The 144,179-nt window shown below is 34.9% G+C and overlaps 1 protein-coding gene across 6 annotated transcripts; it reads right to left on the bottom strand.

The window, feature by feature from the left end:
• Nucleotides 1-3,607: 3,607 nt before the first annotated feature.
• LOC117315470 (talin-1-like) lies at nucleotides 3,608-106,665 on the bottom strand. 6 transcript variants are annotated; one of them, XM_033869674.1, is made up of 56 exons: nucleotides 106,014-106,665; nucleotides 84,806-85,081; nucleotides 76,510-76,607; nucleotides 72,842-72,971; nucleotides 72,210-72,359; nucleotides 70,720-70,862; nucleotides 70,282-70,409; nucleotides 69,760-69,823; nucleotides 69,169-69,273; nucleotides 68,735-68,824; nucleotides 68,030-68,095; nucleotides 67,550-67,651; nucleotides 66,960-67,036; nucleotides 66,246-66,423; nucleotides 63,487-63,639; nucleotides 62,890-63,047; nucleotides 62,436-62,595; nucleotides 61,869-61,973; nucleotides 61,071-61,238; nucleotides 60,588-60,803; nucleotides 60,085-60,198; nucleotides 58,910-59,041; nucleotides 58,610-58,738; nucleotides 58,188-58,301; nucleotides 57,831-57,944; nucleotides 56,471-56,818; nucleotides 55,599-55,826; nucleotides 55,045-55,164; nucleotides 54,546-54,717; nucleotides 53,382-53,547; nucleotides 52,871-52,964; nucleotides 52,598-52,687; nucleotides 47,329-47,451; nucleotides 46,925-47,068; nucleotides 38,699-38,860; nucleotides 37,868-38,008; nucleotides 36,461-36,642; nucleotides 35,970-36,102; nucleotides 35,413-35,514; nucleotides 34,881-35,051; nucleotides 34,520-34,666; nucleotides 33,708-33,929; nucleotides 33,100-33,246; nucleotides 32,613-32,779; nucleotides 32,062-32,245; nucleotides 31,351-31,476; nucleotides 25,341-25,457; nucleotides 24,951-25,136; nucleotides 24,587-24,691; nucleotides 23,944-24,049; nucleotides 20,632-20,756; nucleotides 17,887-18,012; nucleotides 9,985-10,053; nucleotides 8,331-8,513; nucleotides 7,970-8,092; nucleotides 3,608-7,540 (listed from the first exon to the last, which is right to left on the bottom strand). In XM_033869674.1, exons 2-56 carry the CDS (start codon nucleotides 84,939-84,941, stop codon nucleotides 7,409-7,411), a joined length of 7,671 nt encoding a protein of 2,556 aa, XP_033725565.1. In that variant the 5' UTR covers nucleotides 84,942-85,081; nucleotides 106,014-106,665; the 3' UTR covers nucleotides 3,608-7,408. The 6 variants fall into 6 exon arrangements, with proteins under 6 accessions (XP_033725565.1, XP_033725563.1, XP_033725560.1 ...); XM_033869672.1 differs by lacking the exons at nucleotides 68,030-68,095; nucleotides 68,735-68,824; nucleotides 69,169-69,273; ... (6 more) ...; nucleotides 84,806-85,081; nucleotides 106,014-106,665 and adding exons at nucleotides 16,104-16,121; nucleotides 23,120-23,155; nucleotides 50,828-50,833 and having other exon boundaries at nucleotides 63,498-63,639; nucleotides 67,550-67,629; XM_033869669.1 differs by lacking the exons at nucleotides 68,030-68,095; nucleotides 68,735-68,824; nucleotides 69,169-69,273; ... (6 more) ...; nucleotides 84,806-85,081; nucleotides 106,014-106,665 and adding exons at nucleotides 16,104-16,121; nucleotides 23,090-23,155; nucleotides 50,828-50,833 and having other exon boundaries at nucleotides 63,498-63,639; nucleotides 67,550-67,629.
• Nucleotides 106,666-144,179: the final 37,514 nt, after the last annotated feature.

Below are 144,179 nucleotides of genomic sequence, written 5' to 3' on the forward strand. Positions count from 1 at the left end.
GCAATAGTTGTCCTGACAACTCCTTCTAAAGTACTACTCCGATTTTAATGAAACTTGGTATACATGATCAGTATAACATGTACATGTAGTTGTGCATCCCAATTTTTCCTCTCGAAAAAAAACATTTTTCAAAATTGCCGCTGGGTGGGGTTCATTTAAGTTTAATTACATACTTGCCAACTTTTTAGAAATCTCACGGGGAAAAAAATTGTGACATTTTCAACTGGGTAACATACTTTGCGCACGATGCAAGTACGGTAATTAAAATCTAAGGGGAGGTAATTTACTATAGAACAACTACTTCCCATCTTAATCATCTCCCTTTCTAAGTTAGAAATAAAGGTTCATTTCAAACTTGTTCGATGATGTGTTTAACTCAAACTCAACATTTTGGAAGGTTCCACGTTATTTGCAGTCAAGAACCAAAATAAAAAAAGATACAAAATAATTTTAAGTTAGTTTTTAAAATTACCTGTAATTCATCAATGATGTATTTTTTAGCCCTTAGATAACATTCCTTACAGCGAAAACTTTGAAAAGCAAAACGTAGGAAAAAGTATGACCGTGTGTACATGTATTCGTTATATTAACTAATTCAATTATCAAAGTCTATAACTCTGGAAAAAATAATGAAATGGCATTCATTAGCCTTCTAAACGACACTGGAAAAAATATGAGTGAGCTTAATGTTGGATAAACATACATGTAGCAGACATTCTAAATACGACATAGAAAATAGGGACCATATGGCTTTTGAAGAGATAGGTCGGATTATACATTGTATATGAAATTTAAGTAAGTTATATTTTAACTAAAATTGAATTCTTTGCCTCTGTTGTACCTGAAAGTTACTGACAGTTAGTCATATGCTTGAAGATTTTGGTGGTGATGTTTGCTTATTTGGTAAAACATATGACAGAGCAGTTTAATTCTGTCCAATTGAGAAATGTTCAGTTTATTATTTCGTCAGAATTGGGGAGAAAATATTACTTTTTGTTTGTAATGAGAACTTTGATCCATGCATGGTTGAATGACTTTAAAATGACTTGTCTGATGTTTTTATTAGTTTTCTTTACATTTCTAACCAACAGGTTTGGTTATTTAATTACTATACAGTTGTTAAATGTAAAATCTGTTGTTGTTCGAATTAAGAGTTTATATTTCAATTGATAATGTCACCTTACAAATGATAATTAACCTAAGAAAATAGTGACTTATTTCTGGGCCCAGTTGTTCAAAATGTGATTAGCTTATCACTTGATTATTGAAAATCTCATTTCTACTTTAATTCAAAATCTGAGTGTGTGTATTCCTTAAAATAGGCAGGTAGGAAAAAACTGGCAAGTGTTATCATTTCATAAAATTTAGTTAAGTTTGTTTTACCAGAAATGATTTTATCAGGATTTTGAAATTGTTGTTTTAGCACCATTAGCCATATCGCCTTTTGAACAGCTGGGCCCCGGTAGCTACCACAAACAAAATAATTTAAGTTATACGGTCAATTGAATGACATTTACTTAGCATCCAAGTCTTTTTACAAATTTATTTATTCTAAAAATCTGTATTAATGCAAGTTGGGAAATATACTGAAACTTCATTCCTTGGAAGTTTATTCCGGAACTCGCAGAGTTTGTAAAGATTTGATGACGGCTCATGATTCACAAAGACCTTTGGAGAAATATTTAATTGCAGAGCAGTCTTTGAAAAGTTCTGGAATTTAAAATTTTCCCAAGAAGTCATGGAAAACTTTTGCAATCTTCTTAAAAAAGTTGGCAAGTGTCAACTGATGAGTTTATACATTGTTGTTTACTAGAAATATTAATTTGTTTCTTATAAAAAAATTTTTTTTCTATTGTTTTGCTTTTTCTGTGAAAGAATTTCAGATTAAGCAATGAAAGATTGATCAAAGTTTAGTTGACAAAAGTGAACAAAAGTGATTTGTACCAATTAAAAACAAAAATTCTTTGATAGATGTTATTTGTTTTCTATATGAAATTTACATGAAGGTGTTAAGGATGTTTGGAATCTGACAGTAGAGCTAATTAATGTTGTGTTATAAGTCCAAAGCATAATGCTGTTAACCATATTTTATTTTCATTAGCTTTTGTCAGTCATAGTTTAAATGTATTAAGTTTAAAATGAACATTTGTATGCCGATTGAAAGTGAAATATCAAATGATTTATGTCAGATTCCCTGTTTCAAAATAGAAGTCACAGTAAGGATGATACATCATAACATCTCTACAATGCATTAGAATAGCATACATCCTTAACTCTCCATGTCACAGTAAAGTAGCATATACCCTTAAGTCTCTGTGTCACTGCGAGTAAGGTAGCATTCATCCTTAAGTCTACATGTCACAGTAAGGTAGCATACATCCTTAAGTGTCCATGCATGTCACAGTAAAGTAGCATACATCACTGTAAGGTAGCAAACATCCTTAAGTCTCCATGTCACAGTAATTAAGGTAGCATACATACTTAAGTCTCCATGTCACAGTAAGGTAGCATACATCCTTAAGTCTCCATGTCACAGTAAAGTAGCATACATCCTTAAGTCTCCATATCACAGTAGGGTAGCATACATCCTTAAGTCTCCATGTCACAGTAAAGTAGCATACATCCTTAAGTGTCCATGTCACAGTAAAGTAGCATACATCCTTAAGTCTCCATGTCACAGTAAAGTAGCATACATCCTTAAGTCTCCATATCACAGTAGGGTAGCATACATCCTTAAGTCTCCATGTCACCGTAAGGTAGCATAGTCTCCATATCACAGTAAGGTAGCATACATCCTTTAGTATCTATCATATATATATAGTTACCTCCCCTGCTGTAATTGTCTATGACGTCACAAATAGATGACGCCATAATGTAACTAAGCAAGAATAAACAAATCGCCTGAAGATGGCCAGCAAGGCCTGAAAACGTTAGCGAAAATGCCGTGTTGATTTCATTATTTCTACTATTTACACAATGGACAACTTCCTTTAAAGTTTTCACATATATATATATAGTCTTAATATCTTAAGGAATACAATGTCCTACTCATTAAAATTCTGCATCTGTAACAGCATCCATTAAGAAGAAGTAGTGGATTTTTTAAACAAAACTCAACAGACTGAGCTAAAGAGAAGATATCTCGAGCCCAGCAGTATATTACGTCTAGTATTTACCAGGATTATATATGGATCGGTCCTTGTTCGCTAATGGTGGTCCTACCAAATCCAATCTGGAGTAGCAACAGTGAGAATTTTGAGACGGCTAGATGATGGATATGGTTCACCACGACTTATACAAACAAGAGGGCCATGGCCCATACAGTTATAATGGTCATCTGACAAAGCATTATCCAAAATGTGTTAGAAAGCGAAATTACAGCAAAGTTCCCCTTTAGGGGCCACGCCACTTGGGCCCGGTGGGTCACATCAGCCTCATTTATGTAAAATATGATTGCCCTCCTCCAATGTTGTTTCATACCAAATTTGGTAGTAATAATGCTTTGGGGTTAAGGAGTAGTGTTTTGAAAGTAAAAGTTTAACGGCACACGGTGATGGACGGAGCATGATGGCTATAGGTCCTAAAGATTGAAAGAAAACAAAACAACTTTCTTTATATAGATTAATTTACTTATTAATCTTTTTTTTCAACATAATATCTTTTACATAATATTTGAAGCAAATTTAATATTCATGATATGCAAATTATTCGTACAGACACTGCTGTCACGATTGTACATTGGACAAAGTATTCTAGTTCAATATAGTCCAGTCTCCTACCAAGAATCTATAACAAATTATCTGGTTGGTAAAGTTAACAGCCAATCAAATCTTTTGTTTCTAATATCATGAAATTCAACTCCATGGGCTTGATACAAAAGTTTTGATTGATTGATAATTGATCACCAGCTGAATATGGAACCAAATCTCGCAAAAGACAAGCAGGAAATTGGGTTGAAATGCTATATATAGAACAGATCTGTATGGTTTATCAGGGAAGATATACTGTGTATATAATTCCTATCTGTATATAAATAAAACGATAAATATATAGCTATATATGTCTAAATCAAAATACAAAAAATACACTTAAAAATCACTTAAAAATATTTCAACAAGAAAAACCACAAAAAGCACTTCCATTACAAAGGTTTCAATTCCATACATAAGTGATGTTTGTAGAATGACGAACAACAACTAGTGCAAATGATTCCAATTTTTTAAAGTTTTCTCATGATCTAAGGGAATAAACGATGGTTACCTCCCTTGGAATTTGCAATATTGTTGAATATACTTTTAAACATTATATCGAAAACATTTGTCCTTTTGTCCAAGAAAATGCAGAAGGCTAAATATTTGTTAATGTATCTATTGAATGAGAACCACATTCTTTTTAAGATATTTTACATGTAATTTTTTGACAAGAGGATATATACCCCTGGTATTTGGAATTCTCAAATTAATAGATTTCCTAACTAAACTACTCAATTAGTGAAAAATGTTATTTTCTAATATTTGTAGAATATAAATCAGCAACATTTGACAAAATAGATGTTTCTATAGCATAAAGCAGTAGATGTGAAAAATTTGTCAGAAAACATTTATTTTCCTTTAGTGAAATCATAGAGGAATCACCTGCATGTGTCAGATTGAATGTAAAATCGCTAACTCATGAAGAACTATTGTAAACATAACAACACTGACATAATTTATAGATAACACTTGTCAGGGACAAGAAAACCGTCACTCTAATGCTTTAAAAATATTTTATATCAATGAAGAAATTTTACCAAACTAAATAATAACATTGGCATGACACAAGAGTTCTGTGTTCTTGTGTAAAATAAATCAACCCAAGTAACAGAACCCACAGAAAACCCAGGGGAAAAATAATACTGGGCAATAATAATTTGTGTTTTTTTTCTGTAATTCAAGTCTCTCCCAGAGAAACCTACTGTTTTACACTTGTTCAAAGTTCACAGGGCGTACAATTTCCTCTTTGAAAACTCGTTCAAAGACTCAGGAACAGAGAAGCGAGGTGCTCTGCAGTACATGTAGTATTTTTTAAAGCTCATTTATAAGTACAAAAATAGCGCACACAGGATTAATACCGTCTGTTCTATCACATCGTGTACATTTATACATATAGCGAGTAAACAGTCCTCTTATATACAAATACAAATTATACATATCTACCTGTATTTACACCTGTTCAGAGGAAAATCGTTAGCAAAGGTGTTTATTTCAAAACAACAATATCTTCACCACCATCATCATTGCAACTCATAAGCTTGGTTGTGAGTTTTCTAGGATTTAGAGAATAGCCTTATAACATTACTATAATTATAGGTCAGTCGACATTAAGTCATTAAGGGCTGTAGGTAATGTCCTATTGTGGTTTGTGATGTATTGCAGTGAAAAATTGCAAAGCCAACAAGCTTGTTTACAAAGTGTGATGGATGATGACAGAAAAACAAACTATAAATTTCAATTCTTTGACATTAAATACGGTTTGATATCTTGACATATTCATATGTATTACCATATTATTTCTGATGCAATTGAATTTATTTTTACGATGGCAATGTTCGTACCCTTCCTGGAACTACATATTAACATACTTCCAGATCTACAGAATTAAAAAAAAAAAAAAAGAAGCGATACCAATATTTCATCAACACAACATACAAATTGTTCTCAATTTATACCAACATTGTGCTTTTGGTTATTTCCCAAATGAAATAAAACATATTTGTAAACTTTTGTGATATTGAATCATTAGAATATAAAAATATTCCATATTAATCCTGTAACGGGCTCTGGGGTCAACCCAAATACTTGGACTCGAAGCCATGATGGGTGGGCTTATTATCAAGCATTGGCTCACTGCTGTATAAATACTGTTATTGATTTTTGTTTAAGGATTTAGACCCGTATAAGGTCATTGTCGCAATGTTTATAATTTTGAAGTCAATGGAAATACATGTGATTGTATTACAGGAAAATCACTGGTAACAATTACAACAATCAAAAGAGTATAATTATTCTTAAAAAACTTAAGTTGTATGTATATCGATTATTGGTCTCAATCTAAATACAATTAAAAATAAAAAATGAAGGTAGTAAGCTTAATCCTGAATAAAACTTGAAAAGAATGTATATATATATATATATATGAACTTTGATTACAATTTTATATCTGTACTTTTTTTAATAAAATAACCTAATTTTTTATTTATATTTTGACCTACTGAATTATGATGAAACAAAACAAATTACTAAAGTTGTTTCTGATTGGTTGATAAAATATCTAAGTAGGTCTTCTAACCAATTAAAATGGGTGTAACAATTAAATGCAAACATTTTCTTCATTTAATACTTCTGTCCTGTATACATAACAATAAATTGGGCCAGCCTCTTCAACATCGAACAAAACCACTTTGGTCGCACAGATATGAAGACAAATCATCACAAGACTTTTTAGGCACATTCTGAATATTGGCATTTCTCCAACAGCTTTATTTCTAGCATAGCGTGCAGTATTGGATTCATGTAATAAACCTTGGCACTAAATGCGCCCTGAAAACATCTAACCAGATTTTATTTTACTGTGAAATAATAATTTTTTGGGAAAAATTTTCCACAATTTGAATTGAAAATATTTCTTCAGTCATATTTCTTAAATAAGATAAATATTTTTTTAATGGTTTACTGTAATTATTTGAATAAAAAAAAATTGTGAAAAATTTTCTCTAAAAAATTACCATTTTACAGAATGTATTAGTGTGATTTAATGCAGGGTACAATAGATTGATAAACATGATACATACAATTGTTGGTAACGGTAAACAGTCTGTTACCTAGGTAACGGTAAACAGCCTGTTACCTAGGTAACGGTAAACAGCCTGTATTTTAGAACCGGTGTTGTTTCTCAAACTTAGTACAATAACACTCATTTGCAGCACATTTTTCGCAGGTAATAAATGTTTGTGAGAAAACCAAAATCTAGTGAAAAAACACTACCATAACACTAAAAATCAAACCACATTTCTTTATAATTCCACGAAAAATACAAATTAAGTATGAACTGTTGGTACAGTTTCTCATGAAAATCATTAACGTGCAAAAATATTCTGTACAGATTTTTATGAATTTCTTTTCAAAAGAATTTTCTTAATCTGTTCTTAATCCTGGTACAAATTCATTGACTTTGGTACTAAAATGTCTCTTTTCTGGTTTGCGTATCAAATTGTTCATCACAGTATCACACACACACTTGGCAACTTGTATGTCAAGTATTTCAAATATGTCCCCGCAACTTTCGGTCAATTGCTTCCTGTTGCGTAACTCATTTCAAATCCTTTCCTCGTTAATTCAAATATTAATTGTCCTATCTAATATGGTATTAATTAAAATGATGAGGATGAGTCGTATTCATCCGGTCTGTCTTTGTATTTCGCTTTCCTTATACCGGCTAATTTCTGTCGTGCCATTTGCAATTCTTTTTCCTTTCTAAGTATCTCTTCTTGAGCTTGAAGTTCCTAAAATTGAAAACAAAAGAAACAAATTTATTCATTTTTCATTACTAAGAATAATTTATGTATAATATTTTGATAAAAATGATTTCATTGCCAAAAATGATAGAAATTTTCCATTATGCAGTGCTTTACAGTATTTTAAGATTTTCGAACATTTCTTAACTGTGCAAGACCCCCCCCCCAACCAGAGTATTTTAGGATTTTCGAGCATTATTTACCTGTGTGATAACCCCAATCTCAGTATTTTAAGAAGATTTCCGAGCATTACTTACCTGTGAGATACCCCAAACCACAGGATTTTTAAGATTTCAGAACATTACTTACCTATGCGATACCCCAAACCACAGTATTTTAAGAAGATTTCCGAGCATTACTTACCTGTGGGATACCCCCAATCCCAGTATTTTAAGAAGATTTCCGAGCATTACTTACCTGTGCGATACCCCCAACCATTCTCTTGTTAATGGTCAGTTGTGTCCCCTCCTCAGTGTCCTTAGACTGTTGTGCCTGCTTGACCAACGCATCTGTTGCACGCTTGACTGCATTTCCAGCGGCCTAAAATACCAATATTGAGAGAAGTATTAAAGAATTGATGGAATACTTCAGTATTTCAGAAATATTTAACCAAGGACAAAGACAGTGAAAACCATACTCTTTTTTTTCCTTTCTAAATTTTATAATAACTTCTCACAAAATTTAAGTGTAAAAGTGATTTTCACAACATAAATCCTACTCCCCAAAAATTACTTTTCCCCTAAAACACCATATGTCTCGGTACATGGATCAACCTTACCTGTAACCGCTGCATGGCGATAGAGCCAGGATCAGCCTTGACCTTGCAGGCGACCAATAAGGCTGCCGTTGACCCCGCAACCTCCTTCGACGATGCAATGAGTCTCTCTTCTGTGGCATTCCCCTGGACCATGGCGTTAGCCGATTCACACAAGCTGTGGGTCGCCGTAGCTACCAATCTGGCCTAAAGAAGATTATTCAGAGATTTAGGAAACAACTCGAAAAACGTTTATATTTATTGATGTATTTATTGTTGTAATATTTCACTCAGTAATAATCAAGCTAGGAGGATAACACATGACCCCTGATTAAAACCTGGAAGTCGGCTTATACTCTAAGTAACAGCGCAATTTTGTGGTGATTTTTTCATGGCTATTTTAGAAATGCACCTATCACTCACAAACGCTTCCATCGCTCAAACAGACTTTTCCAAGACATTGGTCGGGGCAGTGATCAACTTTGGGTAAAGATAGTTATGTAACATCATTAGTACACTATATAGTCTTATATAGTTTTTATTTTCCATTACATTGACAATATCATTGTAGTATAACTGTAAACTTGTCACATGTAACAATTGAAAAAAAAGGATTAAAGCTCATGATTGCAACATTCTGCACATTTTGGTTTTGTAAATATTTCAGGATCAAAACTAGAACTGTCGCCAGGATGGCTGACTAATACCCCCGCAATCTGCGGGTCAATGGTGAATTGGAACTCTTTATTAGAGGCTAACTAAGATAACCCAGTAATATAGTGACCAGTTGCCATAGCAACCATAATTTTGAGAAAAAGAAAATGGCATGCACATCTATACATGGTCCTCTATATTTGTGTGAAGTTTCATTGAAATCGGCCTTTCGGTTTAGGAGGAGTTGTCTGGACAAACTTCAAGTTATGGTTCTTATCGGAAAACCTGTTTATAGTGTCCAGTTGCCATAGCAACTATAATTTTGAGAAAAAGAAAGTGGCATGCACATCTACACATGATCATAAATATGTGTGTGAAGTTTCATTGGAATCAGCCCATCAGTTTAGGAGGAGTTGTCCGGACAAAACGTGTCTACAGACAGACGGACGGACAACCTGATTCCAGTATACCCCCCTAACTTCGTTGCGGGGGTATAATAAGTGTTATATTTTTCTTTTAACACTAGAGGCATAAATTCAAGGTCTTTTGACGGCATTCATGACGAATTCCAAGACTTCAAAGCATCACACTGAATTCAGTATTTTTCCAGACAAGGGTTGAAATTTAAGGTTTTATCTGTATGAGAGATGTCCTTTGGTTTCAAAAAGAAGTAAGATCCTTGAAACATCTAAGGACAAATGAAGACAGGTGCCAAGATAAATAATATCAAAGGAAAGAAGAACGGTAAGACAAAAAAAAGGGTTGCCATGTAAACAGCAGATCTATTTTCGTCTCTACAATTCTATTTAGACAGAAGAAAATGCCTAGTTCACAAATTAGTCACTGCCAATGATAAAATCAGCAGACAAATATGGCTCAGTAGAAATAACACTATCAATTTCTCCCTCTTAATGGCTTATTTTAATGTTGAGACAAAAAACAACAGACATTATACTGCCATATTGGCGATAATCGAAAAGTTGAAATTATTTTTCTACATATCATTAAAATATTCTGCACTCACCGCCGATATAAGACCCTGTGACCATTGTCCATCCTCGTCTGTGTCCATCCGACTGTAAGTAGCTCCTACCTGTAAAACACAACATATCGTTAGTGCAGGTAGATAAAATTTTATCTATACTGTAGGAACAAATCATCTCAAGGGGAGATAACTACTTAATAAAATCATTGCAAGATTTAAAAAAATATATATAAACAAATATAAATAAAAATAAATAAATAAATACAAAAAAAACATACATGAAAAAACACTTAATTAGTTCTGAAGATAATAAATCATAAAACGAGGCAAAAGATATGCATAAATGCCATTAAAACATGAAATGTTTTTATTGTTTTAGATTGGTGAAACTCATCTTTATTACTATGTCTGACCTGAACAAGTTTGATACAGAAAAAGCTAAAACACAAGGGTATTTTCCAGATGTTAAAACTTTATCATCTTTGAAATATTATCAAGAACGGCAATGTGTTTAAAAACTATGTATTTAGATGTTAATATTCTCCCACGAGGAGTTGTCTCCCTTTAAAGCAATGACTGATATATCGGTTGACTATGAGAACAAGAAAAGCTACAATGTCTTTATGAACACTGGTATAAATGATCTCAACCTGTTCAAACATGCTGGAAAATTATCAAGATTATTTCTGTTTTTATTCTAGAAATGGGTAGAAGAATATTCAGTTTCCTTATAATCATTTGCAGGAATGATTTACGATAACAAACACTGAAGGTCAAGATCTCTTTGTTAAAACCCATAAGGAAGAGACGATTCTACATGATTAGATTACCATGGCTCTGGGCCAGTGCTGTGGTGTAGAAGACTAAAGATGCCTATGTGCTTATAATGATATCACCATATAACATTAGTCATAATCAAGTGTGACCCAGAGGGGTCTTTTTTGAATATTGAGAATTTCTGTGCTTATCCTACGCAGAAAGTCAGACAGATAACCGTGAAAAGAATGAACTCAAGTTTAGTTAGAAATAAGTATTAAGTACAGAAAACATTTTACTACCTATTCATCTCTCTCTCTCTCTCTTTCTCTTACAACATACTATCTAAAGCGAATATTTCATAATTAAATTTAGCTTTGAAATAAACTTGAGTTTTCCAGTCCTGCCCTTTTGTGGAGATTTAATATTTCCCTGAGGAAGTCTTTAAGGCATATAAATGTACCTAATACACATATAAGATTGAAGTTCCTTTCTCAAACACTATATCAATTTATGATATCTTTGACTTCCTCACTCCTGTACACATACTTTCCATTTCAGTATAAAAAGTAAAAATATTCTTCCATGTCATTAAATAACTGTCACTGCAGTACAAACAATAATGTTGCTTACAGTCTACTTCTCAGAATCATCCAGAAATACAAGTTTTCATACGATGATCATTCAGCAATTTTAGATGCAAAATCTAGGGATATAAAATGTTTGTAAACTATGTAGGATACTATTACTGAGATTGAGCAGCACTACAACCTAGGAAAACACCATCAACACATAAACCTGTCTGTCATGAGAAAGACAGCAAATACAAAGGTCTTATGCCAAAATTAAGGAGTCAGATTAAATGGATATTAGAATACCAGCCGTAAGACTAGACAGTGTCAAAATTTTCAGAAGTCAGAATTGATAATATGTCAGAATACTCTGAAGTCATGTTAGACAGGATGGTAGAATTCTCAGAGGTGAGATTAGACCAAGTTTTAGAATTCTAATGGGTACTCGGGGGTCATATTAGACAATATGTCAGAATATTAAGGGGTCAGATAAGACAATATGTCAGAATACTCAGGGGTCAGATTAGACAATGTCAGAATATTCAGGGGTCAGATAAGACAGGATGTCAGAATACTCAGGGGTCTGATTAGACATTATATCAGAATATTCAGAGGTCATATTTGACAATAGGTCAGATGTCATATTTGACAATATGTCAGAATACTCAGGGGTCAGATTGGAAAATATGTCGGAATATTCAGATGTCATATTAGACAAATGGTCAGAATAGACAGGATGGCAGAATACTTAGAGGTCATATTAGATAGGATGTCAGAATACTCAGGTGTCAGATAAGACAATTGAATCCACTGTGTTGTTTCAATACATACTCAAACACTGTATAACATGTAAATCAATTCGTACCTATTATCAATACAGCTGAACTCATGGCAAATAAAAATCAGATCTGTCTGAATATTATCAATGAAGGTCATTAATAGTCCTGACCATTATAAGACACACATCGTTACAGATTTGACCAAAGATCAGAATTTTTCGTCAGTTGTAGAGCTTCTTTCTTTCTTTTTTTGAAAGGGAGAATGAGTTGAGCTGTATTGAACCTTATAATGTTGTCCCCACATATATTTCGCTAATATTTAATATTCCTCATCACACAGACATACATGCATACTTGCCAACTTTCCCGATTTAGTCGGGAATTTCCCGATTCCAGACTCCCTGCCCCGTCTCCCGATCGTATAGATAAAACATAGTGTATTCTCCCGATTTTGGAGAATATGTCTTGATAACCCCGTATGGAGCCCCTATTCATCTGGTTAGATTCACTTAGGCCTATGACAGGTAACGCTTGCTGGCTGGTGAAAGACATATGTGTGGGCCATTGGTCAGTTAACTGACCTGCTCACAGACCGTAACGAAATTCTGACACTTCACTGACTGCAAGGGTGACAATACCCCGATAAATAAACAATTAATTAAAACCAATTAAGCTGAGGACGCGTGGTGATGTTTTTGTAGCAGGTCAGTCATGGTTGATTAAACGCTTGTAAATGACTTTGTATACTGCCTTTGATGTTAAGCGCATCAACGACCTCTACTTGACAGTATATCTCGGACAGAAAAAGTGAAAACAACAATGGCAATGTTATCAACGGAGTATCGAATGTGACAGATTACTTATTGAAATGTTAACTACATTTAAACATTGGCTGATCTTTAGATAATTAGCACAAGGAAATAAATTCACAATAACGACCATATAGACCGAAGGCCTGGTTGCCGGTAGGTAACGTCGTTTCAATCACCGTATCATCAGCATACTTAGTGTCAATTAGCAGAGACTTATTTTGGCAGAAACTTTCCCAATTCACATTTTGAACGACAAAAACATGTCCACAAATACTCACTTTCTTAAACTAAATACTGTCATGTTAAAACTTTGAATTTAAGTATCAGTCCCCACCTACAAAGCACTGAGTTGTAAGCCTATAGTGATTACAACTGCTGGTACAGCCCTTTTTATTTTTTTTGTATTATTGTCTTTGTTGTAATCCAAAGAAACATTTGAAATTTCATTCAGACATTATATTGTACTCTAGATATTTATCGTGACATTTTAGGTATTTTCTTTTGAAGTTTACTGCCAGAGAGAAAGCTTGATAGAAAGTGATATCATTGTGATAATTTGCATTTAATTGACTGACATCTATCTTACAACATACTTTTCATAACATATCTAAGTAAATACTTTTATTTAGAGTGAACAGTGAGTTAAATAATATCCAGAAATAATTAAAAATGATGTAATTTTGCAGCTATTTTTTGTAATTTGTTGCTTATATAATTATCTTTCCAAACTTAAATAAAAAAGATCATTGGCCAAGTTTGAAATAAGGTTTTTTTTCACCCCTTTTTTCAGTGAGGGAAGGAAGCTTAAGTGATCATGCAAATGATCTCCCCTTAGTTTTTGTTTGCTAACTGTGTCGCGCGTGAAATGTGTTTTCCGGTCAAAAATGTCGCTAACACACTTTCTCCCCCATGAGAATTTTAAAAAGTTGGCAAGTATGTACATGATTATAGTAATCCAGTTACATCAACATATATGATATACAGAGTACATTGCCTTCTATCCATCTCTACATTGTCCATCATGTATAGTTGAAACACTTGGCAGCAAAATGTTCTAATTATTCTTCCACACTAAAATGATTCTCTTGTTTATAATAATATCCTCTTTACACAGCATGCCTTGATTATATGAGTTTGTCTCAAACTTTCATACATTCACCCAGATTAAATATCCTGATAAATAATCAGTAAATATGTTGTTGTACTTCAATGATGATATATACTACAATGACCAATCATTCAAATTATAGATTACAAAATGCACCAACAAACCTCAAACGTAATGGGGACAAGCAATGACAAAACACTTAGTTTCTTGTTTAAAAATATGAAAAAACAAACCATTCATGTCCCTTAACCCTCCAACTGCTAAAACAAAATAGTAGCAATTCATGTCCTTTAACACCCCGACCCCCCTTTGTTAAAAAAACAGTAACAGTGACCTTGACCCAAAGACTCGTTTTACCAATAGGTGACTTGTAAACAAATACAATGTAGTCGTTACTGCATGAAAAATACACCATAATGGTTTTATTTGTTCAATAGGGCATGCCAATGTTTCAGATTCACACAATTTTACAACATTGGATATGTGGCAGTGTTTTATTGACCTTTGAACTCAAACAGGGGTCATCTGTGTCTGACCTCAATGGTGGACAAGGTCAGATATTGAGTAAATCTGAAGTCAGCATGGTAAAGTAATTGTTTTGAAGAATTGCTGTTTTAAACTCTTGTGCATGGAAGTGCTTCAGAGCTGGGTTGGTGAAGCGAGGAATTGCAAATATCACAGAAATAATCAAAATATTATTTCATTAACAGATGTGTGAAAATGTAAATAGTGTACAACACACAAAGAAGATATTTATCAAGCATTTCTCAAAATTTATTTTAAGACTTCCACTTGTATTGAATTCTTATCAATCTAATCTTTCATTTTTTCTTGTTTTTTCTTTTAATTCTTAAAAATTAAATAATAAATCTTTTCAGCTTTTTTAAAAAATGCACTTTAAAAATGCAAAATAAGAAGCAAAGCATATGAAGACTTGTGTCTTTTCATATTACTTATTAAAACTAGTGTGGATTGAACAGTAAAAAGTACAGCTGTAAAAAAAATAAATAAAAAAATAACATTTTTATTCTATTTCCAACATTTTTTTTTACTAAATTTAGAAACAATTATCTTTAAATTTCACAATTGTTGTTTTACCAAATCTAGAAACAATTCTCTTTGTACACAATTGTTGTTTTCCCCTACTGATAAATTGCTGATCCAAGATAACTCACAACTAGAGACAGATGTGAAATATCAAAGCAAAACATGAACAGGATTGTTTTGGACCTAAATATCACTCAAAAATGGTCACACGAAGAAAACCAAATCTGGTCATCACACCAGCTAGGGGTCAAATGATGCACCAAACAAAATAAATATTTTACCATGTAAACCAGGGATAAACAGGACTGTATAGATAAATAGATAAATCTTTAAATGATTATTTATTTAATTCACTATAAAATATTTTCTAATTCTAGGAAACATGTTATGTACTGACATAATGTTAAAAATAAGAACAGTGAAAATTTAAATATAATATGACCAATTTTACATCTTTGCAATTTCAAGTATTTCCTAAATCTAAAATAACATCTATGTATGATTTGTGTTAAAAATCTAAATAAATGATAAAAAAAAAAAAAAAAAAGCTGCAAGGAAAAATGCACAATGAGACATGAAATGTTATAAAGACAAGTCACCAGAGTTATGAAGTATTCCCTGAATAAATGTGCAAACATCACTGTTTAAATTTTGTTTGTAAATATTTGTCACCAAAACCAAATGCAGTTGCCATGACAAGAGCTTCCTTTTTGTACAATCTACATGTAGGATTTTTTCCTATATACCATTTATACATACAGAAAAAAGTATGTTCATTTATCACACAATGTGAGCGATTTCTATAATTTCAGTTCAACTTAATCACACAAAATATCATTTTTTTATCGGAATAAATAAAGTTATGATTAAAGTTATTAAATGGTCTGGAGTTATTTTTTTCTGATTTTTTTTTTTCATCTTTCTCACAATTGTTTTTTATATACAATGTATCACATTGATTTTTTTGTATAAAATCATATTGTCATGGCAACTGTTTTCCAAGCGTTCAAGAATTCAATATTTGCATAGAAACCAACAAGCATCCTAAGAAATAGGGTGAACAAGCAACTAGCTCTGGTGTTACCTCGATTCGTGGTCGAACCTGGAAATTTAGGCACATAACATCAAATCTGTATCTCATTACCTCCCCTTGTATACTCAACAGTGAAGCCGTCGCTCATTCAATCTAAATTACTTCAAATTTTGTTTTCATTTGAAAAATTCTATATAGAATCTAAATTCCATTGTATGTTAGTCAAATTTCTTTCAACATGTATTTCTTTGATCAAATTTTAAACAAACAATGGCCATCTGCCTTTAAAATATCTCTTGACTTCTATTTGTAATTTACTTTGATTTTAATACATCAATGTTATAAATTTTTTTTGGTTTTGTTTTTTTACACAATGCAGAATCTGAAATGCTAATCTTAAATCATCAGAAAAAATTACAAATCCAAAAATTGTTATGATCATTTGTGCAGAAGTGTAAGTAAGAATCCTGAAAATCTGAGATTGAAAAAATATTTTCAGGAACCTATGTTCAGATAAACATGATTACAATTGTTTTTAAAAAGTAATTTAATATAATTTCTTAAAAATAAAATTAAAATTTCATTCTAGTACAATTTTGCAGAAATGTACCAAGTATTTCAGTAATGACTGAACATTACAATTAAATAAAATTTATCTTGAAACTACCAAGTCATAATCAGGCGAAATATACCTTTTACAGAGGCAAAATCATGCAGTTATCACAAAAATAGAACTCTAATGTTAATGAAATTATTTGCTTTAAATAAATCAAATAAAATTAGTTTGCATATACAAACAAGCCTGGCTTTAGAAGCACACAAATAGTAATCAGAATACCATTTCAATTATCAAATAATTTTATATTTCTTAGAAATTAAATGGAAACACCTAGTTAAATTATGCTGCTTATTCCTATTTATTAGAAAATGTATTAGAGTTGAAACAATTGGATCAATTTCCTAAATCTTGAGATCATTAAAATTAATATATTAGATAATGAAGTAATTTATGCTTACTCTTTCAAGAAGAATCTAGCCAATATAAAATCTACGTCAGACAAAATATTCCAATTTACTTTTGTAATATTTTTTTTCATTTTTCACCACAACAGACAGTAGACAGAAACATAAATTCGTACATATTGTATGGAAGCCAATTTTAAATTTTATTCAAAATATGACCTTGACCTTTGACCTTCAGATCTGAAAAGCAATCCCAAACCAGCGCTTTCAACAACAAGGCACTATTTAAAGCTTCAGTTTTAGTTGCCAGTGGCTACTGAAGTTATCACACAGAACCGTCGGTGCAGACAACACAAAACAGTGCCAACAAGGTTAGGCTCTATTTGTCCCCTTCTACAGAAAATCTCAACTCAACAGACTATTTTATCTCTATTCATTACTAGTAGTTGGCTTCTGATGCACGTCTTCAAATGCAGATTATAACCTTAACGAAGCCTTCCAATTTACACAAAAATTTAAAACAAAAAGCAAGATATATATGTAAACCGTCAGAAAGCCACTAAATAAAAATAACTTGTAGCAATAATGCAAACCAAATATTTACATAATCATATTTTAAAGGATAATTTTGATGAAAGAAACAACTTTCATAATTAATTTGGGACTATTTTTTCTACCATGCAGCTGAACAGCTCTTCTATGAAGAACCTTTTTCTAAAACATTCACACTACGGTTAGATTTGATTGAAGACTCAAAGGAGACAACAATAGTTTAAACAGAAAATATTTTGGATGAAATCTCGAATCTATGTCATATTATACTGGTAAAATATCTGAGATTTAATTTTTCAAATAGAGTTATCTTTCTTACTTTTCCTTGAGCCACCAGTTCTCGCTGAGCTGCTGATGCTGATTTCACCAAAGCTGCTGTCGCCGCAGCAATAGATTTGGCAGCATCCAAGATCTGTTCTTCAAATTCTAAACTCATGTCAGCTTCCTAGGAAAGAAATATTCAACACATCATATATAGCAACATTTTATAGCAACCATATCATCTTGTAAGTGCTATATTACATGATCTTAAAACAGCTGCCTTCACAGCTATTTGATTTCACAAATAAACTATTTGTAATACTACATTTCATAATTTGACTTGTAAGTTTGGAGCTGATCAAACTCTACATAAGCTTTGTGCCGATAACCCCAAATGCACCATTTCTCATGATTTTTAACTAGAGAAAATACAGAAATACTGAAAAATCAAAATTATGTAAGAGTTATACAGTGCAACTTCCGAAAACCGAACCTTCTAAAAACCGAACACCTCTGAATACCGAACGAATTGTCATTGTACGGAATTGGTCCTTCTTTATTATAGTATTAAAAAACTTCCAAATACCGATCCCTCTGAATTCCGAACATCGGACTGATTTTGTGTCCGGTTCCTGTTAAAATATACCAAAAATTACTTCTGAAAACCGGCCTTACCTGAGCGATTATGACACGAGGTCAGGCCAGTCAACCGTGAAACAACAACTGTGACGGGTATTGTGTGAAGCCTTATTGTCTCGGGACCTACGTAGGTGATTTGTACAGGTATCCAATATATATCCCAAGGGGGGCATTATGACGGAAGGCCTAGTGTATAATCAACACGACAATTATGAAACAATGCCACACTTCATTGAAGCGCGTCGGTTCGTTTATCTTCTCAATGCAAGTAGAGCTAGAAGCCTGAGTTTCGCATTTAATTTAAATGAGGCCCAAAAGGGGTTGTTTTCGTAAAGAAGCCGTGATGTTTTTTTAGACAACAGCGATGTCGGAAATACGACCAGTATCATCTGATCAATTGTAATTGATATTGAAACAAAACATCTTCACACCCTTTAATATTATTTGATGTGTAAAATGTTCCGTATCGGACTATTGGCCCCATCCACATGACGAAGCTTCACCGGATGTAACAAAATGTAGGCCGATCATAAAGTGTAGTTGTACATGTGAAAATACTGTTTAAAACTATTGTTATAGTCATTTGCCTTTCTTATATATTCTGCAATATAAACATTGATTAACTTTCATAATATGCATATTATTCAGACAATCCAAATTGTCTAAGTATGAACGTGCCGTTTTGTAATCGGGTGCATTCTAATAAAACATCGTCCAACCAATTATATCCGGAATTTGACCGGTCATTTTTCGATCAACTTCTCCAAACCGAACCCTCTATAAACCGAACAAATAGTCATGTCCCATGCATGTTCGGTTTATAGAGGTTCCACTGTACATGTATATTCTTTTAATAGAATATTTATTCAAAATAACATAGTTTCTAAGTAAGAGTAAAATCAGACACTTACCAAATCTGAGGGACAAAATCTAAATTACATATTTAACTTAAAAGTTGGAGATGAAACCTAAAAACTTAACTATTCCAAATTTGATGAACAAAACTTCAATCACAATGTTATCTGTTTTAAGTCGGAGAGATCAAACCTAAATTGCAGACGGAACTTTTTCAAATCTGAGGGACAAAAACTTCCATATATACACAGGAAAGGGAAAGCCCACATCCCAAATTACATAACAAGAAATCAAATATATATGTAAGAAGGAAATATCTAAACCGGTAAGTATACGAGTATCCTAACCTGAATCTCATACAAAACATATTAAATTAATCATCCCGGATAGTCTCGACAAATCACTTCAGATACAATGGACATTAAACAATATTTTATATCAATGAATTGTAAAACAGTAAAATACTTCAGGAAATAGAACCAATTCTTTTATCATGCCACAGAAATTATCAAAATTCAAATCATCCAATCAGACAACTGTATACAACATCAACTTTGCCAATCAGAGCTCATATTAAAATGTCACTCCTTGAACTGATTCTGTAACACTTGTTCATAAAATCTACCAGCTGTCTTCAATTCCAATGTATTTCTGATACCATAGCTACCCCCTATCTAACAACTGTAACCATTTTATTGCCATAGGTACCAGTTTCCATGGTAACCAATCTGTTGTTATGGTTAGCTGCTTTGTTGATATGTGGCCATGTTAACAGCAGTGTTGTTAGTTCCAGCCGCTGTGCTGACATGTTTGATAATCGGTGGAAAGGTCAAAGGTCACCACCAAATATATCAAACATATCTCACAGAAACTCGAAGTGTTATCCTCCACCAATGAAAAGTCTTGTTAGGGAAGCATGGCCAATGTTGTTAGTTGTAAGTGTCACTTGACCAATCACAGAATGTGTTACAAAGCAAATCTTTCACCAGCCAATCAAATTTAACTTTGCTGTAAGAATCAACTACAGACCTATTTTAAAAGCCTGAAATATTGCAACAGTACAGTATCCAATTTTTTTTTTAATTCAATTAAACAAAACTGATAAAAACTTCGAGTGTTCCAAAAATGATCCTAGTAACTCTTGTAAAACCAATCCTTCTAATATTATTGTGAAAATTGATCATGTCTATAGAGATACATAGATCCTGAAGACAAGACAAAGCATATTAAGAAAAGGAAACTTTAGGTTGACCAGAAATGTTAATGATAGCTAGTGAGAAATGTGATTTATACGAATATCTAGCTTTACCTGGACCTTAGGCCGTGGTTTCAGCATTGCCAGCTTCTTCGCAGCTGCTTCAATAGAGTTGGCAGCTCCAAGGAGCTCATTTTCAGCGATAACTGTTGGATCCTGTGGATCCACCCAATCAGAGCCTGGAAGTACACAAACAGCATATAAAATTGACACCAAAATCAGCATAGATTCAGCATACTCTCTATACCAGGAAAATTATATGCAGATGCTTTTTCTCTGCTCTTCGCCACACATCATTAAAACAATTTTATAGTTAATTTTGTCTTTCAATGAAAGGATATTTATAATCGAAGATAATTTTTTTGACAAAGACGAAGGCCAAAATGAGATCTGCAAAACATTCCCAGTACATTGTATGGTTACATAATAATGGCAAGATTACAAATCTCAGCTTTATGGTAAGCTGTCTGCTAGACATTCATTGCCAAATAAGCTTTGTGATGATATAGATGGTATAATATAGCTTTGTAGTGATCCAGATGGTTTAATCAAGCTTTGTGGTGATACAGACACAAACAGACACACACTACATGCCAATCATTAATCAACTGGAAATTATAATTTTTTGAATCCTCATTTTTTTTCAATGTGATGTACACCTCAAAAAAAAAAAAAATTCTGAAAATAATTACAGGTGAAATGCATACTTTGCCTGTAAATTTAGCAAAAATTTATAAAGCTCAATATTATTTCAGAAGTCATTATGATTCTAATAAACGAGAAAGCATACTGTTGTAATCCAGGCTGTACTAAGCAAGGAGAAATTACTAGGGGAATCAACTCTGTACAATGATATGCTCAATCATAAAACAATTGATTTCCCTTTGTGTTTAGACAGTATTATTGGAAATTTCAATAAGATCTTTTTCACAACCTAGTTGCCTCCCCTTGCCCCCTGAGTTTGTTTACCAATTCCTAAAACCAGTGTTAAAAATAATTAGGATTTGGATTTAGAATTTAACTTTTTCCACCTTTCTTAGGTTTTTTCAGTACTTTCCATGCTGTTAGTGTTTCTAAGGAGTCGCATACATAGACCAATCTCAGGGGACTGAACTCTTCATTCATTGTCTACCTACACAGGTGAGGTGATCGCAAACCCAACAACAAGAACAGGTGCCAGGGGACTATTGTAGATCTCTGCTATCATTCAAATCATCCAAGAGGGAAAATAGTATCAATCTTTATTTACCCACCCTACAGGTTTTAGGACCAATTGTGATTTTATTGTGAAGTCCAAATACGTTGGTTTTTTTTGTTTTTTTTGAAAATAGTCAAATAAATTATTTGAGATTTCATTGTTTTCTTTTGGCACATTTCAAAATTGTCAGCTTTAAAATTCTAGTCACAAATGGAAATGTGACAAATATTCAAAGATTATCAAATGAAGTATTACGTTAACTGTAAAACTGAAAATTCCTCTTGAAAGATTTAAACAAAGCAGACACAATGGGTTAAAGACAAACAGGAATTCACGTATTCAGACAGTGGGGTCTGACAGTATAGATTCTGTCATCTTCATCATCTTAAATCCATGCACTGTATACATCACTGACATCATTTACATTGTAACTTAAAAACTCCACAGAAATGATAGCATTGTATAGTTAGTCCTCACTTATATAACAAGACGAACACTGTAAAGAGTGTTACAATGAAGAATGTGTGCTAGAAATATAAAAATTATTACAATATTTCTGTTTCATTCTACAAATGATTATCTAATGAATCATTTTTATTCCTACAAACTTTTTGATAAATACTATTAATTTATACTATTATTGGGTAATTTTGAATTATCATGTTGTTTATTGTTAAAAGTATCCACTCTATACCGCCCACAAAAAACCCCCCCAAAAAAACAACATTTTTTTCAGATAAAGTTACCCCAGCAATTCCTTTCACTTATGAAATTTAGTTAAAAGATTTCTGATATTTTAAAGTGCAAGTAAGATTTCAAATTGAGACAGGGTAAAACTTTTCATGAATATTTAAAAAAAATAATTAAAGTTACAAGTTAAAATAAAACATGAACCTTCAGAGGGTGAAAATAAATCTATTGTATTTCTGCTTTTGTCTTTCAAAAAACTAGGGTAGGTAGGTTAGGCCAGATAATATTTTATGGAATAATTTGGTAGGTTAGGCCAGATAATATTTCATGGAATAATTTTTACAAAAACTACAGTGTGAGCATTTCAGCCTACAGCAGATTGCTTAATATAAATACAGTGCTTTTAATTTTAACAGTGCTAATTCAAAATTTACCAAAAAAACATTAGGAAGGAAACTAAAGGCTAGAGTTTTTACCTAAACTAGGAACAGTTTTACATACAGGTTAGTTTCATATCACTTGACTTTGGTTAGATAAAATAAATATCAACGAATCTGAAAATCAAAATAAAAGAAACATAAATTAAAAAAAAACTCCTTGCAAAAACTGGTTGCTATGACCTACAATGGTTATACATCAACATTCCTGGGTTACCTGGTACGGTATATGACCATCTGATCTCATGTGATGCTGAGGAGGAGAAACAACCCAAATATGGTCATACAAGCACAAGAATGTCACGTTATCATATGTCTCACCTGTCCTGCTTTGTCAGTTTTGTAATTTTTAAACAAACTCCCAACATCTGCTAAAATTTCTGTATCCCCCCTCCTCCCGTAAAACATCCAAACAACCCTCCAGGTTTATAAAGTGATAAAGTCACACCTATATATTATAGACACATTAGTCCAGATTCCCAGCTTCTCTAATTTCCACTGGACCCTAAATTCTGGAGGGTAATCTCTATTGATGAAGGGTGTGTTGTCATAACCACGATTAATTAACTTATATTCCGAGTTTGGTAAAAATTTGACTTGCACATAGCAATGGATCTAAACCCAAAACATTGAATGGAAATGTTGACAATGCCATTGCCACCATAAGAGTAACACCATAATTCAGCTCTCACGACTTTTCGTTGCAAATGAGACCAAAAATAGCCATATTTTATTAAATTTCTTAATGACAGCTTCTTCTTAGTAAAGTATTGTGTAGAGAGATCAAAGTTTAGATAAGATCTGGAAACAAGGCAAAGAGATGTGAAGTGCAGGTTCATGGTGTGAAGATTGAGGATCAAGTTTCTCAGTGTTACCATGCCAACAGGAATACTCAAAATTATAATTCCTAAAATATTCAAATTTTTTGAATTTTATTAATAAATAAATATTCATCTTATTAAGATTTACAAAAGTTGAAATACATCTGAAAACTTAAAATTTGTCAGAAAAGTGACGTTAAATAAATTTTGACATCCATACCTTTGATAGCTTCAGCTGTTTGGACGATTTCGGACACAGAGTTTGCTACTTGTCTGGAGAGTTCGACTAAGCACTGCCTGCCCTCTGGTGTCGGTCTTTGTATAATCTGAGAGGATCAGTTAAAGTTTCCATTAATTTGTGAGGCAGCACAAAGTTTATGAGAAACATGCGAACAGCATGGTAAATGTTGACACACAAAACTACACAGAAACCACCTACATTTTACACATATAACTGTGATCATGTAAATATTTTAAAAACGAAAACTCTCACAGACATGAAATATTTCACCTCTGGAATTTACATAATTTACATCAACAGATATCATCACTACTAGTTTTCATTCAGTGTGTTTGCCTACTGGGTTTATCGCCCCATAAATAACCAGGGTCATTTTGAGGCTGGGTCTCCTTGTAGTAGCTGGTGACTAACTCACTGAACAGCATCAGATTACCAAAGAAAACAACCAACACAGCAAAGGAGAGTGCATGCTGTCTCTTCGGAACTTTTAGCCTGAGGTTACATTGTTAACTGTCTGATGCTCTGTGTCACAGCCTCTCACTATGGTTACCATAGCAATCGGTAAGTTAGGTTGATGACATCATCAAACAGATCACCTATAATTTCTGATATAAAAACTTACCACATTGACTTGTTCCAAGAGTTGGTTGTAGGCGGATGCTGCATTTCGTCCTGTCACAATGGTTCGGTGACGGATATCTGCGGTCTCAGCTGTTGTGGCAGCACCCTAGTCCGGGAAATATTTAAATTTATATACAGAAAGGTCAAGGTCAATCGATCTCTACAGTCAAGGTTATAAGGTCAAGCTATAAAGAAAGATTCAGAATTGATTGGTTGTGAAAAAACTTGATAAAATGGGCAGATTGAGAGTATAGCATTCTGATTTGATGTACAATATGTATAAATCTTAATTATTTCAAATTTTTCTCTTTTTAAAAAAAATCATACTTGATGAAGTGTAGACGTCGATTGCATGGAGATTTTACCTTAGAAGTAGCCAGGAGATCAAATATGGCTCGCCGACCGATATTGGCCGCCTGAATAACATCCTCTTGTCGACAGGAGTTACCAGCAGCCACGGCTTTGGCTGTTGCCATGGTGATTGGTTTGGTTATCCTTATAAGGTCCTCTGCTGTTGCTTTTCTCATTGGTTCATTTGTAGTGTCGTATGTCTGCAAGCAGAGAAGGTCAATCAGAAATACAATGCATTTGTTGAACTTCTTGCACATGCCAATACAGTCAAGATAAAATTTTCAATAATGAAATTTTAAGTGATATCTTGGGGACCATTTTCAGATGTCACAATTCTGATTTTGAATGAACACAGATCCTTAAGGGGTTCTTCCTTCCTGATCCTGGACATGTATTCAACAAACCTTAATTTCTTGTCCAATGGCCTCGATTGTGGATTCTAGTGCCCGGGTACCTCTCGCTGCTTCATCCTCAACTGTCTTCACTGTCTTCAGGAGTGATGTCACATTGGTAACCATCACCTAGGGCAACGAAATAGTAGACCAATCAGATACAAGCAAGTAAACAAGAAGCCTAAATCAATCATTTTTGACAAAATTTCTATATGATGATAGGTATTATGAGAAGGCGAGAAAAACAAAACAGAAAGAAAATAAGATTACTAAACCAAACAACACTTCTTCTACAAAACTCTGAGTGACCGTACCATCCTCTGTGAATCTCCGGCTCCTGACACGGTGTTGACACGAGGGATGTGAGCTCTCGCACTTTGACCTTGACTTTGATGTTAACAAAGAGTCAATATGCTAATATTTTTTTAATAAAAAATTTTGAAGTAAATGAGTGTTACTAAATATGTAGAACTCTTTCCAGCAAAATATTCATAATTATCACTACAGCTACATATCTGTAAGACACGGAACTCTGTACAATATTTATCCTGAAATAAACCTAGCATGGCCAATACACAACCCAGTAAGTTAGGCATATTACAGACAGCACGGATAATATTAAGATGTTTTTGATGTGGGCTTACTTCAGGATAGATCCAGGATATTCATGATTCCGTGGTCCTTGTGTAATTATTTTATTAAGTAGAGATCTAATTTAATCAAGACGGGTCATAAAAATAGGTATGTCTGATATTCTGGAAGAATTTACAGAACAATGTCAGACATATTCTACAGTGATATGTTACTGTGAACAAACATACTGGATATTGCTTAAGTAAAACATTTACTCTACTGGCCCTGCTAAAAATATCAAGTGACCTTGACCTTGACCCAAAAACATGAACTTGTCTGAGATATCATGGTTCTACCATCATTGTGTGAAGTTTGATCAAAGTCTCTCGAGGAATGAAGCCGCTAGAGTGCTGACAAACTTTAGTGCTACTTACTTATGTACAGTATGCACAAGACGAATGGCGAGGAAACCTATATATAGTCCCCCAGGTTGTATATAGGGACTAATAACAGAATCGTGTAGAGGTATTCATATCTTAATTAAGGTTAATAGGTCATGAAACCTGTAGGTAAAACTATGAAAAAATGTATCACACTTTACACCTTAACAGATTTTTAAAAGATATGAAGAAACAGAACCCCATACTCAACTGAATTTGATTTTGTTCCCTGTAGATTGTGAGACTTCCATTTCAGTGATAAAGAAGACACACATACATATATTTAAAGACAACATAACTATTTATTTGACAACATCATATACACTGATTATATATATATATACATATATACCTACCTCATATTCTTAACACCTAGTTGTACAGGTAACAGATATACACCGATAGACACATAAAACACTTATAGTTCTTCTGAATTCAAAACATTTAACCTACTGAAAATATTTCAAATTAAATTAGATGTATTTGAAATACTTTGAACTAAAAATATTTCTTAAAATTTATTCCAAAATCTTATGAATTACGCCTACTAGAATGAATAGTCATCCTGAATTTTGTAAAAAAAAAAAAAAAAAAAAAACTTATTTAAATTAACTTGAAAAAAACAGTTTGAGCATTCTTTTTTTCTCGGAGCCATTCAATAAATTTTATAAATAAAAATGTAGTCTAAAATTAGTAATGATTATTTTGTTATATTTGTTTTAATAGTAAGTTATTAACCTTTTTAGAGTTTAAAAGTTTAATTAAAGTTTAAAAATCAAGGTGAACAGTTATTATAATTGTATTTCAAAATGTTTTTCCATAATTGGGAGATTTTAAAACAATAAGACATTAAACACAGGACACAAAGAGAAAGAAGGGAAATCTCAAGCAAAGGAAACACAAAATGTCAATCAGAAAATATCTATACCAAATTCTGACAGAAAATATTTAATCACTAATATTTATGCCAAGTATATGGTAAAGGATACTTATAATCTAAAACCATACATTAATATTGATTATCTTTGATTTTTAAAGGCAACAGAAACTGTATGAAAGATTATAGGTAAAATTCTCCAATTTGGAAAACAATTGAGGTCTACTGAATATTTGTAAATATAAACAAAAATATTTCAACAGCGACTTTTTTCTTTGCCATCTGAATGATAAATAACTAGATTAATTGATCTTACTTGGAGACAACAAGTCAGGTGTCTCAGCGATATTATAAGAGCCACACTAAAATGTTATAATAAAGACTTTTCCAAGGATATAACCCTAACAGCATCAGATGGTCTGTGATCTCAGTGTACTGAGAATTAAACACCCTCCCAGATAGAGATCAGACCACACACCTTGGACCTTCACCCAAGTTTGCACTGTCTAATTATATACTCTACCATCTTAGCCATCATAGACCTCTCATACTTTTTTTTTTACAATATATCAAGGTTATAAGTCCAATACAGGAAAGCGATTAATTTCCAGCCGAAATGCTGCCAACAGAAACGAAATAAGAAGATGACTGAACATCAAAACTCCATGCAGAGGCAAAACAGAGGAAACGTAAGCAAGGAAGTCAAGACACTGAACAACAACACCAAAGAGTTCTAGAAGGGGAAGTAACTCTGTTAAGTACAAACTAGTTCATATATTTTAGCAGATAAATGTCAAAGCTTATTATAAAAGAATAAACATTGAAGATATTTTAGTTAAGGAGTTTTAGTCTGAATGTGCCAAGACAAGAAGAATGCTCAAACATAGAATTACTCTACATAAAGTAAAATATACATAAAGAATTTTAACTTATAACTTACATCTTTGTTTTCTAAAAATTCTAAAATTTCTAATAAACATTTTTTTATTGTTGTTATAAATCTTTTTTTTACATCTTGCCTACATAAATTTTAAGGACAGTATATGTAAAGTTTTTTTTTATGATAATGTGAATATTGACGAAGATCACCATGAATATCTCTTTAAATAACATCCCATACCTCAAATCTTAGAATTGCAAAACTTTATTTGCATTTTTCAAAATACCCAGTATGCATGAACATTGCTATCTATTAAAAAATTTAAATTAAGAAAATATTCGCAATGTTGAATCAAAATCTGCAGTAATTTGAAGTACAAAATTAAGATTTCCAATATGTAGAAAATAGAAATTTTCTTACAAAGTGTTTTTTCCCCTAATAATCTGATGAATATTTGTATAATGATATTTCTTTGCGCCAAATATGGCTAAAAGTACACACAACAAAATGATAACAATTTTTTTACTACATCAATACATCGTAAAACATTGCGAATTGCAACTGAAAGGATGGCTGTATATGTTTTACTTTATGAAATGATATATGAAAATCAATTTTCAATTCAAATATAATTCCAAATATAGTATTTTCATATTTTTTTTATATATAAGTGACAATAACAGTGTTTCAGTATTTGTGTATATTATTTATTTCACCTATTTTCACAACTGAAAAATGACTGAAAATTTGGAGAAAAAAAATTATAAACGAATTTCTTTAGAGTTATGGTTTCCAAATTTTAATCAAAAAGAATTTGCTGATTTTTGCAGGAATATTGCTATCTATTTGGTAGTTCAATATATTGTAATACTATGGTATATCTGATAAAGACGATATATATAAATACAATGATGTTAATTAATATACGAGCTAATTTTATACTCATCCTGTCACATGCAATTCACATCACAAAACATGTAGCAGAAAACAAAGGCCCTTGTCCATTAAAATTACATCAACTTATATCCACGAATTTTAGCCTCTCAAACATTTCTTTTCCTTCTGACATAAGTAAAGATGACGGCTTTCTTTTCATGTGAAATAATCTCAACAAAGTGTTTTCCAATTAACTTAATTTGATGATAATAACGCAAAAAGAGGAAAAAAAAGAGAAGATATTCAAGGGGAGATAACTTTTGGACAGGGACCTTTGATTTCATTATGATATGTCAATTCCATGAAAAACATTGGCACAAAATATCGAAAAAACACTGGGTATATATATATATGAGAAATATGCCACAATTCGTCTCCACTAAAGGAAAACTGGGTAAAGTCTCAAGTCATGTGACTTGGTTGCTATGGAAACATGTCATTCAACCATGTCCATAGACCTCATTTTCATTGTTACGATTTTTATCCTAAAACATTACAAGGATGATAAGGTACACAATGTAGAAAAAAACAAAAATATTAATTAGAGTCCAACACTGATGATGTTGCAATGTTACTATGACAACGATGATGCATGAAATTTTCGTCCAATCGAAAGGTTTCCAGCCATTGGGTGCTCTACAGGCTCACTCAGAGCATGCTAGAAACGTAAACATGATACCCGCCGGCAATAGACGAAATTAAATCATCTGCACTCTGAAATTCAAGAAAACCGGCAACAGGACATATCAAAATTGTTCTTGTCTCTCAATAAAACAATCAGTACCAAAAACTGAATAGGACTTCATGGCTTATAATCCAAAAATAAAAAATGTTTTTGGGTTCTGATAAGGCTAAATAAACTGAATTATTAGGTTCTCAGACCAATTTTACTATAAAAGAGATGAGAGAGGGAGCCAATATCTTTATCATTTCATTAGAGAAAAAGGTGACAAGGGAATAATTTCTGTTTATTTTTCAAAGTAACATTATCCGTTTTCATATAGCTTCAAAATGAAGGAAACAACAATTTATCATGGTTCTTAGTTTCACATTCTTGAAGATGTGCTCTAATTCTATGGCTAAATATAACGGATATTACAGGAGAAAGATTTGTTTGTGAAGCGTTTTTCTATACATTCTCTGTAATAACCAGGAAAATATATGAGATGAGAAACTCCTTTGACTTCAAAGTAGATGAGGGACAGCCTAAGAACCCAGTATTTTTTTAGGCCTATTCATGTAATTATTTTTCTTTTCTTATAAAACTGTTTTTTTTTTCTTTTTTCTTTTGATATAAAGATAAAGTAAGAACTATTAGAAAATATACTAATGTTTGACAAACTCTACAATTGTCATAAGGACACTGAAAAAATATATCACTTCTGCAACTACCAGGTAGTGGTAAAACTGTGTGATCGCTCCTAAATCTATGTAAAACATTCTAGATTTTACAAGGCTGAGGGTTCCATTGAACTTCTTTAGATTTCAATGTCCGACAAGATCAATGTTTCCAGGGTCTTTTTATTTTATAACTTTTTAATATATGACAGGGTTTAAGATTCCACTTAAGTTTGTAACTTTCAATGTTTTAGAAGAGGGAAAATTCCACAATTTTTTTTTTAACTCGATATATTTCACTATACACACACTATAAGATTATATAGTATAGTAGATACATATATACATGACAAACTTCTATTATAAATATCATTATATATCATAAACCACTATGTTCTGTTTTTGACCAAATATGGACACCAGTCTAATCCCCAGATCTGTGTATCTTGTTTAGGGAATATTGGTTTTGTGTGTCACCAAACTTATCATATAGCAGTGATTGGTGTCATAACAAGGTCAAACACAGAATATATGAAAAATATATATAAACAATATCATATATATAGTTGATAATCATATCATAAACAGCAAACAATATGTAACTTGTAGTTATAAAGAATCTTTATCCTGAAAAAGAGAATTCCATGGAAATGGATTTCATGACAGCGTTTCCATGGCAACTACTGTAATCATAACTTATAGTTATCTTTGAGGACAGAATCTGATTTTCATATGTAATCCTCAAATTTCTTAGTGTTAACTCTATCATTATAATGGAGCGAATCTCTGCATCCTTTGTTTTATTTTTGGTTGTATTTCTATAATTATTTTAACTAATATTCAAAAGAAAGATTATGTTGCAGTTGGTGAAAAAAAAACTAAAAGGGGGAAACCATAGAAGAGAAAATGAAAGAGAGTTTGAGACACGTAAAGCTAGTCATGCGTACAGGTGATATACAGCTATATATAGATACACACCTTGGCAGATTCCTTCAGGTGTAACATAGCGGGATCCTGGACAGATTTACCCGATGCATTCTTGGTTGCGCTGATCAGTTCCGACAGGGCCGAGGCCACATCCTTCACAGCATTAATGATCATCACCTGGAAACATCAACGGTTTTTTGTCCGGTTTATCTGAATTATACTACTACAGGTGTGGAACCTATATCAAGATCTGTTCACCGATTTTAAAATGAAAAATCTCAGGTATAATTGATGATAAAGATCAAATCTTGTTTAAGTCCTAGATATCTACTGTCAAGATATTATTTTTCTCATAAAACCTAAACCTTTCCCTATTTCAAAACATGAACCTTGATTTTTAACACAAAATCAGTTTTCTTCCACATTATTTTTTCTGTTATAAGCCAATGTCTCAGTATGGTATTGAAATGTTGAAATAGTATTTGTCTACATTTCACTGAATTGTAATACATATCTGAGTGGTCTTATTACAAGGCATGGGCTTACTGTTGGATCTAATACAATTTTGTTTAAAAATGAGGTTACCCCGTTAATTTTCTTTTTTTCTTGAGTAAGTAATTTTTGTTTATCAATCATTTCCAAATAAAAGCTTCAAAATATTCTGGATTTCAAAATTGTTACTAAAACAGACTACATAATTATCAAGTATTTATTACTTCAGCATCTAAACTAGACAACAACCTAAAGAGATGTCATAGTTACCTGAGCATCAGGTTGCTCAGACCCTAAGGAGGCGGCGCCGAACTTGACAACGTCAGCCAACCGTGTGATGGTCTTCACGGCCATTTGTGCTGCACCTGCTAATTGCTCTTGATTTGACGCTGCCCCGGCTACAAGTGTCTTTGTATCCTCGACTAACGCCTTTGCTGTTTTCAGAATGTTTTCTCTACAAAGAGACAATTTTTTATTGTTCTCAAATAATTTCATTATGAAAACTGCCATGAATTTGCTGTAGAAAATTATACACCTACATGTATCAGAAATTTGATAAAAAACATAAACTATATTTTTGGAAAGACGTTCTTACATTATAAATTCTTTTACCTACCTGACGGTGTTATAGATCAGTAGTTCAAAGCTGATTAATGTTTTCCAAAATTTTAACCTTTATTTCACAATTTCAAGTCCAATTCACACAAATACTTTGAATGCAAGGAAAGAGTAAGAACTTCTGTTTATTAAAATGCACTACCTGTATTTGTGAGTTTGAATAGTTTGATGTTAAATTATTTTGTAATTCCTGATGAATTTACCTGTGGTCAGCAAACGAATCAGCACTGTCAGAGTTAAGAGTTCCAGCTGTGGCAAACATTATCGTGGTGTCAAGGTCGGCAATGATGCCACTCACTGTGCTGGCCGCGTTGATACAAGCCTGTGTGCCGCGAGATCCTGCCTGGAGAGAAGCCAACAGGAAGGACACCTGGCAGGAGAAAAATCATTAAGAGTACAATTAAGAATGAGGTAAAAATGAGAAAGTACAGGAAGTACAACTAAGAAAGAGGTAACTTAAAGGTTGAGCAAGGATGTCAAAATTATATTCATAGTAACGGTGACCTCATTTCCAGCCAAACATGTTTAACACATAAATTCATACAAGAGATGATGTTTGTTAACAAGAGAATGGATTTTCATCCGACTAAAGAACTTGGTAGAGCTAGGACACTGTTTGGATACCGTATGTACAACAAATCGCTGTATCTCATCGTCAGAACAAGAAATTATTTCATTGATAATTTTTACCTTTTCATTGACACTCCTTGCGTGGTCAGCCAGGTCGCGTCGTGCGAATGTGTCGGAGGGATTACTCTGTAAGTTACCAGCATCTTGTACCAACTCTATACAGCATTTACCCAGATCTTGTACTGTTGTCCGAATTCTGTTGGCAACCTGTAAAGTCATGATTTAAAGATAAAGGTATTGACAAGGATTAAAATATTTACCAAACTATTTCAACCAAGTTAGCTTCAGAGATAATATTATGTATAAATTTTACTATATTTTCACTGTTTTTTGTATAAATATATGTGATATGTAACAACTTTATAACAGAATGACACCAGCAATATCTACATTGTATAAATTATTATATCTTGGGTTTTCTAGACATGTGACATGTCTATGAATAATTCAACAAGAGAATTACTTGATCCATACAATTTCTATATGGTTATTTTAAGACAATTATCAAATACGAGTTACTTTGGATACTCAAACACATAACCTACATGACTTTAAACCACTGTCAAATGAGTAACACCTAACAAACAACTTTTAGAAATGATGGAAATAAAAGAAGGGTGAAAATTTTGTAATTAAGATATTTAATTCTGACAAATCATATATCTTACATCACTACTGGCTGTGGATGCTGCTGCTCCTCGCGAGTCATTGGCTAATAGGTCAAAATCTCTTGTGAGCTGATTGGCTAATCCTCCAAGCTCTGACACACTGGTGGTTGACTTGGCAACCATGTCTTGAGTTGTCATGGCAATATTTTTGGCCAGTCGTACCATGTTGGTTTGATAATCCACATAATTTCTATCTTCTTGAACAGTTACTCTTTCGTCCGTCTATAACATCACAAGATAATCAATGTTAATAAAGGGGAATAACTCTATATAAAAAGGGAGATAATCTTAAAAGAAGGGAGACAACTCCAAACAAACAGAAGTTACTGTTTCATTTGTCTATAACATCAAAAGAAAGTAAAGTGTTATAATGATTACTCTATCAATGAATTGCACACTTTTTCATCTAGGATAAATACCACCCAGGTTAGTTCTTAAATGAATTTATTTTGATCATAGGAAATTAAAGAGTAACATCCATACAAGGACAAAATTTCTAATTAAATTGAAAATGTCTGAAGTTTACTGAAGAAATTATGTTCATTTCATAGATAAATGTTGTCTAAAATACTAATGAGTCAATTTCATATAAGGATTTCTATTTTTACTTTTTCATAAGTAAATTATCGATTAATGGATGGGATGACAATAACATCTATATATACTTACACAGTTAAAATTTCACCTGTAAGGCAGACTTATCTACAAACTTACATAAGGTAATAATGTTTCAAGTGGGATTAACCCTTAAATAAAGGGAGATAATCCTACAAGAAGGGAGATGACTCTACACCAAGGGAGGTAAATCTTACCCGAGTGATGGACTTGCTTATTTTCTCTATCATACTGTTGACCATGCCGGCCTGTGAGGCGGCTTCCTCCAGTGATTGGAGAAGATCCTGAAGGACATCCTTTGTATTCTCAGCAGCTGTATCAATATTCTGGTGTGTGTGGATAGCCTGGCAGAAAATAAAAGTTAAAATTTTTTAAACTTTTCGAATACACTTGAGAATATAAAGATGTTATGGAACTTAAATATAAAATTGATTATTTGTTTACAAATTACGAAAATATTGTAAAATGTTATTTCACTGTTAAATGATTTTTGTCAAGTTATTATTTTTGCGATCCATTAAATAAATTTAGATATACTAGACATAATATGTATCATACCTTGGGGTTGCCTCCTCCTTCTTTACAGGAATAAACAAACTGAAGAGTAGACTCGGCCACCGTCTTAGTCAAGTCAATAATCTGGGTTTGCCGTTTTGAGTTGGTGACCAGAGATGCAACGCCCACTGCTCCGTCAGCCAGGGGATCAAAGTAGCTGGCCATCACGGTGACCTACATACAGACATTTAAATTTAAATAGCACCTGGTGGGGAAGGTTCCTAACCTGAGACATTAAAGGAGAAAAAAATTAATCATTTTTCCAAAAAGATAAAATGTGACCTTTGACTTTTTAACCTTCATTGTTCAGAACTTGATGTAATTAAGTCAACGGTTTGATTATGAACTAATTCTTCTGAGTAGTTTGTGAGATATCTTGTGTAACACTGAAATAAAGATGGCCTCATGCATGCAGACAAAAGTGAGCATTTTACTTTACTGAGCATATAGGTATGACGGTTGTAATTTTACTTTACTAAGTGCATAGGTATGACTGTTGTGAATTTTTCAGCCTTTCCCTGTAATGTCGACTCACTCTGTGTCCGAGGTTTTCTGGCTCCTCCTTGGCAGAGACACGGACCTGGTCGATATGTTCCTGAATCTGGCGGGCGCTGCTGATCATCTGCTCCTGGAACGCCTGTAAATTCAGTGAAAATTTGTAAAATGTAGTCAGTAGCAATCCCTACATGTGGCAACAGCACCATTTATAACTGAGATTTAATTTGGTCTTTAAATCTGATAGACAGAGAGAAGACCTCGGAGGGGATTACAGAATATGACCTGGTCTTATAGCGTGACCATGAAATCTCTCTTGCAGATTGCTTGTTGTAGACTCCTACTCAATAAGACAAAGAAGTCACCCTTAGTAGAGATATCACAGACTTTTGGGTACTGACTTTGAAGAGATTTGATGTGGTGTTGTTTCAGATTCTAACTTGATAAGACCAAGAGATCACTGTTAGTAGAGATATCACAGTATGGCCTTGATGCACCAACTTTGAGAGATTTGTTGTGGTGGTGTTTTAAATTCCTGAAAAAGACCAAGCAATAGGACTTAGCAGGGGCAACACGGTATGACCTTGGTGTACTGACCTTGAGAGATTTGTCGTGGCGTTGTTTGAGGCTCTGACTAATTGCAGATAATGCTGCCTGGTCCAATGTACGGATGGAGTGGCTTAGCTTCTCCATGGAATCGTCACACTCTCGCTGTCCTGGGGCACTGTCCCTAAACACAAACAATGACAATATCCGGTCCGGTCAACTGGTGGACATCAGAATACATATCCGGTCAACTGGTGGACATCAGAATACAACCTAACTAGAATTGTGCTCTACTAACCCCTCTCTGTAATTTAATGCCATTGTTTGAAAAAATCTATAAATAGCAATGGAGACCTTGATCTAGAGTTTTAATTCCAGATATCAGAAAAGGATTTTCACACTTGGCTTTTGTATGGAGGTTAAACTATTTTCTTCATATTTCTTAAAACACAGAATATTTTCAATTTTCACATTTTAAACTGATACATATAAAATCAAAGTGACTTTATAGTCTGGATGCTTAACCAATTGTTAAGACAAACCTGATGGAGGACACCAGTTTCTTTATAGCGTCCGACACACTCTTGGAGTAGTTTGAGTAGAGTTGGTAGGTAGGAGGGTCCTTCGGGTTGACGGCCAGTTGCTTCGCTGCTTGGACCATGCTACACGCGCCTGAAATCATCGCTTTACCTGCTGATGTGATTGGCTCCTGTGCTTTCTTAGCCTGTTAAATATAAGTCATTCAAAAGATAATATTATCAATCTTAAATAAAATGGGCTCCAATTCAGGGGATGTAACTGTTAGTCGCAATGCCATTATCAATGCAGAGGTAGGCTGCTGATGTGAATATTGTGTAAACTTTTTACAAATTAATTTTCTGTGAACTAGTGAAGTCTCCTTTCTTATTAAATAGTGAAGTCTCCTTTCTGGCTCTGTTTTTATCAGTGTTCTTTAACTGAAGAGAATCCCTCAATATAAAAGCATTAGGCCATAAAAAACTAGAAAATGTCTGCAAGACATAAATGCCACTGGTACCACTTGACACCCCGAAACACAGTTCGGTGAGGATCATTTCAGTAGTTCCTGAGAAGAACTAGTTACATTGCGTCAGGTGGGATGGATAAGTGTAGCATTATATGCTCCCCTAATTTCATGACAGAGGCGTAAAGATTGGTTTTCAGGACAATTTATTTTTTCTAAAAGAGATGCAGCAGGGTGGCCTATCTTTTTTATTTTACATGAGATGCAAAAGAATTTTATGTTTTCAAATGAAAACTGCTGTTTTCACACATGATTTTAGCATTGTGTTAATTAATGTTTCCCGGTATCTTGTTAATTAAGCTCAGTTTGGTTAATAAAAATAAAAACATTTTACTTGTGTTTTGGTGTCTTCTGCCCAAATAAGTGCCATTCTCTGTGCAATTGTCTGCCATTGACACAAGGTAAATAAATCATAATCATTTAAACTCTTGTCTTTATTTGTTCTTTATTCAAACATTTCGTGACTTGGGTGACTTACCAGTATAACCGACATGCTAGTTTTCAATATTTTTTTTTAATACGGCGGCTGATGCATTCCCAATTTTTATCATCTTTACAATAAATTTGGCAATGTGACATCCTTTAACGAGATGCGTGCAGGCCAGAGAACCAAGTAATGATTTCTATTTGGCCTTATTGAATTCAAGGAAAAAATCTTAGCTACATAACTTCTCTTAAATCTTTTTGATGCATTTCTATGGGGAAATTTTAAGTAAAGGAATTTCCTGGAGTTAAGAAATATTGATCAAACTGGTGCACACTACAAACAGATTTTTCAACACCAATCAATAAATGCATATCAATTCTTCACTTCCCTTAGTATTTAAAATGGATTTTTCTATCTACTGATCCTGATAAGTTCATTGATGTCTGTAGGGATGAAAGGGTTCTAAAATCTGGTACATACCTGTGGACTGATCTTGGCTGGCACGCTGGCAAATTCAGGAGATGAAGCGAATTTTGTGAGTTCATCAACTGCCTCAATAAGAGGCTTGGCTGCTTCAGCACATCTCTCCCGATTTTCTTCTGTGAATTCAGAGTCTAGAGCCTGATGAAAAATATGTGAAAAAGGGGCCATAACTCTATTCTAATCAATGTTCAAGCATTCAGCATATAATGCTGGGTATATTCACCCATTTTAAGCTTAAGATTTATTAAGTTCTTCCTTAATGAAACAAATACATCTGTGTCACACTACACATATGTTTATAAATTGTTATGACCACACATGTAAGGCCACCAGCTGTGATAGGCTGTATCTTCCATTGATTCAATTATCATGTAATAGCTTCATGGTGACAAATGCATTGTAATGACATCACAGAAACGGATATGAAGTGAAAACTTAGCTGTTTTCATGAACGTATGATAATATTATTTAAGATTTTCTTCCCATCTGATTTATGCTGTTTTCATGAACATGTGAAAATGTTATTTCAGATTTCCTACCCAGCAGATCTATGGTGTACTCATGAGCATATGGCAATATTTTTGATTTGTTATCAGTCTGATTCATGAATGTGTGACAAACAGAATCTTTCATTTGTTTCTATTTTACATGAATTTCTTGAAAATCTTCATAAATTTTTCATTTCACCAACTTAATTCTCATTAATTTATTACATCAACTAAATTGTCTTTAATTTAATACATTTCATAGGAAATGTTAACTTATCTTAGATTCTATACATACAGAAGCAGGGTAACATACAAAACCTCTTGACGGACAAAATCATACCTTGATGGCTTTTACGAGGTTTGCTGTGCTATTGGCAACATCCTTAGCGCTCTGCACAAAATGTCGCTTAGCAACAGGATTGGAGGTTTTTGACGAAGCCAGACGGCAGGCATTACACAAAGCTGAAGTGTGTTTGGCGACAATGGTGGCAGCCGATAGAACCTTGAAGTGAAAACAGATATCAAATCAAATCCACAATGTTTGGTGCGATTTGAGTTACAATCATACTTCAGTTAAGGTGTTTTTTTTAAACTTATTTTACAAACCTGTTACACCAACAAATTACCTGAAAGACTTGTATAATTGTTTTCTCTGAATATAATCAGAAACAATTCGTAATACAAACCAGGTTCATTTTTATCTAATTCTGCCACAACAAAAACATTCACTAAAAGTACTGTTGGCTTACTTTGATTTTCTGAACTAACACCATCGTCAAGAGAAATTAAAAAAAAAATCAAAATATATTTTCAAAAAATATCTGATTCAGTATTTTCATATCAACTGTAAAGCTGATCTGAAGAAATCATGAAATATTTTTGAAGATATTATTGAAAAGAAAACATTTTAGTGTATGACATAGAAAAACTACTGTCTGAAATAACAAATTAAGATATCAATAAATTTCTTTGTTTAAATTTCTTAACCTCAAAACTTGTTAAATGTCTGTTATAAAAAATCACCCAAAAATTGATTAGCATTCAAAATGATCATTAATCAAATTGTTTAAATGTATTTCTAACATTAAACTCAAACATGACAGATTTCTGTCACTTAAAACACTTCGAATCTTACAAAAGTGAAAGTTTTATTTTCTTGTTTACAAATAAAAAAAAAATAAAAAAAAATTAACATAAACAACAGAAAGTTCCCATCTATAAAAAAAGAAAAATCAGAATTACTTTTAAATAAGATGAAATATTCCCACACAAGAACATATATTTGCAGCACTCAAAGTATTGATAAAATTTCATAATCCATTATTTAAAAAAAAAAAAGCAAATTATTTTTTCTTTGAAAATAATTGCAAAATATATTTACAAGTATTATTTTCATAATTCAAAATTTCTTTCAAATTCTTGCAAAACGTGCTTGTAATATTGTAAAATACCTTTTTTTGGTTAGAATATATATATGGCATGACTGCATATATGATTGATACAATTATCTCCCTTTGTTTAGCTGGAACACCTCACCTCTAAATTATCTCCCTTTATATTCTGCCCTTCCTGTCTCCTCATTCACTTTCTTTTAATCTTGTTATTTATACATTTTTTTTAAAAACTGATATTTCCTCTCTTTTCTTTTCTTCAGTAAAGAAAATTTATTTTTTGAAATATTTTTCAATGTGATCAAAATTAATTCAGCAAAATGTTTCAGCCACCCCAGGGGAAGACGAAGTATTTTTAATCCGTAGCTCATGCATATTGATATATAAATATCTTGGTGAATATCTGCAGTATATTTCCAGGTATGGGATCCATACATATAATATATATATATACATATATCTTTACTAAATTATCTACACTTTCCATATACAGCTGTTTATGCGGTGCAAAGCTAATATTTCACATCTGTGATCAAAATAACCATCTTCCAATACACATATCAAAAAGCATATTTTCATTCAACAGAATGTAGTGTAGTGTTCATATTTTTCTTTCTCTGAATGGTTTCAAACTATAACACAAATTTTTATTTTTAACAATTTTCGCTTTAAATTAAAAAAAAAAAGATTTATATAACCCTAACATTTCAAGAACGGACAAACAGGTTTGTAATACAGATATACATAGGGTGGGAACAGTATATCTCAAAGAGTTATATATGTCAATTTCAATGTGCTGCAAAACCCATGTCTATTACAAAAACTGAAATCTATACTGCCATCCATAAAGAATATACACACTCTTTTGACCTGTTGAAATAATCTAAGTGAATCAAAAACTTCAACTTTGCCATTCCTTACAGATTATTCCTAGGTCAATGACAATGGCAATTCTCCCAAGAATAACCTTACAGATTATTCCTTTGTCAATGATAACGACAATTCTCCCAAGAATAACCTTACAGATTATTCCTTTGTCAATGACAATGGCAATTCTCCCAAGAATAACCTTACAGATTATTCCTATGTCAATGACAATGGCAATTCTCCGTAGAATAACCTTACAGATTATTCCTATGTCAATGACAATGGCAATTCTCCCAAGAATAACCTTACAGATTATTCCTAGGTCAATGACAATGGCAATTCTCCGTAGAATAACCTTACAGATTATTCCTAGGTCAATGACAATGGCAATTCTCCGTAGAATAACCTTACAGATTATTCCTTTGTCAATGACAATGGCAATTCTCCCAAGAATAACCTTACAGATTATTCCTTTGTCAATGACAATGGCAATTCTCCCAAGAATAACCTTACAGATTATTCCTATGTCAATGACAATGGCAATTCTCCCAAGAATAACCTTACAGATTATTCCTTTGTCAATGACAATGGCAATTCTCCCAAGAATAACCTTACAGATTATTCCTTTGTCAATGACAATGGCAATTCTCCCAAGAATAACCTTACAGATTATTCCTTTGTCAATGACAATGGCAATTCTCCCAAGAATAACTGATCACATTGAAGATTCAGGGGAATCAAGGGAGGATTTTCTAAAATATTCCAAAAATGCATGAAATATGTTCCATAACATTACATTATGAATAATCTATTAAAAAATTATGGTATTCTGTGAAAGTATGCTCTCAATTTAACATAAATTTCTAAAAAGACATAATTTTGCAAAAATGTTGCATTTTGAGGATTAATAATCATATTGACTATTAATGAGTATAAAAGTATTAATTACTATCAGAAGGTAACAGACCAAAATACAATACACAATATTTTAATAATATTTACTGAATTTCAAAACATCTTCTGCAAAGTGTATAGGAACTAATGGATGGCAGCTGGGTATATCTATATCCTAATGTCAAACCATCTACTTCTTGGCTGACACAATGATGATGATGTGGTTTTTCTGAACAAACTATCAGATACTATACAAATTAAAATACATACATTTTTCCAAATCTTCAAAAATTAGAAAAACAATAGAAATAGTTTATAACAAGGGCCCAATGGGCCCAAATCGCTCACCTGCAATGCAGTGATCTTTTCATATATGGATCCTGCAGTTATTTGAAAGCATGCTTCAAGATTTTAGCCTTTTTGACTCCTGTGACCTTGAATGAAGGTCAAGATCATTCATTTCAACAAACTTGGTAGCCCTTTACCCCAGCATGCTACAGACTTAATATCAACTCCCTGGGACTCTTGGTTATTGAGAAGAAGTCGTTTAAAGATTTTAGCCTTTTTGACTCCTGTGACCTTGAATGAAGATCAAGGTCATTCATTTGAACAAACTTGGTAGCCCTTTACCCCAGCATGCTACAGGCCAAATATTAGGTCTCTGGGACTGTTGGTTATTGAGAAGAAGTCGTTTAAAGATTTTAGCCTGTTTGGTCCCTGTGACATTGAATGAAGGTCAAGGTCATTCATTTGAACAAATTTGGTAGCCCTTTACCGCAGCATGCTACAAACCCAATATCAACTTCCTGGGACTCTTGGTTATTGAGAAGAAGTCGTTTAAAGATTTTAGCCTGTTTGGTCCCTGTGACATTGAATGAAGGTCAAGGTCATTCATTTGAACAAACTAGGTAGCCCTTCACCCCAGCATGCTACAGACCCAATATCAACTCCCTGGGACTGTTGGTTATTGAGAAGAAGTCGTTTAAAGATTTTAGCCTTTTTGACTCCTGTGACCTTGAATAAAGATCAAGGTCATTCATTTGAACAAACTTGGTAGCCCTTTACCCCAGCATGCTACAGACCCAATATCAACTCCCTGGGACTCTTGGTTATTGAGAAGAAGTCGTTTAAAGATTTCAGCCTTTTTGACTCCTGTGACCTTGAATGAAGATCAAGGTCATTCATTTGAACAAACTTGGGAGCCCTTCACCCCAGCATGCTACAGGCCAAATATTAGGTCTCTGGGACTCTTGGTTATTGAGAAGAAGTTGTTTAAAGATTTTAGACTTTTTGACTCCTGTGACCTTGAATGAAGGTCAAGGTCATTCATTTCAACAAACTTGGTAGCCCTTTACCCCAGCATGCTACAGACCCAATATCAACTCCCTGGGCCTCTTGGTTATTGAGAAGAAGTCATTTAAAGATTTTAGCCTTTTTGACTCCTGTGACCTTGAATGAAGGTCAAGGCCATTCATTTGAACAAACTTGGGAGCCCTTGACCCTAGCATGCTGCAGGCCAAATATTAGGTCTCTGGATCTGTTGGTTATTGAGAAGAAGTTGTTTAAAGATTTTAGCCTTTTTGACTCCTGTGACCTTGAATGAAAGTCAAGGTCATTCATTTGAACAAACTTGGTAGCCCTTCACCCCAGCATGCTACAGGCCAAATATCAACTCCCTGGGCCTCTTGGTTATTGAGAAGAAGTTGTTCAAAGATTTTAGCCTTTTTGACTCCTGTGACCTTGAATGAAGGTCAAGGTCATTCATTTGAACAAACTTGGGAGCCCTTCACCCTAGCATGCTGCAGGCCAAATATTAGGTCTCTGGATCTGTTGGTTATTGAGAAGAAGTCGTTTAAAGATTTTAGCCTTTTTGACTCCTGTGACCTTGAATGAAGGTCAAGGTCATTCATTTGAACAAACTTGGTAGCCCTTCACCCCAGCATGCTACAGACCCAATATCAAGTCCCTGGGTCTTTTGGCTATTTAGATGAAGTCGTTTAATTTTTTTTTAGCATATTTGACCCCTGTGACCTTGAATGAAAGTCAAGGTCATTCATTTGAACAAACTTGGTAGCCCTTCACCCCAGCATGCTACAGACCTAATATCAACTCCCTGGGACTCTTGGTTATTGAGAAGAAGTTGTTTAAAGATTTTAGCCTTTTTGACTCCTGTGACCTTGAATGAAGGTCAACGTTATTCATTTGAACAAACTTGGTAGCCCTTCACCCCAGCATGCTACAGGCCCAATATTAGGTCTCTGGGCCTTTTGGTTATTGAGAAGAAGTTGCTTGAATGGAAAAGTTGACGCCGGACGGACGGCCGGACGGCCGGACGGACGGACGACGGACGGACGACGGACGCCGCGCCACGGCATAAGCTCACTTGCCCTTCGGGCAGGTGAGCTAATAAAGAAAGAAGATATTGAAAGATCAAAAGGGAGAGTGATCAAAATGATTGACCAATCAGTAACATCGTTACATCAATGCCTGGCCATGAACAATCAGAAACATTGTTACATGATCAACGATTGGCCTTACTCCATGAGTATTGCAGCACATAGAAAGTGATTTGGACTTTCTACTCATTTTCTTTTTTTCTTCTCCATGGCATGCTGGAAGCTAGAATCAAATGTAACATGGTCTATCATTGGTGAAGAACATGTAAGAGTAAATGTGATTGGTCGATATTTGTATCTCTTGACAAAAACAAGACAACTGCAGATCTAAATCATTCAGTACAAGACTTGTTATTGGTCAATATATATATTCAACCTTTGATACAAGACTTTTCATTGGATAATGAATAAAAATAGAATTTCACACATTGACTGTCTCCCAACATTGCTTAAATAAAAGGGAAAACAATAAACTGCAAAAAAATCTGAAATCAGGAAAAAAAATCTGAAAAAAATAAATAAATGAAAAATAATTGAACATTTAAGGAAGTGCCAGGGAAAGTGTGTGGGTTGTGACACAAAGGAGGGAAGACAGGTGTGAAATTCTCCGAGAAAGAGTTGAGAAACATACCTGACTTACACAAACCACCCCTACTGGGCAAAATGGATGAATCCACTTTGAGCCAGCAGACCTGGATTATGTACAGATGAAGTGGTCTGCTAATTAAGTGAACAGATGTGGAAAATATTTCTTGGCAAATCTTCTTGTTTGATGTGCGAGTTGTTTGAAGACAATATTTGTTTTAATTAAATATTGAAAATCAAAACATTTGCCAAGAATTGTTCAGTGATTACAAACACTGGTGGCAGGGTGAGGTTGACTTGCTCGTTACAGTGTCATCTAACTTCATTTATTTAACAAAGAAAAAAAAAAGAAAGAAAAAATCCATCATAAGTTACATATAAAGAGAGAAATTATTTGCAACACAATCTGCAACCATATGTGCCTTAGACCCAGAACACCAGTGAATCTTGTATAAATACACAACAACAACAACAGCAATAAAAAATCTGACATTCCTGATAAGTAAATAACATATCTTTTGAGCATTTCTGATTAAAAGCATTTAAAACCAAAAATTTGATGTTACTGTTGAAATTTGCATCTGTTGAATTCAATGTTACAGTATACATTAAATAACTTAACCCCAAACCATGCGGTTTCTTTTTGGTTAAGTTTACCCAAAAAATTAACAAAATATTATCCTTTTTTGAAAATCAAAATCATCACTTCAATATGTCAAGACATGCAGTTTGTATTTCTTTTCACACCATATCATCAAAACAATTTAAAATTAGTTTGTAATAATTATTCTGATTTTAAATCTGAAGCATCTTTTGAAGCAAATCCTGGAGACTGTTGTAATAGCTTGAGCCACATTGACAATTTACATCAACTTTTAAAGAAATCTAGTCTTAAAACAATTAAAACTATGAGAAATGACCAAAAATTGCAGTTCCTGATTAAGAACAACAAAGAAATATCTCAAAATCAAATAATAATAATAATAATAATAAAAGAATATAGTAAAATTAAGTTAAAATATTTTAGAATTTTAAATATATTTCAAACAAACAAAAATTTTAATTTGGAGAGAAGGAACAATTTGCCTAAAATTGATGATTTTTCCTCAACTTTTTAATCAATTTTATTAAATTCATTTAAAACCTGTGATCTTTTTCCATCTTAAGTATATTTATTTCATAAAGATATTTTGAATCTTAAGGAACAAATCAACCTCTTAAAGCACAAGACGAGACAGCGTGTTTTGTTAGGGTGTAGGACAAACCTAGTGATAAGGAAACTAAATCAACTAAACAAGAATCGAATGAAACAGATGTGGTGGGACGCATCAAAAGCTACAGACACTTCAAGAAACTGGTAACTAAAGTAAATTTCACAAATAAATCAAACAAACATGGCCTAACGGACACAAAGAGGCTACAAATATATAGATATATATGTATATCTAAACATGGGCAGGTCACTAAGGCAACAGTCTCCATAGTTACATTCAAATGCATAAGGTCAGAGGTCGAAGGTCAAAGATCAACCTACCAAAGACCTACAATTCCATTGGGCATAGTACTTTGGTGAAAAAAAGAAGAAACACAAAATAATTCAGTTTATTAAATAATTGTCTTCGTAACTTTACACATACATAAGTACTTCTAAATCTATAACAATCAATCACTTTATTTATTATCATTATTAGTAAAATGGAGATATTTACTCTCATCAGTTAACTTTACACAGTTGGCAAAATTTTCTTGCATTAAAACAATTTATTGAAAATTACATTCTAATTTCCATTACAAAATACAAAAATTTCCCTCCCTCATTGACTTTCTGAAATGTCTTCTCCCTTATTTTTAAATAATAAGTGCTCAATCAAAAGTCTCAACTGCTGAATGTTGGCAGATCACAAAAGACACAGAAATCACATCTTGTGGAATGATAACATAAATTTTGAACACAAAAAATGGCAGACAATTCTGTAACTATTTGTACATTATTTCTCCATCACTGGTGATAACTATCAGATGTCAATCATAAGCTGAAAGCTTGTGGTCCTTCAAATAAAGATGAAGTTTACCATATATACCTGTATATCAAGTTCAATATCCTCCAATGCTGCTCTCCTTTGTTCCTCATTATAGGCCAACAATGGCTAGCAACATGGAAAACCAACAACCAACAGACATGGAGTCAATAAACAAGGGAGATAACTGATGGGTGTAAGTCTACCAAGGGAGATAACTGATGGGTGTAGGTCTACCAAGGGAGATAACTGATGGGTGTAAGCCTGCCAAGGGAGATAACTATTGGGTGTGTAACATTCACTAGCTGATCAAGCCTATTAAAGACAGGAGTAAACAGCAGCCAAGCTTAGTAGTCCAGTGTTAGGCTGCTGTACATTAGCATTCCCTCACATAGAGGTCAAAGGTCATAGCTACCTGTTGTTGGGAGCTGGCTGGGTTAGCTAGATTTGAACATGCCGACTGAATGGCTTGATTTGCTCTGGCGAACTGTGATTGGTCGACCAATCCTGGTCGTCCTGGTTCTGAATTTGGATCAGAGACTCCAACCAGATAAGCAGCCTACAACATATAAAGTAGACAGATACAGAGAATATCAGACAGCTATTGTTCATTTAAAGATTCTGTTTCTCCTCAATCAAGATGAGTCAAGATTTCCATTTAAAGATTCTGTTTCTCATCAACCAAGATGAGTCTAGAGTTCCATTTAAAAATTCTGTTTCTCCTTACCTGAAATGAGCCTAGATTTCTATTTAGAGATTCTATTTCTCCTCAACCAAGATGAGCCTAGAGTTCCATTTAAAGATTCTGTTTCTCCTTACCTGTGATGAGGCCTCAGTTAACCCACACACAGATCCTGCGAAGTTATGTACAGCTACACAGAAGTCTTCCAGTTCACCCTGCTTGGCATGGTTTGTAATCCCTGTCATTGCTTCTCCGAGAGCCTGTCAAGAGAGAACAGAATGCAACATTTCCATAATGGCTAAAACATTGCAAATCTTTTCAAAAGTAAACAAAATCCATGTTTAACAAAGTTAACATGAAATTGAGATTAACTTCTTGACATGTTATGAAGGTATTAGGGTATCATACCACCACAATAAAAATACCCTGACTTTGTTTTCTTGTCATACAGACTTGTCGGTAAAGATAAGGAAAATGAGTATTTGAGCTACATGTTAACTGAACAAGATTATGCATATGTGCAAGCAAAGCATGATCAAGATAGTTTGATACATTTTCAATAAAAGTTTAAAAGTTTGTTTTCTTAAAGGAAGCAAATTGAATATAAATGCAAATATCAATATATTGAGAAAAGAAAAATGATGTTAGCAAAATCACCATAACGAAAGTAGATGTTAGCTGTTAACGTAAGACTATCCTGTTAACTTCATACTAAAACTCAAACAATTCTTATAGAACTAAACAAAGGTCAGATCAGACAGAAAAAGATGATGGTAACTCAGCTGTTAAGATGACAAATATTTTTAATTTTTTTTTGTTAAAAATAAAAGTACAGTTAAACATAGTAATCTCATGCACAATAAGAAACATATTCATGCTGGAACGAACAGAAAATTTGTGTTTTATGAGAACAGATTGTGCAGGGTATGTGAGTATGTATGTGGTGTAAGTGGTGACTTTAAATGTCTGAGTATGTCTAGATACCTTGGGGTAGGGAGCCGAGGATGAAATCAGAAAAGCAGGAAGCCAAAATGGCCATTAGGAAAATCAGGTATCAGAAAGGGATCGGGGGCTTGGACCCTATATTAGAAACAGGGGCCATGAAGAGGTAACACATAGGGGCTCAAAAAGGGGGAGAAATTTCCAAATTTCAAATACAACAAAATGAATAAAATTTAACACTAATGAGATTGATAATTTCTCTAATTTCCATCTTTGTCTGTTGTTAAAATCAGATATCTCTCTTTCTGATGTTCCTATCGGCTCATGATAATTGTTTACTGAACCAAAAACATCTAAAATGATATTGTTTACCAGTCTCTATTTTGATGTTTCAGGCTTTTCACACTATGATTCTCAATTTAATACAAATCAGATAAGATTGCTTCACTGGATTTTAAGTTTAATGCAAGAACTGAACAAGATCGTCTCCAAAATATGATAGTGTGAAATTTCCCATATTTTTTATCAATGTTTGCCAGGATCAAGTTCTGACTGGGTTCATCCTTAAACATTCTTCAATTTAAGGACGAATCCTTATTGACGCAAAATTTTCAATAGGAAAGCATTATATTGGATTTGAGGGGAAAAGACCAGCATCTCGAACTTCAATTAAATTTTTTTATGCATTTTTATGAGAAATTTAAGAATATTGTAGAAACTGGCCTGGTCATAATTCAATTCTACTCTGTGCTTTGGAGATGGGCAGGTGTACAGTGCTTTTAAGTAAAAATAATGGATGGCAGGTTGTTTATGTTTGTGTAAAGTGGAAGTAACGAGAAATATCTCTGCTCTAAAAGGAAAACAATAAACAAAAGGATGTAAACAAAAACAGAACTGAAAGTGTTACCCAGATATGCCCCTGGAAAATGTCTTCAAATGCTACACATCACAGATGAAGGCTCGAGTAAACAAAGTGTGTTAGCCAAAGAAAAAACAGAACACAATAAGTATAAGCCAATCAAAAATGCACTCACAAGACAAAAGATGTACATAACATTCAACCAATCAGAAGTAATGTTACAAACATAAGCCAAAATATCATTTCATTAGCAACAACATAAGTTTCACTGATTACATTCAAGATAATTCAAAAATATCTGAAGATCAAATATTCCAGAACTGTTTAATTCTAATTTTAAAACATGCATAGAAATAATGTTTTCTTTTGATCTATATGTCACATGTTAAAAACCAAACCGGATTTTCAAAGTATATTGTGTATAACTCAATCATTTAAACACACAACCCTATTTGTAGTATGTGATCTCTTTCAGGTTAACACTCATATAGTAGCAGATACATTTGAAATATTTTGACTTGAATTTATTAAGTTATGAAAATTAAAATTGTTAAATACAGTGGAACTTCGTTAACTCGAAGTCGACGGGACCACGAAAAAACTTCGAGTTATCCGAGTGTTCGTATTAAGCGAGTTATCGTTTTTGGTGAAAAGTTTGGTCAATATTTGTCAACATTATATAATCATTATAACTTCGCTCTGTCGCTCATCAGTTTAGTGTGAAGACTGGTCAATACATGTAAATATATATGTAATGTTTCGTTATGTCACTTGTAATTTGGTGTAGTTTTGCCGATATACAGTCACGATAAAGTTTCTTTCACTTAGTCACTTCAATAACGATCTGATGTGCAAGTCATGTTTGCAAACGGTAAACGATAAAACGGAATTCGACAAAATAACAAGTTATTAATGTCAAAACAAATAACCGTTTAAGTTTAACACAGATTGCATACAAAACGTAACAGAACCATTACCTTTTATTGGACATATATAAAATACTGTTTGATCGGCCTACTTACTTTTTATTGATAACCACGCCATTTCCATGTGTATTAGCACCGGAAGTTGGGCTGCGCATGTGCGTATAAAATGTTACTGTAACTGAGTTGGCGTTTTATCCGATTTAATAGACAGCACTGACCGTTACAGTTGTACTCTGAACACCTCGGCAGTAATTACGCTATTGTTTCAGCAATTTAAAGATTTAATAGGCGCCGGTGACTGTGTCATTTCTACACCTGTAAAAACATCAGCCGGGTAGATCTACCGGTGTGTCAGAGATTAGTTCCGCTTGAGCGGACGGGTAGATGAGTTGTTGACTATCGTGTGTACTGATATCGGCGACCGCATTTGGAAATTACCTGATGTAAGTAAAGCAGTACTTTTTATCACCAAGACTTGTTGTTATTAAGATTCAACCGACAATTTCTTTTATGAATTTATGAAACACTTATAATAGCATGTAGGTTAGTAGTGCCGATAGGTTCAGTATTACAAACGGAATTTAACAAGTTAGCTCTTAAAAAATGTCGGCGTTTGCCACCGATCGACGAAAATTATACTTCGAGTTATTCGAACATTTCAAGTAGGATTTTTATTGTTGGGACCAAATTTTTACTTCGTATTATCCGAGTTTTTCGAGTTATCCGAATTCGAATTTTCCCAGTTTTTTTTACTAAGATAAAGAGAGAATTCGGCCGGGACCGGCGAGGTACTTCGAGTTAAGCGGGGTATTCGAGTTATCCGAGTTCGAGTTAACGAAGTTCCACTGTAGTAAGAAACAAGACACATATTATTGGAATACAGCTTTAAACATGTACAAATAGTTTTACCTTGTTCTTCATGGTTTGGTAAAATAAAAAAATAACAAAATTCACAAAATAAAAAATTATTGACAAAAAAACTCCCTAAAACTAAAAGACGTCTATCCATGTGTCAAAGTAGATCCAAATGCATTAGTAAAGATGAACATGGCAGAGAGATTGTTCAGTTTCTGAGACAAGAAAATATATTAGCAAGATTCTTCAGTTTGAGATGCAACATCCGAGCACATATCAACAGTAATGAGTAAATAATTCAAGCTCAATTTCATCCAACTGTCACCCTAAAGTGATGAAGGTTTTCAGTATACTTGTACAAAACGAAATCTTAGCAAAGCATTTCTTACAGAGATTCAGCAGAGCTATTTAACATTCATGATGCTATGAATGCCAATTTCATTTTACATACGTCCTACTTAATTGTTCATTAGTGGTGAGGTGTTACAACAAATAACACATCCACTTTTCACCAGGGTAAGTTAGGGTTGAGGTCATTAGCCCAACCATATTGGTTTTCCTCAATGTTCCAAGCCCTGATTTCATCAACGTTATCAATATTAAGGAAATTCCTCAGCCTTGAGTTTTTCATAGGAAAGCAGTATAGGGCACAAGGAAAAATTTATAGGGAACTTTCCAAATTTCTATGGAAAATTTCAGTTAATGAATTTTCTTAAGTTAAGAAACATCAAATAAACAGGGTCAGTTTCTATACAAGACAACGTCTGACCAATATGGGTTAACAAGATTATAAATTCATATAACTTGTTTCACAACTGTTGTAAAATAATGTAAAATTTATTACAGCATTTATATTGATATGAATGTCAAACAACTCTGCTGAACACCTACATCCAGATTACAAATATTTAGATGCTAGTAATTTCATCAGTATTCATAGTTGTGATGTTAATGGTCTCTATAGATATATAGATTAAAGAAAGACAAAACCAGTCAAAACTCACACAAACTCATTTCAAAGCAGATACGCTTTACATGAGAGGTGCCCTATATCAATCATGCCACCATTTCAACATAAAGCTGCATTCGCTACATAGATACAATTCCTCAAAATTTCATATACTTTAATGTAGCAATAAAACAATGTAGAGTCTTTGGTTAAAAGAGAAAATTATATTAGCTGATTAATGGGATAATTAACTTTTAATATTTAAATTACGGCACTCTCCCCTTTTCTGGAAAAAGGCGGGAGTGCACATACAGGGACAGGTGTGCTTGTCAGGTCGAATATGGTAATAGTAGTTTCCTGCCTTTGAAAGAGTTTCAGCCCTTTAATAAGACTAAATTATATCCTGAAATATCTTTAATAGCAGGGTTTCTCCATTCCATATTATGCTGCAAAAGTAAGCGATCTGTAAAGTCATTGTCGGAAATGACATTGGAGGAAATTTGGCTGTTTTGTTGGATATAGTAGGATAGTACATGATGTTGTTCAAGTTACTGGTCTGTGAAATCAGATTTCACTATATTTAATTATTAAACTTATAAAAAGAAATAACACTTCCTAACTAATTAATGGAATTGTTAAACACTTGCTGTAATTAAAGTAATGAGTTCAGGTCCTTGACAAATGTTTGTGTTATAATATAATATATTTGAAAATGAGATTTTCAGCAAAATGATATTGGTAAAAATCCCCAAATTTACCCCTGCGATACAAATACTCCAACACATAGTAGCTGATACCTGTGACAAAAAAACCCAAAACAAACAAGGTCAAGCACTAGCCAGTACACTAAAACTAGGTCACAGTGACCTACTTACCTTTGATTTTTCCATGACAGATTCTAAACACTCAAAGTAGGTCATGTCAGATACTGGTTCGTTAGCACTGTCGAGTAGACTCCTCATAACCTGAGGGACAAAAAATCAAATTTCTTGATAATGTCTAAGGATATGATAATCAAGGGTATATTTGATTTTTATTAACAGAACTATTTTCATCGCCCGCCACATATAAGATTTTGTAGCGCTAAATAAGGTTACAACAGTTCCAGTCCTATGTATTTGTAAATTTAAATGTTTTACAGACCGTACCTCAATCTGACGTAGAGCATTGTCACATTCCTTCTGTCCAGGGGCAGATACCGTACAGATGGTGATGAGCTGATTAATGCTCTCAGTCACAGACCTAAACACACAAAATAATACACCTAACACACAAAATAATACAAAAACATGTAATTATTGACTGATTAATGCTCTCAGTCACAGACCTTAACACACAAAATAATACTAAAACATGTAATTATTGACTGATTAAGCAATTCTTAAGAATCCAGAATGAACTGGACATCTCAATAAAGCCTGCTTTTTTTGTTTTCTCTCTGTGGTTGAATATTTCGTAATTACAACATATTTATCATTTATGTGTATATTCAGACTTTCTCTATTTCTTAGAAATGACCATGTGCCAGAAACATATCCACAGTGAAAAAGCCAAAATTAGATGCAGAATCAAAACCATGAAAAAACGGTTATATGTATATAGGAATTTTACACCATTTATTTAACAGAGACATCACACTACTCTAATACCCTAAGTTACCTGGCTGCCTGTTGAAGCAGATTTTTAGCATTTGGTGCATTGGGGTCGGCAAGTACAGATTTCGCAGCCAACAGAAGTTTACTGGAAACCATGGAAACACTCTTTAATCCTCCAACAATTTGTGATTGTGTTTCTGTGTCCTTTGACTTGCCAGCCATGGTGAGACCTGGAAGTTCAGAGACATTTATACTGTAGTGAACTGATAACAGAGATATTTATACTGTAGTGAACTGATAACAGAGATATTTATACTGTAGTGAACTGATAACAGAGACATTTATACTGTAGTGAACTGATAACAGAGACATTTATACTGTAGTGAACTGATAACAGAGATATTTATACTGTAGTGAACTGATAACAGAGACATTTATACAGTAGTGAACTCCTAACAGAGACATTTATACTGTAGTGAACTGATAACAGAGATATTTATACTGTAGTGGACTGATAACAGACATTTATACTGTAGTGAACTCCTAACAGAGACATTTATACTGTAGTGAACTGATAACAGAGACATTTATACTGTAGTGAACTCCTAACAGAGACATTTATACTGTAGTGAACTTATACCAGAGACATTCATACTGTAGTGAACTGATAACAGAGACATTTATACTGTAGTGAACTGATAACAGAGACATTTATACCGTAGTGAACTCATAAAACTTGTTATTCAAAAGAAAAATGTCTATAAAGCATACATATCATTTTGCTACTTTTACACTAATGAAAATACAGATAAAGTAAATCCTGCCCCAAGTTAGTTAATTCAAAAATCATTTAAATGAGGAACAGGGTGGTGACAATGGCCCACCAGGTATATCAAGGAGCATCAATCACAACTTCATATGGCACAAGGAAATATAATATTTCCCAATGTGTTTTGTTTGCTGGTATTTTTTTGTCCCCTGAGGAAAAGTCTCTTTGTAGTAGTTGGTGACTACCTCACTAACACACGGGAGGCCCGTTGCATGCCACCTAGAGCAATTAGGGTAAAGCACCTTGCCCCAGGACACGACCATGACAGCACGGACTGGCCCATTTATCAGCTTCCTGAGAGGCACAAACCAACACAGATAGGGAGCCTCAAACCACACACCTCGAATCTTCACCTGAGGTTACCGTGGCCACAACATTGACCAAATTACAAAAACTCACCTGTCTGTACAAAAGTATGGTAGGTACTGCTATATCTGTTGGAAGAGGTTGCAAGTTCTTGAGCTGTACCACGAGACGAGGTGACTATGTCGCTCGCGGCCTGGTTCAGGTGCACTGCCGAGTCGTTCATATCGCTCTGAACCTCCGGAAAAGACTTAGATGAACTTGGAAACTGAAACGTGATATTTGATACATTATGATACAAAAGCTATATAAAATGGGAGAGCTGCTGACTTGTCTAATGAACAAGCACAGAAAAAAACTCTAAAGATAAAATAACTTATCGATTTCCCTGATGAGAATATATCTTTTACCATAATGGCAGATTAGTTGGGACTTAATTTTAAATGTTTTTTGTAACAGCAGAAACATTTTTCTGTCAGGAGTTAAAAGTCATAGAATTACCATAGGAAAGATTGGAGAAAATTAATTTGAAATTCTCAGTTGTAATTTAAAGTAGAAATCCCGAAATCATGTTTATCAGTGACCTTCACCCTACCTCTGAAGTTGACAGGGCTTGACTGGATTCCATGATATGTCGGACAGCATTGTCCACATCTCTCTGTCCAGGGAGACAACTCACACAGTTGTTGAGGGCATTTGATACCGCTTTTGCAACCTGATCAAATATCAATCAAAATAAACATTATCAATAGTGAAAAAGAATATCTCCGTAATGATCTTGCTGGGCCGTTTTGTGGTGAACTTAAGGATATTTTAACTTTTATTTAGCAGAAAACTATATACAATTCTTATCAAAATTATTTCAAAATCTGACTGGAAAGACCTTGTGAAGTAAATGATCAGGCAAGCTCCATTTCAGTAACTAAAGCTCTTACAACTTATTCTTTTTCAACTTTAGTTTCATGATATGGTTTGAAATATTTAAATCAATCTTTAAACCCATTCACTAACAACATACCTGCCGACTCTTCTTACTTTGAAGGAGAACTTTATTCTTGACATAAACTATCAGTAAATCGTCTTTTTTTACCCAAATTCCAAAATTTCAGTTGCCGTTGGTTATGGTCAGTATGCTACACTCATTCTCACCTGGTTGAGTCTGGCCTGGTTGTCGGGATTGTCGGGGTTATTGAGGGCTAGTTTAGCTTCCTCCAGTAATCGTGTTGACTTGTCGATTACGTCCCTTGCACTGTCAATGACAAGCAACTGTACTTGTCGGTCTTCAGTCGTGGCAGCAACTCCTCGTGTGGCATCGGTCAAAACCCTCATCACATTAGCTGTGTCTCGGGCAGCTATTCCTACATAGTTATCATTACCCTGTAAAGGAATACAGAATCCATATAATCTGATAAATGGTTTTATGGTGACAGTTTTACCTCTACTTTCGATTGGCGACATCTCAATGAATATATATATATATATATACTTCAAATTTTCCTTTTTTTAGACCAAGCTGGGGATAGTTGTTAAGGAAGCCACTGCTTATATTCTTGATTTATGTGAAAGCAGTAACTAAATGTAGTGATTCACACCCAAGAAAATACGTATTGCATTGATTCCTATTTACACAATTTTTATGAAAATGCGTTTGAGTACAATTTTCACTCTTGCAATCAAATTGTAAAAGGAGGCCTAATGGACCTGTATCATTCATTTGATACTCATTGCTTTGATGAACCTCTAAAGTTCAATTGATAAAAAGAAATTGTTTTGGTGTTTTAACAAATTTTACTCCTGTTGTCTTGAATATGGGTAAAGATAATTTCTTTTTGCAAACTTTTTTGTGCTCCTTATCAGGAATCTTTCAGACAAATATCACAATTCTAGACATTTTGGTGTATCAAATGAAGCTGTTTTAAGGAAACAGTTGACACTAGATGACAAAAGACGATAGATGTTAGACCTCTTGCCATTTGAGATGTGGGAATTATATTTGTTATATGTTTAAACAGACGATGTACCTGTGAGGCTGCAGTGAGAAGCTGAGCCATGGCTGACCCTACAGACTTGGAAGTCGTTCCTAACTTCTGAGCTGATGACTCTGCTGTTTCCCCTGGTAAAGGAACAAGCCCGCCCGACTCAGCTGCCCTTCGGTACTCCTCTAACTCTTTGTCAAGGACAGTTAGATGGTCAAGGGCGCTGTCCACTTCAAGTGATCCATAGGCTTCCTGTGCCCTGGCCGCTGCTGTCCGGAGCTCAGCCAAAGCAGTGGACATGGCCTTACAACTTTGGTTCATGTTCCTGGCTGAAGCTTGGTCGCCCACAGATGGTGCGGCGGCATTGGCTGACGACACCAGACCACTGGCGGGCTGTAATGGTCAAAGATAGAGAAATATATATTACTGGTCAGTAGAAACAATCAACACATTTCATTGGTTACGATAAACATATCGAAGTGATCTGTAACATCACACTAGACACAAACTCTAGGGAAATAGCACAGCTTGACCAATTTATGCTTTTGATCCTTTCTGTATATCTGTATCATGGTCTGGAGGTGTTATTTCTACCTGTATAAAGCCAGACTTGTATCATATTTTTACCTGTATGCAGTCATAAGGCTGAAATTTTACATGTACGAAGTCGCAAAGCTGAGATTTTTCCTGTATGAAGTCATTAGGATGAAATTCTACCTGTATGAAGTCACAAAGCTGAAATTTTACCTGTATGAAGTCCTGAATAGCATTATATTTTACCTGTATGAAGTATTGTCTAGTGTTATATTTTACCTGTATGGAGTCCTGACTAGCCTTGATGAGGTTGTATTTTTACCTGTATGGAGTCCTGACTAGCCTTGATGAGGTTATATTTTTACCTGTATGAAGTATTGTCTAGTGTTATATTTTACCTGTATGAAGTCCTGACTAGCGTTATATTTTACCTGTATGAAGTATTGTCTAGTGTTATATTTTACCTGTATGAAGTCCTGACTAGCGTTATATTTTACCTGTATGAAGTCCTGACTAGCGTTATATTTTACCTGTATGAAGTATTGTCTAGTGTTATATTTTACCTGTATGAAGTCCTGACTAGCGTTATATTTTACCTGTATGAAGTCCTGACTAGCGTTATATTTTTACCTGTATGGAGTCCTGACTAGCGTTGATGAGGTTATATTTTTACCTGTATGAAGTATTGACTAGTGTTATATTTTACCTGTATGAAGTCCTGACTAGCGTTGATGAGGTTATATATTTTTACCTGTATGGAGTCCTGACTAGCGTTGATGAGGTTATATATTTTTACCGTTATGGAGTCCTGACTAGCGTTGATGAGGTTATATTTTACCTGTATGAAGTATTGACTAGCATTATATTTTACCTGTATGAAGTCCTGACTAGCGTTGATGAGGTTGAGTTGGGCCGAGGCACTATCCGTGTTCTTTATGGAGCCCTGGAATCCCTGAACCAGTCGGGGCAGCTGTTCATTTACCTCCTGCAGACATAAAAAAATTGTCATAACATCAGCCAATGTAACACCCAAATAAAACAAGAATACTGGCAATATCAACTTAGCATTTAAGAGTAATCCAAAGTACTCCACTTTTTAACAAACTGGGTATTAAAGATGTACTATGGGCCACAACTCTCATGCTCCATCAAATCATGGGCTGTAAAACTTACCTATGACCTTTAACCTTGATGTTATACATACTGCATCAATGACCTTTGACCTTACCTTACAGGACTGTGTCAGCTGTTGCTGGGAGACGGTGTTGGTGTTAGTCTTGTTAGCAGATGACGATGCATTCACCAGCTGTGTGGCGGCTGTGGCAGCTTGTCGAGCAGCATGCTGGAAACAGAAAAATGAAATGTTCTGGGATTGTACAATTTACTGAATATTGAATGAATCTGCTTCATACTGCTTTCTCATGATTCTTCAATGATGCTCATTGTCAAAGAGAAAAAGGTAATTCTTGGTTTTTTTCTAATTTATAGCAATTTATTAATAATTTTCTATAAAGATAAATATATGTTTACACATGTATAACTCGAGTCTGAATCTTATTGTAATCATAATGGCAAAGAACAATATTCAAAAAAACAATATTAATTTTTATTCAAAATAAATGAACAATTCTGTAAAAATATATAGCCCACCTCTAGTTTCATAACAATCCTTTTCTTCAGTGCGTTACTTGCAGCCACATTGGTGGCAGACCTCAAGTCTTCAGCGGCCGTTTTCAGGCCGTGTTGTTGCATAGCATCGTTAGGATTAGTGGCACATCCCTATCAGAAATAATTAAACATTCACGTTGTAATTCAATAGTTTATCAATATTTATTTTTCACAAATGAAGAAATTCTTACGTTTTCAGTTCTTTGTAATTTCAAAATTTCTTGGAGAAAAAGGTTTTTCAAAATTAAAATTATTTCAGCTAAAATATGAATAATAATTTACCTTGGCCGCCTCTACCATCTTGGCTGTTGCGTCGGCGAGGGCCTTGGCTGCGGCCAATAATCTCTTCTGTGTGTCCGTGTCTGAGTGTCCCTCGGCCTGTTCTCGTATGGCGTTTACCAGGTTAGATGTCGCCTGTAATAAAGTGAGATCAATGATCAAATCATCAAATTTACTTATAATTCACTGAATAAACAAGAACACACCTACAAGGTATCTAAAACAAGGTCTTGCTATATAATTGTGACAGTATAAGGTTTTACTTTATAATGGTGGCAGTATAACAAGGTTTACTGTACAATGATGACAGTATAACAAGGTTTACTGTACAATGATGACAGTATAACAAGGTTTACTGTACAATGGTGGCAGTATAACAAGGTTTACTGTAAAATGGTGGCAGTATAACAAGGTTTACTGTACAATGGTGGCAGTATAACAAGGTTTACCGTACAATGATGACAGTATAATAAAGTTTACTGTACAATGGTGGCAGTATAAATAGAGGTTACACAACGAGTGGTTGTTGGATATGGAATTTATTTCACACGAGTAAGTTATTTTTTTAAAGTTACAAAAGACACGAGCTTTAGCGAGTGTTTTTTGAAACTTTTCAAAAATAACTTACGAGTGTGAAATAAATTCCATATCCAACAATTTCGAGTCGTGTGACCTGTTTCTACCACAATAATATCGGCTTGGATCAAAGGGAAACGTGGCCAAGTATAATTTCGCGTATGCAAATAAAGTGTACCGGTGACGTCCGGGACCCGGTGACGTCCGGGACCCGGTGATGTGACGTCATTAGATTATTGATGACGTCAATAACAATTGCAGCTTGGGTCAAAGTTCACCGTGTTAGCCAATCAAAATGCGTACAGAGTTTATACCACGTGTGGTATAAACAGATTGTTAATCAACAGCTGTAATGATTAACTGATGGTCTGAGAGTTGAATAACACAGGGTATTGTGGTAGAACAAGGTTTACTGTACAATGGTGGCAGTATAATAAAGTTTTACTGTACAATGGTGGCAGTATAACAAGGTTTACTGTACAATGGTGGCAGTATAACAAGGTTTACTGTACAATGGTGGCAGTATAACAAAGTTTTACTGTAAAATGTTGGCAGTATAACAAGGTTTTTAATATATGGGACCCCTGTTACATTGTACTAACCTGAGCTAACTGTCGTGCTTGTTTGACCATCTCATGGGCGTCACCGACAGAACTGAACAAGCGGTCAGTCACAGTCAAAATGGTATCCACAGCAACCTCGTGTGAATCTGAAGCCTGGAACAAGGAAATACACAATTCAATGAAGAGAATAAGAAATAAAACCATTCAAAACAGAAAGAAAATTTACCCACAATTTCTATGATTTCAGGAGTGAGAGTTGGCATTTCAGCTTATCATACTAAAAACAGAAAGATGGGTTATAGCCAGAAATCTCGGGTTGCCTTTACTCTCAGAAAATCCATTAGGTTATCTCCCTTTGATAATGATCCCAGTCCTTTGTAACACTTTTCTTCAGTTATTTTAACAAAATCTGTGATATTACTCTTCACCTTTGTTATGCCTACTAGCTTGGCCCCATATTTACCTGGGCTGGTTCGGCCCCCCCATTTACCTGGGCTTATTTAGCCCCCAATTTGCCTGAGCTGAAACTGTCCCCTATTTACCTGAGCCGGTCCTGCCCCCTTTTTGATATGTTCCAGCATGTCAGTAAGGGCCTGTGTGACAGCAGTGGCAGCGCCCCCTAGGTCCTGTAACAGTTTGTCCTCCTTGCATGCCTGTTGGGCGGCCTCCACGATCCCCTCCACAGAGCGCGCCACCTGTTTGGCTGCATCAATCAGCTGCTCCTGACAGGCCGGACTACTTATAGTCGGGGCTACAACCTGTCAACAGTGGAAAAGGTGAGAATTCAATACCTGATCAACAAACTGTCAGGTAACCCTAACAGGTGAGGATTCAATACCTGATTAACAAACTTTCAGGTCACCCAAACAACTGTGTGTCTCATTTAAATATGAAAAAATTTCAATTAGAAATGGATCCCATTCTATGGCCCCAAAAAACCCTCAGAAAAAGCCTGATTTCTATAACAGTAAATATGTAATACATTTTTACCCTAAAGATCTGTTATCATGGTCCCTTGTACTAACCTTGGTACATGACACCAGTTGAGATGTGGCCAGGGCACAGCTTGTCGCCGAGCTGATGACCTTGTCACGCTGAGCCTGATCCTCTGTTGTACTGGCCACATTCTTAGCCTTCAGAACCAGCTGGGCAGTCGCGTTGGCAACAGCCTTGGCCAAGGCCAGCAGAGTTTCCTAGAAACAAAGATAAACAGATGTTAACTAAGAATTCTAAAACATACAGAATCGGTTGTACAAGTCAAGGCAATTATAAACTAAAACCAGAATATGTCTGGAAGACATAAATGCCCCCGCTGCCATTTCACACCCCAAAATCTCAGCAGTTCCTGGATTAACTGGTTACAATACGTCTGAAAAGGACGGGACGGATGGACGGATGGACATGAGTAATACTATATACTGCTGCCACCCCACCCATTTAATGGTGGGGGCATAAAAATGGTATATATCTGACCATTTTTTTTATATTTCACTTTCATCAAGAGATAGCTCTGTTAGATGGGATTTATTCTAATATAAGCTCGAACAAGCAGGCTGGGTATTGCTTTAATGTTTCTTAAAGACCCCAACTAAAAATAGTAACAGTGATCTTGACCTTGACCCAAAAACCCTGAAACTCAAAGTCTGATCTGTAGCTACTCATACTAAAGTTACATACCAACTTTAACGAATATACTTTGAAGCATGGCAGAAGTGCAGGAAACTGAATGGACACACTGACAAACACATTGGACTGATCCTTGATATCTATTTGAAATTTTGTATTATAAAGTCTCCATTCCATCATAAAGGTGAATTTTTTACCTGGTAATGTCTGTCCATGTCGAGGGCCGATTCTCCCACACCCTCCATCACCTCCTGGCTTGCCTCGCCCACAGTCTTGGCAGCTGTGATCAAGTTTTGTCTCGACTAGAAAAAAAAAAAAAACAGTTGAAAATAGAGTAGAATGTGATCAACAGTTTTAGATGAATGTTAAGATGCTGTATTAAAATAGATTTTTAAATATAACTGTTACAGGGGATCATAACATTCAAATTGTAATGTGAGCCATTAACTTAATACAGTGAAACCTGACTTTACAGGCACTGTTTGGGACATAATCATTGTGTCAGATATGACAGTGTGACGATGAAATCTGATACAGGATGCCGGTAAAGTCAGTGTTCGGTAAAGTCAGGTTTTACTGTAATAGTGTACAAACAACAATATTTAATGCAAAACAGGAAAGATTCACTTTTGTAAAATTATTATCATTATTTTTTGGGGTAAAAACAAATTTTAACGCTATATGGAAAGATTCACTTTGTAAAATTGTTATTTTCTGGGTGAAGTAAAACTTGTGATATTTATCCTCGGGCGTAGAAATCTTACATCTTTAGAGTTTGGTCCAGGTTGTGCAGCACTCAGGAGGTCGGTGAAGGCCCCAGCCAGCTGTTTAGCGGCATTAAGGAGTCTGTTTCTGGAGTCATCATCATCTTGTAAAGCAGCTACCATACGAACATCGTGACTGAAATCTCCCATGTTGGATGTGCTATTTACGAAAATTAAAAATATTCATATCACACAAATTTCACGATGCCTTCCATGATCTCATAGATTAATTTCTCAACAATATCAAAATATTTTCAAAACTTTTAACTTTTAAAGAAATTTTTGTCTCGGAAAAAGTTTAGATTTCACAGTCATCTAGGAATTAGAATTTTAGAATTTTTGCACCTACATTCAAGCAATGGCTCGATCTTTTCAAAATTTTATCTTTTAAATTTTTGTTTTAACACTTTGCATTTCACAATAACCCAAACCTTTAAAGAATTTGTTGACTTACATTTGAGCAACTGCTGCACCAACATTATCAGTGTCAGGCTCATCATCCCCGGCCGACAGTGTAACCAGTTGTGCCGTGGCAGCGTTCATGGCCGCCAGCTGGGCGCTCACTTTCTGTCGGGACAGGTCTAACTGGTTCTGTCGCCATTTCTTGGACGCCTGAGATATTAAAAAATGTTTTTTTTTATTCCAGATGGATTTTAGAGGGAAAAAATGTGTATACCATCATGACATTGGTTTAGGAATGTGGAAATATTCTTGGGTTTCTCCAGGTCCCCCCAGCATATAATTTATTGTTCAGATTTTCTTTTCCTTTAATCTCAAATTTCATTTAAATAAATAACAAATAGATACCAATTAACGTATTGCCAAAGAGTAAACAATTTCCACAAAAGAAAATACACAAGGCCACTGTAGTTAACTGTATTAAAAATTTCAGACTTAATGCTGAGTAAACAGTGTAATAATTCTCTGGTAATCAGATATCATTCCAATAGAATTTATCACATTTAATTACTTTTCCATGATCTACTAAACTGAAACATGTAAATTGAGTTTCCATGACAACTGGTGTCCAGAAATACAATGTTTTGTGGACTGTGTACTTACAGCAGTCGTCTCCGAGATGAGGGAGGGTCATGCCACTGTCGAGTGTAGATTCGTCACGTTTGATTGATAACACACCCTCATCAATCGAGGAAATGAGGGCACGTTGTGAGGATGTTAGCGTGAACTCATGGACGCCTTGACTCTGTGTGCAGTAGAAACAGGTATTAAAACTATGATAATGAAAATTCTACAACATGTTTATTTCTAACACTAAATGAACAATCCAAGCACAATCAGATGTCTTAACTCAACAAAAAATGTTAGATAAAAATATTCAAATCTTAGAATAAGAAATTATTAATGAAAGTTTACAAGACAAATACTTTTTAAATATAAAATGTAACATCATGTATGACATGTAAAAACTGCAATTAAAAAAATTGGAAAATGATGGAAAGAAAAGGAGAATACGAATATTGTTTTCATAGTAAATACTATGGAAACTCTTAGGAAAATATTTATCTAAAACAATACAAACATTTACAGTTATCAATATGTTTCCTGAGGATAAAAATTAAAATTAACATTATATCTGCTCTAAATAGCTATTCTTTACAGGCACAAACTCAAACATGCAGGTCCCAGGCAACCACTTATTTCATGGATTTTCAGAATTATTGGAAGTATTACATTTCTCCCATTTCTTCTGTAGAAGATTTTGTCAGGAATATTTACATTTATTTTCTATTTTAACAGATTTATTAGGCTGAAGATGTATACTAAATTTTGCACAAAAATATCTTAATTCCAGAATATACAGCAATATTCAGCATGCTTCAAGACTGAAACCAGGATAAATTTTACGAAAGATTATTTTCATAGTATATTGAAGTTCCCTCATTTCTAGCCCTTCCTCATAGCCTTAATGTATCAAATTTAAAGACATTTATTCACGCGTCTAATGGGGACAGAAATCACACAAAAAACAGACAAAATGCAAACAAATATTTTCACTAACTTACCAGGTTAATATGTAATTCTTAAATAAGTTGCAAACAAAATGAAACTGATATTTTTACTAAATTCACAGGTTAATACCTAATTCACATATATGCTGCAAACTAAACAAAATAAAATAAACATAAATAAATAAATAAATAAATAAATAACTGTTTAATAAGAAATAACTAGAATCTATAACCAGCAAACTTGGTATAGCCGGTACAAGGTTAGTATTGGTACACAGGGGGTCAAGCACGGGTCATTTACCTAGTAATACCTGTCAATCAAACTCAGAAACAAATCAGACATGTAGGATTTATAATTGCTCCCACTCCTCAGAAAAATACCTCATCACATCCCTCAGCATCTCTGATGTGCCCTTCAGTAGTTTGCATTATACCTTATCTTTTCTCTATAATTTTTTTTTTAATTTTCCAATAACCCTAATTTTGCCAGTAACCTTTTATTTCCCAATAACCTTATATTTCCCAATAACCCTATATTTTCCAATAGCCCCATGATTTCCAATAACCCTATATTTTCCAATTTTTCCAATAGCCATATGATCCCCAGTAACCCTATATTTTCCAATACCCCTATTCCAATAACTTTTTCACTTCTCCCCATAACTCGATCCTGAATTATTCTCCTGTATTATCCACAATTCGTATTTTCTATAAATTATCAATAACTTTTTAACTTTATACATGGAAGCTTGCCAAAGGCTCATTATTATTTTCTCTCTCCAATCTCCACTCCTGTCAATGTTCAGCTCCATCCCATCTATATTCTGCCTCCTTTCTCTTAGCTCAGCGCCATGTCAAAGATAAGTTTCACCCTAGAATCCATCCCATCCTCTAAGTAAGCTCTGCCCCTTGTCAGAGCTCAGCTATGCCCAACATATAAGCTCCTCCTCTGTCAAAGCTTAACTCCGCCCCCGGCTCTTTCCCACCCTCTATATGTTTAGAAAGCTCCTCCCTCTGTCAAAGCTTAACTCCGCCCCCAGCTCCTACCCTCTACATGTTTAGTAAAGCTCCTCCATCTGTCAAAGCTTAACTCCGCCCCCGGCTCTTTCCTACCCTCTACATGTTTAGTAAAGCTCCTCCATCTGTCAAAGCTTAACTCCGCCCCCGGCTCTTTCCTACCCTCTACATGTTTAGTAAAGCTCCTCCATCTGTCAAAGCTTAACTCCGCCCCCAGCTCCTACCCTCTACATGTTTAGTAAAGCTCCTCCATCTGTCAAAGCTTAACTCCGCCCCCAGCTCCTACCCTCTACATGTTTAGTAAAGCTCCTCCATCTGTCAAAGCTTAACTCCGCCCCCAGCTCCTACCCTTTACATGTTTAGTAAAGCTCCTCCATCTGTCAAAGCTTAGCTCTGCCCGCAGCTCCTCCCCCTGGCTCCTCCCTTACCCTCTACAAGTTCAGTAAAGCTCCTCCCTCTGCCAAACTTTACTCCACCCCCTGGCTCCTCCCTTACCCTCTATATGTTTAGAAAGCTCCTCCCTCTGCCAAGCTTAACTCCGCCCCCAGCTCCTACCCTCTACATGTTTAGTAAAGCTCCTCCATCTGTCAAAGCTTAACTCCGCCCCCAGCTCCTACCCTTTACATGTTTAGTAAAGCTCCTCCATCTGTCAAAGCTTAGCTCTGCCCGCAGCTCCTCCCTCTGCCAAGCTTTACTCCACCCCCTGGCTCCTCCCTTACCCTCTACAAGTTCAGTAAAGCTCCTCCCTCTGCCAAGCTTAACTCCGCCCCCGACTCCTCCCTGACCCTCTACATGTTTAGTAAGGTATAAAAACTTGTCACACCTGGTTGTTTTCATGCCTCACATGCATTGAGTTTGACACCTGACTCGACTGCATTGAGTCCATTGATCCTGAAGAGAAATTTGAGGGCCCAACTCCTGACCTCATGACCCCTGGCATGGCAACGGACATGTGATCAGCATGGCTGACCTTGGCCTGGTTTTGTTTGATGATAGTAGCTCTGAAACACAAGAAATGGATCAATATCACTAAAATGTCTTTAATTTGGACATTAAAGAAATTTTTAGCTTTTTGAAATAAACTTCAAATACCACTATATCTTGAAATCATCTGTGGTCCGAATCAAATGGGCAGGATCATTACAGGATACTAAAATAATATGTTTTGAACTGCAATAGATATTGGTGGTGTTTCTTCCACACAATTGAATGCCAGATCAATATGAAAATCATTTTTGTTTACATTTATCATGATACTTACAGCCTGCCATTTTTTCATATTTAGGTAGTGAAAATATTCTTACAAAATATTACTTTAAATGATGTAATTTTTTCAATCTTTTTATGATATATTAATCTCATTGAAACTTCACAATGTGTAATAAAAAAAAAGTTTCCAATTTTTTTTTTGTGATAGCACACCTACAAATCACTGTTATTTATAAAAACTGTAAAGACGATATCAAGTCAGTCAAATGCTTAAAACAGAATATGAATCTTCTTATCACAAGATTTACGTGCTGAGAGCCAAACTTACTGTCCCGGAGCGACATTATCCTCGTACATGGGAGCCTCGTCAGTTCCATCTATTCCCAAGTGTTCTTTGGCTTTTTTCTGCAAGAAAGATGAGTTATAAATAATAACGGATAATAGGAAATTTGTTCCTGTTATTACAAGATTACATCTCGTAGAAGATTATTTTTTACTTCAGCGATGACCTATTATCAATGGATCTGAAATATTGGACTGTTTTCCAGTATTAACTTATACACAGATAGTAAATATGATGTTTTTTTCTCACAATCACTAAATGAATCTGTTTATTCTGACTTGCTATCTAATATAACAGTCTATTGTCGGTGAGTGGGTAATGTCTTTCCCCTGCAGAAGTCACCTGCTTGATCATGTGGTTTTTCTCCAAGTACTTTGATTTTTGGCCTGATCATGTGGTTTTCTCTGGGTACTTTTGTTTTTTCCCACAATCAGACCTCTTGTGGACTTCCATCAATCCCAACAACAGTAATTAACATAACTTGTTTATCTTTTCTTTTGATTGTTGTAAAAGAGTTTATATTTTTTGTTACAGTCCGTTCTGGTTTCCGGTCAGTTTAGACAGGTGTCACTTACCCGCTTCAGAATGATATCAATATAGCCAGCTATAAGTCGCGAAATTTGTTCCCCTTCCTGTGTCTGTACGGAGTAGTAGGCATCGGAATAATCACCGAAATCCTGTAATTCAAGGGAGGTAACATTGATACAAATATTGAAAAAGATTTATAATTTTCAACTGTTAATATTTAAAATGCTTTAAGCTACATATACTTTCATTAATCATTAAAATTTAAGTCTGTAAACTGTTCTTTCTAAAATCAATCACATATTTAAACATGATTTACCAAAAAAAATCATCACTCAAATTTCTCAAAAAGTATAAACGTATTCAAATATTTCTATTAACGAATGATTAAAAATTATAAATATTGGTGAACTGAGCAGATAAGTATTTAAGAAGGACTCCTCCACTTCTTATTTGGATGTAGAAACGTATACATTATCTACAACTAAAACATTTTCGTGTCATCAGAAGGGAATATCTAGTTGTTGTACCAGTGTGAAACTGTTAGGAGATGCGGCCCAGCGTCGCACTGTCGTCAGCGGCCAGGTCTTCATAATCTGTAAAAATAAATTTAAATGGTGATCAGTACCAAACTTCACCCACCTGCTAGTAGTTAGGACTAGGTTACTGAAAACCACATTAAATATTATTTTTGTAAATTGATTGAAAATGAGAACAATAGGACAACATGACGTTAAACAGTCACACAGTCGAACATAGCTCTATAGAGGTTTCCTGAATTTAATGCCTGATTTTTTTGTTGCATTCCAATCCTTGTATAATGATCATCTTGATATATTATGAAACATTTTCTAAAACAATTTTTTTTTTATCGTAAATTTTTTTTATTGATTTTTCTTTTGTAACTCCCTATACATGTCTTTTTTGTATATAATGTTAAGTCTTGCTTAGGATAACTTGCTTAATCCTTGATAAGGTCATTTGTAATTGATAAAGTGTTGCAGAGAGAGAAACTGTTACAGTATCACGACAGACAGCATAATGAGGATCTGTGTTTCCCTGACAAACTGTTACAGTATCAGGACAGACAGCATAATGAGGATCTGTGTTTCCCTGACAAACTGTTACAGTATCAGGACAGACAGCATAATGAGGATCTGTGTTTCCCTGACAAACTGTTACAGTATCACGACAGACAGCATAATGAGGATCTGTGTTTCCCTGACACTACTAACCTCTTTGGTCTTTTCGTCCATCCTGACCACACTTTCCTTGGTGATACCCAACAAACGTGGTGTCAGTTTGTTCTTACCCTGCATTTTTTCCTGTGAATTAAAACAACAAATTAACACCAGATCGACACTACCAAAGGAACATGACCTTGTGTTTACTAAATTAGAAATAATAAAGAGGTTAACTTTACTTTTCTTTGAAAAATCATTTTATTTTCTACCTCTGAGACAAATGAAGACACACATGTAATGAAATGTATACATTTCCGGCTGTGGTGTTACCAAAGAAGATTTTTTTTTTTTTTTTTTTACTTCAAGTGATGAGTAAAATCCAAGAAAAATTTGAACCATTGATACATACAACCTTTGTTTTGCTACAAAGTAACCTGAACAAATCAAGGCAACAACAGACAAATCATTGCCTAACGACTATTTACCTTGACGAGGAAGAATGTGATACCATAAGTCTTGAGGGCCCGACATTGTTGTGTGTATTTGGCCTTAGCCTCATATTCCGACAGACCTGTCCACTTCTTGTGTTCCTGCAAGTAAATTGTAACATAAACTTATACCCCACACCTGGATTCATCGAAACTCACCTAGCTGAATATACTGTATATTAAATACACATGAAAAATATAAAGAATTTGAGAAATAGCGATAACAAACACTCAAAATCCAAATTTCAACTCATCGGACATTTATATTCTGATCCGTCCCAGAACTGGGGACCAAGTGGAATCTACATGTGAAATTTGTGAATGATTAATCCAGTGTTTCTTCAGAAACAGAGATAAGAAGTTTGAAGACGGAAGGATGTATGACGGACAAAGAGTGATTGGAATGATGCTTGGCTAATAAACATTTTAAAATATGACAGAAATTATCAATTTGGAGTTTACCTGTTACAGTATCAATATATCCATACTATTTGTTTGTTTCAATATCAGAAGGCAGCCTGCATGATTCCATGCATATTTTAAAGTCAGTAACAGAATATTTAACAAGAATTTAACCACTGTACTTACTGCGAAAATCTTTTTCTCAACACCTTTTAATTTACAATATTCCTTTGGCAGAAATTCTCTCAATCTGAAAAATAGATAAGTATTTCTTTAATACAATGCAGATTTTGCCCATATAGAATATATATTTAAAACTAGGAAGAGGAAAATCCACTCAAAACTACAAAATAATATTGGATGAGAAATACACTACAAGTAATGCAAAATAGAGGAGCAGCATAATTTTAGAGTATTTCACTTTTTAATAAATCTAAGTTAATGAAAGTCTTGCTTTCTTATATCAAAATTAAAATTTGTCTTTGTCATCAGAGTGCTTGAATGTAACACAAAGATACCACTCGGAGAACAAAACTATATCCTTAAGAGAAAATCTTCCTGTATGTATGTATACCATATAATGACATGCGTCAGCACCAGGTAATTGAATTTTTATTTTTTAGATTTCTAATCAAACTTTTTCAGTCTATTAATATCTATCACATTTATTTTTCAGATTTTTTTTTTCAAATCTTAAACTTCACTCACTCAAAGAAGCCAGTCTTATGTTTGTTTTCAATATGATTCCCAAACTGAATTTGACATTGTAATCCAGCGAACTGTATCGCCTCTTCCTGGGCTACTGGATGTGTACCGTCCAAAATGGCATCACGAGACTGAAACACAAAATACAAAACATGAGTAATACTGGTTTTACCGATCTTATCATACGTAAGATGACATCATATGCAAAGTAACAGTAAAATAAATAAGACGTTTGAAAATCAAATTTCATTAATATTTCATCAAAATAGCAAACAAAATGAAAGTGTAAAAGATATTGAATCATAATTCTAGTAATAGATATCTACCTGACCTAGTCTTATTGATCTTTAGACGAGACTTCCATTTTGCTACCAGTAATGTTCACTGAAATGCCATAAAGGGAGATAATCATATTGTCTCCCCTTGCATTGTATTTTTTACCTGTACAAACAACAAATTGAGTTGAATTGGATCCCGCTGGTCGACATTTTGGTCAGAGTAGAAGTACTTTCTTCGTAACAGTAGTGTGTCTTCGTCGTTAACTCCTTGTTCTCGTAACGTCTTAGAATGATCCAACCATTCCACTGAAGTTAATAATTCAATATTGGCATTAAAAAAAAAATAATTTGACAAATAAATTATTGGTAAAATTACAATCGTTATGCAGGGCCCAGTTGTTCAAAAGGTGATTAGCTTAATCACTCGATTTCTCCTTTGCTTCAAGACCTGCATGTGCATTCCTTAATATGGACAGGCAGAAAGAGGCCGAAGAGAGAGTGCTATTAATAGAGCTCCGTATTATTTGGTCAGTTCTGCCAGACATGATTTTATCAGGATTTTAAAATTGTTGTTAATCTGTGATTAGCCCAACCCCCTTTTTGAACAATTGAACCTAGATGATCATAACAAACCTTACTTTTCTTTGTCAGAATTACAAACTCCTCCTCCTAAGACACTGTTACACATGTTCACACGTGATTTCATTTTATTATAGGAAATGGTAGGAGTTTGTGATAATCGTAAGTTGGAATATGTGGCAGGTCTACCACCTTAACTCTTTCCGTACTCACGACGACTACAGACGTCACAAAAATGTGCTCTTGTATCCTTCATGACGACTACACACGTCACAATTAACATGCCTTCCATCCTTTGTGACGACTCAAATCGTCGTAAAACATCGCGAAAGATGTTGATATTACTTGCTGGTTTAGCATAGTCATACGAAGGAATTGACACGGAAATGATGTTTTTAAGAAATAAAAAGCAATGTAAATATTGTATTGATGGTATATTTTACGTACCAGAAGCATAATTCATTCGTTAAGATTGTCTATTTCAAAGAATTCCGCCGGTTCATGCCGAGCTGTTTACATAGCTACAAAATGGCGGCCTCAAATTTACTTTCGTTTTCTGCGAGATTGTTGAGGTGTTAAACACAATAAAACAATTAAAAACGATAATATATATATAATTGAGTAACGTTTATCATCAAAATAAGTAAGAAATACGTAAAATATTTTTACACACCGAAAAAACGATGTTTTGGCTGCGTGATTTCTTGCACATGTGTGACACATGTGCCGATTAACATGTCATTTCCCGCGATTCTGCCTGGTGATTTCGCCGTATTTTAAAGGAAAAATTGGGTAAAAGAGTTTCCGTACTCAGTACTTGTTCCATATGATAAACTTCATTTAATATTAAGCATTATACAACAGTAAAAGATCAGTAAAAGATCGTTTTATCGACGTCTGATGTGATAGCCATATGCTCCAATACACAAAGGACCTACCCAGCATTCACTTCCGGTAGCGACCGCGAAATTTGAATGAGTACGTAAAGAGTTAAGTTATTAATTAGAGAAGAATGCAGCCATATTAAAATCTCTCTAAAACCAGACTAAACATTGAAAGTCTAGATTATCTCACATTCGTCGTCTGTGTGCAGTTTTTTCCTCATTTCCTCCAGCTTCTTCTGGTCCTTGGCGATTGATTTATCACGCTTTATTGTCATAGTTTTTTCTTTCTCATCGTCAGCGAGATCACGCACAAGCGAGTATTCTTCATGGTTGGCAATTCCTGGATTTCAAGATAGAAATACTAGAGGTAAGTATTTAGAACAGAAGCTGACCAATCAGTAACAATTACGGACAGAAGCTGACAATCAGTAACAATTACGGACAGAAGCTGACCAATCAGTAACGAATATAACACTGGAAATCATTTTTTATTTTCATGTAGAATAAGGCTAACTTCCAGCAGAAGGCTTTTACAACTCAATATTTTTTCTTTTTTAAAAGCTCTGTATTTCTTTGATTTTGAAAATCTGTATTTTATTTTATCAATACAAGAAAATGACAGAGGTTGATTCTATAGTCAACAGTTCAAAAATAGCTATTTATTCACCAATAGGCAAAACAGGAACATCTCACCTTAAAATTCTTTTAACAAATTCAAATCCTCATTTAAGATTTGGTTATTTGCTGACGAATGCAAAATCAAGTATTTTACAGATTAAAGTAACTTACAATGAAATGAGGGATTAGAGGAGTTATACTCACCGATTCGGGTACAGATGGTGACCATGAGTTGTCCGACGGTATGACTATCGTCCACCTGTAGTTTTTTAGCGTTGCCTTCGAGAGTTTTGATCTGTAATATCCTCATCTTCTTTCTGTATTCAAGTAAATCCTGGGAAAAAAAAACAATAGACTTATTAAAGACGTGTCATCCTTAATCTAGATACTACACCAACGGGCTTTGATTGGTCCCCCAACAGTTTCTGTCCAGATGTCAGTAAAACGTATAAATATGCAGGGCTAATACATTATTAAATGGCAGGAATTTTTTTCACTGGTTTGGGATGGGGCTTTTTTGTCAAATTTTGGGAAGATAATTTGTGATTTGGGAAGATTTTTTCAGGCGTAAACTGTAAAATTTGTGAATTTGGCTTTGATATGAAATAATTTCAATTTTTTTCGATATAGCATAATTGTTGTAACATCAAGGTACCTTTACTAGGTTTTTTGCCCCATCAGCCAGGGTTATTGTGAGTTGGAGTCTTTTTGTAGTAGCTGGTGGCTACCTCAATGCATACCATACTGATGAGCCTTGTTGTGGTAGCTTGTGGCTACCTCACTTAACACAATACTTAGGTGGAGTCATGTTGTAGTTTATGGCTACCTTAATCAACACCATACTAAGATCGGGCCTTGTAGCAGCTTGTTGCTACCTCATTGAACACCATATAATGTTGGGGCTGAGTATACTGGAAACTAAGAGACATATATAGCAGAAAGAGACAATTTTATAAACAATGTTATTTAAAACTGGGAACCTAAACCTAGATCAATTAACAAAAGGTTAATTTCATTTTTAGTTCTATATGTTGATACATTCAATGGAGAAATTCTGTTTTAGCACCTCTACAATGCTTCTATTCAGAACCTGTAATAGCTTAACATCTTCAAGTTTAATTATTCCCAAAATTTCAAAAATTTGAGATTTTTCACTCATTTCTTGTGCATCAGTTTTCAAAATGTATATTTAAAGTGGTTTTCATTAATAGGGCTATTTGTACCTCCTTCAACTGAAGAGCTATTCCTGATTCACAGGAAGTGAACACACTCGGAGTTCAACATTGCCCACACCCTCATGAGTTTTGACATTAGACTAGTCAAACTTACAAGTTAATACTGGAGTGGCACTGAAGGCAAAAAACACTGGGGCACATGAGGGGGGAGATGGAAGAAAATTTAAACTGGAATTGAAAGTCAAATGAAGGAGCAGAGTTGGAGAAGTGGGAAGTAGATTGAAAAGATATAAAATTATGTGCCCGAAAAAAAAATCTAACACAAATAATTGCAGAAAGATTGAAATTTAGTGTTTCAGCCTTACAAAATGTTTAAGGACATAAATTGTGGACATGCAGAGTTACATCTAACATAAAATCTTGGTTTATGTCAAGATGCATACTATTTAAATAGATGCAAATGAAGACTGTGAATGGGTATTTTGAATATTTACAGTCATTGCAGGTCTCATAGGGATGGTTAGGAAATACAGTTTAGCTGGTCCAAAGCCACTTAAGTTTAAGGGCTTTGAAATTAATCCCGACAGAAATATTAGAAGCCTCTTCAGAAATTTTCTCCAGCTATACACAGCCCTAATTCATGACCTTTTTTGTCCTTATGTCAAAGGTCAAAGGTCACATGAACTAAAGGTCAAGTATGAAACATGTTAAATGTTATAGGATTCTCTGGTGAAAGTGTTTCCTCAACTTGTATTCAGAAATGGGAAAATCTATTCAGAAAGCATTTTTTGTGAAAACAATTTTAGATACCATATGGGTCAAATACACAAATTCTATTTCAATATTTTCTTTTTTTTAATATGGAGCGTAAGCTTCACACATTTGCCCATCATCCTTGTGCAGGGGTTTTACTTTGGCAGTACATACATTGGAATTGAAACGATACAGAGAAGATTGGCATCTATTTTGACATTAACATTCAAGAAAGATTTCCATATGCATACCATACTCAAAATTATTAAGATTAATTGCCGAAAAGTATATGATATAATAAAATTATTTAGTTTGTGGAGAATACAATTAAATATTTTTACAATTGTATTATTGGCTGTGGTGGAGTTGGGGTGGAGATGGGGGAGGTGCAAATGGAAACCATACTGACAATATATAATCTAAACATGAGAGAGGAAGTACTTTTGAATATTCAACCCAGAATACTTGCCATACAAAATAGTTAGGAATCACATGACTAGAAACTCTTACACTTAAGTACGTTTCCTGCACAAAAATATTATCTGTGCTTTTTGTACACGAAACCACGGCCATTAGAGCGATCTACTTCATATGGTTATAACCAGTACTGTGATAATTACACTTGTAGTAACAGTGACACTGTCAGATGTACAAGTCTACATTTACGGGCTTTTTAGTATTTTCCCTTATAGTAGAAGTTACACAATAAATGTGTCAATGTCCGCTTAACCAAAATCTGATATGCCTCACCCACTTAAAATATAGGACACGTTTTTTTTGTAAGAATTGAATCTCTTCTTCACGTAAACAGATATCTTTCTTCATTATTTATACATTGTTGAGTGACACAACCTTTCCAGTGGAAAGGATTTATCAAACTGTTTAGACAAGGACATTGAGTCAAATTACCATCTAATGCTGATCAAATAGGAATTTCATCACACAAATAAAATATCTATTTCAGAAATGAAATGGTTAATTGTTCCCAACCAATACAAAATAATCATAATTCAAATTTGAAATTTAAAGAAAAAAAATTTGAGAAATAAATTGATGTGCAAGAAATAAAGTTTAAAAAAATCATTCAAATAGTCACAACATGGCAGGGAATATTTACTAAGTGTAGGAGTAAGTTACATTTAAACATTTGACAAATGGTGGATGGATTTATTAAGGGAATCATATAAAGAAAGGAAATTGTTACTTAGGATTTAATGATGGGCTATTTGTGAGGTTGGCATTCATATCTATAAGCACCGGGATCAATTTATTACAAATTTCATCATCAAAAATTTATGTAGTGAATTAATTATCTATCTAAGGAAGAAGATATCTCATACAACACCTAGTTTAAACTACACCGGTATTATTTGCAAGGGAGATAACCAACACACTCCTCAATCAGCACAGCGAGGGAGTTAAGACATCCAATCAGGATAACTGAGTAAAAGTAGTGTTTTAAGCAGCCAAATATATCAGGCTTTATATAAAGAACACTCTTACAAGGGAGGTAAATCTATTCACCAATGAATAAACTAAGGGAGATTACTCAACCCATTTGGGAGAATAAACAAAGGGAGATTACTTACCAGTTTCTGAGAATAAACCAAGGGAGATAACTCACCCAATTTGGAGGAATAAACTAAGGGAGATTACTCACCCCATTTGGGAGAATAACAAAGGGAGATTACTTACCAGTTTCTGAGAATAAAATGAGGGAGATTACTCACCCAATTTGGGAGAATAAACTAAGGGAGATTACTCACCAGTTTCTGAGAATAAAATGAGGGAGATTACTCACCCAATTTGGGAGAATAAAATAAGGGAGATTACTCACCCCATTTTGGAGAATAAGCTAAGTGAGATTACTCACCAGTTTTAGAGAATAAGCTTAGGGAGACTACTTGCCCCATTTGGGAGAATAAACCAAGGGAGATTACTTACCCCATTCCTCAGTAAGTAGTAATCCAGTGCTCGTCCCGACTCTAACCACACCCCTTTTTTGGGATCGTCATCTTTCAGAAATAATCCGTAATCACCGGCTGTAACAAACAAGGTTTTAATGAATAGCCCACCACTATGGCAAAATCTTCCACTTAATACTTTTTTTTTTAAATTTTGATAAAACTTTTTAATTTGTTCATACAACAACATTTATGTTAGATAGTCCTGTTGTGTTTTTAAACTTGCAGTACTAAATCTCTGCCGGTCTTAATTTACTAATTATAATACACATATGGAGGCTGATTAGTATGAACATATTCTCTGTAAATCTTCTACAAAGTCAGATTTAAATCCTACTTTTTCTAGATCAGTAATAAATAATAAACTGTAAAAGGCATAATGTACCTGTCCACTTTTATAATTTTATATTCATGAATAACTAACAAATCTGACCTAAGGGGCACTACTCTTTTTTAATAGAAGGAAATGTATCACTATCCAACAAATCTTTTAAGTGAATATTTCATACTTATAAATTTATTATCTTAATTATTCCTCAAAATCATTTCTTTTAAATCACTTAAAATTTTAATTGATTCAAACAGGCAAATGTTATTAACATTTACAAATTCTAGGATAAATTTCATAAAGACATAGAGTAAATCTAATTTTACATGGAAGTTTTTTGTAAAACAGGAAGAAAGTTTACCATAAAATTCTGAACAAGAAAAAGCTGCATGATAAATTTAATCAATGATGGACAAATGGTACAAATCTCCAGAACGGTCTAACACGGCTCTCCCATAAATGGCAGTTCCTTCGCACATCTTCCCTGAAGTTAAACACTTCCAAGATGGCCGTCTCCCGGGACATCCCTATTACACAATACGGGAGTATAAAGGCCCATCAATATTGAGTACGATACATTTTATCGTCCGCGTCAATACTAACGGAATTTCCAGTCTATTTCTTGTAATTCCGATGTGAACAATATTTTGCAGTATTGCTTCCTCTCAACCAGAATTCATTCAATATTTATTTTTTCCCATCAAGCACTTTGTTTTAATGTACCGCTGTTTTCGGTCCTTTTACTCTGCTCTCTCATCCATAATTCATAAATATTTCATACTACTTGTAGAAATTATCAAACTTATACCGTTTTACATGTAGTGTTGAAGTCATGAGGGATACATTTTCTCCGGTTCACAAAGTTGAAAAGTACAAATCTTTGTCAATTACAAAGGAGAATCAAGGTTTTGTGACTTTACAGAAAGATACATTAAACTGAAGTCGTATCTTTTTTTTTTTTTTGTTATTATTTTCTTTTTAACTGTTTATTGTCTTCTGATGCTTTTATTTAAGTTTATCTGGACTTATATTTCTACCTTGGGCATTATAACCCTATTTATGGTTTAATTACTTGGGTCTCCGCTATTTAAATTTCAATGGACCTTACTGGTATACACATAATGGTGAGTTAGCCATACATTGATTTCAGGACCTCCTGCATTTTCAGCCCCAAAAAGTACCTGCGCAAATTACAAAGGTGCGCAAATGACACAGGTGTGCAAATGACACAGGTGTGCAAATCACATAGGTTTTCATGGTCTACTCTTTATTTCTGGTGGGTCAGCTATTTGAACCCACCTCCATGACTCCAACCTCTTTAGTTTGCATCTATATTTTCATAGAAGATCAGTCAATTGCACCAGCTCGACCCATTTAGTTTTAACCTATATTTCTATGGCAGATCAATATATCAAACATCAATTATAGATACAACCCAAGTCTTTCAATGTATAGACTGCCAGAAAGAAATGGTTTCATTTCAATTTTTTCTGTAAGCCCTCTCTCTGGAATATAAATTGATGTATGTATTTATTCATTAAATTATCTTGATTACAATTCGTATATTCTTATTATCTTACTGATTTTTCCATAGATTTTTCCAACTAATGACAAAATCAACTATCACCATTATCTAGCTACTACAAAAAAAATTGGTAATCTGTGCAAATTATGCATGATCACTCATGAATATTCATGATTAAAAGTAATTACATTGCCAAACAAAAATCCTGCGTCTACATCTTAGCTTGCGGTTTAACGTTGTCAGTATCAGGGGCAGAATCACATAACAGCCTAAGCTTATGCATGACCATCACACAAAATATTCATGAGTTGGTTTTAAAAAAGTCTGCAGCGTCATCAAAACCGTTAAGTCCATCTTGTTACGTCAGATTTCGATAAGTGCCGGCAGCAATGGCAGGGTCATACACTTAAGCTTGATAGCTCAAAAGGCTGGCATGTTAAAACATTTACTTGACCCAGAGTTCTAGCCCAGAAGGCTGGCATGTTAAAACATTTACTTGACCCAGAGTTCTAGCCCAGAAGGCTGGCAGGTTAAAACATTTACTTGACCCAGAGTTCTAGCCCAGAAGGCTGGCATGTTGAAACATTTACTTGACCCAGAGTTCTAGCCCAGAAGGCTGGCATGTAAAACATTTACCTGACCTAGAGTTTGAAGTCTGACACATAGAAACTTTTATTCAATGTAAGTAAACTAAAGTTTACTAACATGCTAAACAAAATATCCTTCATGCATATGATCTTCCAATTTCTACCTGTCTTTAACCTTTTCAATGCCCTTCCCTAATGTTAGGAAGTTATTTCCAGTTCTGATAACTACCAGTGACGGTCATCTTGTAGTATCTGGTGACTACCAGTGAAGGTCACCTTGTGGTAACTGATGACTACCAGTGAAGGTCACCTTGTGGTAGCTGGTGACTACCAGTGACAGTCACCTTGTAGTAGCTGGTGACTACCAGTGAAGGTCACCTTGTAGTAGCTGATGACTACCAGTGAAGGTCACCTTGTAGTAGCTGGTGACTACCAGTGAAGGTCACCTTGTAGTATCTGGTGACTACCAGTGAAGGTCACCTTGTAGTAGCTGATAACTACAAGTGAAGGTCACCTTGTAGTAGCTGATGACTACCAGTGAAGGTCACCTTGAAGTAGCTGATGACTACCAGTGAAGGTCACCTTGTAGTATCTGGTGTCTACCAGTGAAGGTCACCTTGTAGTAACTGATGACTACCAGTGAAGGTCACCTTGTAGTAGCTGATGACTACCAGTGAAGGTCACCTTGTAGTAGCTGGTGACTACCAGTGAAGGTCACCTTGTAGTATCTGGTGACTACCAGTGAAGGTCACCTTGTAGTAGCTGATAACTACAAGTGAAGGTCACCTTGTAGTAGCTGATGACTACCAGTGAAGGTCACCTTGTAGTAGCTGATGACTACCAGTGAAGGTCACCTTGTAGTATCTGGTGTCTACCAGTGAAGGTCACCTTGTAGTAACTGATGACTACCAGTGAAGGTCACCTTGTAGTAGCTGATGACTACCAGTGAAGGTCACCTTGTAGTAGCTGATGACTACCAGTGAAGGTCACCTTGTCGTAGCTGGTGACTACCAGTGACGGTCACCTTGTAGTAGCTGATGACTACCAGTGACGGTCACCTTGTAGTATCTGGTGACTACCAGTGAAGGTCATCTTGTAGTAGCTGATAACTACCAGTGACTCTCTTATGAAGAGCCTAAAAGGTTATGATCAATATTGAGAGCATTTTTCCTTGCTTTTTAAAGACAGAACAAATGACAGAGAAATAGACATTCAACTTGTTCCTGTAGAGAAAACGAGACACAGAGAACTATTTCACAGGTTGCTACTGAAATAATGAAACAGAAACATGTCTCTTATTCTCATACACAGATCGAATGATAAAAAAGAAACTTGTTTGTACAGAATGACAGACAGATGAAGAGATTAAAGGCGATACACATTTTAACGGCATTATCAGAATATTTATATATTTACAACACAGTTTGGTGCAATCATGTTGTTTTATCAAATGAAGTTTTTTATTTTATCGTCTACGATTTGTCGAAGGTACGTATACATACAAATGACCAAAAAGAAAAAAATGTGTCCAGTTTTTGCAACGTCTACATTAGACAAATTTGTTTTAACAAATTGCGACAGAGGTAATCACTCTTCATTGACTCTCTCAGAAAACAGAATTCAAACTTTCTGGGTTTACCAGCCTAAGTCACTCTACCAAATGAAATCTATCCCTGGCAGATTTGATGGAAGTATTTCATCGGGGTTAAAACTCCCCATCCGACTTCATAATTTTGAACACAGAATATCTAAAACCCTGTTTAATCTAAAAGCTGTGGTTCATTACTGGTTTTAATCATTCTAATGTAGAGGCTTTATAGCCTGTCTGTCGAGTCATACCATTCCGAGATGGTGAGGTCCAGCTTATTTTCGATACATCGTATTACATTGAACTTGTTTTGTGACACTCACATAATTATCGAATGATTGAACTTGTTTGCGACACTCACATATCGAATGATTGAACTTGTTTGCGACACTCACATATCGATTGATTGAACTTGTTTGCGACACTCACATATCGAATGATTGAACTTGCTTGCAACACTCAAATATCAAATGATTGAACTTGTTTTGTGACACTCAAATATCAAATGGTTGAACTTGTTTGCGACACTCACACCTTTACCGATCACTGACTTTAATGACAAATGTATGTTACAATTTATCACTTCTGTTGACCCCAATGGAAGTGTGTGATGGGTCTTATTATCGAGGAAAACTGTAATACCCAGAAAAAAACGACAGGTGACCCCATACCTGTTCAGGTCTGATCAGGTGACCCCATACCTGTTCACGTCCGATCAGGGAATCAACCCCTTGTTGAGAGGCAAGTGTGTTATCACAATGCCACCCGATCATCCACTTTGACGGCATTCTGAAACATCTGGCCATATCCAATAGAAAGAAGACATATTCCACTGTCATTTCCAACCAGTCAACATCCTGTAACATCCGTCCATATCGACCAGCACGGAGACATACTCCACTGTTATTGCCAACACTGACTTGACCGACCACTGTCTTTACTGACCACTGACTTTACTGACCACTGACTTTACCGACCATTGACTTTACCGACCACTGGCTTTACCGACCACTGGCTTTACCGACCACTGGCTTTAACAACATCCTGTAACATCCGTCCATATCCAACAGAATTGGACGAACTCCACTGTCATTGCCGAAACTGACTTTACTGAGACACTGTCTTAAACAACATCCTGTAACATAACATCTGTCCATATCCAACAGCACGGAGACATATTCCACTGTCACTTCCGACACTGTCTCTACTGACCAGTCAACATCCTGTAACATCCGTCCATATCCAACAGCACGGAGACATATTCCACTGTCATTTCCGACACTGACTTTACCGACCACTGTCTTTACTGACCACTGACTTTACCGACCACTGTCTTTACCGACCACTGTCTTTACTGACCACTGACTTTACCGACCACTGTCTTTACTGACCACTGTCTTTACTGACCACTGACTTAACAGACCACTGACTTTACTGAAACTGACAGTCATATCCAACACATTGTCTCCATCCCAAACAGTGATGTGTTAAAGCCAGGTATCACTGTACGGTAAGTTAAAGAGGACGATACTACGGTACCAATGTCAGGGAAATAAATACATATAAAGTATCGAGCAAGAAATTCTGATCAGAAATAGTTTGTCATTGGTCCCTAGACAAGCGTTCATAATTCACTGAATAGGCTGTGGCGCTTGTGACCTTTCCACAAAATTGTCAGAATGAAACTGAAAACCAGTATGGGCACCAGGACTGGCGGTATAGGCCACTAAGTCCGCCATTATGCATCAATAGATCTTTCGTCTGATTGGTCGATATAAGTCCCATTAGAGATATGTCATATTACTACCATTTAGTCAATTATAAAACTATTTTCTCATAGTTTTGATAATGTCAAATTGATCGGGAGCCAGATGACTAGGCCATGTGACATTTGCGGTGGACTGAACGGCAAAATGGAAAACAGAAACGGAAAAGCAAAATGATCCTACTGGCATGAAAGTTCAAAGTGATTTATGCCACACAAACCCTATGAATTTTTGAGCTCTAAATATCATTGCCTTTATAGAACTCATGAATGAATCGTCATGGCTACATAACTACATATTGACAGGAACAAAGAAAGGCGTTATGATGCCATATAACAGTTCAAATGGTGCATCAAAGCACAACAAATGTTGCTATGACTGGTATATAAAATTTTATATCATTCCAATTGGAACTTGTCACGATCATGACTAGTATTCTATGGAACAAAACTGAAATCTGAACATCACTCCAGTTTAGGGAAGCTTTTTGTTTAAACCTCTTATTACAATCTACATGAAAACATTAACCTTGGAGAGAGAAAAAAAAATGCTGAGGACTGGCAATTGCAAACTTCCTGAAATTATCAGTGCATGAAGATTCAAGTTAAAAACTCTAGACTTGACAAATATACTTATTAACACTGACAAACAGGCAGGCAAATTATGAGTTGTAAAATGGACAGATGGAAAGATGAACAGGACAGACAGACAATATCCTAAATATAACAGGATGGAAGGATAAACAGACAGACAATATGAGGAGAAATGAATAGACGGAAGGATGAAAAGACAGACAATACGGACAGAAACGGACAGATTGAAGGATGAACACAATATGGGCTTAAATATAACTGGATAGAAGGATGAACAGACAGACAATTTGGGCAAAAATGAATAGACAGAAGGATGAACAGTCACAGACAAATGGGATTAATATGACTGAATAGAAGGATAAATAAACTAGAGAATATCTCTAGGAGTGGACACAGGTTGAAGGATGAACAGACAGACAATATGGGCCTAAATATGACTGAATAGAAGGATAAACAAATGGGACAGTTTCATCGATACTGTCACTGCTTACTGACTTGGATTCACAAGTTGATACCATATACCTGGCCATCACAGGCCATTCTAACCCTGTGTGGCAGACACAAAGAGTTGATCATTAAATCTAAATTATCATTCTCTAAACACTTAAGGGGCCAAACATTGACCCCATTCAACCTTCAAATCCACTAACACAAGGTCAAATGCCATAGCCATCTAGGGTCAAATTGCCCCACTCAGAAGTTAATTGTCTTTAAAGGTCCTGTTTCCATTCAAATTTTCATCCCCATTGGACAATAGGACACATGTACAAGCAAATGTTTAGTTTGATTAGAACAATTATAGGACCTATTGGGAATATGGTAAATGCTATCTCATTTGTTTTGCATCTGGGAATATGGTAAGGATGTTTAGAAATAAAATGTGTTTGCTATCTGTTTCAAAACGTTTTAAGAGTAGGCACAAAAATAATAGAGGTTAATAGGATAAACAAGTTGAACTTGTCTTACACCAATCCCTTACAGATTGGGTCCCTTACAGATTGGCTAACTGTTTACACAAATCCCTTACAGATTGGCTAACTGTTTACACAAATCCCTTACAGATTGGCTAACTGTTTACACAAATCCCTTACAGATTGGCTAACTGTTTACACAAATCCCTTACAGATTGGCTAACTGTTTACACAAATCCCTTACAGATTGGCTAACTGTTTACACAAATCCCTTACAGATTGGCTAACTGTTTACACCAATCCCTTACAGATTGGCTAACTGTTTACACAAATCCCTTACAGATTGGCTAACTGTTTACACAAATCCCTTACAGATTGGCTAACTGTTTACACAAATCCCTTACAGATTGGCTAACTGTTTACACAAATCCCTTACAGATTGGCTAACTGTTTACACAAATCCCTTACAGATTGGCTAACTGTTTACACAAATCCCTTACAGATTGGCTAACTGTTTACACAAATCCCTTACAGATTGGCTAACTGTTTACACAAATCCCTTACAGATTGGCTAACTGTTTACACAAATCCCTTACAGATTGGCTAACTGTTTACACAAATCCCTTACAGATTGGCTAACTGTTTACACAAATCCCTTACAGATTGGCTAACTGTTTACACAAATCCCTTACAGATTGGCTAACTGTTTACACAAATCCCTTACAGATTGGCTAACTGTTTACACAAATCCCTTACAGATTGTGACAAGATTTTTTTTCCATTTCATCAAATTTGACATTGAAAAGATGGCATAGTCAACTGGGTTAATTAAATCAAATGACAAAAATTTTAAAGTGGAATAAAAAACGGGGCAATATCTTGGACATAATAGAGCTAAAAGGGGAAGTAACTCATGAAGGAAATATCTCATAAACATGCTTGATTTTCAAGCTAAAACTCAGAGGTACATTGACTTACTGTTTCCCTGTTGTATCTCCACAAGTTTGTCTCGAATGATTTTACAGGCATCATACACCAGGGTCGAGGGTTCAAACTGCATTGTCTTGACAACATTATTACCCACCACGCTGATTTTCAGCGATAGGGTAGCCATCTTGGATTGACTGGTGTGCCTTTTCCTTGGTTTTTTAGGTCTTCCTCAGTCGTAATCTCCTTCCTAAAGTCCGGTTTTGTTGCTCTCTCGTTTGTAATTTGATGGTTTCTCTCTTGTTCCTGCCTCTGTTGATGGCACGCCTACAAAATGAAAAAATTGAACTATGAATTTTTGAGATAATAACCTAATCTTAATTCATATAATATTTTACAGCTAAGTCCATCCCTCTTCAATCAACCAAGATCATGCTTTTCTGAAATTATCTTTTAGAGAACAATTATTTTAGCGACAACTTTAGAAACAACCCTTTACGGAAATCGTCCTTTGGATCATGTACGAATCAACACTTGTGGAATGCACCATTTTGGAAACACCTTTACAGAGACTAATATTTCTATTAGACTTCAAAGATTTGTTGTTTCGAAAAAATATAGTGAACATGATTTGAGTAAGACAAAAAGTATCTCCGCTCTACCAAAAAGGTTTTAGGCATTATAACCTTGTACAACCTTCAACTCGGGATGAAATCACCTCACCACATTCATCACCAAATTATCATTATATTATATAACACCAAAAACGAGAGAAAATTTATTGAAATATGAAATTATTGAATCGCTGCAGTCTTATCAGACGTCGACAATATGAAAATCAATGTAGTCCATTGATACGAAAACATTGTCAGAACAGAAATTCCTCATCTCCACCACATGGAACAATTGTAGGAAATGTGTTATGGGTTTCTCCCTCCCTCCTCCCTTTTAGTTGGATTTTGCTGTAATCAAGATTTGGTTTATCGATGCAGTCACATACTTTGTAGAGAAAGTCAGATTGCTACAAATACAATCTCTGATATCATAACTATTTTTTTCATTGTCGGAAAAACAGAAATTTGAGATCTGCTGACAGTGCAATTTTCACATTACGGCAGAAAGTTAAATTACTGTTGGACTCAATTTGCTGTTATGTCCCAGATGATACTCGTAATGGAAAGTATGTGTCCCTGTGTACGGCCAAAACACGCCAATTAGCATGGTCCTGAAAATGGCTAATTTCACTTTCAGAGAGAGGCTCTGATACTTCAATACAAATATTCCTCCTTAAAACAGCCCCAGCTGGCCACAGCGTAAAACAGCCTCAAGTGGCCAAAACATAAATCAGCCCCCAAGAGGCCACAATGTCTTTAAAATTTTCAACAATAGAAGGTTTAAACTCAGTCAAGCCTGGTAATGCACAAATATGATATCACATGTCGGACACAACTTGCATCAAGTAACATTACAGAGGGAGGTGTTGATACTCGTATATATCAATTCCCCTGCATTTTAAACAGTCTCTGAACGGCCACAAGGTCATTAAAGTGTTAAACAGTTTCAACGGCCACAAGGTCATTAAAGTGTTAAACAGTTTCAACAGGTGGTTTTCAAGATCATACTACAAGTAATGTACAGATTCCATACCACCTGTCAGACACATCTTGTATAAGTAATATTTATAGATATTACTTGACACAAGTAATATTTCAATGCAACACCGCAGGAAATACTATTGCTTTTCTGTGCCTGGACTAATCTCATAATTATGATTTTATTGATATTGAAATACATGTACACCAAAATTTCTGTAAAACATGATTTAGAGAGGAATTAAATGGAAAATGTAATTTTCTCACAACAGCTTTTATTTTGATTGATTTGCATTGACAATAATTTTGTTTAAATATCTTAAAACAGTTTGATATCGCTAGCTTTAAACACATTGCTCCCAATTTTAGTGAATAATATAATGTTTTTATACATTAATATCTCCCCCCCCCCCCCCCCCCACCCCCCATTTCTCAGTGAATGTTTTTTGTAGATTAATATCTATTTCTGTATGACCATGCAATCAATATAATCTATCATTGATCGTTTGGCAAATTGCATTATTATTGAAGAATCATGCAAATATATGAATGACAGATTATTAACTATTTAAACCTATAGGCTATACCTCTTAACATAACTGTACTTTTAGACCAATTCTATCTCCACTGAGAGAAGAGTTCCACAATTATCCCGTGTTACAGAACCATGTTGTCCTCCTTAATTCTAACAGTTGACCAGTAATATCCGAACATTACTCTGAAGAAATCAATTTGAAACTTGGACATCCATCCGAGCTGGATATAATCAATGGATCATAGCCATTAATAACATCCGATTGAAAACAACCCAGAGCAATCCATGGCCACGGGATAGAATTTTTACATTATACTCACCATCTACCATACTTTACCTAATAAACATGAAAACAACCCAGGGCGACCCATCGGAGTAGAATTAACATTATACTCACTATCTATCGTACTGTACCTAATAAATATGAAAACACCCCAGGGCGACCCATCGGGATAGAATTAACATTATACTCACTATCTATCGTACTGTACCTAATAAATATAAAAACACCCCAGGGCGACCCATCGGGATAGAATTAACATTATATACTCACTATCTACCATACTGTACCTAATAAATATGAAAACAACCCAGGGCGACCCATTGGGATAGAATTAACATTATACTCACTATCTACCATACTGTACCTAATAAATATGAATACACCCCAGGGTGACCCATCGGGATAGAATTAACATTATACTCACTATCTACCATACTGTACCTAATAAATATGAAAACACCCCAGGGCGACCCACCAGGATAGAATTGACATTATACTCACTATCTACCATACTGTACCTAATAAACATGAAAACACCCCAGGGCGACCCATCGGGATAGAATTAACATTATACTCACTATCTACCATACTGTACCTACCACAACTATCCACAAATACGCCCCTCACTGCCCACATCAGATCATTTTTTAGAATTTTTATATATATATATATATAGAGCAATACAAGTGTAGGAGTACACCACAAACAATTAAGCCTTCCCAATACAATAACATTCAACTTTTATGATAAAGGGGAGGGGGTTCATTTGAAGTAAAATTTTGAAATAGATATGAAAACCAGACTACATTTTTCAGGCACCCCCCTCCCAATATAAAACTGGTATAAATTTAAGAGCACAGGTGAAAACAACTTTTGTTGTTGATATACGATTACAGTAAGTATATTTAGCTTTTTGTAAGTGTTGTATTAAACTTACAGCTAGAATACCTGAACTTTAACCTTTCTATTACATGATCATGACTCTATTAGTATCCATATTAAACTTTCTGTATATCAGTTGACCTTTGAACTTTAACCTTTCTATTACATGATATGACTCTAGTAGTAACCATATTAAACTTTCTGCACATATTGTATTTCATTACTGTAGAGCATCAGTTGACCTTTGAACTTTAACCTTTCTATCATTATATATATATATATATATATATGACTCTATCAGTAACCCTATTAAACTTTTTGTACACACTGGATTTCACTTATTTCACTACTGTAGACCTTTGACTGTAGTACGCTTTAAGGCCTCACAGGATAGATAGTGTATTTTTGGTATCCAATGTTCCATTATAGTACACAAGTTCCATATTGCCCGTAATTATTTTTTGAGCAGAAGCCATCTTGTGTTAGTTTACCTACTCTGCCTGTATGTAGGTTCCTACAGCTTTACACACTAACCAATAATTGGTTGTAAAATTCACAAAACTGAAACGGATTTTGATAAATAAATCTTTCATTTGTGAAAACATTTATCATCTCAAATACAAGTGAGTTTTTTATGATTCACAATTCTAAAACGAAACATATATAATTTAAATTTTATTTATATGCTTTTGTTAAGTGAATCTGAAGCTTGTAAAGCTTCCTAAAAGCATTGATGTGTTCCTCTAGGTTTTTCTGCATACTATTCCACGGAATTCCCAGTATTGACCGCGAAAGTACACGGAGTACTGGAGAACTGATTTAATAAGGCACAATGTATACAGTGCTACGAGACAAAATGACTGAAAGGTATTGTGTGACCAAGTTTCAATCAATCCTCCATTCTCTATCCTGCACAAACATTTGAACCATTTCCGCTGCTCCACAGTGCTGACAGCAGGGGGGAAGGAGAAAAGAGATATAGACATTATCCAAAAGAGCTCAGCAGATGCTACAATTCATTGTTCATAATGGGCATATTTTATATTTTTGTTGGGAAAAAAATTTTGTTTTTATATATTTAAAAAATATATTTATACAGTGGTACATGGATTTTTGGCCAGGTTTTACTGATAGGTTATAGAGCAGTTTTCTTTTAATTTCTAACTAGGACAAAACAAATCAAAATTCAATTCATTGAACTTAATGATGACAGCATTCAGCAGAAATCTCTAAATGCTTTTTTGGCGAGTAGGTTTAATTCCTGCACTGTTTCCACTCAAAATACCCAGAGAGACTTCTATGCTTTTTGTGTGATGCCTTTTAAACTGATGAACAGATTGGGCAGCTTTTTCACAGCACACTCAATTTGCCGTCTCATAATAGGAGGAAATGTTTATCTCAAACAACGTAGTTTTCATTTAATCAATGACTTGTCTCCATGGCAATTATTCTGCCATGTATGAGGGGCTTTGTCAACTATAGACCGGGAATTAACCTACAGTGGTCAGCCATTTGTAACTTTTACACCCCTGCCAAACAATATGCAACTGTTGTGGAATTATTCTAGACTTATTCTGCAATTGGAATTCTTAAATGTTCTACTGGACATGAATTTGATATCAATAACTGTAAACTCCATGCTGCTGATCAAGAATTTTCAAAATGGTTTTAAAGGAACAATGGAAAATATTTATAAACAAATATAAAAATAGATACAATATGTGATAATAAGCACAAACATTTCATTTATTTATGAATTCATTCATTAGTATTCTTTTAGAAACAATGTTGTGGGGAAATATCAATAATTTATGTAACTATTAGGAAACATTCAAACATTTTTTTCTTTGTTAATTTTGAATTTATTTAGAACTATTCCATTAAAATATGAAGATAAACAGCACATGTCAAGGTCAAGGTGAAATATTTATTTCTTAAGTAGACTTAGTATTCAAAATTCAAAATATTTTATTTGAATTATTAGCTTCCTTGACTGGGATCATCAATCGAATACATATTTTTTAGGTCAAACTGCAATATTCAAAAAAATTTCATTCGCAACTTTTCGAATTTATTTATTAGTATTCCATTTGAAACATTAGTTTTATTGGCTTGGAATACTAAAATTAAAAATCAAGTTGTTACATTTTTAATGCTTTCCTCAGAAATCTGAACAAAATTTCAATTATGTAACGAAAACCTTCTGTCATTACATCAAGTTTCTTTTTTGTAAATGTTTTTTTTTTTTTGCTAATTTCTAATTTTCTCTCCAACTTGTTTTCCCAGACTGACAAATCAAACGCTGGGCGTTGATGAATTGTTTCTCTGTCGCGACACATGCACACTTAAAAGATCGTGAAACGCACTCGAAAATTGAGTGCCTCTGCACGCAAAGGACACACATGCGAAAATCAATACAAATATATTTAGCTGAAGATGTTACAGTTAGATTTTTCTTCATAATCAGGTTTGTTGAACTGAGGATAATCGGGTTAGACAGTTAGTTTTAGTGTCCATCCAATCCTAGTTAATGATTGGTCATATAACACAACATTACGACCAGCGTGATTGTTTTACTACAAATGGCTGAACAAGTGCACACTTCCCTGTACCGATATCAACCTTCAGAATTACAACAAATAAATCATAACCAGATGATACCATTTCAGTGAGAAGCTCCCTTCCTCCCCCTCAATAATGCCTTCGATTAAGTTTTTTCAGATAGTAATAATGATAATCATAATTTGAAGTTCTTATATATCGTTATACCACTCACAGCAACATTGCCATCTCAAAGTCGTTCATAAATTATTATCTGTGTCATCGTGCCTTATCCAACCAGCCAATGTCTTTCTTAACTCCCTGGGGAACCTACAGCAGGAGCTGCCATTTCGGAGCATACAGCCGTAGCTGCCATTTTGGAGCTAACAGCCTACAAATATCATTTCTTGCACTGCCCTACCACATACTCAATTAAAGCTGAGTCAACTTGTTCAAGGATACATCATTGTATTATACCAACATCCCTACTCCAGCTTAACAAGGAGACAATGAGCGCAATTTTCCAATTATTGAGTTAATAAATTTTGTGTTCGACATTTCCCCCATATTTTACCATAGCTCCTTATCTCAGTCAGTAGATTTTAAATGTCACAGCTACAAAATATTTTCTGTAAGTAAGTTCAGCTTGCAGAATTTTGTGATCTACCACAGGGCTAGTATTCTAAATATGAAATTAAACCTGTCTGTATAGACTTTTTGATATCAAGTTTCCATTATATTTTTTACATCAATCTCTTTGATAGTTTTTATTTTCCACCACGGTAAATTGAAATATTGTAGAAATAAAATAATTCAAATTTGAAACTGATTATTTTTCAGACGTGTGTATAAATCAATAAATATTTCTCATAGCTAGTGGGTCATCAGCTGATTAAATTACCAGTATACAATTTCTACAAATTGATGATAAATTCCAATAACCTTAACAATATATTCAACAATCATAAAAAAAAAAGAGAAAATTAGCCAATACACAACCTAATGTGTTATATGGAGACTAAAGGATGTACCTTACATTACTGTGACATGGGGACTTAAGGGTGTATGTTACCTTACTATGACATGGAGACTTAAGGGTGTATGTTACCTTACTGTGACATGGAGATTTAAGGATGAATGCTAACTTAATTACTATGACATGGAGATTTAAGGATGTAACTTACATTACTGTGACATGGAAACTTAAGGATGTATGCTACCTTACTGTGACTTGGAGACTTAAGGGTGTATGTTACCTTACTGTGACATGGAGATTTAAGGATGTATGTTACCTTACTGTGACCTTACTATGACATGGAGACTTAAGGATGTATGCTACCTTAATTACTGTGACATGGGGACTTAAGGATGTATGTTACCTTATTATGACATGGAGACTTAAGGATGTATGCTACCTTAATTACTGTGACATGGGGACTTAAGGATGTATGCTACCTTAATTACTGTGACATGGGGACTTAAGGATGTATGCTACCTTAATTACTGTGACATGGAAACTTAAGGGTGTATGCTACCTTACTGTGACATGGGGACTTAAGGATGTATGTTACCTTACTATGACATGGAGACTTAAGGATGTTTGCTACCTTAATTATTATGACATGGAGACTTAAGGATGTATGCTATCTTACTGTGACATGGAGACTTAAGGATGTATGCTATCTTACTGTGACATGGAGACTTAAGGATGTATGCTACCTTTATTACTGTGACATTGGGACTTAAGGATGTATGCTACCTTACTATGACATGGAGACTTAAGGATGTATGCTACCTTAATTACTGTGACATGGGGACTTAAGGATGTATGCTACCTTAATTACTATGACATGGAGACTTAAGGATGTATGCTACCTTACTGTGACATGGAGACTTAAGGATGTATGCTATCTTACTGTGACATGGAGACTTAAGGATGTATGCTACCTTAATTACTGTGACATGGGGACTTAAGGATGTATGCTACCTTACTGTGACATGGAGACATAAAAATGTATCATTATCATAATATGTGACACTGAGATTTTCAGTATTAAAGAAATGCATATTGATTAATGTTTATGACACACAGAAAATGGCCAATTATCTAATATTATCAATCTGTATTTTAATGCAGATATTATTTATAAAGCAGTACAGAAAAAATACTGATTAAAAACATATATCCTTTTTTTCCAAACATAATTTTATAAATTCAATTAAAAGAAAATAAATATTGGTAAAAAATAAGTGTTTATTTTTACCCTTGGAATTTTTTTTTTTAAATTAAAAATTTACTTTCCCTCAGGATGAATAGAGAAATTGTCATATTGAATTTCAGAAGCCAACTTAATGAATATCCCGTCCCAGTAAAACCAGCTACACAACTTCTCCTCATGAAGATCCATTACATTATGTTTTCCCTCCACCACCGTATAAACCAGGGAGAACAGTGAGCCTATAAAACATCATACAGTCATTCTATCCGACATAAAAACCTACAACATGAAGCTAGTGTTCTTCAGAAAAAAAACATGTACACAATGCCAGAAATATTTACCTCTGAAGATTGTGGTGTTGGGGCGGAGAACACATGCTGGTCTATTATTCCAAATGACAAAAGTGTCCTAGTATATACCAGTATCACCAGCCCGCTACGCTAACCACTACCGGATAAGTGGCTGGTACTATACCACTGTAGCTTTTGTCACACAGAAAAAACGACCACACTATATGATGACACGATGATTGGCGTTACTGAACTCTTCCATAAATATATGTATATGTTAAACAAGTTATGTCGGGAATCTGTGTATAATGATTGTCAATGTTTCAGAAAAGTTTAAAATTTCATATAGTATTTAGAATATTGTAGCTGTATCAGTTCCTATTTATCAAAAATGTCAGCTTTTATAAGCAAACAGAAAATATTGTGTAGCAGATTCATAGCTCAAAAATATTCCTTTTTCATCCCTGAGTCAGAAAATTTTGTGCAGCAGATTCATAACTCAAAAATATTTCTTTTTCATCCCAGAGTCCACCAGACAAGCTTGGTTACGATTACGCCGTGATGTAGAGTTCTACGATTACGCCGTGATGTAGAGCTCTAGGATTACGCCGTGATGTAGAGTTCTAGAATTACGCCGTGATGTAGAGTTCTACGATTACGCCGTGATGTAGAGATCTACGATTACGCCGTGATGTAGAGCTCTAGGATTACGCCGTGATGTAGAGCTCTAGGATTACGCCGTGATGTAGAGCTCTAGGATTATGCCATGATGTAGTTGTGCAGCATATTATTTTAGGATTGTTATGATACACTAAATGACCAATTTCAAAATCAAATCTCTATCCTGAAGATCTGTGATTTGTTGTTCTTATCAAGACTCATTTATTTATAGAATTCCCTTAGAAGCACAGACTTACCAAACCTTTGATGTCAATATAATCAGGAAAACATAACTCATATACAAAGTTGTTAGTTTTCAGAAAATCAAACTATCCCCACTCAATTCCCTTTATCCAGCTGTCCCATCTCCCCCGCTTATCCTCCACCTCATCCCCTTTTCCCTATCCTCCACCTCATCCCCTTTTCCCTATCCTCCACCTCATCCCCTTTTCCCTATCCTCCACCTCATCCCCTTTTCCCTATCCTCCACCTCATCCCCTTTTCCCTATCCTCCACCTCATCCCCTTTTCCCTATCCTCCACCTCATCCCCTTTTCCCTTTCCTCCACCTCATCCACTTTTGCCCATTATCCACCTCACCCAAGTTGCCCCCTTGCAATTCCTAAATCATGAATTTCCTAAATCATGAATATTCATGAGCCTTCATGGGTGATCTCAGTATACATACATGTGCACTTATCAATCAGCCAATGAAAACTTTCGATTTATTTTGTCCCAACCTTTGACAATCAACTTCTACCCAAAAGTCATATATGTATTATGTATTAAAACAAATACCAGAGGACACCATGTTTTATACATAATGTAACGTAAATAAATGGTTATATTAACAATCAAAATGGTGAAAAATTCAACCAAAATATTCAACACTTATAAATGTATATGCTCAGCTATTGTTTATATAATTTAATTTTGTATGAAACACGCATTTTCATTGGCTGAAATAATTTTGTTATACCTCCATAACAAATTTTTTGACGTTGCGAAATGTAACGTCATTTTTGATTGGCTGATGACGTTGCGTAATAATTTAGCACAGAAAAGAGTTCGCCAAAGAAAGTGAAATATCTTGGTGTGTATAAGACGAAATTAAATTATAAGAATTAACATAAATTATTTTTTCTGTTATACAGTCATAACATAAAAAACTGGAGTGTACTCTCTTCATAAACCGCTTCGCGGTTTATTTAGAGTACACTCCAGTTTTTTCTGTTATGACTGTATAACAGAAAAAATAATTTATGTTAATCCTTAAATTATTTACAACGTTGAAATAGAAATTAATGCGAATCTGTATGTCACATTTACATGTTACAAATTCAACCAATCCCTGAGGTTGTCATGAATATTCCATCCAATCAGGAATGTCTAAGCCCTCGGAGACCCCACCACATGTATACATAGATATTTATAGTATCGGGGGACCAAATTGACCTTATTTAGTTAATGTCATTAATCATCATACGCTTTGTACGTGTACTGTATCAGATAATTTTCTGTTCATCTTTTATTTTATATGCATAAAGATGAATGAAGGGATCTAGATTATATACATGATAAAGTTTTGGAATGGAATCCATTTTTTTTTTAGATATTAACCAGAAATATCTGTTTATTTTCAACTTAACAAATGATTTTTGCAATCTTCAACTTAATGAATCATTTTTTGCAATAAAACAAAAGAAAAAATTGTTGATTAGAAATTGTTTTAGTCAATCCATATCAGGAAAAATGCTTAAAGACGCCTTTGATAAAATGGCCAAATAAAAAAAAAATATTAAAGTCAATTCATCTTTCAACTTACAAAAAAATGTACATAAATACAAAACATGTACTTTAAGGTAGGGAGGTCAGTAATTGTCAATTCTGTTCCCCATAGGAAAAAGAAAATCATGCATGTAATTATATACAAATGGGCCACTTAGAACCATTACAATTACAAACACCTAGCAATTTCGGCTTTCAACAAATGTTCCGTGCTCGTAGGCATTTGGAGCCTCAAGAGAAGATCGAAAATGCATCTCATTATGAACAGCTTGCCATCTGTCGAACTAGCCAAGTATATGTGACCTCTTTATTCCACACATGTAATAGCCAATTGTTCTATGTATAATCTAGTCATGGTTTCTTAGGTATATTTCGGATAAAAGAATCTTTTGTGGTATATCTGCAATAAAAAAAGAAAAGTTTTAATCCATTTTTACAGGTTTTCTCTAAAAAAAACAACCCATCAGCTATTGAAATGGAAAGACACTGCAATATGTCACTAGGCCAAATAAAGTACTCAATGGCCGATACTGTTGGAAATCTTCTACAGACCATTAGAATAAATGGCCCGGAATGTTTCTAAACAGTAGTAAAGTCCTGTGCCCATAGATGTCGCAATGAATTATCAGCAGAATGGTCCGGAATATATGTCACTCATCTGTTCCTAGAACACAGATGTTGAATGGATAGAGTAAACAAATTTAAATAAAGAAGGGAACCAGCATCTTACATTGGTATGGTGCTCTACATTAAATCTATCCTCCCCAAAAAATCATCAGGTTCTTTTTAGAAATTATTCATGAAATACTATCCAATGTCGGCCAATCGTCAATCCCGATAAATCCTGTCCGTCGTTCCAACGAAAACCATGGCCGGTTTTATCAGATTGTTGATCGCCAAATCCTAGACTTTTTAATATGAATGCATAAATATATGGATTCCGCGGACTTTCCATCAGACATGGAATGCGTATGAAATCGACATGGAGAACTTAACAGTCTAAATGGCTGTACTCAGCCAAACCTAGTAAAGGCCTATCAATGGTTTGCATGGACTGTAGGAGTTTATATTCAAACATAGTTTGTTCTGCATAAAACAAAAGATTAAATCATATTTAGAAAAGATTTTCAGCTTACAAATTGCTATTTCACTGACATTTGTAGAAATGCAGACTCAATATTGTAACAATTCACAAAAATTTCTGATTTATCCCATTCAAATTAAAAGATTCGCTTATTCAAAAGCTTCAAACTTCAGTAGGCAATATATTTGCAAAAAGAAAAAGAAAATGATGAAAAAGAAAAACCCTAATGTTTTATTTACAACCAAAAGTCTGCCACATTGAGACAAACATTTGGAACCTAAATATGCTATGTGAATATCATTCCGACAAAATTCTTCATTGTAAGATGGTGATCGGACAATATCACAGACTACACTCAAATCCCATAGGGATCAAAGTTCCAGTTTCAAGGAAGGCCAAAACCCAGAATTCCCTGATTTCTGATCACCGTAAATGCCTCATTTACATAACTGTAAGCCTGATTCTCTGACAAAGCATCCCCTTATGAAGCAGCGTCGACACGGCTCCCTAGGGTTTCCATTAATTTGATTATCGTCATATTTCTCTACTCTGTCTTTTGATGTACAGCATTCTCTGAATGGTAAAATGGTCTCGATTCCATTTGATGACGAAGAAAACGAGACTAGGCTACTCAGCTTGGAAGATTACGATCGCGGACCTTACAGTGAATTACTGATCGAAGCAGTTCTACTGGAATTCTGCATACAGAGGACCATCAATGTAGCAGTCTGCTCCAGTGGAAGCCTTGTTGTATTCAGTCGTGATTTTTAAATAGCCATAAAAATATTGTTAGACTATTAGCTGTGAAATTTGATGGTGATAATACTTGTGATGATCCAGAATACATTAAATCTCTCTGCCATTAAATCTGTCTACAAGTTTAATAGATATTTTATTTGCCAGACTTCCAACATAAATAACAATTCATCATGCTAATATTTCAACAGTTTTAGGCATATATAATGTATGAAAAACACAGAAAAATATCTAAAACTGAAGGAATTTTTTAAGTTTTTATCAATAAAGATTAAGTTACTAATTATAACTTTAAATGCACATTCAGGTAAAAAAAGAACACCTGGAAGAAGAATGAAATTTTTCACAAATCACTGCTAAGAAAGCTTCCTTTTGCTAATCAACTGAAATGTGTTAAAAAAATAATTCAAATTTGAATCATTTGTAAAATATGAACAATTTTCACAGTGTATAATAACTTGTTAAAACATTCATATGACTAAGAATTCAGTCATAAAATTTCATAATTTCTGTAATGCTACATTAACAAACATAAAATATCGGGGAAACCTTTTCATCCGATACCAAACTTTTAATGGTCCTATGCTTCAACTTCGTATCATGGAAACCAGTATCATGGCCATTTGATCTGGATCCCCTGGCCGTTTTGTAAATGCTTTGAAAACAAGCAGAGTGAAATTACAGATTATAAGCCTAATCGTGATCAATTTAGCTGGAGTTATTGAAATAAATACCGGCAAATTAGTGGCATTTAGATCCAGGCTTTATGCATTAATGAAATAATTCCCCTCCCCAGCCTTCTGTGATCCATCATCCATGAAGAGGACATTGATGGCAGCTAGCTAGCCTTCAGAGTCCTCGACCTCAATATCGTCCCTCCCGCCTTTTATTTATGCATGAGAGTCATACTGCTGGCATTTACATCACAGAACTAACGCAGCCTCATTTTCAATATGTAAAGTGTCCTTCTGTGGCGGTGAACTTTGGTTGGCATTTAGTCCTGAATTTTGTATACTTGTCTTTATTATTAATACAGCAGAGTGTTACAGTGCGATGTTTTTACTCCAATAATGTATAGAATCGGTGTCTTTACTTTAAAAGCTGAATTAAGGTTAACAATTTTGTCATACAATTGTTTTTCACCAATTAGCAGATGATAACTGCTCAGTGTATTGGCGTTCTCTCTATAACCAACATATACTGTCATTCAACCAAATTCTTCTTCCTTTTCATACATTTTGCTACTTAATTTCTCATTGTATCAAACGGTTACAAATGATATAGAGTAGAATGCTGAAAATCCAATTTAAACCTATTTCATCTTTTCCCTCCTTACTTCTGCTGTCTAGATCAATTTCATTGGTCATTATAAATAAACTCACTCATGGGCATTAGAGCACTGTTAATCTACCGCTTAACATTATTCAAATTTTTAAACAGCCCATCATAAACTTCGGTATAAAAGGAAATTTTAGCAAGGAATTCTCAAAATACACTAAAATTTTGTGTTTTTTAACTGAAATTTATTTCGGTATTTAAATCTCTGTAATTGTCCTGTGAGTTGTACATAATTTTTAAAGATTAAAATAGGTTGCTGTAGAAACACTATATAATATATGTTATAGACATGGATGTCAGCCAACAGGTGTAAGGACCTTACGATGAGTCTTGTCTCCACACTGTTGAAGAAAGACAAAAACTGATCTCAAGAAATAACACAACAATGGCATGATATCTTCAATGACATTCTTCCTTTTTCCAGAATTATCTTTTCTATAACCAAAACCTATTCTGTACAACATTGATTTCTTCTCGTCCATTTAGCCTGTGTAAATATATGAATCAATGAAACTCCCTGCAATGATGTCCAAGTACATGCCGTTCCATTACAGTACATCACTTTACACAATTTGTACTCCATGCTTGGCTGCCTGTAGCTAAATACCATATTTATCCACAAATAAGATATCCCTTCCCAGAACTGAGCTCTCCATCTGCATTTTTGCAGAATCATAAATTTCGAAATAGTGCACAGAAAGTGGTTCATAAATAACGCCTCTCCAAACTTCAATACTAAACTTTTACTAAGGGAGGCAGGCTTTAACAGAATATATGGTGAGCATGAATATTTTTTTAATATTCCCATAAAACAATTTACTTACAAGTAGACTATCCGGTAAGTTTGGTACAGTTTCATATAAAATAGTGTTCAACCATTACTTCAGTATCATCGCTAGACTATACCCATGTAATCCATCTTTGCATAGCTCCAATCGGTCTCGTGGGGATACTAGCATATTCATGAATTATTCATGAACCAACTCCAGTAATCTGATTGGTTCTGTAGATATAATGGCTACCGAAATCCTAGCCAATCAGAAATGTAGTTTAATATGTTCTTTGGTTTGTTTGGGAAGATGTCGGATAACGAACCATGCCGACACATAGGCAAAGTCGTCCAGGTTTACCATTTCTATTTTCAAAACGAAGAATAGTTTCATTAATAAGACACATATTGATTGGTCAATAAAAATATGAATATTCATATCAAACTGAGGCATTCAGTGAAACATGCAGAAGACTTTGTGGGGGCCCACAACACCTTATTATAAACAGTACTATATATAAAACACACATCGATATCCAAGGCAGTCACTTTCAACATTTTAAAGATCTAAACTGAATTTCGTATTACAGTGAAAATTCTGTTATATTCTTACATACTTCCTTGTAAGTGATCTTTAAATGATTAGGTATATTTTGTTTATTGTCCTATTAAGGACGTGCCAGGTTTTGGAGGTGGAGGAAAGCCGGAGTACCCGGAGAAAAACCAACGACCTACGGTCAGTACCAGGCAACTGCGCTACTTGGGTTTCGAACTCGTGGCCCAGAGGTGGAGGGCTAGTGATAAAGTTTGGGGACACCTTAACACTTGGCCACCACAGGAAAATTTACTTTATTCTAATGGTGACCTAAAATGTACATGGGTACTTATATAGAGAATAAGATTTTAATTATGTTAATGTTAATTTTTTGTTGTCTCTAAATTGTTCACGCTTACATCCACAAAGGTCATAAAAAAACAGATATGACATCAAATTTCCACGAAAATATTCAGACATAAATCATTATGATGTTTGGTTGACAACTACATCTATATTCGGGCCATGACGGTATGAGACTGAACTGGTGGAAAGGCTACAAAACAATCATAACACCATTGAAAATTCACAGACAAATATGATTCTAATGGTATGAACTTTTTACATGCACGGTTTCTTCCAGCAAAATGTTTTAGTGCAGAAATATACTTGGGTCAGTGTGTGTTACTGATAAGAACAATGACGGGTATATAATTAAATTTAATGTCTGGACATCCTTGATACAGATGATCTTTATAAATCGATGTTTTCTACCACTTGGCTGCGATTGTGAGATGGTATTATTCACGAATCTGAAAGGAGGTCTGCAAATGTCTTTTTTTTTCTAGGAAAAAAAACCCCAATACATCGTCATTTCTTGTACAATTTTGTGATCGTGATCTGAGCCAATACCAATAACAAGAAGCTGAGCAGTCGTCATCCAAGCTGAATAGCACACAGCAGCTCCGCAGTGAAGGGGAAAATCATTTTTGATTGGTGCATCATAAATCGGTGGCAAAATGGACCCCGATTAAGAAATGTACGGCGATATTAAGACATGGATACAAACATTCGTATCCCATGAGTATCACCAGAATTTTCCCCCCATACAGACAATCTAGTTCCCACCCCTTTGTAATTAGAATTGGCATCATCTTTCATTGATCTGGACTGATCCACTACAGATTATAGGGTGGAGAGGCTATCTTGTCTGTGTCTTGCCTAATTTACTGGTATTATACTATTGGAAAATGACAGCATCCATCACCATGATATGGTGATCAAAATTCATTTCCTTGATGTCGTCTGTCAACTCCGCCTGACATCTTGTTTACAATGAGAGATATTTTGAGGTAGCAATCTCTACACTATCATAATCATGTTAAGTCAAGTTTCTCCCCCCTTTTTTATCTTCTTCAATTTTCATGCCAAAACTCAGAAAAAAATATTGATTCAAAATATAAAACCTTAAATTATTACCTACAACTTTATGCAACTTTAAATTTTGACACTTAAAACATTTTAATAGTTTCACTTTTTCATCTGCTTCCTTTGAAAAGTGAAACTAAATGTATACATGTATGTATATGATTAATCCATTTTTCTTTCTGTATAATCAAACCCTAAAAATCCTGCTTTGACCAAGTGATCAACCAAAAATACCAAAACATATTTATGCAAATCCAAAAACTTCTGCCAACATTTGGTATCCAAATTTCAAAACTTCTTCAAGAACTCGCCATAAAATTGACTGACATGGCCGAATTAAAAATATCTGATGTTCCCCCATGGAACATACACATAAATGATTTTAACTTTATCTTTCTCCAGAGAAGTAAATCCAGTTTGATATTTCCTAAAGAACACAAATCCTCCTTTTGGGAATGCATTTCGAATTATCATTTTCATACACAACTTTACATAGATGATTCCAAAGAAGGTGAGAAAGTGGTTGCAGCTGTACTACTAACTTCTGCATATAAGTTGTACTACCAGACTGCACCTCCATTTTTTCCACCGAAGCATGTCCCATCGGTTTTGCCCTCGACCATATTGATGAACACCACATCAAAAAGGCAATCATTTGCTCTGACCCCTGTCTCTTCTTCAAAATTACAAAATCCTAAAAATAAACCTGCACAAACCCTTGTTTTTCAAAGATCTTGTATCTCACAAAATGTAAAATAACAAAATTGTTGACAGGGAAGCATGAAATGCTTTAAATCTCCAACAAACAAATATCAAACGGCCATATACAGATTTCAAACCTGTTATCTCTACAGCCATTCAAAGTAAATGGCAGCAACGCTGGTCTCTCGAGACAAACTTTTTAAAGTACAACCTAAACTTAAAACATCCATTCCCAGTGGGAAAGATGGTCAAGAGGAAGCTGTCCTCTCTCGGCTCCGTACTGGGCACACATATCCAACCAAATTGTTCATTTTGAAACGAGATGACCCGCCAACATGCCATGAATGTGACACCCCAGTTACTGTGGAGCATTTTTTGATCGAATGTTTCAACTTTAAGTACATTTGTAATAACTACTTTCGAGACCCGGATTTAAAAACCCTTTTAAGTTCCATGGCTCCAAAGGCACAATTTATAAATATATTAATATATTTGATAAATACTCCGATATCCTTATACCTACCTCACCCCCTTTGACCTTACATATCTCACATAGTCCACATCATATTTCCCTTATCTCTTTTATCATTTTAACCTCCTTTTTATTCTAATGATCTAAATATACTATGCAAATGTTTCAACAAATAAACCTTTTTATGATCTGATTTTGTCTTCGCTACCCACGACCTGTATGTTATATACCCAATCATTGCAAACGACTCATACTGAAGTACATTTCTTTTACCAGTATCAGGAATTGTGATAAAAAACTTGAGAAATTATCAAACTATTAAAATGCCTATATAAATTACAATTTTGGGTCAGTATTTATAAACAAATTTTTATCTTTAATGACAAAGGGAAATAGCTATACACAATGATTTGTATCTGATTTGTTTGGGATTTTTTTAATTATCAAATTATTTTAAAAGCTAATTACTGAAGAACAATCTGGGGTTGATATTTGTTGATATTTCTAACTTTGCTATGTAGCTATGTTGAAGCATTCAACATTTCATTTATGATGATAAAGGGGAATAACTCTATATAACCATTTTTTTCTTAATTATCAGATTATTTTAAATGCCAATTATTGAAATACAATATAGGGTCAGAATTTGTGAATTGCTATGTAGCCTAGAGGACCTTTTCTTGTCCTATAAAATGACAAAGAGCTTCATGCATGGTCATGATGAAATAAGTGCCCCATCTTTCCACAATGATGTTGAATTCCCTACACACTAAATTAAGTCAACTGGTCTTTCCACCATCTGCTTACACTAGGCCCCTATCATTTGATAAACAGATATTCTCATTTAATGCAGGCTTTTAACTACCATATCAGATGACAAATTGGAAAATCTATAACAGATTTTTTTTTCGTTTAAATAACTGTTAATTTGTATCGAAATCTTTGTACACAGCTATATATACATATAATATCAAATTTTGATATTGGATAAAAATTTATTCCTTGTACTAAGAATTCTATTTCAAATGCAAATGAAGTGACAATTACACAGTAAAACTTTAACAAAATTGATTTCAATCGACCAGCAGGAAAAGTTCGTTATAAACCCAAAATTTGATAAATGATTTCAAAATATGTGAGACTGAGTGAAATATGGGGTTTAAATTCACTTCATGGTAAGTAGAAATTCTTATCAAGCCTGTTCATCTGAAGAAACTTTTACATATTCTGTTTGAAAATATTCTTTTTAAATATTTCCTATTTGCTTCATTCTTTTGGTAAAACAGTCAAATTTTGCAGCATAAAAACCTGTTGATAAATAAAAGTAAATATGTGAAGGCACTAAGAAATTACTATTGAACCAATAATCTCATAATATCATTTTCATTTGCATAAAAAGTAAAAGTCTAGTCACGATTTCCAGACAAATATTGTTTAAAACCAACTGACAAAGGACCATAACTCTGTAAAAATTACACACAGCATATGTTATCAGAATCTAGTATATGAACACTGAAAATTTCACATCAGACACAACAAACAAAGGGCCATAACTCTGTAAATAGCACATGACACTGACAAATTCACGTACATCAGACACAACAAACAAAGGACCATAACTCTGTAAATAGCACCGTGCTTTGGACACTACTATTGAAGAGATATATAATTCTTTTAACTAAGGTAGGAGCGACTCTTTCAAATCCTGTCCTAGATTCAGTAAACTTAATGCAGTATTCACTTAAAAATTAGAAAAAAAAAACAAAAGAATCTTTTTTTAAAAATATGATGCAATTTCAGTGTTAAGTTGTTGATACCATAAGTTACATGTCTGTGACCTGTGTTTAACACGATATGTACCAGACTTGATATGACACAGCGCCACCTGCTGGAGAGTTCTCGTATCTCTCCAATATGGGCCATAATGGAATGACAGCTTATTCCCTAATGCAACGAAAGATTCCAACGTAAATTGTCAGTGTTTTTATACACAGTACAAAACTGCTATTCTTCCACCAAGCCTTTCCACTAAATGTAGTTGAATAGTTCTAATGCAATATATCATAGCTGCACGGGGAGGACAAGTGTCTTTTGCTCTCTGGCAAAATTCGTAAATTAAGTTAGGATGTTTTTAACACAGATTGTCCGGGGAAAAGTCAGAAGCAGTATCTGAATTATTGATAGGATACCAAATAACTTTGTTTTACGACTCATTTTTACGGCCAAAGAATCATGGACATGGCTTCCTACACTGAACTTGGTTATAACACTGGTATTGATAATGTAAAATACATGATACAGCAACACCTATAGACACTCAACAAGAAACTTTATAGTTTCTCAAAAATCTACTTGTTCGAATTTCTCCTCTCCTGTCCTCGTGGAATGAATATCCTATTCCAGGGGGCCATTCCATAATTTTTCTTTTAAAATTGGCCCACTATGGGAAGGATAAGGAAATAGCATCTGCTATTATTTTTTCTGGAGTCACTGCCCAATAACTTTCTCCAAAAACTTCCTGATTAACACATAACCTTAAAGTCTTATTTTCCAGAAATCTTGTATTTTTTTTTATTGACCTTTATTTATTACTAATAGTTTATCAATTGAAAAACGAGGAAATACTTGATGCGTTAAGGCGGAAGAAAATGTTTCCTTGTTTAAGAAGGTTTCTATACCGGTTTATAAATTCTTGTATAGATATTATACGATATACATAAAATGTTACTGAAGAATGAAGACAATCTTATGACTCGCACCCTGACCTGGCCTCGAACTCACTATTTATGGCACTTAATCACCAAGTCAGAGATATCTGCAGGTTATACCACTGCACCATATCCACATTTTTAAATATAGATAAGATTATATTATCATGCACTTTGATGATATAATGTAATGATGCAAGTTTTTATTCAGTTAATAACTGATCATAGTTCACTGGTAAAAATTTAATTTTCCCTTCTAGAACCTCTCAGTCTGCCCTTCCCCTCACACTTGTATACTAGTTAACAGTATCTAGATCCACCCCTCAAGCTCCCCAACAAAATTTGTCATTTATTCTTCTCTTCCATCTAGATTTCGACACAAATATTTCTGTCAGATAATGAGCTCTCTGAGTAGCAACACAGCCTTCAATTAATTGTACAAAGCTGATCCAATTTTTTTTTTAATCTTATTTAATTCATTTTTTATACATGAGATGTCATTTCAATTTGATTTTCTTTTTCAATAAAGTTTACAATAGAAATTTCAATTCATACCTCATCAGGTCCACATAAGAATCCTAACACACTTTTGTCTCTTTCTCAAAAAAACATATTATTTCATATCTAAGAAAACAAAACTCGGACATAGAGAAATTCATGCATAATTTTGAAACTCACCATAGAAACCGTCGCTGTTCATTACCAATGATGTGAAGGACTGATAAAGATGGCAGCACCATCTATACTCTCACCAACGCCCATTTTCCAATTATACTTCTATTAGGTAGGAGTGTTTCTAAACTTTTTTCTAATTTTGTAGTAAATGTCTACTTTAAAATCTTCCTCATTCAAATCCTGTGTTGGTGATATTTTGCAACTGCTGACGCCCATATTCAATAGCTCACAGACCACTTCCTCTCTTCCTGATGAAAGCGATGAATTTGATCCGTCCATGAGAGAAAATGTCAGTTGTTCAGTGATAAATGTTAGAAACATGGATGGATTAATTACACACTGAGCATAAAATGTCATCAACAAACTAATCAGAGAATTGTCGATCTCAATATTTCTCATCACAGACAAACACACTACTGGTATCAATGTTCAAAATGTAGCATAAAATGTCCGGAATGGAAAATGCTCGGCCAATGATTTTTTTTTTCCTGATATAAAAAAAAAAATCCTATATAGAAATCATTCAAAGTGCATATATTAAGATCAATCTTTTTGTCCAGAAAGTTTTTAAAAGCCAGTCTATACTTTTCATTTTATCTTTCCGAGAGAACAGTACCACTCACAAGTATATAGCACACTGCAGCCAGCGTCAACTGGCACAAAAAAAAAATTCTATGGAAATGTCCCAGTATGAATGGAGCAGCCTCTATCACCACGATAAATACACAGAATGACTCTGGTCCAAAAAATTCAGTACTACATGTATCGACACAGTGTTCCAGTTATGTAGAGACGGCTGTCGCGGTTGGTTGAATGGCGTGGCGAGCATCAACATGCTTGAATGATTCCCATAACTATCTAGATCAGAGACCAGAAATATTTCGATGTTTCCAGAAGTACTAATTTGCCTGAGTTTATCAATTATCAGCCTGTGTGTTCCATTAAAGGTCACAGAACCACATAACGATCTCCCGCCCTAAAACAATAGGCCCCGAGGTGCCCTTACTGCTCAAAGTCCAGCATAACCCTAGGGAGTCATGATGGTCCTCCACAGACCATGTGACTATGAACAGGAAAACGCCCCTAATCCTTGACAAGTCAATAAACCTATAGACAGAATACACTCACATTCAGTCGATGTGGACGAATCCCTACAAGTAGTACAGCCCCTTAACTCTTGTTTGCTATGAGCCTTATAACTAAATCAGCGTTACAAGTGAATGACCTAGACTTTTTCCACGAGGCAGCAACTTCCTCATGCCTCCATTTTAAAATATATTATATATAGCAGTTGTAAGTGTCTCCATGATTTCTATGTCACTCTTTCACAATTAAAAACAATATCTGGCCAGTGATATATGCTCCAAATTCTCCAACAATACACAGCCCTTCGGGTCCATCCAGAAGTGATCCAGGGTACCTAGGGATCTGTATACTTTCAACAGTTGCTAGGTTTCCAACTTTTATCTGTTTTGCCATTGATTTAAGGCAAATCCCACAAACAGCCCTTAGGGATCTAGCAATAGAGACATTATAACCAGTGGCCCTCATATGGTTACTCATGGTCCTCAAAAGTCCTGAAAGGATAAACTTGTAGGCTATCAGGCCTCAAAACCAAAAGTTCACGGCTATATTTGGGCGTGTCACAAGAGCATATGTAATGTTAGTACACACGTGCATGTTCAAGTTTTTAACACTTTCACTTATACATCTATATGAATAATTACCAGTCACTGTCAGCCATGCCAAATATCTAATAGTAAGCTCTGATGAACTGGAGCTTTGATGGCTGTCCACAGCCTCAGCATCCCTCATCTCTGCCAAACAGTCAATACACGCCCCCTGGTACACACATATGTATTCTATCTTAACATGTGTAACCATTAGTGCTTGGCCCCTATATAAATATTGTGGGGTTCTATAAGAGGGAGATTTTAAAAATTATTTACCAGGTACAGTCAAACTTTGTCATCTTAAACAATCGTAGTTTAAAGATCCTGCCTAACTCAAGCAATACTGATGTTTATAGGCAGTAACAAATCTATATACAATATACCTGGTTACCTTGAATACTCTATCTCGGACAATAAGATAACAAGGTTCAATTGTATCTAAGTATTTGTTTATTCATTTATTAATTCATTTATTTATTCATTTATGATTTTTCATCATTTTACATAACATACATGGTTTGAATAGATTTTTCATAACAAAATTCAAGCACTTTCCATCCACTTTTCCAGCACTTTTTTTCAAATTTCCAGGTGCACGTTTTGTCCAAACTTGTACGGCATTGTAGGAACATTTTGGTATGTTGTCCTTTAACTTTCAATTTCGTGAATCTTTTATATTTGTGATATAACTTATTTTAATGAGATAAACATAGACTTTTATTCTTACTAAATATGAATTATAACAAGATTTTTATGAAATGATTTTTGAATTAATAGCAAAATAATCACATCACAAAATAAGCAAAATGAAAAACGACTTTATCTAATAATATTAAATTTTCTATTTCATCATTAAAATCAGTGATCACTGTGTTGTCGACTTTAGACTCTACTCTACAATGGAGTGTTGAAGTAATGCAGTCAGGACGTCCACACAAAGTTCATTCCTCGTACAAACATGAATAGTTCTAGTGCAATCTCACTTCCTCCCTATACAATTATAAACCCAAATCTCTCACCACAACTTACAGTGTAAAGTACACTCAGAATCTCCACACCACATTATAACCACTTATTGTGAACACTACGACATCTACACAACATGGCCATTGCAAGTACAGTGGGTACTATCAAAAAATATTTCTCTTAATCATTTGATATAATTTCACTTTATCAGATTTTCTTGAATCAGTGTGATAACCCTTAGAGGACATTTAATTACTGTTTTCTTTTTTCATTTCATTTCTAAGAGGCCAATTATAATTTTAACCAGGTCCGACCAGGAAATGATAAAGAGTGGAGGATCAGGCTTGTGTTAATCAGACACTGAAGAAATTGCTCAAAGTTGTCGTCAATCCTATTTGTATATCAGATCAATTTAATTGTGTTTATAGTTGTTTACTATACCAGGTGTGAAGTATGTAAGTAACATCTTCCAGGTAAATCTTTAAAATCTGTCATATTTCCATCTCTCCCACCATCTCGTATCCCGTATAACATACCCCATTTCTTCCATAAACCCCAGGCCCCACCCTCCACTTATGTATCACTATCATTATAACCTTGCCCACACCGTTCTGAAATCCCCCTCCCCCACCCACAATATAACCCCTCAACATCCCCTCCCACACACACAATTGTATCATTGTAACCCCCCCCTAACTATCAACACTTCCCCAAACACAATCCTATGGTTAGAACCTGGCCCACTTCCTTCTGTAAACCCCCAAAGCCCCCCCCCCCCCTCCCATCCCCAACCTTACACCACACAATTGTATCTTTATAATAATCTGTCACCCCCTTCCATAACCCCCCCCCCCCCCTCACAATCCCCAACCACTTCTAACCTTCAATTCAACCCCCTCCCCCCAAACACACAATTCTATCATTATATATATAGCCCTGTTCCCTCTAGTTTTTTGACATCTGCAGCCTAACAAGTGTTTCACTAAGGGTATTGGTTAATACTGCTGACATAGCAGTTTCTGTGTGTGCCATACGATCCATCATATACATGGTTAGAGGTCACATATCTACACAATGATACAAGTGTATGTAAGCTTATCTACAAACGTGTCAAAAACCTTACCAAAGACGACTATAAACTAAAACTTAACAGGATAATTCATTAATCAACAGGGTAATTCATTAATCAACAGGGTAATTCATTAATTAAATCTACACTTTATTATAGCTATTCTTTCCGATACAGTCAAACTTTGTAATCTCAAGCTCTATCACTCGAAGACTCTGTTGAACTTGTAGTTAAAAAATCAAATCTGACAATAAATATAATATCAATTTGGTTATACCAACAATATTTCAATTCCGTTACAACAATCACCAATTTTTTTCTATAAATTAACCAAGAATTTAATAGAAACAATATGGTATTCATTTTTAGGATCAAATCTCAACCAGAAAAAAAAAGTTCTTCGTTAAGTTAATTGCTCCTTGTCAACATCGTTAACAGTACAAATTACAGCAGGTGTTTGTACTACTTATACTTATTAACATTACATGTAATCTAAAACCTGCACCCCTAGCAAGATATTCAAAGGGCGATAACTCCGTCAAAAAGGTGATTATATGGAATGTTAATTAAATACAACAAATTAAGTCCAAAACATACAGATATATGTTTAAGCAATGTATAAAACTCTACAACTCTGGCGGGACAAACAGGAAGACAGGGTGCAAAAAACCCATTAACTGCAGTTGAATCAGTAGATTATCATGGACCAATAGTTTAGTACTGAATACATATGATGAAGATGGTACAAGTTTGAGGCTGTAGTACTAGCAGTGAAATTTGTGAAGATGGAAGCCGTACTTGGAATGACAACACAAAAATCAATGAGTACTATAGAAGCTTTAGCCAAGTTTTGACAATGTCCATATGCCGTAAAAATCCATATCTGCTGATGTGTTTATAGGAATAACATGCAATAGAGAATAATTTGCAACATTGCAATTTTTGTAAGACAAAAGAACAGTTCATTATGAAGTAGATGAGATTCAATGTTTTATAAATTCATTCTCAGAAAGAGGGATGGCTACAAATTACATATTTATTATAGTTTTTGTCATACATGCAAAGGAACATCGATTAGGCAAGACCAAAAATTGTGTGTTTCTTGTCTCTCGATCTGATCCTTTTTTTCTGTATACCCTAACTAAAGGCCAAATGATTATTTCATCAAACTCTTCAAGTCAACGCGATATATTTTCATGGTAACTATTCCAATTTACAAGCCTCGACACAAAATCTACAACATTTCCTAATCCGCTTAATTGCACATCAGACGTGTAAAATTATCCTCTTCAATGACACTGGCTATATTACTAGAATGCCAAAGCTTATCAAAGACTGGTGGAAATGTATACCCATGATATTTTCAATCAAAAGATTTAATATTTCAAAAGGAACTTTCACATAGCGACCTACAGATAGGTTCTCATCATCCAAAGAACCAATAATATAAACTGGACCCATCACATCTGACATCACATTTCAATACTACTTCCATAACAAACATAATGGTTGTCATATTTCCACGCCTCAGATTACAGACAGTGAGACACATTTTTGGTACAGGATATAGCAAATTGTCTGCATATTTGATTGTACCCAGTGACAACTGTATATATATGCCAGCCAAAAGGTCTAGGGACGCCATCTCATACAATGCATATGCAATTACACAGGCCTGAACTTTGTGTGGTATGGTAATGAGCCACATGCCTAATAGCCCACTATTAGCTTGGCTAATAGCTGATCTCGGGATAAAAACCCTCAGTAGAGAAGTCCTATGTAAAACCCACTGACCAGGCGAGGCGTCAAGGCAACGCAATCATGGGAGCAACAACAAGAAACAATGTTTCAATATTATGAAATAAAGCAAGAATAGCTTAGGGGCAAGATTTTTTTATTTTACAAGAATTGGGAAAGGTTATTATCACTATTAATATTGTTGTAAGTGCATGGAGTGGTCTTATTTTGGGGGAGAAAGTAACCCGTGTACTTGGTAAAACACACCTAGTCAGACAGGTGACCCCCCCACACCTTTTCTCATCTGATCAGGGAATAATGATGATTTACATCTGTACTATTGCTGAAAATCCTATTTAAGTTTTTCGATTACAGGATAGTATGTATAAAGGAAATCCTTTTTTTTTTTTTTTTTTTTCAAAAGCCCTGAATTTTTCCCCATTACCGTCATGACCCAGTAACAACCAACGAGACACAACTTGGCAAAGGTACTGCTTCAATGTTGTTAAATTCCGGACAACTTTTTGGGAAAAAAGTATATAACAGCCTCTGAGCACAGAACAGAGATGATCCGGTGACATCTCACTAGTACTTCAAAATTCTGTCATATAAAGATTTGAGAGGAATACAGGGCTAGTTAAGTATCTACACACTTGTCTGTTTAACAGTGACTAACACTTCTGTGACCAAGGTACAAATGTGAGCACATTGTAAGTTTATGAAATAGTGGCATGTGAGTTAAATAAATTTATTTGTGAGCAAGTGACTAGTTGAAGAACATTGTGCACAAGTGACATGTTGGGGAACATTGCAAGTTTGTGACCATATGACAAGTTGGGGAACATTGCAAGTTTGTGACCATATGACAAGTTGGGGAACATTGCAAGTTTGTTAGCAAGTGACAAGTTGGGTAACATTGCAAGTTTGTGAGCAAGTTACAATCTGGGGAACATTGCAAGTTTGTGCGCAAGTGACAGGTTCAAGAACATTGTGCACAAGTGACAGGTTGGGGAACATTGCAAGTTTGTGAGCAAGTGACAAGTTGGGGAACATTGCAAGTTTGTGAGCAAGTGACAGGTTGGGAAACATTGCAGGTTTGTGCGCAAGTGACAGGTTGGGTAACATTGCAAGTTTGTGAGCAAGTGACAGGTTGGGAAACATTGCAGGTTTGTGCGCAAGTGACAGGTTGGGGAACATTGCAAGTTTGTGACAATTACTTACAAGTTGCTAAATTAAATTGTTTCAATAACCCAAATTCCCAAAATTTGCAGTTAGTCCAGAATATTTTCTTCCAAATTCACAAATTTTCTTACCAAAATGAGACAAAAAGGCCCCGTCCCAATCCAGTGAAAAAAGACCTAGTACTATTTTTTCTTCCATCATCATTCAAGAGTTTTATGTGGTGAGCGATGTCTCTCTTTGAGGGGAATATAGGTTATCTTATAAGCTCAGGCTATGAGCTAGCAGTAATTTCCTTTTAGCCTAGTAGTAGGATGCTTGCCTTGAGAGCGAGAGGTTACTTGTTCGAACCCCAGCAAGGGCAGGGTATTTTTCATTACTCCTTCCTTATACAGAAATAGTTTTGACAAAGCACATGGTATTTTTCTTGTTTTATTTTACATCCAAGATTGAAAATTATAACATGAATTCAGAAAATTTTCCATTTTCTGTAAAGTCTTCATGTTGAGATGGTTATTACTCATTTCTGTATGTGTTTTCCAGTTTAGACACAGTCCAGAGATCCCAAGTGTACACAGAATCCGTGTTATCACATTTGACCTTTTTGACCTCTGTCTCCCTCCCGGAGATAACAGATAAGATTCATAAAGATAGGAATTATCCTCAGCTGTACTTTACCTACATATATATTGACACATACAGCTGCAATGCAAACTTTTTATGAATTCCCCCTTATGTAACCCCCTGGACCTATGATGACCCCTCCTGAGGCCCCATTTTTAAACCTGGGGTGAAGAGATTTGATAAGAGATAGAGACTTGCTCAGGCCAAGAACCAACTGATAGTGTATTTTAGTAGACACTATAGCCTGAATACTGTTACAGGAAAATACCGATCAAGTTCTGCCAAAATCTCCATAGTGCAACAAGTGGTTTTTTAATGGGGTTCACAAGGGGATATTTTATTCTTTATGTAGTTGCATTATTTTTTTCGGCATAGCTGTATAATTTTCTTTTGGCCCAGATTTGACGCGACAGGTGGCGTTACTGGTCAAAACAAAGTATGTGATTGGTCAATGTAGCGGTCAATGCAAAATACAGATATGCAGTTAAAAACGAAACAAAGTTAAGATTGAATGCAAGCTGAATAAGTGGATGTATCTTTTCAAATGACACATTAATAAAATTATATTCCTGATTCAGATGCAGTCTTATTATCACCAAAAATGATTCAAACTGATATAATTTTGTTTTCTGTACTGAAACATTAGTTTGTTCATTTATTTCCCCAGCAATTTTATATTATAACCACCAGCATTAAAACTATGCCGTTTATCTTTTTTAAAGATATTACTTGCTTTCTTTTAAGTTAATTTCACACAATAATAAAAAGCTGAGAAAATGTTGATTTTTGTTTGCATCATTTGCTATACCCTGCTCTCCCCAATTTTCGAAATAATGATAACCACACAAATATGATTTATGGAAAATCTCTATAAAAAATTTCACCTCGAAATATATAAAAAAAAACTCATCTTCCCTCCATTTGAACTTGCTTGAAAATATTTTTAGGCTAATAATAAGAATACCAATCACCATAAGACTCGGATCATACAACTTATTATAAACGACCCAAGGCCAATTCATTACTGCTCCAAAGGGTAAATTTATATCAATACCTCTCCAGTAGAAAATCAGCAACAAGGGAAATGAAAGTAGGAAATTTGAATAATTAATCTGTCTACCCTGATTTGTGATAATGGCCTCTTCCTTGACTGATCTGGGTCATTCTATTGATGTAAAGGAGGAATGTGAGTGGCTATAATATTTCACATTTCCGTGGACTCATAATTACAGGAAGTGATTAGGGGACACCAGAAGAAAGATTATTATTCATTTTCACATCTGAGCCTGTATGGGCACCCTCAGGACAAGAGTACTGATACATAACTAATGCTGATCCTAAGACTAGTGGGTAAGACCAATGTCTGTATTCCAAGAAAACAGGTATTTGTCCTAAATGTTTCAAATAATAATAATAAAAAAGGTTTTTAATATTCTGAAAATCCATCAAATGCAAGAAAATAGGGTTATATTCCCTATAACAAATAAGACTTGATGAGGAAACTCCATCACATCATTGGCCCTTTTTATACACCAAGGAAACTCCGTCACACCATTGGCCCTTTTTATACACCAAGGAAACTCCATCACACCATTGGCCCTTTTTATACACCAATCAGAATACAGATCACCAATGTTTTGTTAGCCCCTTTTTTTTGCTTGACAATTATAATGTGCCATTTAACCCTTTGCCACATGTAAGCGCCTCTGGACGCCTTTACCCCTTGCCACATGTAAGCGCTTCTCGACGCCTCTGTATTATCTCCATGTAAGCGCTTCTCGACGCCTCTACGTTATCTCAATGTAAGCGCCTCTCGACGCCATGCCGGTTCGGTAAACTTAAGACATGGAAAATCCCGTGATTGAGAGCGACACCTATCTGGAAATCCCTGATACTATTTTAAGAAGATATCAATGCATCGACCAATCAGATTTGTACACATCATTCATACGAAAGTTTTTGAATAAATTAACCTAGAAAGTGTGAGTCATGAGTGTACAAAAGTGTGACAACAACGAGGCGTGATGGCGGCTGTGGCTACGATTTTGCGCGACGTTTTTGACGACGATGATGATAATTTAGAGTTTGATGGCTTTGGACCTGAATACATTGAGTCAGATATTGATCTTAACGATGTTCTAAATGAACTGTCAACAGATAACGAGTCCGAAAATGAGGAAGAACGGCGACTAGTTGTACCGCCGCCATTAGGTAATGTTGACCGAGATTTTTCGCCGATCACAGTAAATGATTTTGTTAGGGAAACGGGGCCAGTACTTCCAGAAACTTTTGATTTTGATACTGCAAGTCCCATTGATTATTTCTACCTTTTCTTCAATGAGAATCAGTTTTCCACCATAGCTCGACACATTAATAACTACGCTCGCTGGCATTTGAAAAACGAGGGTAGATTTGACCCGAAATGGTTGGATACACATTCCTTCGTCGCGACATCGGATATAAAATATTCTAGGCTTATAAGCCTGAACTGTTGAAATATTCTTGTGAAAACTTTAAAAATTCAGTTTGTTTCATTTGGGAGTTAATGTTGAATCATTTCATGTACAGGAATTCAAGGAATTATAAATTACATTGTCAAAATATTTTGAAATTTTTCTGTTCTGTTTGTATACAGCTGATTTCGTGGTTATGTGTTGTTGGTTTTATAAAGAAAATAGCACAGAATTAAAATTTAAGAAATTCTGAACATAATTGTAACTTACTAAAAATGTCTAAAACAACTATTTCACTTTCAAAATTAGGTTTAGAAAAATTAATCAAAACAAAGCTTAATTTCTCAAAAACTGCCATTGAGATGGTGTATGTATATTTCAGTCAGCGCGATAATGTTGCATTGCAACAATGTATCTTTGCACTATTGGCACAGAGTGCTGAAGTGTTATAACCTGCATGTGGCAAGGGATTAAGCAAATTTCACAAATGTTGCAGTTATCTCAATTTTCTCACAAAAGGAGACAAAAAGACCGCAAACAAATGGATTATCTACGATCCATTACTGAGAAATGCTCTCCATTTAAAATTACTCAAGAAAATCACAGAAAATTGTAAGTTTGACAACACCGATATTCTCTGTATAAAACCTCAGAAACAAATTTGCTGTTAGTATAAAACAATTTATTACATTTTTACCAGTGAAATATCAAAAATTATTCATTCTATAAAAGTGATATTTTTCACTAGTGAAAAATATCACTTTTGCTGATTTGACCAATCAAATAAATGATTAGAAAATACCAAAATAATTGACCAATCAGAAAGCCCAACATATATGTCAGCACCTGGACAGGGGGAACTACTTTTTTTGTTTACAAATTATCGCTGTAGGCCTAGTTAGCATACGGGGTAGGTTTTTCTTTGATTAAAAACGTAATAAACAGAATATCTAACAGTGTCTTCAGTAATACCAAATATATTTCACTCGTGTGGCTAATACTTTAATATTTTTAAAAACATCAAATTATTAGCCACACTCGTGAAATATATTTGGTATTACTGAAGACACTGTTAGATATCCTCTATATGTTACTTTGTGACAAAAATTATAGATTTTTTTTACCTTGGCCTCATCGACAACCTCTACATTTAACAATACTGGAATAGAGAAACTACGTTTAACTCTGCTATTGTTGGTATAGAGTGATGCATCACTTTGTGACAAAAAACACAAATTTTTTTTAGTATGGCCTCATTGACAACCTCTATAATTATAACTGTCAAAAACATCTGCTTGAATGATCAATAGCTAACAGCAGTACATTTTGTATATAAATTGATATCATTATAGACCTTAAACACTTATTTACTTGTATGAAACAGAATTTTTCTTCTTTTCAATTTGCTTTCACTGATAAAGTTTTGTTTAAAAAAAACAAACAAACAAACATCTTTTTAAACATAATACAAATACATATGAAAATATGTCTAATCTATCTATTTTTCCCTTCTTGTTAAACTTTGGTGACATATTTTGTCCATTTTCTAACTTGAACCAAGAGAAATGCTAATACAGTCGAATCTGTCCAAGCGACCATCTCTATTTAGCGACCCTCTGTTCTAAGCGACCATTTCAATTCCTCCCGAGCGTTTTCGCTATATATTTTAAGTCTATTAAGCGACCCTCTCTTTACGCGACCAGCGACCACAATTTTCCGTTCCCGTGATAAAAAATAACTCTCCAATAAGCGACCAGAAGTCTCCAAAATGCCTTACATTACCATTTTCGCCTTAAAAACACCCAAGTATTTTTACTTTTCGTGCAAAAGGACGGGAGATGAGGCGAAGTGACCGTCTGGAATTCTGACGATTTTCAGACGTTTTATATACGATATATCAATTTGCATGCGAAAGATAACAATAAAGGAATGCATAAACAGTTAACTTACTGTTAAATCGTGATTTGTTATCTTTTTGAGACATTAAAACAGATATTTGCCAGTGAAAAAGTCGCCGTTTTTAAAGTAGGAAATGCAGGAATGTAAATAATAATCGGAGCGGAAATCCGGACCAAGATTTCAGGAATTAAAAAAATATATATAAATAATTTGAAAGTAATCTAATTAACCAATGAAATATATTTCTCATGTTAAATCTATGTATTTTGCTTTGCTGAAAGAATTTCAAAAAATACATATAGTGATGAAAAATTAGCACAGTAATAATTATTAAAAAAAAATACAAAAAAAAAAAAAAAAAAATTGTTTTGTTTTATTCAAAGTGGTGGTTCATTTTTCATATATATTATAAATCATTATTGCCAATTTACAAAGCAAATAAAAAGCTTATGAACATTTATTAAATTTAAGATACCATCTCTATTAAGAGACCACTCTCCATTAAGAGACTGTTTTCAACTTCCCTTGAGTGGTCGCTTAATACAGATTCGACTGTATAGTGATACAGGTATTACACTGAATTAAATTTCCGGAATTCTTTAAGAATTTTTTTTTCATTAATTTTATTTCTTTTTTGTCATTTTTTTATTCTATTTTTTTTTTCATTATTATTATTTATTTGTTCTTCTGTTAGCTTTTTAAAATATTTTTTGTCATCATTACTTATTCATTTTTATTTTTCTGGTTCCTCTGTTGTTTTTATTGCTTTTTTATTATTATTTTAAGTTAATTCATGGACAATTAACAAATACTGAATCAGTATTACAGAAATAGCTGCAGCATGTCTGAAATAGCCATCCCTGGCCACAGTGTAACCAAACATTAGGGACCATTACAGAGCCTGTATGTCTACAATAAACATTAGGGACCATTACAGAGCCTGTATGTCTACAATAAACATTAGGGACCATTACAGAGCCTGTATGTCTACAATAAACATTAGGGACCATTACAGCGCCTGTATGTCTACAATAAACATTAGGGACCATTACAGAGCCTGTATGTCTACAATAAACATTAGGGACCATTACAGAGCCTGTATGTCTACAATAAACATTAGGGACCATTACAGAGCCTGTATGTCTACAATAAACATTAGGGACCATTACAGGGCCTGTATGTCTACAATAAACATTAGGGACCATTACAGCGCCTGTATCTCTGTAGTTGGATCAGTACAAACATCTGGCACAGGATATCATTATATTATAATTTGGATGTAAATCATTTAGATAAAGATAATTTCTGGACCTGACACACCCCCAGTGCCAGCCAGGCAACCTACATATAGACATATGGAAAAAAACGACTGGCACGTTAATTCCAAGTAATTTAGATTCACTTATCATCACAATACATTTCATAATTATGAAAATAAAATTGAATTGTCACATGCATTTGGTCGGGAACCAATTTTTTCTCTTTTTTTAGAATAGTTAATTTTTGGTCACAATATTTTCGTTCACAAAATATAGATAAGTAGTATAATGAATCAATTACATATTCTACATAAAATCTAAAAGTAGTGAAAGAAGCCACGATTAGATAATTTTAATCAGATTGCTTTTTCATATATATTTCCATTATCATTATATATCATATATTCTTTAATTAACTGATTATATCAATGGCCAATGATGATCTTATAACTGCAAATCATTACATTCTAAGCAGGACAGCTAGGATGTCGTGAAAATACAACAAAAGATGTTTATCAATAAACAAAATTAGATTGCCATCTGACAGCTCTACCTGAAGGTGCATAGTGGTTTAAGAGTTGTCTCCCTTCTACTGCAAAAAAACAGACTTTGAGATAAGATTCCTTCTATCTTGAACTTCAATTTTTGAAGGGACTTTGTCATCTTATGGAATTTTTAAGATTCCTTTTTTACAAGTCATTATTATAATTTCTAATGTCAGATGTTTTTGATTTAAACTGAACATGCAGAGAATGAAAAGTTTGATTATCATTATTTTGATACCTCAATGGATCACAAAACAGGAACTATGAAACATCACCACTTTCATAGAATAAAATGTTTTTTAAAATTCCTTCAGATGATGAAATTCTTTTAAAAAAAATGAAAATATACATATATATCAATTCAATTAAGCATATAGAGTGAAAAATGCAAATTTCCAAGGAACTAAAATACATTTTGACAATTATAATTAATTTCATAGCTATGAATCCTGAATCACTTTATACACGAGACAGGGTAATAATATTCAACATTAAATTTTTTTTCATTGCAAACTTTTCATTTTTGATGAAAATTATATCAGTATTTTCTAATCCCTTATTTTTATAGAAATCATTGATTTTTTCCTGTGTCAATATTTTAGATGTTTTTAGATCGAGCTCTAAATTGACTTTTTCAAATGGACAAAACCCTAGTAACTCTAAACGTCCATTAAGCTGAACAGATGGCGATACACGAACAACATACAGTATAGTGTAATGCATACGAAAATGACCCTTCATTACAAAGTGACATTTTATACCCATTTTTCCAGGCCATATAAACTATGCAAGAGACCATTAGCCAATTAGAAGAAATGCCAATCCTGGTGACATTTGATGGAAAACTTGTACTAGGACAGCCATATTCACAAAGCGAGGCATTCAGGAGGGGATTTCTCAAAGCATTTCAAAAGTCCACATTTGCATAAAATGGGGGACCAATAGGGAATCTGTCAAAGACACATCAAATTCCTGGCTAAATTTGCACATAAGCGAGGTACCTGAAGGGTTGTTCAGAAATTAACTTTAGCAATGCATTGGTTATACAGGGAAAGGATCCTTTGTTTAAAATGCCCCAAATAGTTTTTTTTTTTTTTTAACAAAAATTACAAACAAACACTTTATACTAAATGTTGTTTATTGTCAAAAAAACATGTAGTGTTTCCCTTAATGTCACAATTTCTCTTAATATCAACATTTCTTTTATTATTACAAAAAACAATATCTCTTTATTTATATTATGTTATGATATAACCAGAGCAATTTCTCTTAATGCCACAATTTTTCTAATATCACAATTCCACTTAATAGAATATTTTCTTATACAAATAACACATGGTAAGAAAATTTCACTTATATGTCTAGAGCAACAGAAAAGAATGGAAAGGGTATGGGTTTGCAATATTCAAATGAGCATAAAAAAAGGACAGGGATTTTGCAAAGCAGTGAAAATGCAAGTGTGTAAAATAATCATTAAGAGAAAAAAAAAAGCCAAACGAAAACTATGAAACCTTGAAACCGGGAAATAAAAACTTTGGAATTTCAATATTCAGTGCTTAATATAACTTGTAATTTGACCATTATATTTTCTCCGTACATATAGGATTCAGTGTTGTGAATTGCGAGCTGCCCATCCTATCCATAATATTGCATTCATCTTCCTGTTTTCACTTAGAATCATGTATAAAAATGACAAAATCCATAAATTATGCAACTTTGATCTGAACATAACAACATTTTGTAAAACACAATAATTTGAGCAGGCTGTAGGAGATCAAGCCAAGATGAAACATCTACAACAGGTTCAAAAAGACGAAAAAACTATCATCACAAGAGGACTTCTTTTGTAGTTGTTGATGCCAAGAAGTCATTACATAAAAACAGACTACGCCAAAAATTTCCTAGTTTAACTGAAATATTTATCATGCCTTTTATAAAAACATTTGATAGTTCATAGTATTCACTGACCAGGTCAGACGTGTTTGTATCAGCTCTGAGATTTTGTTGCTATATCCTCCTTGTGAAGAAATGGATTTATGTGATTTTGGGTAAAGTTTTTAACACAGATGAAATCTACAGAACTTACTACATATTTTTGAAAACATTCTGCAATTTAGTGAGTTTAAAGGAGTTTTAGAAAGGAACAACAACAACAATGGAAATTACCTGAGCAGCTGATAAGTACTCAGAGTGTACTTGGACTTACCTGTGCTATACACCTGTATCAGGGACATACAGGCTTACGTATATGTTGAGTTACACTCAAAGACTGTATATACTTTATGTCTGATTGCTTTATCACGATGGCAGAGAACTCGGCAATACCAAACACTGACATTGTAAATACTCCACCAACCATAGAGGGCACTCTAAGTCAACTGTTAGGACTAGTAGGAAAGATGGACTTGAGATTAGATTGGATTGAAAAGCAAGTATCTAAATTTGACAATATTGAAAAGTGTATAAACAGTCTGACAGGGAGAGTTCGAGTACTTGAAAACAACACGAGGGAGATTAAAGAAAAGAACATTGAATTTGAAAAAAGTGCAAATGCTATCAATTCATTTTACGAACAATTAAAGTACAAGTCTGAAAAAAACACTTCGGATGTTAAACTACTGAAGAAACAACTGGTAACATATGAAGAGAATGCTAAATATTCGGAGATAGAGTTGATGAAGGCACTAGAGACCCAGGCGGAACTGAGAGAGAGACTAGAAGACTTGCAGTGTAGGTCTATGAAAAGAAATTTAATTTTTCATGGCCTTGCAGAGACATATAGAGAAGACACAGAGGAAAAACTGAGGGAGTTTATTCAGTATGAATTAAACATCAGCAAGTTTGTGGACCTGGCCAATGTGCATAGATTTGGGAAAAAGTTCCCAGGGAAACCTAGGCCAATTGTGGCAGTGTTTGTTTACCATAAGGACCTAGATTTGGTCAGAGGTCAGGCGGGGTTACTTCGAGGGACACGTTTTGGAATTAACGAACAATTTCCAAAAGAGGTTGAAGCTAGGAGGAAACGTCTGTACCCAGTGATGAAACATTATAAGGGGGAGAGACAAACAGTGAAATTGGTCAGAGACAAATTGTTCATAAACGGACAGTTGTACGTGGAGCCAGTTGGTTATATTACGGAACAGCGGACAACATACAGTGAGGTGGTCCAGACTCCTAGTAGTAGTCGTAGGTGGAAAAGGACTCGTATCCCGTCCACACCCTCGGATCAGTCATCTACTCCTTCAGCAACTAGGCAGCGTCGAGGTGATGAACACAGTGCACGTGCCCTTCCTAGTACTCCTGGTCACCCGGCCGAGGAACGGGGGGCGGTAAGTGGTGCCGTTAGTAGGAGAGGACAGAGCAGATGTGAACATTCAATCACTAACACTGGTACTGTGACAGCAGGGCGAAAAAAGGGTTATTCGGGTGTGTCTCCTAGTACTCCTGGCAGTGGTGGTCAGCTGTCAGTCGAGGAACGGAGGCGTGTCGATGTGGTTCCACAGGGAATCAGTCACTGTGGTGACTTAGATAAATGGCTGAGTGTGTCTCCTAGTACTCCTGGCAGCAGTAGTCAGCTGCCAGTCGAGGAACGGAGGCGTGTCGATATGGTTCCTCTGGGGATGGTCAGTGGACATCTTGACAAATGGTTAAGTGTACCTCCTAGTACTCCTGGCACTGTCGGTCAGCTGTCAGTCGAGGAACGGAGGTCCGCGGATGCTGGCACTCCAGCCACTGTAGGTGGGGATAACGAGCCTCCTAGTACTTCTGACAGTGGTGTTCAGCTGTCAGTCAAGGAACGGAGGCCCGACAAAGTTGTCACTGGACAACCTAGCACCACCGAGGTGCCACCCACTGATGCGGTTAGTAGCGGAAGCGTACCTTGTAGTACTTCCGCCACCGATGAGCAGTCATCGGTCAATGAACGGACACCTGCTGAGGTTTCCTCGGATACATAGGACAGGCAGGAGAGTGTGACAATTATGTCATGGAATGTTTGTAGGGCAGTTTGTGAAAAACTTGAAGATCCAAAATTTGTTGAAAATGTAAATATGTATGATATAATTTGTCTATATGAGTGCTGGGTTAAGCCTGACGATGACATAACACTGCCTGGTTACTGTTCATATACTTTTCCCCGTATTAATGCAAAAGGGGGTGGGATACTAATTTATGTTAAAAATGGATTGAATGAAGTTTGTACAGTTGTTGATAATATTTTAGATTGCATTGTGATTCTGAAGTTGAAAGGCATCGGTGAAATTGAGGCTAAACGTGATACTTACGTATTTGCATGCTACTTCCCACCTATAAACAGCACCTTTTATGATAAGAATGATATAGATCCATTTATATGTCTAGAAGAATGTGTATCTAAGTACAATACACATGGTGATATTGTTGTAACGGGTGATTTTAATAGTAGAACTGGGGAGGCTGATGATTTTATTAGATGTGATCGAATAGGGGAATTTGCTGCGGAGATGTTATCAAATATTTTTAATTATATACCAGATGTGAATATGCCCAAGCGTTTGAGTGTAGACAAACAGGTAAATCAGTTTGGTAGAAAGTTATTGGAAGTTTGTAAATCAACCGGTCTTAGAATTGTTAACGGCAGACATCCTGGGGATCCCAATGGAGACATTACATTCTATAACAGAAACGGAACTAGCCTCATTGATTATGTTTTAGTTCTAGACAATAAGGTAGATATTATTAAAACATTGAAGACAGGTGAGTTTAATACCTATTCTGATCATGCACCGGTTAGTTTTTCTTTGTGTAATAATTTTAAATTAGTTAAACACGAAAAACAAAGTAATAATTTAAATGACAAGAGAGAAACAAGTGTAAAATGGAATGAAGAAAATAATAGTAGAATTTGTGAGGTATTACAAGAAAACATTGACAGACTGATACAGTCATGTAATACTACTAAATGTGACCAAGAAGGAATTGATACATGTGTAACAAATTTTACAAGTATTCTAAATGAGTTAATTGTTCCTCACTGTACCCATACAAGTAGCAAAAAAGGCACAGGTAAGCAGGAAAATGTTGTCAAGGGAGATAAGCCATGGTTTACAGATCCCTGTAAACAAAGATATAGAGATTATAAATATGCACTGTATACTTTTAATGTTTGTAAATCGACTGTGAACAGGGAAGCACTAGTAAATAAAAAGACGCTGTATAAGAAACTCGAATATAAGTTAAAAAGGGAGTATAAATGTCACCAAGGTGACATGATGAATTATTTAAGAAAGTACAACCCGCGAACATTTTACAAAACGTTTAGGAAACGTAAACATAGTAAGATAAACGATTTAAGTGTTGAGGACTTTTACAATCACTTTTGTTCATTAGGATCGAGTGAGCCCACAATAGACAGGGATGTATCAAACTTTCTTAATGAGTATGGTGTGAATTCAGCTGATCTTCTCCCTCATGAACTAGATGTAGATATAACAGAGACTGAGATTCTGACTGCAATTAAAAAACTAAATACTAACAAAGCGTGTGGACAAGATGGTATTTTTAATGAATATTTTATTAATTGTAAAGATATTTTAATGCCATGTTTATTGCTATTATTCAATAATATATTCAAGTCTGGTTATTTCCCGTCATCGTGGTCACTTGGTAATATAGTTCCCGTTTTTAAAAAAGGTGACGTTAATAACACAGATAACTATAGGGGTATTACCTTATTAAGTTGTGCGGGTAAACTTTTTACTGCTATTATAAATGAAAGACTTGTATCGTTCGAAATGAAATATAATAAAGTAACAGACGCCCAGTTTGGATTTAGGAAAAACTCTTCTACTGTAGACGCCATTTTTGCTTTACAGTCTTTAGTTAATCGTACGTTAAAAAAGAAAAAACGTCTCTATTGTTGTTTTATAGATTATACAAAAGCATTTGATTTTATCAACAGACAGAATCTATGGTATAAAATGATAAAGGAAGGTGTAGAAGGAAAACTTCTTAAAGTTATAAGATCATTATATAAAAATGTGAAATGTTGTGTTAAATATAATGGTATTCTATCAGATTTTTTTGAGATAGATAACGGATTATTTCAGGGGGAAATATTATCACCCCTTTTGTTTGCTATATATGTTAATGATTGTGAAATGCAATTTATAGTAGATAATTGCCCATCTATTGAAATACAAGATATAAACATGTTTTTACTTATGTATGCTGACGATATGGTGATTATATCTGAAACACCAGAGGGTTTGCAAACAATGTTAAACTCTCTTGCCAAGTACACAAAAAAATGGGATTTGACGGTAAATACTGGGAAAACTAAAATTGTCGTGTTTAGAAATGGAGGGATACTAAGAGGGAATGAAATATGGACATACGAAGGAAATAGATTGGATGTTGTCGACCAATTTAATTACCTGGGTGTGCTATTAAATTTTAACGGGAAATTCAAACAAACTCAGAAGCAAGTTGCTGACCAGGGGAGAAAAGCATTGTTTGCACTTTTAAATGTTTGCAGGAAAAATTATTTTAATATTGAAACAAAATTAGCAGTATTTGATACTTATGTAAATAGTGTTTTAAATTATGGAGCAGAAGTTTGGGGCTTCCATACCGCTCCGGATATTGAAAAACTGCATGTGAGATTCTGCAAGCAAATACTAGGATTACATAATAAAACTAGTAATGTTATGGTGTATTATGAACTGGGAAGATATCCCTTACAAATTATTAGAAAATTTCGAATATTCAAATATTGGATAAAACTGAGAAATGTAGAAAATTGTATACTTAGGTCATGCTATGACGATATGCTTTGTAATAATGACATATGGTTAATGAGTGTAAAACAAGAATTATACAGAATTGGTCTTGGAAATGTGTGGGAATCTTCCAGTGTAAGTAATAACACTTTTTATATTATAAAAGAACGTCTTTGTGACATATTTAGACAAGAATGTTTTGAAAAAATTAAATCTTCTCCGAAAGGAGCATTGTACCAATATGTGTGTAACTTTGGTCTCCAGTATTACTTATCAAAATCTGTAAATATAATTTATTTAAAGCAAATATGTAAAATTCGATTGTCTGCACATAAGCTAAATATCGAGTGTGGCAGATATATCAGAATCGAAAGACAAAACAGATTATGTACATTATGTGACTTGAATGATGTCGAAGATGAGTTCCATTTCATTTTGAAATGCCCCTGTTATATCTGTATTTCTTATTAAAACAAATTTGAAAGTTTTAAAAGGGAAAATATTTCAAATAAACAAGCTTGTTTGATGTTTTATCGATAATTTTTTATAAAACATTTTTATACACACACTTATGCTAAATGTTTCCCAAGGCAATGTTGATAATTTTTCTTATTCAAAAATACCACATTGTACTACAGGGCTTCTGAAATTTACAACAGACTAAATATAGGATATCTGGTAATGATACAGAATAACTAATTATGTGTGAATTAGGATGTAATCAAGGTCAGGATAGCACATACAGACAAAGATTAATGTATCTTTGGTAACTCACACTTTGTCACAACTCAGGTGATGGTACCAAATTAGCTGGCTAGTTTCAAACCATGTCAATATTTAGATCAATTCAGGTAAAACTAGGTCCAGTATTTATAGCTACTATCTGCAACTACAAACATTATCATGATCCAGATCAAAGATGCAGCAAAACAAGCATTATAAAGACCCCATCAAGTTTGCTGAGTATCAAGTTACAAACATCATTATGACCTGGAATGAAGTTGCAACTTTATGCAACTACAAACATTATCATGCTCCAGATCAAAGGTGCTGCAATAATATGCAACTCTAAGCATAATAATGACCCAGATCAAAGGTGCTTACCAATCAAGTTGCAAACATCATTATGACTTGGAATAAAGTTGCAACTATATGCAGCTACAAACATTATCATGATCAAGATCAAAAGTGCTGCAATATATGCAACTACAAACATCATCTCCACCCAAATCAAATGTGCACAATATAGCTACAAACATTAGTATGGCCTACTTAAACTACAAACTCAGTCAAGACTTGGATCACAATGTATAACTATGCATGGAGCGAATATTTTGCGGAGACTTAAATCAATGGTAAGGACGTCCCATTGGTCGGCAGTAATTTCCATGGTTCGATTTTCCACTCCGGATCACAAGTGTTTCCCAGATAGGGATCATTGGGGATATCATTGTCATTTTTATTGTATAAAACAGTTTATTTTGCCAAGTCAGCCAGTCCTACCAAAACTTTTATATGATTACAATACCACAAAACGATTTAGTTCTGTAAATATTTGTTGTGCGTGCGAATGACGGTGTAATTTTGTGATATTCAGGATATCTATTGCTGTATAAACAGTGAATTATATAAGATCGCATTGAGAATATGGAATACACACAATCAATATCAGGCAAAATTGACATCAATGTTTGCAGCAATTCTAAACTGTGTGTATAAATTTTCAAAACTACGTTTGATAACTAATGGATTTAATTATAGCAACCATCAATATATTATAATTTTAAATTGAAATGAACTTGTGCTTTTAAATTATTTTAGGTAAGGAAAACCTTACTGATTGTTAAAGTGATATCTCACTTTGAATGTAGCATAAAACATTCATCATCAATATTTACCATAAAACAAACAAAAATAACATTGTTTTTATATATAAACAATTTACTTGTCTGTACTGTCGTTATTACTACTTGACAATTATCTATTTCTAGTAAAACACATTGAGTGAACATCTGTTTGTTAGGATCCAGTACCTATATTGGACCATACCATCGTTATTACTTACTAGACCTATATATATATAATTATATAGAAAAAAAAATCTTGAAAACACGTTTTAAGTACTTTCGTCACATCTTGGCGATTCTTCAGACTGTTTTATTCAATGTAAAGTATTAATAGGTTTATGACATAACTTCCATAGCGATGGAATTAACATTTGCTACATTAATGTCAATACAATAAATTATAGTCATGTCAAGTTTAGACAAACCTATACATAAAATAGTAAAAACCAACACAGACACCAATTAGCACTTTGGCTCCATCACGGGAGCTTTGTCGATGTACTGTCATCCTCGCTCTCAGCTCATTTCTAGTTTATCCAATATAAAAATCATTACACTGAGAACACTCAATAGCATAGATAACTTTACGGGTCTTACTATCCATATTTCTTTTGACATTGAAATTAAACCGTTTTTAAAAGTCAAGGTTGTACCTTCCACAATAAGTTTACATGTTCCACAGCGTGGCATTCTACATTTAGAAACCTTGATATATATCCAAATTTTTTAACATTGAATTAATTGCAAACAAGCTGTTGCTTTTACTACGTCTATTGAGAACACTAATGTCCATAGAGTCTTAGTTTTTCCTTCGACCAATCACTAAATGTTGCTGCTGCAGCATCTGACATCTGGAATACCTAACAAATACACAAAAAACATCAGATTTTAACAGAATTACTGGGATAAAGATTTGGTATGACTAGGTTTCGTCTGTGCACTATGTAACCCTGCAGGTAAAAATTAGAGTAAGTACTCAGTATTTTCTCATGTAATATTTTGAGCTGTTAAAATGTGTTTATAAAATTTTAATGCATTAATTTGGCTCAATCAATTTATCAGTTAGCTAACAAATCAGGATTAGAGAGATATCAGTAACAGACACAAGCAATCATTAACTACAACACATGGTAATTTTAACCAGACATTCCTTGTCTGAGCAATATGGTTCCCAGCTACAAAAATCGGCTATTCCCCACTAAATAATGTTGTTAGTTGCACTTTTAGGAATTTGCATCAAGTAAAATGTGTCCTTGGGTTTTCTTCCATCCGTGTAAAATAGATACTGTTTAAACATGCTGAATCGTTTGTAAATGGCTGCATATGCCAGAGACGTTTCCATGCAAACTCTGTGCAGATGTACAGGCAATATATTGTTTGCTTGCATTTATCAGATATATCCATTACTTTACCTAACGGTTCCTCATAAAGAACATACCTTAAAATAGCCTCACACACCCTAGTCTCTCCAGGCCTTTAGTCTCTCTGGGCCTTTAGTCTCTTCAGGCCTTTAGTCTCTCCAGGCCTTTAGTCTCTTCAGGCCTTTAGTCTCCAGACCTTTTGCTACAGACATTAAGTCTCCAGACCTTTAGTCTCCAGACCTTTTGCTAGACATTAAGTCTCCAGGCCTTTAGTCTCTCCAGACCTTTAGTCTCTTCAGGCCTTTAGTTTCCAGGCCTTTAGTCTCTCCAGACCTTTAGTCTTTCCAGGCCTTTAGTCTCCAGGCCTTTAGTCTCTCCAGACCTTTAGTCTCTTCAGGCCTTTAGTCTCCAGACCTTTTGCTACAGACATTAAGTCTTCAGGCTTTTATTCTACAATATTTAGTTTCTCCAGGCCTTTTAAAGTCTCCAGAGCATAAGTCTTTCAAGACTTTAAGTCTTTTCAGACCTTAAGTTTCTCTAGACATTTTTGGTTTCTAGACCTTTAGTCTCTCCAAGCCTTCGGTCTACAGACCTTTTTGTCTCCCCAAGCCTTTAGTCTATAGGCCTTATATGTAGTCTCTCCAGGCCTTTAGTCTACAAGCCTTATATGTAGTCTTTCCAGGCCTTTAGTCTACAAGCTTTATTATGTAGTCTATTCAGGCCTTTGGTCTCCATGCTATTAGTCTCTCCCCAAGCCTTTACAGACCTTTAGTCTCTCCAGACATTTAGTTTTTTTAGTCATTTAACCTTTTTTGAACTTCTTTGAACTAAGCCTTCTTTGACCTTTTGGTTTGCATTGACCTTCAGTCTTGTTTTACATTTAGTCTTCTTGCAAGATACCTTTGACCTTTAACCTTTAGTCTGCCATGACCTTAAGTCTGCTTTTACCTTTAATCTTTTCTATCTCTTTTCAGATTTTCTGCCATTAGGTAAAATATTCCCAAGAATTTTCAGTCTCTTTGAACCTTAGATTTCTAAAGACTTTAAGTCTCGGGCTTTCTGACCTCATCAATTTCACAACGAATATTGAAAATAGACAGAAATAACTCGAATTTTATATCAACATTTCCATTGTTATAGTCCATACAGAGTATCAATGGAGATTTCACACCTACATCTGATACATGTATACATACATATTGGGACCGTGATTGGTGGGCAGTTGGTTAAAACACCGCCCCCATAACCTCAGGTAAAGATCTGAGTTGTGTGGCTCAATGCTCACTTCCCATTGTTGGTGTCTGTTTCTCGCGAAGCTGTTTCTCGTGAAGCTGAGAAACAGACCAGTGTGTACTGTCATGGTTGTTTCCTTGAGCAAGACACTATGAATATTATTGGCATACGACAGGGTTACTTCCTGTATCATCTGTATAATGATTGAGGTAGCCACCAGCTACTACAATGTGACCTGACATCAAACCTGCATTCTCACTGGATGATAAACTAGGGGTCCTAACTACAGCCTAAAGACTGGCCACTAGGCCTAATTTTAACTACTGCATACCTTTAAAATTTCCCGCGAGTTTATATTCGATGGTTGTCCCAGCTGGACATATTTTGCCAGTAAAAAAAAATTGTGCAATTCTGCTTTGGATTAAAACATTTTGCAGTAAACAATTTATATTTTCGTCTGCTGTAATAAGTATTCTATGTGTATATATTTTTGCATAATATTTAATTAAACAAATATAGTGAAATTATAATTCCTCCCTTACAAATATCATATATATTTATATACACAGTAAAGTTATGTATATCATTGGTAGACCAAATCCTGGGTAACAGAATCTGCCATAAATATAACCGAACACATATGTATAGATGTTGCCAAACTCTGTAAAATTTTAACATTCCCCTGACATATGTTGTGTTTATATAACAGAACCCCAATTCTATGTAAACATTGTCCTACACAATTTAGCATTGGCGATTTTTTTGTATATATACGGTAACCCTATGTGCCCTTGAATAGGCTAAATTCCTGGTTAAATCCCCACACTAGAAGCCCCTACACCCAGCTGCAGTTGTTTCCTGTCCGGAATCTTCCACAAACATTCCATCAATATGAGGACCTAAATAAGCCTTGTCTGTGTCACTTCAGTTCTCTCTTACTTTCCCACTCACAAAATAAACTTCCTTCTCTCATTTCAGACTGTCCCTGTAAATACTGGTGTCATATTTGAATGACACATGCATGGCAGAAACTTTTTTTTTTCCCTTCTCAATTTCAAAATTTCCTGAATCTGTTCAATTGTAACTCGTCAGGTTACTGGTTGGGTGAAGGATGAGTTTCAATCAACAACTCAGAAGTGGGGGTGTATATGTAATCCACTAAAATTTAACGAAAATTAAACTTTATTTATCTAACAAGAATTGCGAAAAAAAAAGTTCTATCGACTTATATAATATCAATCTTGTTGGCCTGGGTTGAAGCATGCAAGGGGTCCTTTGTTTTATTGTTTTGTTTTAGTTTGTTTAAAGCCCTATTGACAGCCAGAGTCATTTAAGGACGTGCCAGGTTTTGGAGGTGGAGGAAAGACAGAGTACCCAGAAAAAAACCACCTGCCTACGGTCAGTACCAGGCAACTGCCCCACATGGGTTTCGAGAGGTGGAAGGTTAGTGATAAAGTGTCAGGACACCTTAACCACTCGTCCATCGCGGCAAGGGGTCTTACAGTAGGAGTAAACCAGGGTATGCGGGGATAACCAACGTGGTTGGGCAGGTGACCACACATGACACCATACCTTTTCACATCTGATCGGGGATTCAATTTCACATCTGATCGGGGATTCAAACCCTAGCCCCTTAGGTGATAGGTAAGTGTGTTACCACTGTGCCAGCCGACCAAACATTTCTTTGATTCAAATGGGAAACCATTTACACAGTTGCTATAGTAAACAATCTTTAATAGTCATGGAAATCAGATTCACTTTCAGAATCGATAATCAGAAACTCAATATGGATAGATTATAATTGGTTTTCTAACTTTAGCACAGAATAACCCTTTTGTAGAAAATGTATGTACATCACAATTTAAGTACATTTATTACACCTCTAAGCCTTTAATATTGTTATCAATATGAACACAAACAAAGCATTTAACAGTTGTTAATATATACTTAAATCTCCTTTATCCCTTGTATCAACGACCAACGAATATATCACTAAAATATATCAACTACTTCTGGATTCGGTAGCATTAAAACGAATACTTAGTACTCCTCAGAGTGGCCGAATTGACTTCTCCTCAGAATGGCCGAATTGACTTCTCCTCAGAGTGGTCAAACTGTTCTCCTCAGAGTGGTCAAACTGTTCTCCTCAGAGTGGTCAAACTGACTTCTCCTCAGGGTGGCCAATCAAATCAGATTGTCGATTGACTGTTTGCAACCTCGGTGTACATTGCTGCTACACTGGTCATTTGTCTGATGAAGGTGACAGTCACCGAAACTTTAAATCATGCACTAGTTGTGCTATACCAAAGTCAGTAGTTATTTTTGTGTCCCCCCTCTCCCCTTAACCAGCTGTAACATGTAATGATTATTTAATTACTGACACTGCCAGTCATCATGTCTTTACCAGATCAACTCTACATCTGATCTATTTAAAGTAGAGGTGAGTCTATTACACTTCTGAAGGTTTTATGTAACTGATTCCATTTTTAAACTTCAGGCCAAATCTAACTTTATATTCTGCTTCTGATGCTAGATTTAAATCTATATAAAATTTACTGTCAGGCCAAACCTAAACCTTCTGGCAAAATCTAATATTCTGTTCCCATTTTAACCTTAAAACTTCAGGCCAAACCTAACAAATATCCTGTTTCTTGTTAACCTTCTGGCAAAATTAAATATTCTGTTTCATTTTTAACTTTTAAATTTCAGCCCAAATCTAACAAATATTCTGCTTCTGGTGCCAAATCTAACAAAGGTACTGCACAGAGTTCACCTTTTAAGCTGATCATACAAACCCTTTTTAAACATTTTAACTTTATGCCAAACTTAACAAACGGATGTTTTTTGGACAAAAATCACAGGGACAATCTCAAAATTATTAGATTGGTGTCTCTGAAGGATAATGGTCTGTTCAATCCAGCTTCCAAATGGCTAACGTATATATATATACGTGTTTATATCAGTACTGCTGCCTTTACTTAATGGAAAGCTTCCATCCCCGTGTGGAAGACAAGCAGCCAATGTCAAGGAATATATACAATCAAGGCTAGAGAAAACCAGTGTAACTAACCTTAATGATTCGTATGGCGGTCTTTCTTACCTCCAAAACAGAAGACTTCATTAAATACAGCCTAGACACAGGTAATTACGAAACACAAAATGGTGGACAATGATTTCACTTTGAATTCCACAACAATCATTTTTTCAATGCAACTTCAAAATAGCTTGTACTAAATGTTCCTCCATCCTCGGAGAGTTCGGTACATCAAGGTCATCTACGTCATCAAGATGTTTGGCATCCATCATGATGTATATACAAAGAAATTGTGGATGTTGATGATGCTGGTTGTATCGTAGTGAAGATATGCTGTATGCCGAGTGGAATTGTAAACAGTAGGACACATAGGTAACACATGTATCCATCACACGCTTACACACCCGCTGTAGATGTCAGCGATAATGGATAGCAAAAACAGCTAATTTAATTACAGTTTAAATGTCTTAATTCAAATGGAAATTCTAGTTTATGCAGACAATATAACCTAACAGTGTATACTCATAGAAACCCAGGTCCCTTCTATTACTGTATCCCGCTATATGGACCTGCAGATTATAAAATGCAGATTTTTCTTAGTTGTCACCTCAGGGGTTTTCAATATTTACAAACACAACAGAGCTACCCTACCATATTTATACTCAAATAAGCCCCTCCCCTATTGTAAAATTTGAAGGAACTGTATTAATTATGCAAAAAAAAAAAAAAAATAATTAATTCCAACACATACTTGTCAACCCTTAGTATTAGGAGAGTGACTTCAGATTTTGGAATCAAAACTTAAACATGAGTTATCTGTTAAACTTTAGTCCTGTTCATGATTTTTTAACAAAAACAAGATGGAAATACAAAATATAGTTTATATCTATGAATGCACTTTTCTCAGGCAATTTCGAACTTGTACATTCTCTGACATAGAATTTCCAAAAACTTGGGAAACAACAGTGATTACTGCTTTATTAACAACTTTCCATATAATGGCTACAATTCCCAGGTGTAAAATCCAGAGAAATGTCACACTGGCCACCATAAGGTGTATATTTATGTTGTTTATCAGCAGATTATCAGGATCTAGGATTGGAGAACATCTTTTACATGATGTCTATCAGGAACAATAATGTTTATCCAATTGTTCAATCCCTGAATTGTGGCATTTGTCAGATCTTTTTCTGACCTCCAATCCACCCGTTCTGACCTCCAATCCACCCGTTCTGACCTCCAATCCACCGGTTCTGACCGACTACACAACACCGATCTTTTTCTGACCTCCAATCCACCCGTTCTGACCGACTCCACAACACCGATCTTTTTCTGACCTCCAATCCACCCATTCTGACCTCAAATCCACCCGTTCTGACCTCCAATCCACCCGTTCTGACCGACTACACAACACCGATCTTTTTCTGACCTCCAATCCACCCGTTCTGACCGACTCCACAACGCCGATCTTTTTCTGACCTCCAATCCACCCATTCTGACCGACTACACAACACCGATCTTTTTCTGACCTACAATCCACCCGTTCTGACCGACTACACAACACAGATCTTTTTCTGACCTCCAATCCACCCGTTCTGGACTGACAACCCTGCACAAGTGTTTTCCTTCCTTATATACTATATATTTTGATTTGAATTAAGGCCTTTTCTAAATTGTAGATGTCACCCCTCACCTGTCCCATCTGAATGTTAACCCCTGACCACATGTTAATCAATTTCATTCTATCACGTGTTTTCACCCTTTTATTCAATCATAACCATGCCCATCTATCTTCTTCATCTTCTTTTACCTTCACCATCCCCATCCCCCATCATCTTCATCTTCTTTTACCTTACCATCCCCTCCTCCCATCATCTTAATCTTCTTTTACCTTCACCATCCCCTCCTCCCATCATCTTCATCTCCTTTTACCTTCACCATCCCCTACCTCCCATCATCTTCATCTTCTTTTACCTTTACAACCCCATCCCCTATCATCTTCATCTTCTTTTACCTTCACCATCCCCTCCTCCCATCATCTTCATCTTCTTTTACCTTCACCATCCCCTCCTCCCATCATCTTCATCTTCTTTTACCTTTACCGTCCCCTCCTCCCATCATCTTCATCTTCTTTTACCTTTACCGTCCCCTCCTCCCATCATCTTCATCTTCTTTTACCTTCACCATCCCCTCCTCCCATCATCTTCATCTTCTTTTACCTTTACAACCCCATCCCCATCATCTTCATCTTCTTTACCTTTACCATCCCCTCCTCCTATCATCTTCATCTTCTTTTACCTTTACCGTCCCCTCCTCCCATCATCTTCATCTTCTTTTACCTTCACCATCCCCTCCTCCCATCATCTTCATCTTCTTTTACCTTTACCATCCCCTCCTCCTATCATCTTCATCTTCTTTTACCTTTACAACCCCATCCCCCATCATTTTCATCTTCTTTTACCTTCACCATCCCCTCCTCCCATCATCTTCATCTTCTTTTACCTTCACCATCCCCTCCTCCCATCATTTTCATCTTCTTTTATCTTCACCATCCCCTCCTCCCATCATCTTCATCTTCTTTTACCTTCACCATCCCCTCCTCCCATCATTTTCATCTTCTTTTATCTTCACCATCCCCTCCTCCCATCATCTTCATCTTCTTTTACCTTTACAACCCCATCTCCCAACATCTTCATCTTCTTTTACCTTTACCGTCCCCTCCTCCCATCATCTTCATCTTCTTTTACCTTCACCATCCCCATCCCCCATCATCTTCATCTTCTTTTACCTTCACCATCCCCTCCTCCCATCATCTTCATCTTCTTTTACCTTTACAACCCCATCCCCCATCATCTTCATCTTCTTTTACCTTTACCATCCCATCCCCCATCATCTTCATCTTCTTTTACCTTTACCGTCCCCTCCTCCCATCATCTTCATCTTCTTCTTCCTTTACCGTCCCCTCCTCCCATCATCTTCATCTTCTTTTACCTTTACCACCCCATCTCCCAACATCTTCATCTTCTTTTATCTTCACCATCCCCTCCTCCCATCATCTTCATCTTCTTTTACCTTCACCATCCCCTCCTCCTATCATCTTCATCTTCTTTTACCTTTACAACCCCATCTCCCAACATCTGCATCTTCTTTTACCTTCACTAACCCCCACCTGTCATTATCTTCATTATCCCATCTTTAACTTCAATCTTCATCTCATTTAAACGTTTATCTTAATCAATGCTATCAAATATCCGTTGTTTGATCATACCTCTGAAGACCGTCATGATATACCATTAGCGATCACAATTAGTCTGTAGCTCTTTCCTAAATTAGAAGTCTGTAAAAAAACGGTTTTATATCAGGCTGTTAAACTCTCTAAATTGAGACAGTGAGTTGTTACAATTAAAATTCTCGTACACTTACCAATCCTGACAGAACAATTCCGAAGCATTAATCCCGTATGTTGTGTTACACACCACATTGCCGGTGGGTCTGTATAACCTCTATTATTAGACTGTTTACCAGGTATAATTCATTACAACTTTTCTTGTAACGTAATGAAATGACTTAGTCATCCCCTCAGCCTCTTGCTCATCCTCTTCTAAAAATAGCACAGACCTATCCTGTGTACCCCAACTCAGGTTTGTCATATGGTTGATTGCCACATATCCTTTCATGTCATACCGTGTCGGCCAATTCTAATAATGATGATGAAAACTCAGGCCTAAGTTTTATCCCAAGAAACGATAGTCTTGTTAAAAGTTTGCTGACAAAAATAAACCTGGTCTTCAGTGCCAAAGACTAAGTAATGACCTAATCACAGCCACCAGTTGATATTCCAGATCTTCCAAGCATTTGTTGTTGGTATGGAACATTTGAAGTCAATTTAAAATAAAATTTTCCAGAAATGAATCATCTTAATCAGGTAAATATAGAAAATTGAGGGATTTGATACTAAATAAATCTGAACTTGACACAATGACTGATGTTTCCAAATTTTACAAAAAAAAAAAAAACTGAACTACACATATAGATCTATTACACTGTGTTTTGTACCTGAATGATATCCCTGTCCATCACAGTAACAGGAAAGAACAGTTAAATACCTTCTGTAAGGAAGCAAACTCCATTGAATCAACTTCCAGATTTAGCTGATTAAGCAGAAAAGTTTCGAGTACTGAATAAATTGAGGGAATGATCGAGGGATGAGGGGGTGGTTTTTTTACTGGTAACTACAATCTTACCACATGGAACTAAGGGTTAGATAAACCAATCGTTACTATAAATAGCCTGTCTATCTATTTCCACTCCATTCATCTAAGCATGTATGACAAGGTCTGTCTGCTGAGTAGTGATGAAAGATGTGGGCTCCAGGGGGTCAAATGGGGGCTCCCCACAGGGTACGTACAGCTCAAAATTTGTACAACTAACAGAACATATTGCACTATTCCTATGTATAAAATAATAGCCAAAACCAGTAATTAATACAAGAGGCTCCCCAAGGGTTGTCAGGTAAATGTCAGTTGTACAGAAACTGTACACAAACAACACATGAACAGGTGTGGATAATTGAGCGATGATGGACAGTATAGAGGTACCAGACAGGATATTAATGATTTTTGAAAATAATACATTTATGGATTATGATCAAAATTCCAATACAGAATCAATATACCTAGTGTGTTACACACAGATGATTGATGCCTAATCATTTGTCTGGTCCTCATATAACCCTGGCTGGTGTGTGTTACGTAAACTGCAAACAAACTAATTATTTTCAATAATGGAAAACAACAGCATGCTAGTGTTTTTTTGTTTTTTTTTGCAAAGTTGGCTGTAGAACAGATTGGACCTGTACACAATAAAACCTGTTAAATTTATTTGATTCTAAGAGATTCTGACATCCTGTCTAAACTGGCCCCTGAATTAATCCAATACTTTGTCTAATCTGATCCCTGCATATACTGACATCCTGTCTTATCTGACCTCTGATTGTTTTGCCATCATCTATTCTGACCAGAGTATTCTGACACCCTGTCTATTCTGACACCCTGTCTATTCTGACCAGAGTATTCTGACACCCTGTCTATTCTGACCAGAGTAATCTGACACCCTGTCTATTATGACCAGAGTAATCTGACACCCTGTCTATTCTGACCAGAGTATTATGACACCCTGTATATTCTGACCAGAGTATTCTGACACCCTGTCTATTCTGACCAGAGTATTCTGACAACCTGTCTATTCTGACCAGAGTATTCGGACACCCTGTCTATTCTGACCAGAGTATTCGGACACCATGTATATTCTGACCAGAGTATTCGGACACCATGTATATTCTGACAAGAGTAATTTGACACCCTGTCTATTCTGACCAGAGTATTCCGACACCCTGTCTATTCTGACCAGAGTATTCGGACACCACGTATATTCTGACCAGAGTATTCCGACACCCTGTCTATTCTGACCAGTAATGGGACACCCTGTCTATTCTGACCAGAGTATTCGGACACCATGTCTATTCTGACCAGAGTATTATGACACCCTGTCTATTCTGACCAGTAATCGGACACCCTGTCTATTCTGACTAGAGTATTCGGACACCATGTCTATTCTGACCAGAGTAATCTGACACCCTGTCTATTCTGACCAAAGTATTTGGACACCCTGTCTATTCTGACCAGAGTATTCGGACACCATGTATATTCTGACCAGAGTATTTGGACACCCTGTCTATTCTGACCAGAGTAATCTGACACCCTGTCTATTCTGACCAGAGTATTATGATACCCTGTCTATTATGACCTGCATATTCTGATGTCATTTTTTTATGACCACTTAAAATTCAAACATTCTATCTTGTCTAATTCTTAAGTATTCTGACATCCTAACTTATCCGATCCCTGAGTATTCTAACATCCTGTCTTATCTGATACCTGAGTATTCTGACATATTGTCTTATCTGATACCTTAGTATTCTGACATATTGTCTTATCCGATACCTAAGTATTCTGACATCCTAACTTATCCGATCCCTGAGTATTCTGACATCCTAACTTATCCGATCCCTGAGTATTCTGACATCCTAATTTATCCGATCCCTGAGTATTCTGACATCCTAATTTATCCGATCCCTGAGTATTCTGACATCCTAATTTATCCGATCCCCGAGTATTCTGACATCCTGTCTTATCCGATACCTGAGTATTCTGACATCCTACCTTATCTGATACCTGAGTATTCTGACATCCTAACTTATCCGATCCCTGAGTATTCTGACATCCTGACTTATCCGATCCCTGAGTATTCTGACATCCTGTCTCTGATCTGAGCTCTCAGCATTCTGATTTGACCTCTGATTCGAAACCTTTTCTGATCTGATCAGAGTATTCTGACTTATCAGTCATGGCATGGATCCTGTTCTATATTAATCCTGAGTATTGTGACATCCTGTCTTATCTGACCCCTGAGAATATTCTGAATTTATGTCAACTTTAATCTACGGAGAGTATTCTGACATTCTGTCTAATCTGACCCCTGAGAATATTGACATTATGTCAACTTCAATCTACGGCGAGTATTCTGGCACCCTATCTTATCTGACCCCTGGGTATTCTGACATCATACCTAGTCAAATCTAACATTTGGCTTTATTTACACGGTTCCATGTGCTTTAAGGCCCAGATATGATAAAAACTATCTGCTTGCAAAGCCACCTAAATGAATGAACCACTCTAGATGTACAAACCATCTGACATTATAGTCATATTTTTTGTAGTCAATAAAACTTATCCCTTCCTGAGATTAACAACTTTATCAAAGCCCTCCTGCTGTCCTCACAGTGGCCTATGTATACACCATTCACGAATCTCCCCCTCCCAGTCATCACTGCAAGTTGTAGATCTTCCTTGTAAATCGTCTCACACAAGTGATGATATCCAGTAAGAGATTTACACTGTAGTAAAGTGACTCTACAGGTGGTTCTATACTATACCTGGACTGGCTACTAGACTGACTACCCAGCCCCTAGCTCCTCTGTACCTACCTAGATACTTAGAGGGGGGGGGGGGGGGGGGGGGGGGGGGGGTCTTAGCTTTGGTGTGGACAGAAACTGGAGTATCCAAAGAAAACCCACATGGTTGCAATGGGCAGGCAACCCAATGGTCATACCTTTTCATGTCAATATAATTTCATACGCTAATGGAATAACATTTTATTGAAAATATTTGATGGTTTTCAAGCCCAATTTTTATATATTTGATGGGGATGGGGGTGGGGGTGGGAGGAAATATGACAAAGTTTTACAAAATATGTCAAACTTTTACTAAATGTGACTTTGAAACAAAATGAGAATTTTTTTTTTAAAGTGACCAAACAGTACTTGTAAAGAAAGTAATTTTACCAAATAAAAAAAGTAAGCATATGTAGGTCTTTAGCAGCAAGGCGTTAAACAGTTTAAATATTGTTACAAACAAGGTATAAATTTCATTTAAATTAGCGTGGAACTTTCTACATCTACAGAATCATGTTCACTAATTTTTAATTTCCAATAGAAATAGACCTAAAAGTAAAATAATTGAGAGAACATAAGCTTGTAAATTTTGCTACATGCCACATAGAGGCATGAAAATTCAAAAGATATTTTTTTCCTGATAGGAAACTACGCAAAAAAAATTGTTGAAATTATAACTTGATAAATACCTCATTTCACCGATGATCTAGACACAGGACAAAAATATTGATTGACTTGGAGACAGATTGACGCTTCCTATGTTTGTCTTCTGTACATTCATTGTTACACTGATATTTTATAGTTCTTCAATCAATCAGTGTTTTTCCTGAATGTTTTGTAAAAATCCAATTGACCAAAGTGAGAAAACTTCACGTGTAAATTATTATAAAAGTCACCTGCTAATATTTTTTTCACACGTCATGCTAACCAGTTTCAAATGTGGTGTAAAATTTTAGCTTTACATGATGGCACACACTTATTTCAACCCTTAACTGTCCATATTTTTTTTTATCTATATTTTGTGTAATTTTTTCTGATGTATTTTTCTTTTTTATTCAAGATTTTTTTGCATTATGGACACAATTAGGATTTTTTAAATTTCTTTTTGGCATAAATCAAGGTTAAATGTGTTGGAAATGCAGTCGTTTTGTGCACACAGTATAAACATGTAGACAGTAAAAACACTGTCATCGTAATTACTGGAAAATGCATCGAGTATGTGGATTGAACATGCTTTTAGGTTATTTTCCATCAGTTCTGTAAAAATTTTAAGCCAAACTCATGACCAACATTCTTTAAAATGTTGATAAAGTCAGGTATAATATATACGGGAGATCCTGTTTATCTTGACCTGGCAATTGTATAGGACTACATCCTTCACAGCTGGAAATATGGCTACCCAAATAACAGATATTCAGGAGACTATATCCACCCAGGTATCGGGGCTCCTTGGGGGATTTTCACTATCTACTCCACCCCAAGTACAAAGGCTCCTAGGGGGAAATTCACTATCTACTCCACCCCAAATACAGAGGCTCCTAGGGGGAAATTCACTATCTACTCCACCCCAAGTACAGAGGCTCCTAGGGGGAAATTCACTATCTACTGAACCCCAGGTATCGAGGCTCCTAGGGGGAAATTCATTATCTACTCAACCCCATGTTCAGAGGCTCCTAGGGGGAAATTCACTATCTACTCAACATCAAGTACAGAGGCTCCTAGGGGGAAATTCACTATCTACTCCACCCCAAGTACAGAGGCTCCTAGGCAGAAATTCACTATCTACTCAACCCCAGGTATCGAGGCTCCTGAAGGAAATTCACTATCTACCCCACCCAAGTACAGAGGCTCCTATGGGGAAATTCACTATCTACCCAAACAATACAACTTTAAATGATCACCAGAGTATATTAGGGTTGCGGAGTGGAAGCTATCCTCATACCATTCACTATTTACCCTACCCCAGGTATTGAGGCTCCAAGGGGGAAGATCACTATCTACCCTCCTCCTCTAACCTGCACAATTGTACCTGAAGGTACTGGGGGTCCCATGGGGATATCAAATAGCTTGTTAGTTGGACTCTCAACAGGGGGTCCCATGGGGATATCAAATAGCTTGTTAGTTGGACTCTCAACAGGGGGTCCCATGGGGATATCAAATAGCTTGTTAGTTGGACTCTCACCAGGGGGTCCCAAAATGACAGTATTCTATAATTATCTCACCTGTGCATGCTCATTGGGGCACCATATGGGGAAATCCATCACCACACAAATAACAATTCATATAACATGGAATACTCCAATAACCAATCTGTTCCCTATGACCAACTGTTGAAAGTCAGGGGGAATACTACACAAATGTTTTCTTCGGGTATGTTTTGAAAAATATTGAAATCCAAGACTGAAATTACATTGTTACAAAAAAACATACCAATGTGAGACCTACTGACCGAAACATCTCAAAAAAGGAAATCAATGCTACAAGTTTCAACATAAAAAACATACCAACAATACATTTTTCTTTAAATCAATGTATAGAAGAATCACACATTTTCCCATGTATTTTGATCATCACATCACCTGTTTTCTTCTTCTAACTTTAAAACAGTTAGATTTCCGTGTCATACATGTTAAAATAGACAGCATTAATGAGTTTTTTCTCATATTTTAATAACACGAAAGTTTAATAAAGCACACCCTCTGGGGAGCCCCAAATCCAGAATGTAAAATGCCTGTTTGTTGGTTAGGCAAATGAACATAACTTGGATGTGAGTCACTACCCCACACTAGGAGGGTTGCTTCCTGTCACTTCTCAGCCTCAGGACCAGTACAGATATCCCTTCCATAAATCATACACATATTTATGATATATCCTGTTGTTGTTTTTTTATTCAAATATTGTTATTGCATTTTTAATATTTTAAACAACCATTGTTCCTAAAATCTATTTCATGTCATTTCCATAAATCATACTCTTATGTATATTATATCCCAGTTTTTTGGTGGGTTTTTTTTTTTTAGATTTTTCTATATTCAAACCTTCCTTAGATTTTTATACCAGATGATATTTTTTTCAAATGCAGGTGTTTTTATAATACTTAAAGAAATATGATGTTTTTCATGTGTTATTATAAGTATTTGAAAAAAAAAGTTTCTTTTTCATATTTAAAATGTCAACTTTATTTTTTTACTTTACACATACCGGCTGTTGCATAGGTTGTAATATTTTCAAAATATGTTTTTAAATCTAAATCATATCCTTTTTTTTTTTGATTGGCACAGTCATTTAGCATTTTTTATGATCAGGCTCACATAAATATTTATAGTTTTATATATCCTTCAAAAACTAAATATTTACATAATGGTTTTATGAGTGTTTGACTTAATATAAATACATCCCCAACATTAATTTCACCAATCATTTTTCACCCTGACTCCTAGTCACGATTATATGTATACACAACAAAATGTTAATGCTTCTGCTCCTAATTTACAGATATAAAAAATAAATGTAAACTTTA

Source organism: Pecten maximus, chromosome 17 (genome assembly GCF_902652985.1).
Source record: "Pecten maximus chromosome 17, xPecMax1.1, whole genome shotgun sequence".
In the NCBI taxonomy this organism is placed as follows: Eukaryota; Metazoa; Mollusca; class Bivalvia; order Pectinida; family Pectinidae; genus Pecten; species Pecten maximus.

Excerpts from the sequence above, each read along its gene's own strand:
- LOC117315470 (XM_033869674.1), bottom strand. The coding sequence starts at position 84,941 with ATGGCTACCCTATCGCTGAAAATCAGCGTGGTGGGTAATAATGTTGTC. Across the intron at positions 59,042-60,084 it reads AAGCACGACAGTTAGCTCAG|GCGACATCTAACCTGGTAAA; the intron begins GTTAGTACAATG and ends ACTTTATTACAG. Across the intron at positions 36,103-36,460 it reads AAACTGGTGTCCTCCATCAG|GGACAGTGCCCCAGGACAGC; the intron begins GTTTGTCTTAAC and ends GTTTGTGTTTAG.